The sequence below is a fragment of the Alosa sapidissima genome, chromosome 12, assembly GCF_018492685.1.
Source record: "Alosa sapidissima isolate fAloSap1 chromosome 12, fAloSap1.pri, whole genome shotgun sequence".
Classification (NCBI taxonomy): domain Eukaryota; kingdom Metazoa; phylum Chordata; class Actinopteri; order Clupeiformes; family Clupeidae; genus Alosa; species Alosa sapidissima.
Window position 1 is genome coordinate 9942497 of NC_055968.1, and position 131811 is coordinate 10074307.

General features: G+C 41.8%; 6 protein-coding genes and 5 long non-coding RNA genes across 13 annotated transcripts in view; 5 read left to right on the forward strand and 6 right to left on the reverse strand.

Annotated features, from left to right (window-relative positions):
* The first annotated feature begins 730 nt into the window (after positions 1 to 730).
* LOC121677679 lies at positions 731 to 7437 on the forward strand. Of its 3 annotated transcripts, none has more exons than XR_006021069.1 (3): positions 731 to 856; positions 6981 to 7124; positions 7356 to 7437. It is a non-coding gene; the product is annotated as an uncharacterized LOC121677679 (long non-coding RNA). The 3 variants fall into 3 exon arrangements; XR_006021067.1 differs by lacking the exon at positions 731 to 856 and adding an exon at positions 2019 to 2103; XR_006021068.1 differs by lacking the exon at positions 731 to 856 and adding an exon at positions 5911 to 5990.
* Positions 3573 to 5735, reverse strand: LOC121677676. Its single transcript, XR_006021065.1, has 4 exons — positions 4644 to 5735; positions 4401 to 4471; positions 4124 to 4177; positions 3573 to 3611 (listed from the first exon to the last, which is right to left on the reverse strand). It is a non-coding gene; the product is annotated as an uncharacterized LOC121677676 (long non-coding RNA).
* Positions 7438 to 7547: 110 nt separating the features above from the next.
* On the reverse strand, positions 7548 to 8903 carry LOC121677681. Its single transcript, XR_006021072.1, has 3 exons — positions 8538 to 8903; positions 7891 to 7986; positions 7548 to 7638 (listed from the first exon to the last, which is right to left on the reverse strand). It is a non-coding gene; the product is annotated as an uncharacterized LOC121677681 (long non-coding RNA).
* Positions 8904 to 9443: 540 nt separating this feature from the next.
* On the forward strand, positions 9444 to 34061 carry si:ch73-74h11.1 (desmoglein-2). The gene is made up of 15 exons (XM_042057028.1): positions 9444 to 9609; positions 19991 to 20107; positions 20762 to 20917; positions 21303 to 21441; positions 21811 to 21980; positions 24505 to 24636; positions 25047 to 25232; positions 25359 to 25536; positions 25579 to 25927; positions 26102 to 26244; positions 26645 to 26866; positions 28285 to 28536; positions 30990 to 31120; positions 32167 to 32442; positions 33105 to 34061. The coding sequence occupies exons 1-15, from the start codon at positions 9562 to 9564 to the stop codon at positions 34059 to 34061; spliced, it is 3456 nt and encodes a 1151-aa protein (XP_041912962.1). The 5' UTR covers positions 9444 to 9561.
* Positions 34062 to 39010: 4949 nt separating this feature from the next.
* LOC121677900 lies at positions 39011 to 67722 on the forward strand. The gene is made up of 15 exons (XM_042057029.1): positions 39011 to 39147; positions 52797 to 52922; positions 53256 to 53411; positions 53489 to 53627; positions 53755 to 53924; positions 54444 to 54578; positions 56706 to 56894; positions 57306 to 57441; positions 57628 to 57976; positions 58117 to 58259; positions 58491 to 58706; positions 58919 to 59164; positions 61856 to 61977; positions 62248 to 62568; positions 63293 to 67722. Exons 1-15 carry the CDS (start codon positions 39085 to 39087, stop codon positions 67196 to 67198), a joined length of 6417 nt encoding a protein of 2138 aa, XP_041912963.1. The 5' UTR covers positions 39011 to 39084; the 3' UTR covers positions 67199 to 67722.
* LOC121677673 lies at positions 41661 to 43437 on the forward strand. Its single transcript, XR_006021061.1, has 3 exons — positions 41661 to 41879; positions 42488 to 42602; positions 43252 to 43437. It is a non-coding gene; the product is annotated as an uncharacterized LOC121677673 (long non-coding RNA).
* On the reverse strand, positions 43569 to 44787 carry LOC121677682. The gene is made up of 2 exons (XR_006021073.1): positions 44685 to 44787; positions 43569 to 43863 (listed from the first exon to the last, which is right to left on the reverse strand). It is a non-coding gene; the product is annotated as an uncharacterized LOC121677682 (long non-coding RNA).
* Positions 67723 to 74023: 6301 nt separating the features above from the next.
* Positions 74024 to 78433, forward strand: ttr (transthyretin (prealbumin, amyloidosis type I)). The gene is made up of 4 exons (XM_042056568.1): positions 74024 to 74130; positions 76585 to 76724; positions 76993 to 77128; positions 78220 to 78433. Exons 1-4 carry the CDS (start codon positions 74065 to 74067, stop codon positions 78325 to 78327), a joined length of 450 nt encoding a protein of 149 aa, XP_041912502.1. The 5' UTR covers positions 74024 to 74064; the 3' UTR covers positions 78328 to 78433.
* Positions 78434 to 78615: 182 nt separating this feature from the next.
* b4galt6 (UDP-Gal:betaGlcNAc beta 1,4- galactosyltransferase, polypeptide 6) lies at positions 78616 to 100833 on the reverse strand. The gene is made up of 9 exons (XM_042056565.1): positions 99862 to 100833; positions 88171 to 88287; positions 87638 to 87751; positions 87423 to 87544; positions 86944 to 87060; positions 85921 to 86108; positions 84258 to 84380; positions 84033 to 84134; positions 78616 to 82400 (listed from the first exon to the last, which is right to left on the reverse strand). Exons 1-9 carry the CDS (start codon positions 99974 to 99976, stop codon positions 82253 to 82255), a joined length of 1146 nt encoding a protein of 381 aa, XP_041912499.1. The 5' UTR covers positions 99977 to 100833; the 3' UTR covers positions 78616 to 82252.
* A 16050-nt stretch (positions 100834 to 116883) lies between these two features.
* On the reverse strand, positions 116884 to 130108 carry opn7a (opsin 7, group member a). The gene is made up of 7 exons (XM_042111609.1): positions 130013 to 130108; positions 122272 to 122359; positions 121092 to 121254; positions 119530 to 119654; positions 118132 to 118493; positions 117576 to 117896; positions 116884 to 117201 (listed from the first exon to the last, which is right to left on the reverse strand). The coding sequence occupies exons 2-7, from the start codon at positions 122357 to 122359 to the stop codon at positions 116914 to 116916; spliced, it is 1347 nt and encodes a 448-aa protein (XP_041967543.1). The 5' UTR covers positions 130013 to 130108; the 3' UTR covers positions 116884 to 116913.
* Positions 130109 to 131178: 1070 nt separating this feature from the next.
* trappc8 (trafficking protein particle complex subunit 8) overlaps positions 131179 to 131811 on the reverse strand; it is a 42415-nt gene continuing 41782 nt past the window's right edge. The window contains exon 30 of the mRNA XM_042111612.1: positions 131179 to 131811. This exon is cut by the window's right edge and continues 1263 nt beyond it. The gene's annotated coding sequence lies outside the window, so the exon portion shown is untranslated.

Below are 131811 nucleotides of genomic sequence, written 5' to 3' on the forward strand. Positions count from 1 at the left end.
AACCCTCTCACTGCATGGAGAGACGCATCGGCACATACCACAGCGGCCTGGGTTCAGCCGCTTTTGCGGTCCGGTCCGGTAAGCCATGATGTGGACAGGCGCTTCCACGTTTCGCGCCTCTAACATGCAAGCAGGCACTTTTCTCATGAATCATGAACTCAAAATACAATTTTATTTCTCTTATTTTACACATTTTAGGGAAAACCATGGCCAAAATATAATTTATTTGGCAATCATATCAATATTTTAAAGTTCCCCCACAATTTCACATACCATGTTTCCAGGGGAGCTCAGCTGGCCACTGGAGAGCCATGGCTCCCCCTGCTCCCCCCTAACTCGCACCCTGATTTAAACTCCATAGAAAAACAGTGGGGTGAGTCAAAGAGGAGAATGCACAAGTGTGGACCTAGGAATCTGGACGATCTGGGGAGATTTTGTAAACCAACAGTCTTAAAGGGGTGATAGAATGATGATATAGGGTATTTTGTGCTGGTCCTTAAGGTCTCTGAATAGGGTGTGTAACATTGGTTGGGCTGAAAATGGCATATGTGCTGTTCTATGCGCCCTAATGCAAGCCTGGTTAAAAGCCCTAAAATGAAACGAGAGGTTTTCTTCCTTTTATGGTATGCTCATGAATATTTAGATGAACTGCGTGCTGATTGGTTGGTTTACAACGAGCGAAGCTCCGGAGCAAAGACGCAAACATGACCAACAGCACTCACTGAAACAGCCAAGGTGGAAATACTATGGAGACATAGGTGTTGATGAACAGCATATTTGACCCTGAATCAGAGGAAGAATCTGAAATAGAGGAGCAACCAATCGCCCATAGATTGGAAATGACTACTTCAGAGTGGTAAGTTTTGTCATTTACTTGAGTTTGCCACACGTAGCCTAGTTAGCTAGCTGTAATACTAGTGCAATACTCGCCAGTAGTGTTGTAGACTAAGCTAAACATTGTATTAGGTTCGTTTTTAGCATTGTAAGCAACAGAAGTTATTATTTTGCACACAAACAAATGTTTTACAACTTGTACCCTTGTGCAATGTTTGTCAAGATGTCCAGTTAGAAGGTAGCTGAAAAGTTCGTAGCCAGTCGTGGGCAGTTCAGGCTATTCTGTAGTGAAAGGAGTGCTGCTTGCAAGGAAAGTACTCGTTTTAGTCAGTAGGGCCAATCTCAATTCTCTATTTTACCCCTCCCCCCCTAGTTTTGCGCGTGCACGTGAGACGAAGGGCTATCTCAATTCTCATTTCGATCGAGTGGTAGGGATAAGGGCAAGGGGTAGATACCCCTTAAAACTAAGGGCCCGTCCCAATACCTCCCCTACCCCTAGATTTTTGCCCTAACCCTCGTTTTTGTGCGTGCACGTGTAGGGCTAGGGTGTCCCATTACTTTAGGGAGCAAGGGGAAGTGCTATTTCCCCCTTAAAATCAACCCTCAAAATATAGCCAGGACCGATGCAGGCTTAAAACGAAGTGGGAGATGAAATTACCCAGGATACCGTGCGAGCTCAGTGAGCCGGCCACATTTTTTATATATTTTCGCAAATAAGCATATTAAAATTTCGAAATATGTTGGAATATGTTAGTTTGATGCACATCTGATGGACTGTTGAGTTTTGAACACTAATGTTAGAAAATATCTCACGAAGCTATCTGACGATGTTCAAGATATCTGCTGAGTGCTTTGAGAGAGTCTGCCCATCAAATAACGTTATAGGCTATATCTGATCTGGGTAGATTCGTCAATATTTAAGGTGTGTGTTCTGGCATTCATATGAACACAAATATCTTTGTTGATTAACCAGACGTAGATAAACCAGCACAGCCCACACAACAATGACCGCTGGGCATGTTCCTGAATGAAAATAGTAGCAGGCTACTACCGGTAGACACGTCGGCGCTGCGCGTGACGTAGGTGAGCACGTTCGCTATGCTAATTTGCATATAGTGGTGTCCCAATTCATAGGGAAAGATCTTACCCTCCACTTCCCTTGTCGAGGGGGCTTTAATGTTGAGGGCAATCAAAACCAAGTGGAAGTTTTAAGGGGGGAGAAATAGGACGGGCCCCAAGTAAGATCGGGAGCTTACTTGAAACCGAGGGGTAAGAGAAATACCCAACATACACCGCTCACACCGGAAAAATAAGCACACCGAGAGATTCATTGACATGAAATGTTGGCATTAATAAGGATTATAAAATTAAAATGGTAATTGTTTTATGTTGCATTCAATCTTGTGACCATATATTGAAGGTCCTGTTCTTCACGAGGAAGTTTTCAAAATATCGCTGTTTTGTGAATGTTAACAGCACATCATTATTTGCGCGAATGTCTCGCCTTTTACATATTTCCATGTCTACCCCGCGAATTGGCAGCATACCATGTCAGAAATGTAAAGTCCAACAGCAGCTAAATTCGCTGAACTTTTTTACCGCTCATCTGATATGAATGCTGCATAGGCCTACTGCTGCCGACTCCTCGCATAGGCTATTACAGGTAGCGATTGCTTCTGATGTCAAGTAACGACCATTTGGATATTATTGTAAAATATCAAAGGAGTTGTGGGATGTTTACATAGCAAACTGCATGTTTATTTTGTCCCCCATCCCTGTTTCATTCACCCGGACCAACCCAGACAGCAAACGGACTACGAAACGCATCCGCCGCGGAGGTACGGTGAACTCCGGAACGGATCCAGAAATCGGATCCGAAACTGTGTCCACTTGCACACCGCAGCGTATCCGCCGCGATGCCGGCTCGCGGATCCGATCAGACACCGCAGCGGTCCCATTGCGTATCCGTACATAAATGGATACATCCGCCCCGGTTTCGCTTTGGATCCGCGAATGAGCCACAGATCCGCTCCGGGTCCGTTTTGGACCCGGTCATATGAGAGGCATCCGCCGCGGAATCATTTCGGACCCGTTAATCATCCGTCCTGGATACGTTTAGGATCCGTTCATTTCATGGCCAAAAACTAGCTACTAGGCCTACTACAGAAATATATAGCTTAACCTATCTGGCCAACACCTAGACTGCACTACAAAAAATAGGTTTTAATGTAAAGTATTGTACCAACCAATATGACAAATATAATACAAATGACTTAATGCATTCAGTTTAAGACATGAAGTCAAAATCTATCATGTGAAGCACATTGTGATTTTACAGCCAAATGCCTTCATTGTGAAACAGCAAGTATGAAAATAGGGGTTTTACTAGCAGTAGGCTACATCAATTCAGCTCTGCTACACTACAATAGCCTACAAGTTATCCATCAGTTACAAACTGTAAATCCTTTATGCAATTGCTAACTGTCCAATTGTGGAAACTTGTCTCAATGCTCCTCACCGCACCTCAATGCTCAATGAAAGAGGTCATCGTAGACACTAAATACATTGAACAGGTACTAGAGGTAAAATGAAATGCAACCATAAAGTGTCAAACTTTTTTTTATTATTTAATGAATATTAAGAACATGTTCCAAAACGCAGATAACCTTCATACCAGACCACTGTTTTTCTTAGTGGGCAATAACAGTAGCCTGATTTTTTACTTGCCTGCTTTTCCTGTTTGTTGGCTGGTTGAACCACTGACTCTCTCACAGCATCTGTAATCATAGAAGCATAACAAAATGAGTTGTTATACATAACTACCTACTTTTAAACGGAATGTCTGCTACATGAATATAAAGCCACCGCCGCCAGCAGGCTGCTATCGGCTCTGTCTAACTGTGACAAAATCTACCACCTGTAAGGCCTGGGCTACACCGAGTCCGCAAGTGAAGCACTCGGTTCGCAGAGCGTAAAAATAGTTTAAGAAGACTAATCCAATGTTTTTAAACATACTGTACGCCATCACGTCTGGTGTAACCAGTTCCATTGACTACAGTGGAAGCCAATTGTTGCAACAGATGCTCTGCAAACTGAATGCTTCAGTTACGTGCGCAGTGTAACAGTGTAACATTTTGGCAAAGACCTGTTCCCTTAAAATACAAAAAAGGCATCAGAAAAGCAGTTCCCAGACACAACTACTTGTTAGTTACACAGTCCAGCATTTGGGGGTATTAGAAATGAGGTATTTATCAAAGCTGACAAAAGCATTTTATATGTTGAGATTTACCTGCAATTCATCCTGAACTATCAGAAGTTGCAGAGGTCTGTAGTTATTTCTCTTCTAAAACAAAAATATGTGCATTTCATTAGAGAGCTTTTGAAGTAGGTGGATTTTATTACAGAAGACAAGCATATTTTTGTATGTTGAGATTTACTGTACATTCAATTCATCCTGAACTGATAAAGGCAGTTACAAAAGTATGTGGTCATTTTATTATTATTTTTTTTTTTTTTAAGTGTGGACCAAAAGTCAAATAAATCAAATGCAAAACTGTATAGCTTACTTTACTTGGCTGGCAGGCCAGGATGAGAAAGGGTAGACCCCCAAACCAGACTGGAGCCACTGGTGAATGACCTGTAACACAGATGTAGAACATAAACATACATTACTTTTATCATCAGAAAGAAACTGCCAAATATGTAACATTACCAATCTTACACTCCATTAAAAACTGAGCTTTATATCGGGATCCAGAGAATGGGATGCTTATCATTTTAGCTCATAGTTCCGTTGAAAATTGTCTGACCTGTGACAAGGCAATGATACTTGACCGGTAGAAAGACCTCCGCTCCACAATGAAGCATGTACAGATGTGAAAAAGCAGTTATAAGAGGCAAAAACACAGTCAAAGTCTGCCCTTTCTCGTTAAATCTTACTCCAAGAAACATTCCTCATCACTCAATGAACTCGTTGACGGCGGTATGTCCACATAAAACAAATAGCTTCGGGATTTGTGGCCTTATATTAGATAAAAGTTAGCAAAAGCCCGGTTTTGGAACCAGGAAACGTCTGCAAAAACTGACTTTTTATATCGGCTGATCGAAAATCCTTCCCTGCTTATTTTGTGCAGCCACATAGCAGAGCCCATAGTAGGCCAGTTAGCCGACTTCTCGCTAACTTTTACAAAATATAAGGGCACTAATCCCGAAGCAGTTTGTTTTAAGTATAAATATTGTCAACAAAGTTCAAAATGTCCATTTTTGGAACCAACAAACACATCTGAGCATGCACGACTCACATCGGGCTATGACAGGGAATATCATTATAACGTTAATTAGCTTATCAGCTGCTAACGTTCAAGTTATCCAAGACAGGTAACATTAACCAATGTGAAATCAGCCCCCTACCAGAACGAAATGATGTTTATCCAAAGTAGCCTAGGTTTTCTTAAGGACAGCGCCCGAGTCCATGATCAATAAGAAAAAACGAGTTTTCCTGTTAACATTATCGTTAGCCAACAAGCTAACGCTAGCTCACGCAAGCCAACTTTTGTTGTTTGCAGGCAAACACATGAAGTTAGCTTAGCTCATTTTAAACGCAATTTTGAGTTAAGTTATGAAACGTTAACAAAGCTCAAGTTAGACAGGATTTAGCCCTGTGAAAGGTGAGCTAAATTAACGTGCGCAACCTAGAAACTAGCTGGTGTGTAACTTGGCAGCTAATATGAGCTAGCACTAGAAGCTACAGCCATCAAGCTGGCCATTAACGTTACGTTATAACAAATTTCTAATTAGATTATATCAGCAAGCAAAGCTAGATAAGTAAGTAACTTGTGTTATGGAAGTACATTTTCACTGGATAGACTAGGTAACTTAAAAAATAAAGCATATAGGAGCATACTTACAGTGAGCCTTCAGACGCCGCCGTATTCCACTCCATTAGCGAGAAAACTGAGGAAAGAGCCGTTAGCAGACTTGAGAGGGCGCGTTTGATATGCGCATTCGCACGGGGTCCGCCACGGACCCACGGTTTGAGGGCGCCCTGGCGGAGTCTGATTGTGTTCTGTGCCCATAGCCAAATCGGAGGTTGACTGTCCGGCGGATCTGGCGGCTTGAGGGCGGGTCTGCCACAGACACCTTTGCTGTGTGGGAAGGTAGGCTCCGAACGAACATAGGCACGTTCAGCTGTTGTTGAAATAATTCCTGAACGGTTTTATTCCGAGCTGAAAATGCAATTATAGCCTATTTGACAGAAGACAGGTTGCTAGTGACAAAATATTAGCTTTCAGTGTGGTACGATCTCTGTAAATTACGTTAATTCAAGTGTTTCAATCATCCAGCTCTCCCTTAGGCCTATGGTTTGGCTAGTGGTATCTCATTTCCAAGGGGAATATTCTTCACCCCTATGTCTTGCCACTCGGTTTCGAGGGACAAGGGCTAGGGGTAAGATGAAGGGATAGGGGAAGGCGTAAAACAGAGAATTGAGATTGGCCCTAAGTATATTCTCCTGCTGAATAGGTCATCTGATTAGGAGGTACATACATTATTATAGTGGTAATATGCGATCTTACAACAGGACGTCCAGTTAGCTGGGCAGGAGCTCTGTGCAGTTCGTAGGCTATATGGCTGAAGTGAAACGAGTAGCCTACTGCTCGCGTCAATGAAAATATTACGTTTGTGTCAGTAGGTCTAATGTACTCGTGTAACTACTATCCTGCTGATTAAGTCATCTGATTATCGAGATTTTTACTTTCTTTCCATGTAGTAATGTATGATCTTACAACGGGACGTCCAGTTAGCTGGGCAGGAGCTCTGTGCAGTTTGTAGCCTATGGCTGAAGTGAAACGAGGTCAACGAAAATATTACTAGGCCTACTCTTGTTTGTGTCAATTCAAAAACACTTTTATTTATTTACATAGTACCATGGAGTACCAAAAATCCTATAAATATCACTGCTTAAAATACAGTAGGTACAGTCAGTAGGTCTAATGTAATCTTGTAGCTATCCTGCTGACATGGTTGAGATTATTACCTTCTTTCCATGTGATCTTACAACTCTGGAGACATTTACTTAAGCTACTTTGTGCTTCCTGCTCATTCAAAATTACGAAATAACAGCAGGGACATTATGTTTGTTTTTACAGGTTATGAAAAGAAGGTTCCTGAGGAGCTGACCTGAATGACCATCATGGCCTCGATCTGTTGTGCCTATATATTTATTCTTTGCAAAATGCAATGAATATTTACAGAGCTGACCATGGCCGTTTGAGAATCAGAGGGATGGAAAGGTGAGGACAAACTGATACAAGTGTTAGCAGTTACAGTATATAAATAAAATATTTTTAACCAATACACATTCATTATTGGTTCAGCATATTGCAAAAACACAGTTTGATCAACACCACAAAATGACAAACTTTTTTTTTTTTTTTTTCAACAATCGTCCAGTGATACTCTAATGTAAAAGATTAAAAAATAAATAGTAAAAAATGTGCTTTTCCACCCTGTTCTCGTTGCAGGCAATGAAGTGACTTGGCCTACAGGTCTTTTGTGAGCAGATGCTTGGGTTTCCTTAGAAGAAGCATCCGTGTCATGATCCCCTCGTGTGTGGTGCTACGCATATGGAGGGAGCATCCGGATACTTCAGGGCAGTATTCAGACCCCTTGTCGACTGAACCGTGACTCATGTTCAGCAACAGCATCCTCTATGGAAGGTCTGTCAAGCTGAGCACACAAGTCCTGGGGCACAGGAATCCACTGGACGGCATCCCAATCAGGTAGAGGGTCTTTGATGATCCCTGTCTTTGAGGACAAGAAAGAGGACTTTTGGATATTGGATACTGTAATACAGTGCATTGTAGGCTGTATACTGTACAATAAACAAATTGTATGGCCCTGAACATTGTGTTTTGTTTACAGTACTGATGTGACACAAGTAGCATCAGGTCTAAGTCAGCCTGTTGTGTGTGAATCGATAAGTTCTTTTTAGTGCCTATACTGTTACACATTTTGACTTGTTGTTTGTAATAAAAAAGTATATTTTATTAAACTTACAAATTGTTTGGCAAGTCTGTACATAGTTTCTCCTTGGCTGTCTTCTGTTGTGGGGACTCAGCATTCGCATTGAAGTGCATGGCTGCAAGATAAAACCTAAACCAAACAACAGAAATGTTGTAACACAAGTGAAAGTCACTTTTGCATGCACACACCAAGCTGTTAACTCACAGCAAAAGCATTTGCTAATATTCTAAGCCCAGCAAGATGCCACACTTGGAGCATCTGTTTGGCATGCTGCGTTTGTCATGTTGTCGTTCTTGTAATGGTCTAAAATAAGAACGTGCAAATAAACCCATTGTATTTAGACAACACGGTTTTCAACATATCGACTAGATATCATTTGAATTGATAACGTGAAGTTGTTTCCACTTCTGACGTCAAAAACGTATGTGGGTTATATTACAGCTTAGCAACCAAACTATCGTGTTACTCAGCTTCAGTTAGCTATCTTGCTGAGAACATAACCTGTCAGAGATCTCGACAAACATGCATAGTAAAATGTTGGTTAACATGACAACACAGGTTTTATCCGAATGACACACAGGAAAATTAAATAGCCTTGCCAATGAACTAAATCACACATTCTACTTGCTAGATACACGTTAGCATGGCTAATAACTGCTTAGCGACAAAATAATACTTACAGCATGCGGTTGTGATGACCTTACGGTCGGAACAGCCCCTCGTTTCAGTAACAGCAGCGTAGCAAATCCTGCTTTAAACTGTCCAAGGTTTTGAAAACTGCCTTCGGTGAAATGTTTTGCAAATTAATAACGGAGTGTCAAACTTTGCAGGGATCTTCTGGTAGAAAAACATTATCCATGTCCCTCGAACTTTTGAATCCTTGGGAAGACTATGGAAAGTCTCCGCTTTCTTTGTAGCCTAAGTTTCAGCATGCAGCACTGCATTTACGACCGTGGCTCATTTTCGATATCCTTGAAGAACTGTCTGCTTTATAATGTGGAAGTAAACGAGCAGGCAGTATAGTATACGCACACACTAATCCCGGCGCAGTGAGCTGCCTGCATCAACAGCGGCGCTCGGGGAGCAGTGAGGGGTTAGGTGCCTTGCTCAAGCCGTGCCTACTGGTCGGGGTTCGAACCAGCAACCCTCCGGTTACAAGTCCGAAGCACAGTAGGCCACGGCTGCCCCCATTATGTTGTCTTCTCTAATCTTCACATGTATAGAAACAGCCAGGAGCAAAGTGTGTGCTTGTGTGTGTGTGTGTGTGTTTGTGTGTGTCTGTCTGTAACCACATTATTTGATATTCTTACAGTTTTTGTAGTTCATACATATTTGAATTGAGTGAGTGATGTAGACAGGGAAATGTACATTGAAACAAAAATGTGTGGTGTGTGTGTGTGAGTGTGCATCTATGTCCATATAAGTAATTATATAAATATATATTATAGTAATTAGTATAAAGCTGTCTGCTGCCTAAATGCACATTTGAATGCTGAGTGAATGCGTTGGCACACGAATGCACCATAAAGGGAGAGGGGAGGGGTGTAGAAGCATGCTAAGGTGTAGAATAAGTAGTAGGAGGAGTGGAAGTAGGAGGAGCAGCAGAGGGAACTCAGGGCCACACTTGACAACGTGACAGAGAAGAAGAGACCTAGGTGGACAAGAGTGTGTTTGGGTGTGGGGGCAACGGGAGACCTAGCGAAGATGAGAATTTCCAAAGTTTGTGCCCTGCTTCTACTGGCCATATCTGTGGTAAGTACACACACACACACAAGACCAGACAAAGTTGCTTTGGACACAAGTGTAACATAAATGTAAAATCAGGGGGTTAAAGGTCAGTCGTGGATTGCACAGGAAGTTGTGTTTGTTTGTGTCTTTTCATAGTTATGCCAATGCCAATCCCTGAATCACTTAAATTCTTCACTTTAAGTTTCGCTTCACTTAGAGTTTTGTCTACAATCTTATCAGTGACCTGAAAATGGATGCATTGGTACACCTTATACTGTATGGCAGGGTTATTTTCCCAGTCACATACTGTATTATACAACCCCAAAACAGAAAAAGTTGGGATGTTGTGTAAAATGTGAATAAAAACAGAATGTAATAATCTGCAAATCTCTCAAACTACTATTTTGTTTTTTTTTTGCGTGTGTTTTTTGGAGAATATGGAGTGATATTGTACTTGGCATGAGTGTTTGGAATTCTAAAGGTGCAGAGGCTTCAGGGGATGGGCATGATTGCACTCAATCAAATTTTGAGCAATACGCCTTTGCTCCCATCGCATATCATGTGTATGCTGATGCATTGTACACCTGGGCCTTAGGATCAGATTGTCGATGTAAAATTACCTGTAGTCTGATGGTAAGTGAGTCTAGAAGCGAGTCTACCCTGGGGGAAAGAGTTGGTGTGTTGCACAAGGCCTGTGTGTGCTGGTAGGGTCATTAAAGAAGAGTATGTTAAAATGGATGCATTGGTACAACTTATATTGGTACACCTTTTTTCCAGTCACATATAGAGTGACCAGTAGCCTAGAAATCTAGACGCGCCCCTAGCGGCAGCAAATTACATTTGCTGCCAGGGCTAGTCTAGCAACTCCCCGTTGGCTTGTGAGCTCCAGAAATCGAAACTCAATCAGGCCAATGAAATCGTGTATAGAGTCGTTAGGTGGGCTTAACATAATGATTGATGGCAGAGTTGCAACGGTTTGGCTTGAATTCCCTGCTACTTGAAAACAAATAAGATGGATGTTGCTGTTGGCGAACAGTCAGAGGTGGAAAAAGTATGAAAATATTGTACTCAAGTAAAAGTACCAATACTTTGATTAAATATTACTCAAGTACAAGTTAAAATACCGATCTGAAACTGTACTCAAGTAAAAGTAAAAAGTAGTTCATTTAAAATGTACTTTAAGTAAAAGTTACTTAGTTACTTTTTTTTTGGGGGGGGGGGTACCAGAACAACCAGTTTTACCAGAGACTTTCTAATGAGGAGATATAGCACTCAAAAAATCCTCCATAGTAATGCATGGGGTTAGTTTGTAACGCCAATATGGCAGTTGTCTACACATATCACAACCCTTCCACGGCAAAACGTCGACATGTGAATACATTGAGCCAATCATGTGGTGTGTTGTAAAATACATTGAGCCAATCATGTGGTGTGCTGTGAAGACATCGTGCCAATCATCTGTTGTGATCTTGCCGCTGGAGCAAGATTGGTGTCGTGAAGCCTTACGCACACGCATTTCTGCTGAAATAGATGCACAATAAGTGCCCAAAAAGCGTTGCAATATGGCCTGCCGAGTGGAGGGACTTGCCTAAAAGGACTTTGGTCTTAGCTCGAGTTGCTGCAGCCAGCAGCTAAGGCAGCAATGTTCATGCTCCCAGTGTGTAGCGCTGTAGCTGGAGCAACTCGAGCTAGGTAAAACCGATTGTTTCAGTTTTGTTCATACCGACAGTACTCAGTGATGTTGAGAAATGAAGATCTTTGTGAAAAAATGTGAAAGAGTTCTCCTTTAAGTTTGAGCAGTAGTTGATTTTCAAAGTTAGTTGCACTCATCCTTGATCGCTTTGCAGTGAACAGTAATCCAGCACAACTGAAATGCCTCTCACAGGCAGCTGAGGCAGGCAGGCCAATGTTGAGTTGCAGAGAGTTTTTTTAGATTTGGAAACGAGCAGAAGGTTCAGCACATTAAAGGGCGACTTGGGGAAAGTGGGAAATATAGGGCCCCAATGGAGGAGAGGGCATTTGAAAAGTGGAATACGGGGGGCACAACATTTTCACCAGGCATTAGCAATAACTTAGGTAATCCACACATAAAAAATCCAAACAACTCCATAAGTAGAGTCGTGTAATGAAGTGGAATAACACAGGGAAAAAGTATTGAACACGCTAAGAAAAAGCACTAAGGCAAGGAAAGGGAAGGAACGAGCTGGAATCTGTAAGTAGTTAGAGAGTAGTTATCCTTTCTATCTGTGCAAATTAATATAAGCTTGGTTAGTAGCCTACATATTGATGGGCTATAAAAAGGTTTTTCATTACCAAGGTGTCACACAAGAAACATTTCATGATGGATAAAAGCAAAAAGCTCTCCCAAGACCTTTGCAACCTTATTGTTGCAAAACATATCAATGAAACTGGTTACAGATGCATTTCAAAACTTCAGAATCTTCTAGTAAGCAGCATGGGAGCCATTATCTGCAAGTGGAAGGAACATCACTGCATCATCAACCGGCCATGCACAGGATCTCCTCGCAATATTTCTGACCAGGGAGTCAGAAGGATAGTCAATTCCAAGGGCCAAGGACCACTCTGAGAAAGCTCCAGAAAGACTTCAAGGCAGCCAATTCAATTAAATTAAATTAGACAGTTCTGGAAGTAACTAAAGATCAGGATTCACAAGAGGGACCCCTGGAATCTGTTTAGAACAATGGGCCAAAATCACACCTGATACTGCGACTAATAAGTTTTGTCATACAGGAAATGTCTTGAAGCTGTCATTACAAACAAAGGCTTTTCCACCAAGTATTGAAGAAATTTCAATAGGCATGTTCAATACTTTTTTCCACTTTATTACACATAACTGTTATGTTTGGATTTTTTATATGTGTTAATATAATGTGTGGTGAAAAATTTGAATAGACTCACTAACCCTAACCCTATGAAGTTCAGGCTAATTACTGAAAAAAGATTAAGTGTTCAATACTTATTTCCACCATATTACCTGAATATTTTAACTTCCAAATGAAATGTCAAAATGACAGGATTGACTGGATTTTGTATACAAAACATAGTGAAAACTGTCTAAGGTCACTCTCACTCTCCCTTGCTAAAGAGCTAAATGGTTTAGTCCGCCTGCACCATAGTCTATCTTTTGTTTATTTAGTTGAGCATCGCTAGTAGTGGACCGCTAATTGCTGCTGGTGCAATGTATTTCTCCAAGAAAGCCAAGCCAGGTTACCAAAAACAAAGGCCGAAACAGGAAAAATAGACATCAAAATGAGGGGAAACAACTAATAAACTTCTTTCCAAAGAAAGGTGAGCACAAACGTCAAAACACGAAATCCCATAGTGTTTGCTTGAATAGGCTATCTCCGCAATCATTAGTGCTAAAACGAACTGAGACAACCCATTGAAATAGCGGAAAATACTGTACACTTTCATAGGTTAGGCCATCACTTTCCATCACAGTCACTCCATCACTTTCAGAAAGACTGCATGGCGCCAGCTTGATTCCTGTCCTGTTGTAGGGCGCGATTTTTTTTCTCTCCCTTTCTGTTTTCGTTAGTCTTAACTTTTTTTTTTACTCAAGTAACGGATGGGATTTTTGATGTAGCGAAGTACAATAGGCTACTTCACTCAAAATGTAATCAAGTAAAATGTAAAATACCAATTTTATAAACTACTTAAAAAATACAAAATACACAGAAAAACTACTCAATACAGTAACGTGAGTAAATGTATTTCGTTACTTTCCACCTCTGCGAACAGTGTGACACGAGTTAACCTTTTATTAAGTTTGTTTTATTAACGTTTGAACTAGCCAAATAGCTCTGCTGGTGGGAAACACATGGGACTCATAGCGCTGCCGCTGTCCTATTACGTCCAGAGGGAATTTGAAAGACAACTGATTATCCCGCCCCTCGGACTGAGCACTGCGAACACATTTTAATGTGGGTCTGGCTCGTCAGGCTAGGTGACCAGATGAGATTGGCTGAATTCGGGACACTTTTTTTTTCGGGGTTCACCCTTTATTACGACATCCCGTTATTACGACAACCCTCTATTACGACATACTGTTATTACGACATGCCTCTACTCTATTTTTTTTACTACCGCTATTCCGACATTACCAATCCTCATTTTCAATTTATCTCTGCAGTTCCTGTATCCGATCAAATTCCAACATCCTAGATGCATGGATGAGCTGTAGTCATGTCATCTGCACCTGCAGCTACATCAACAATCCACCCGCCATTTACTCCAAACAATGTTTTCCCCAATAATTGATATCGCCACACATTTCAGTCAAAACCTTAGGTGATTTTGAACTGGCCATGTGAATAAATGTTACACATTATGTAAAACACAGCTCTCCTCATTTTATTCTCTAAGCTCTCAGGGAAAACGGTCGGAAACTCCATGCATCAAACAAAATCTGTGCCTGCAGGCCACCTATATTAATTAATTAATGGCCGTCAATCAATGGCCAATTGCGCAAAGACGGGCAGAATTCTTACGCTCCAGTAGCCTAAACCACTTCAGTGAAGGTTCAAATAACCCCCAGAGTTCAGTGTCCATCAGGGTGTTCAAACTCGATGTGCGATATATTCAAGTTGCTTATATTGCATTTTATAGGACAATGATAAAGCCATGTGCAACACATTTTGGCTTGCCACCAGGTTGGATAAACTCAATTTACTACACAATAATGTAGGCTAGGCCCATGGGCGGATTATGAACTTTCGGGCCCCACACTAATTGTCGTATATGTGGGAGGGGGGGTTTGAGGGTCCTCCCCCAGAATTTTTTTAATTTGTTTGATGTGATTTCCTGTATTCTGGTGCATTTTGGGGATGGCCAATACTAAATTCAATCAGATTCATAGCCTACATCCTGATTTGTTGATATTGAGGCAATGATTCCATGCAAAGGCTTGGGCTTCAGGGCCCCCTGACCCCTTGGGCCCGGTAGGCCCGTGCAGTAATCCATCCCTGGCTAGGCCTATATCTTTTATATGTCATGCGTGCAGTTGTTGAATTGCACATAACATGTCTGCATATTTATTTAGTCTTCTTTCTCTCGACTTTAGGCTAGCGCATGCATTATCATGGCCCTATAATTGTGCAAAGACAGGCGGGATATCCGACGCTTCTTTTTTTTTACAGTAAACCACTTCACAACGAACGTTCAAATAATCCCCAGAGTTCAGTGTCCATCAGTCCCAACATTTAGAATAATAATCGAAAAGTCCAAGCGTGAATTAGGTGTGTTTTGATTTTGAGAGAGACTGGAGAAGGGCCGTATGTCTCACAGCAACTGCGATAACCTTGTTTCTTGAAGGCTATCCTTACCTCCAAATATCTACATCTAATGAGGGTCGGCGACTATCCAATAACCAATACTATTTGCAATACCCTCGATATACATATTGTTGGAAAGCTTAGTTTATGGCCGTTCGTGTGAGTAGGCCTACAATAACTTAATTTTGTAAATTTTACCAAAACGACTGGTTTCGCCTTGCAGGGTCACGTTGTCTTCATCTTTTTTATTCAAAACAATTCGTACAATAGGTATCCATACTCGTCTAATTACCACCAGACACAAATAATCATCACCTAGGTTAAATACTCTCTCTCTCTCCAAAATCTCTTCCTCTGAGATGCACGCGCTATAGGCTATAATTTAGGCTACCCGACATTTCAAATTCAATAATCAACTTGTTTTAGCTCTTAAACACAAATTAATACACTATTCAACGGAGCTGGTGTGTGTGAGGCGCACTCTTAAAGACGAGACTAACCTTTCATTTCATTTGGTTAAAGTTCTTGCGCGTGGCTATTATAGGCTAGAATCCAATCCTGTCAATGCCCCTGCTATTTATCAATGCAGCCTTTTATTGTTTTTTTTTTGCCATGAATCGTCTGAGCTGTGATGAAATTGTGTGTTGTTTAAAGTTGGGACGATTACTGTAGGCCTAGGCTATACTGCCCATATTGGACCTGTACTTCGCAAAAGTCCACTCCGTTGAAAAATCCTGGCTACGTGACCTCGTGTCGGAATGGCAGGACGTTTGAAAAAAAGGTCAAGTGTCGCTACTCCGACAATGGGGAAAAGAAAATGTCGCAGTAGTGGGACGCTTGAAAATTAATGTTAATGCCGCCACTTCGACAATTAGACGCCAATGTCTAAGTAGCGGCATGTCGGAATAGCAGCATGTAACCTGGTCACCCATATGGTCCCATATATATTTATAACTCGAACTATACTTTGCAGTAATAGCTACTAAACTGAATGCATTCCAACACACCTAAGGCAGAGGTTCTCAACCTGTTTTGTTTGACCTTTGAAGGCACATCAAAGGTCAAACCAAATTGCCAAGTCATAACGACTTATGGTTACTGATCATGATGAATGTCACACACATTATTATGGGCTACAACAGTCGGGTGTTCATTCTCATATGCCCATATTTTTTTATCATATTAAATATGAGCGTTAGTGAGCTGAGCACAAAAGAAAGGCAAGTTATGACATTATTCACAGATTGGGAAAGGTGGTTTTATTTAGTTGCTGACAAAGTTTAGAGAATCCTCACGTGATTGTTTTGATGCTCCAGCAGGCAGTTGAAACATTTGAAAAAATAGCAATTGGAATATATCCTTCACTGACTCACAGCACACCAATGTGCGTCTGCCCACAACGATACTGTTATCATCAAAGGAAATGGCCATACATCTGCTTATATGCTAGGGGCATAGGCCTCTTTACTACATTGACCTTGGAAACTAGACTAAAGGGGTTTAGAGATCAAAGGTTTTTTTTTTTATTGTTCAATTTTGATACTGAAATAAGGAAAGTGTTTCAGTGCTTATTGAGCCTATTTTAATGTGAGAAAAGGTTACAAAGGAGTCGCATATGAGTATGGTTGTTGGTTCAATTCCCAACTTCCACCTTAATACAAGTTGCTTTGGATAAAAAAACGTCTGCTAAATGAATAAATGTAAATGTATGGAAGTGCAGAGTAAGAGCAATATCTCTTAGTGGTCACCATAGAATGAGACTAAATGGCATCACATCAGCGGAGGTGACTCCTGTGTCTTCAGCATGATGGTTAAATCAGGGAGCAGTATAGAGCTGCACATACCGGCGCCGACATGAGTGTGCTGTGTCTTGCCACGCACATCAGTGCTGATGTTTTTAACTGGGAAACCCTGGACAATGAATTTTATCGAGCAACGCCAACAAAATAGCACAATGGTTGGCCTAAGTGCAAGATGGTACCAGCATAAAGCCTAGTAAAGGTAGGTAGACTGCTGAGTCTGTGAATCTGGCACACGGTTTTTCATATTTGAACCAAAAAAGCCAAATAAATCAATTTCCCCTGTTTGCTCTCCTGAAGCAATGTGTTCACTAACTGTAGTTGTTAGAGGCTGAAATTCCATGGTTGTTGATGGCAGAATTTTCTTAACATGTTACAAAAAGGGAAGATTATCAGAGAGGGAAAATGAGAAACAATAACGGTTCCCATGGGTCCTTAAAATCCTGGAAAGTCTGTGAATTTGAGAAATATAATATACCGTAAAACTTCAAATAATCGCTGAGTTCCTAAGAGACGCCTGTCTCTTTTAAACGCCTGGCGTGGCTACAGGTTTGGGTTAAAGGCCGGTCTCCAGTAGAGGCCTGGTCTGTTTTTTAGTTTCGGGTTATATTTAATCTTCTAAAACCCGTCAGATCGTCTGTTTAAAGATTCGCAATGACACGAAACCGTTACAGAAAGGAGGTTACAGCAGTGTGAATTAGATGTTGCACGTCGTTACAAGCCGTCGCAAAGCATTCACATGTCTGGTCACAGTTGCAAGGTTTTACAATGTTGCATCAAGTTGCTGCTCATCTCGTTGCGAATCTTGGGTGTGATTTAGGCTTAAGTATGGCGCAGACTGCGCACGTTATGATTAGATGGCATTAAAAGACTGCGGTGGGGAAAAGCTAGTTCCAAATTGTATAACTTTTTTTCCAATATGAACTATGCCTATATGGTCGACTTCATCATCGTTCAATTCATCCCTTGTGTTTAAAATTTGCGGAGATGCCGATGGTAAGCTTGTTTTTATGCTGGCAACAAAACCAGAACGGTTCGCGAACGTTATTCTTTATTCTAAATGCCTTTGCGATAAAGAGAAAGAAGTCAGAAAAGGAATTTACCTTAGACTAGGCTATATCAGAGCCCGTCTACGGACATTCTCTGGCTATATAACCTACTGAAATAGGTTAATGATGTAAAGGCAAGTGCGCTTCTATGGGACTGGTGTGTGCGCACACAGTTTTTATTGATGAGTCGGAATGGCAAGTGCTGCGCATAGTTGCAGTGGAATGTGGCTGCCTGCCCAGGGCATTATAAAACTTCTCACTCTTAGACCTACTCATACACGGCGGTGAAATGGCGTATTTAGCTGTCTAAATTCGAATCATATGCTGGGGGAGAAATCGTCGGACATCCATGATTATTTTGTTATTCAGCACCCCTGGTCAAAAATATGTTCCCGCGAGCCTGGAGTAGGCTATGAATGTAGACTGTTGTCAAATTTGGCAAATACAAAACGGGAGAAACAATATGGTTCATGCTCTCTCATGCTGTTTCATTCGTGCCGAAAAGGAGGGAGAATGAAACATTAAGCACGTTCCACTTTTGCATAAATAATTCCTGAACGGTTTTGGTCAGGGCTGATAATGCAACTGTATTTGACAAAGGACCGATATAGGCTATTTGCTAGTGACAAAATATGAGCTTTCAGTGTGATACGATCTCTTTGTAGATTACGTTTAATTAAAACGTGTTTCATCTGTTATGGCTATCCCCGCTATTTGGATCTTACTGTATCTCACTCAATGAACAACATCTCAACACTAAATGAATGATGATCCTTAATTGTCATCAGATAGCCTAGTCATATAGGTAGACATTCAGTGTGTTTGAAATAATTAATTCGATAATATTTTCCATCTTTGCAGAGGAAAAGTTGTGTAAAGGGAATTAAAGGCCTGTCTCATATAGACGCCTGTCTCTAATACTAGCCGGTGCAGTTTGGCGATTTGGGAAAATAAAAGCCCGGGCTATTATTTGGAGTTTTACGGTATTCCTGAAATAAACAGGAGTCATTGAAAAAGCAGGAGACCACATAGGATAGATAGATAGATCACATCTGATTTTTTTTCTTGTGTCTATACATTGTAACAATCAGATTTTTAGATTCTAACTATTACCATTTAAACACGAGTACAAATTGAATTGGCTCTAGATAAATAATAATGCTTTTCACTGACATCGGGAAAGACACCACAAATACAGTTAACAGGTAGATTTTATGTGAGCAGAAATACGCTTGAAAACCAACAAACACTTTTTTCCACAGTTTATATCGCAAGCAACGCAACCAAAGTGTCCACGCGGCCTACGCACTTCATGCGCTCTCACAGTCCATCCAAACGAAAACGAACAGAGACTCCACGAAATAAATCCACCGAAAAGAAGAAAACAGTCTGAATAATCCACGTCCAGTGCAACCCATATAATCCACAAAGAAAACGTTGAATCCGACGAGGCTTTTGGTGACAAACAAAAAATAGGATCCTTCTTACCGGATCCCAGCGACTCGACAACGGAGATCTCCGAGCTCAGTGCTGTCTCTCCGGTATGTCTGTGGTTCCGAGCTAAAACCACCTTTAGTTGGGAAATCCACACAAACAGTTTGTCCAGGTCTCACGTAGACTCCCTGGGTAGGCCTACTGTTCTAAAACCCCCCCGCTCCTGGCGCACTTCCGCGTTTTAAACTTTAATCATATCAGCTGACGCTTGACAGGTCCCTTGCGTCACCTGACACTTACAATCAGCTGATCAGAGCTAAGATGTAGACAACAGAATAATGGTGTTCACTATAGGGCTACAGACTTACATAATATGGAGAACTAAAATGTAGAACACTTTTATGTTGGTTATCATTTCATAACACAGTCTTAAGAAAGAATCCTAAAATTATGTGGCAGTGCTACAACATTTCAACTCCATTTGTGAAAATATAAATTCATGGAATAAGACTCATGCAGTAACTGGGTCACATCGCTGTTCAGATATGTTGTATTGTGTTCACACATTCAAGCAGCTCTCTCTCTTTGTCTTTGTTGTTTGATTGTGAGCTTTTTTAAAACATAATGAAAGCCTAAGCCTTCTCATTAGAAAAGATCATCTGTATTGTAACAGTAATACAGTAATTAACCTTGATATCTCACACTATGCTGTGTTGGCTCCTTGAGTTTGAGCATTGGGCCTAGAAAGTTCTTTGAAAAGTCCTTGAATTCCATGTTTAAGAAGGCCTGGGAGAGCTGAACTAACCTAACATGGATTGTCTTCTTAAAGGTCTGTATGATGTCAGCAGAAGCAAACAGCCACAGACGGCACAAGCGAGAATGGATCATAGCACCCACAAAACTGGAGGAGAATGTTGACTACACGAAACGAGAGTACATTGCCAAGGTTTGTTTTATGTGACAACCTAAGTCCTTGCACTTTAACAACAAACAATCTGAACATGTCTGGAAAGCAATGGTGATGATATGGTCTTTCAACAGGCCCCAGGGCAATACACTTATTTTGTTCTTGGGCTTATATGCAAATATGAAATACAGGTCCAACAGGTTTCTGTGGTGTCTGTGAACGTAAAAAGAATTCAGATGATACATTTGAAGAGATGAAACTTGTGGACCATCCCAACTAGCACTGAATGAAAAAAAAAACTGTCTCCTCACTAGTCCTGCTGCTCGTTAAACTGTAAGCTCTTTTTATGAGTGTGTTATCACTAAAATATGCAGTCCTCAAAACTGTTGAAAGGTACTGACATTTAAGCTCATCACCACTTACTGCACACAAGGGCAACAACTTGTTTACAGTTGGTTTTATGCCCATGCCACTTGTTTCCCATTTACAGAGCAAGGACCAACACTGTATAGTCCTGGTTATTTAACACCTTAAACACACACACACACAGACACACACAAACAAACAAACACTGGACTGACAACTGGAGAGATACAGTATGATGAGTTGTCCTTCATTTGACAAAAGTGTAATTGATTATGAATAAGGCCTGAATCTCTAAATTCATAATGTTGTTTTTGTTTGATTAATTAGATTCGCTCAGACCTTGATGAGGAGAAAAGAGTGAAATACAGCCTGAATGGACCAGGAGCCAGTGGGCCTCCTGTCAATCGCTTTATCATTGACCCTGACACTGGCTTTGTCAAAGTCACTGAAATTTTGGACAGAGAGGAAATCCATCAGTATAATGTGAGTCTCTCTCCAAGTCTTGAAAACAACACAGTGTAATAGTCTGAAGCGTTAGTCTAGGCTACAGAATCTGCATTTCACCTAAACGCTTACACATAAAATATGTCCTGGCAGCTGCACCTTGAAATGAGCTTGCTACTTCACATAGTAATACGCTGCATATGGTAGGTCCCCGCCCATTCTCATTCACATTTTAGTTCTTGACTGCCCCCTTGAGGCACAAATTGGAGTAATGTGAATGATATGGTTGACAGGTCAACCCTTCCAACTTAGAATAAAAAGGTTCTCTATATATTTTTTGTGTGTGAGTTTGTATATAAAGCAACATCAGGCACCAAGAATCATCAACAAAAATCATTTAAAAAAAAGCTGTTTCCTCAAACAGCTTACTGGAATTGCCACGTTCCTTGGCGGCACTGAGGCAGAGGAAGCTATTGAGCTTACTGTCATTGTCGTTGACCAAAATGACAACCCTCCAAAGTTCGAAATCCAGAGCGGCACTGTCAGAGAATGCAGCACAGTCGGTATGGAAACAGTCTGGTCTATTTGAAAACTAGAGACTCTTGAGTACCTCCTCTGTTCTCTAAGATGTAATATGTAGAATCTGTTTTTTGGAACGTTGCATTATTCCTGATAAAACAGGGCGTAGGTGCATATGACATCACATCAAAATGGTAATTTCTTAACATTCAGTTGCTATTTTGAGTCAATATTTGAATATTTTCAGGAAAAAATCTAATTTGTTAAACCATTTCATGTTTACAAATGTAACATGTTTGTTGTAAAATTAATTCTGTTCCACTTGACAGAATGGTCCTCTTCTAACAATCTGTGCGCTAGCAGTCTCTGTTCCGAAATGCTTTTTCTCTTTTGACTCGATTGTGTTTCACTAGGAACTGTTATAATGAACGTGACCGCCCACGACGAAGACCAGAAAGGGACAGTTAATTCAAAAATCGCCTACAGCATCATCAAGCAAGAGCCTCCAGGTTCTGGAATGCTGTTCTCCATCAACAGGGACACAGGACAACTGTTTGTGAAAGAGCCAACTCTGGACCGGGAGGTGAGGCTGGCTCAGCATTCTGCAAGGTTTTTCACTGGTTATCTCTGGATCAGAGATTGTTGCTCATTAAAGCGATGGTTTGGAGTAATTTCACCCTAGGGTCCATTGCACCATGACCCCGAGCCAAACACCCTCCCAGAACCTTTTTTCCCTTGGTCGAACCCTGGTCGAGTAGCGCTGTCAGAAACTAATGACGTTCTGCAGTCGTGATGGAACCAACTTTTATCTCATAAATTACCCCACTAATAATGCCCTGAATGGTACGAAACTTCTGCAGTAGTACAACTATGACTTTAAGTCCAATAACGAGGCATTAGAAAGACTTGCCTGATTATCTGCTACTATACTGCTGCGTCGACGTTTCTTCCGTGATTTGGGAAAAGCCCGTAAAAGTCCTGGCAGGAAGCATGCATAAGGATGTAGATCCAGGAATGCACTAATTTTTTGTTCGTAGTCCAGTTTGCAACAATTATTAGTTAACACTAAGTTGTAAACACTTATTTACTTACTTAACATATTTAAAACTGGATATACCAAAAAACGTTGATGTAATCGCTTCCTGCAAGGTTTTTTACAGGCTTTTCCCAAATTACGGAAGAAATGTCGACGCAGCGGTATAGTAGCAGATAATCAGGCAAGTCTTATTTAAATAAACTCCTGGTGCACTTACAAACTTTCTAATGCCTCGTTATTGGACTAAAGGTCATAGTTGTACTACTGCAGAAGTTTCGTACCATTCAGGGCATAGACCAGGGGTCCCCAACCTTTTATGTACCATGGACTGGTTTGATTCCAATTTTTTTTTCACGGACCGGCCCGGGGGGGCGGGGGGGGGGATGGGGGGACTTGAAGAAGTGAAAATTGAACAATATGAACTATGAATATTGAACAACTTGAAGCTACATCTATCAAGTGTGAACATGTTTAACAAAATATGGGAACAAAACAAATATAATCAGTGGGAGCCCTGGGGGTGATGGAAGATAGTGACACCCTCAGTGTGTTTGAAATGTCCAGTCGATTTGGTCTTAGTTGCAGTCATTGCCAAAAACCCGGCCTCGCATAGATAGGCCTACGTGGTGGGAAATGGTAGCAACGTTTTCAGCGCTTTTACGGCTATCTCGGGATATTCTGCTTTGGTTTTGATCCAAAAACCTCATACAGACTCTTAAGACCACTGTCATTTGCAATTTCGATCAATTGCTCTTCCTCCTGCGCTGACAAGTTAGGACTATTCGGGATATTGACAAATGGGTTGCGGACCCACTCATTGGTTTGCCGTGGATCTTTGGAGGATGGGAAGTAACGCTCAAACTCATTTGAAAGCGCAACAAGGTGATCGCGCACCAGCTGCGAGAGAAAGGGCCCTGCCTCAGTCTCTCCCAAAACCCCTACTACTGTTTGGAACATATCAAATACACCCCGGTCCACTCGTCGTCCCCACATATCAAGCTTGGCTTTAAAAGCGACTTTATCTGCCAGTTTAAAGACAGTCGTCATTCTCCCCTGGAGTGACAGGTTGAGGTCATTAAGCAAATATGTATATATAATAACCGAATATGTCACACAGGTAAGCGAGTTTTGACACCCAGTCCTCATCACTAAAATGTGCAGCTAACGGTGACTTTTTTTCTGTAAGAAATCTCTGCAGTGGCTCTCGCAACTCAAACACTCTGGCCAGTGACCTGCTAAAGATGCTTGTTTTTTGTTGCTTATTCTAGCAATTTAGCTAACTTTGTGTGACACTACCGTTCGCCAAGAACTGATCAAGTGAAGTGAGCTGACCTGAGGCTGCGCAGCGCCGAAGGCAATATGTAAAGTGTTGAAGGCAGGACAGACAGACGTAAGAAAATAGACCTTGCAAAATGCAAACATGCGTGCAATCAAACAACAATATAGGCCTATGTCATGTAAAAACGTGACATTATTGCGAATTAAATTGAGTTTAGTTTGCATGCATTTTTTTTTAAACTCATGTCGTAGGCTACGGCCCGGTTGTTGGGGACCGCTGGCATAGACCTCTCCAGAATAAGTCCTGCCTCCGTAACTTCCGTATCCATCCAACCTTCGGTCGTCAAATGTCTATGGGAAATAACATGGCGTTTTGAAAGATTGTACCTGTCAAACTCTGTAGGTGACAAAGTAGAAAAAGCTGGTGGGCATACTACTTAAACGGCACCAACAATCAAAAAATCCAGTGGAAACTAGATGGCAGAAGTGTGTAGGCCAATCTGCCCAGCAGCTTTTTCTACTTTGTCAGGGTAAAATTACTCCGAACCATCGCTTTAAGACTACTGCAAAGCTTCAACACTGTCCCTGTCCCCAACCACAACAAACCTATTCACTCACTTTGGAAATGATGATTGTTCAACCAACATAATTGTCAAAAAGTAGCTTTCTTTAACACAGAATCCCCACCTCTTGCAAACCAGAGTCTTCACAGTCAAGACAATTTTTGTGCAGTTTAGAGTGTAGTTCAAAAAACATGATAAAAACATTATGTTAACAACATTCTATCCACTAGACCCACGATTACTATGAACTGACTGTCCAAGGAGTGGATATGGATGGGGCTCTGAATGGAAACACTGCAACTGGTACAGTGAAGATTACTCTACAAGATATCAACGACAACGTCCCTACTCTCGAGAAGGAGGTGTGGTAAAATTAGACTGTTACCCTTTGGCCTGTAATAGAGATACTGTATATAGAAACTGAAAGGGGAACTTGCATATCTCTGACACTATTTAATTGGGTGCAGAGGTATTAAAATATATAATATGTACTGTATACAACCAACAGACTGTCACTGTTGCCAAAATCAGACTTAACAGTAGTTTATGACTACTATGATATTTCAAATTTCCTTTCAGTCAAATATTATACAGGTGGGAGATTTATGACATAATTTAGAGCTGATGTTTTCTTTTTTGTTTACGTTCATGGCGGTACCCCACAGGTGTTTCGAATTAAGCACAGATAGCTACAACATGTCCTGATCAACACTTCATATTATTACTCTGTGGACAAATGCTTAAAGACATGCAATATTGCCCCTCTCTCCAGTACACTGGCATTGTGGACGAAGGAGCTGTGGACGTGGTGGTGATGAGAATCAAAGCTTTCGATATGGATTTAAAGGACAGTGATAACTGGCTGGCTATTTTCAATATTGTTTCTGGGAATGAAGAAGATCTCTTCACAATCCACACAGATCCAAAGACCAATGAAGGTATCCTGAAGCTGGTTAAGGTAGGTTTACAGTGGTTCTCTCCACATCTGTTTTAGTAGGCTTCAGTACCTGTGTGTTTCTAATTATCAGATCCTTTTCACCTTATTCCCACCTTCTCAATATGTCACCTTTGATTTTGTGTTAAGCCTGTGGACTATGAGAAGATCAAAAAGCTGAACCTTGAGTTGGAGCTGAAGAATGTCGCTCCATTCGTCAATGGCACAGCCTTGGCTCTTGGATTGGGATTTGAGTGGCCAGATCAGGACTTAGAGGCAGAACCTGGCCCTGGTGCTGCAGTTCCTATTGCCATTGATGTTGGTGGAGGTGGAGGTGGTGGTGGTGGAGGAGGGGGAGGTGGTGGCGGAGGTGGTGGTGGTGGTGGCGGTGGCAATCCAAACGTTGATATCTCCCCTGATGGTAAACCTGTTAAGCCAGGTACCAAACCAGGAGGGCAGCCAGGTACCAAACCTGGAGGGAAACCAGGTACCAAACCTGGAGGGAAGCCAGGGCCCAAGCCATCCAAACCAGGGAAAAAGCCACCTAAAAGTTATCCTATTTCAATTGCGGTCAAAAACATGCCTGATGGACCTAGTTTTGAACCGGGGGTAAAAGACGTGCCACTGTCAGAAAACCCAGAAGAGATTGAACTTCACTCAGTCATAGCTGTTTACCCAGCTGTGGATGGGGATACTGGAGAACACCTAGATGATGTCAAGTAAGAATACTTCAGTATTAGAAAAGCATCATCATGCATAATGACATTCCCCATAATGATTAAATTATACACATTCCTAAAACAATTGAATACCGGTAATTAAACAACTCAATCATTAAACATTTTTTTAACTGTACAGTGTTCTTTTTCTGTGTCAATTGACTAAATGTGTAGGTATGCTGAAGGATTTGACCCTGACAACTGGTTGACCATTGATGAAGACACCGCAGAGATCAGACTGAACAAGATGCCAGATCGAGAATCTCCATTCCTAAAGAATGGCACATACTATGCTGAGGTCCTCTGTCTATCCCAAGGTGACTATGAGACCTCAGAAGCCTCACTTATGCTCTATCAGTTTACATTTATTGACATTTACATTTATTCATTTAGCAGATGCTTTTTATCCAAAGTGACTTACATCAATTATACTACAAGGGCCGTTCTCCCCAGAGCAATTCAGGGTTAAGTGCCTTGCTCAAGGGCACAACGGTGGAAACTGAGAATTAAACCCATAACTTTTTTGGCTACTGCATGCTAACCCAGCTCCTTAGCCACTATGCTACCACTACCCACACTCTACAGAGATTAGTCATCATGTTGTTGGATGCCTGAATTGATTTCTTTACTGTCTGAAAAACATATAAAGTATGGCAATTTCATTTTCAGTTGGGTTTGTCCATTGACTTCATGATTAACTCTTAATGTTTCACACAGATGGATCAGGAAGAACCGCCACTGGAACCATTGCCATTAATGTACAGGATTCAAATGACAACTGCCCGAAACTGACGAGCACATACCAGAATATCTGCACAGATTCTAAAGTTGTGTACATGTCTGCCATTGATGAAGATTTCAGCCCCAATGGAGAACCACTTCACTTCTCCATCATTTCAGAGCAGACCACAGGACCATGGGAGACGGAGAAGCTCAATGGTGAGGAGCATTTCAAATCCTTTACAAAAGTTCTTACAAGCATACTGTATCTTAAAGGAGAATTCCGGTGTGATATTGACCTAAAGTGTATTGAAACATGATACCGAGTGTGAACGTATGTCTCATAGCCCATCTCAGCTTGTCCCCTGCACTCCAAAATCTGGCGCTAGTTAGCCGATGCTACCAACAGCTTTTTCAATAGTGGTGCTTCGGCATCGGGCTAGCCATGCAAATAAATCACTGTTTTACACCCATTTACGAGGCTCAATGTATCTCCACACTTCATTGGTAGACTTCCGAGGGCCCTGACATTTAAAACGAGACATTGAGAACTTTGAAAAAGCACTGGTAGTTTACTTACAAGATGATTTATACAGACAGTATCTTCACAAAGTTTAGCGTTTGCAGCCATCTTGAATTTAGTCACGATAAGTCGAGCAACGAGTAAGAATGAACAGGTATGATAAGGGATCAGATTCCAAAAATAATTCAGTGGAAATGCATGGATTCCAGTTGCTGCTACTCAGTATCATGTTTCAATACACTTTAGGTCAATATCACACCGGAATTCTCCTTTAATTTAAGCATATCTGAGGTGACACTTTTAGTCATTAGAAATCATAGCCGGTCATGAAGACGTTTTAGAGGCTACCAGAGGTGGGACAAAGTCATTGTTGGCCAGGCAGTGAGTCTTAATTTCTAATGTTAAAGCACTGAGTCAAGTATCAAGACAAGAGATACGAGCCGTAAGCGATGTGACCAAGCCCACATCTGTTCGAGGTTTCTTGTGATGGCTGTTCTTCTGATGGTTCCCCCTTAAAGGTGCCATGTGTAAGAATTGAGGTAAAAATATCCAAAAAATGAGCTACACGCATCAAAAGAATGAGAAGAAATAAGGGCGATGATGTCATTAAAAAAATGACAAGGTATAGTGCTGCAGAGAAATCAACCTAAATTAGCATGCTAAATTACTAGCCACAGCCCGACAGGTGTCATAATACCAGTTTCGGCCATGGGAGGCGGTATGCGGGCAACATAACCGCCAGCCAAACTGCAATACACGTGTCTCGGTTGTTACTCTAGGGTAGACCAACTCACTTTCTGGAGGTATACTGCCCCATCTTTTATGGAATGTGGAGTATGAATTGATTTTTTGGCGGACATTACACATGGCACCTTTAAGGTACATTTCACAGGAAGTGAAAAGCGGATGCTTTTGTCCAAAACAGCGTAGATTATATTTGAACCAAGGACCAAATGAAAAGTGCTTGATCTAAGGTGATTTCAATTATTATTGGTGCTGCATTCATCAAATAAATACGTTTGAACAGACTTGCAAGCCTGCTTTTTTTTAGATGATTAAGCTGTGATCAAATGGCCAACCTGTAGACATGTCTGTGTTCCCTGGCATTTGACAGGCACAGCAGTGGCCCTGCATCCAGTGGAGCCCTTGTGGCCAGGAGTCTACACAATCACGGTGGAGGTAACCGATGCTCAGGGTCTGTCCTGCCCAGACAAGCAGACGCTGGAGCTGGAGGTCTGCACTTGCACAGATGGATATGGCTGCAGTCTCAGAGGATATAGGGGTGCAGATGGCTCCTCCCCCAGTTCTGTCAGTTTTGGAGCACCAGCTATTGGTGTTGTGTTGGCAGGACTGGCCGTCTTATTGGGTGAGTCAATACACACAGATACATGTTGAAGGAACACGACAACATTTTAGGGAATTAGCTTATTCGCTGTCTCTCCCATAGTTAGATAAGATGATACATACCCTTCTCATCTCGATCGAACTAGCCTATAGCTCCCAAAACATACAAAATAACTCCAACATTTTCCTATTAACATATTGTAACTACTATAATTACAATGTGTAGAAATACTGAGGCAATATTATTATTATTATATATTATAAATATTATATATTATAAATACAATCCTTAGCGAAAAGAAGTTTATGGAAATGTACTGTTGGTCTACTTATTTTGAACTAAGTATATGTATAGCTTACTTTCTGTGTACTGATCAGAGATACACTAAATTGAATAATACTTGGCTTATACTGGTAAGTATATGTAGCCCTCTAGCTCTCCATCCGCGCACGCCGCCGGCTTCCAGCACCTCCCACTGCTAGTTGTGTTATTATTGTGAACGTGAGGGTGCATCCGGTATGAAGGGAGACATGGACGGGATTGTGGCAGACCATAGTTTACTGGGCTTCATAAACAGCATCTATAAGGTTGATGGTATATACTCCATTTATAACCAGTATGAAAAAATCCTAATGCACTTCAGTTGTACATTCAAACGTTAATGAATCCCCATATTACATTGAACGCTAACGCATACCAAAACACTAACTAACTAGCACAGTTACACATAGCTTAGCACTGTATTAGTGGCCACATTACACTCGATCTTATAACGAAAATAAAAAGTGCTTTTTCTCAAAATGACTCATTTAAATCTTCAATAACTAGGTATAAATATACAAACTAGCTCAACAAAACGAACTTTCTAAGTAGTATTACCCAAGATAATTTCTATTTTATAAACTCATGAAAATAACGTCACTTACCTATAAGGTTGATGGCATATACTAAAGAAAAGATGGCGTTCTAGGCTAAACACGCATCAACCCTACGGTGTATCAAAAGGAACAGAGTTAAACTAACGAAAATATAAATAATACATGGTCCTGCAGTGACACCTAGTGGCGCTACACATACACTGCCTTACATATACATAATGGTTTAAGTATATATAGCCTATACTTGGTACTTATACTTAAATATACGTTATATACTTACCGGTATACTGATGGAAAAGTCTTTATATATATATATATATATATATATATATAGAGCAGTCAGTCTCTTTAATTCTCCTTTAATATCATTTAACCAAACGTGACAGTACAACAAATTCTTGCGATACTGGGTTGGAGGAGCTGGTAGGGGTGCAGTTGGTAAGTGTTGGTAACTTAACAGTCTCATGTAATAAACTCTGGGTTCGCTAACTACGTTGTTGGTGCTTCGTTTTACGTGTAGGTACCCTGAGCAATACTGGTTAAAAATGCTATTTGGGAAGCGTTTGCTCACCGCCCTTAGCTAATCCACTGTTTAGGATTTGGGGCTATAGCCTATACCGGGGTAAGCTCTGTAGTGGTTGATCGATGAAAAGTACTGTCTCCACAGCTTATTTGATATGTTTTAATGCAGAAAAACACCCTGGGGTCAATTTTCGCCGGAGTTACACTTAACCTTAAAAGTACTCCCGATGTGCTGGTTGGCGGCTTGCATGGGGTCCTATGCCATTGGTGTGTTTGCGTGTGCGTGCGTGTGTATGTGTGTGTAACATAAAGGCAGTATAAATAAGCAATATAAATGTTGTTTATTAGTAAACATTTGTAGTGCACCTAAAGGTTTACTACTTGTACACCTTAAAAATACTTAACAGAAGTAAAATGTGTACTAGAAGTATATAAATAGTAAAGTCAGAAAAGGAATTTACCTTAGACTAGGCTATATCAGAGCCCGCCTACGGACATTCTCTGAAATAGGTTAATGATGTAAAGTCAAGTGCGCTTCTATGGGACTGGTGTGTGCGCGCACAGTTTTTATTGATGAGTCGGAGTGGCAAGTGCTGCGCATAGTTGCAGAGGAATGTGGCTGCCCAGGGCATTATAAAACTTCTCACTCTTAGACCTACTCATACTCGGCGCTGAAATGGTGTATTTAGCTGACTAAATTCGAATCATATGCTGGGGAGAAATCGTCGGACATCCATGATTATTTTGTTTTTCAGCACCCCTGGTCAAAAATATGTTCCCGCGCACCTGGAAGTAGGCTATGATTTGAAACTCTGGGGGAGACTGAGAATAACTTAATTTCCAAATATGTTGGTGTGTTCCTTTAATCACAAACCCACACAGAGTTAAAGCTCTAGCTATGCACAGTGTGCCTTTTAAGGTTTGACAGTGAAGTCTCAGCCACCACTAAACTCAAAGTATCTCTGACACTCAAAACCTGATGGTTAGGCAAATCTTGGTGACTATTCAAATTCATTTTTAAATCTCTTTGTCCTCTCTGTTTCTGTGTGCTGTTGTGGTGTTGTGTGTGTTAAGTGGTCCCCCTACTGCTGCTGTTCTGCCAGTGTGGATCTGTAGCCGGCATGGCTGACCTTTTCATGGACTTGCCTTTTGATGTTAAAGAGTACCTGATGCCATATCACACTGAGGGCAAGGGTGAAGACAAGGTAATGCATCTATGTATCCCCAACAGTTAGGTCCAGTTGAACAATTTATTAATTTAGAATTGGACAAGCTGCATTCCCAGAGTGGGGATATCCTAGCCTGGGAATACACATACGAACCTTTGGCAAATTTGGAATTTGCTCTGCAGGTCTGTCTGGCCAAGAGGCTGTTGAAGCCCATTTCCAATATCTCTAAAACACTGGCACGCAAATACAATTGCTAAATAATACGGCATGGACGTATATTTCTTTGGAATTGAGTAAACACCTACATTTAAAACCTTTGTTTACAACATTGCTGCACTTCTGAAATTATTTGGTAAGAGTTTAATGCACCAATTTAAGTTTCATTTCACTGCTAGTTACGCCCTGCTGGAAGTCGTAAGTCAGTGATCCTTTGACAGACCCATTCTCAATCTTAATTGAGAAGGATCTGGTGTCAACGAAGCTAGGGATATCCTAGATTCTTTACCGCTAGTAATTACTCCACGCATTAATTATCTGACATTAACATTCCATTTATGGAGACAAGGAGAGAAGGTTAATTAAGTAGATTAACATATAACATGAAGACAGCCAAATGTACTAGCCTCTCACCCAACTTTGTTACAGTGACAATGTTCATTGCTTGGCACCACCAGACACCATAAATTCACACAAGAGTTACTGTATTTTGGGGGGGAGACCTATGGCCAAATCACTGCCGTGAGGATATCCTTTACCGACACTCTCACTAGTACCATATTGCTTACTGTATTTCCTAAATATTAACCAAGGTTTACACATTTTGATGTTTGATTTTGCAAACATTTCTTCAGCTATGAGGTAGCTACACTGGGGTGGGCTATACAGTACATGGGAATATGTTTATTTTCTTCATTCTTCTTTATGATTCTGATTCTGATATAAAATCTGATTCTGATTCACTGGGCTATTGGGCACTGTGGTCAATACATAGTTTAGTTTCTTTTTAATTTGCATAAAACACTTGACACGATCGTCAAGATTGCAATACAGTATATTTGTTTTGTTTGTCTCTTTGCTTTTAGGGGGTCCCTACCTACCTGCTGCCAGTTACTATAAAAGAGGCAGCACCTGTGGCCCTCAATTCTGCAGTGGAGCAGCAAACCACTCAAATGTCCAGCAGCACCTACAGCCAGATGATGCAGATGAGCCAGTTTGAGCCAAGTAACACGCTCAGTGCTCATCAGAGAAGCTCAACGTACCGCGCCGTCACCCGGCAGGAAAGCAGGCAGGCAGGCTTGGCAGACCTCTATGAAGATATTGCTCTACCTGATGATTTACTGATGAAGTACTTCGCCCAGGTGAGAGGCAGAGACTGGGAACGGCAGTGCCAGGTGGTTGCCGGTCTCACAGTCCATAATGAACGCATTATGTATGTAAAGCAGGTAGTACTTCTGTATGTACAGAAGGTAGTATGCAAGTAGTACTTATTGCTGCATGAATATGTCCTAGTTACACTGTGCCTTGATTGTCCCTTTTTGTAAGTCGCTTTGGATAAAAGCATCAGCTAAATGAAGAAATAAATGTAAATGTAAATGTGGGTGACAGAAAATTAGATGAGGGACAGGAAGAAGCCTATGAGATCCATAGTGTCTGTTCTTGGAGGTTTGTTGCCTCACAAACCACCATACAAATCGTCTATCTGTAATCTGTAACTCAGCTTCATCTTAATGTTGCTTCAACTCAACTCTTTACCACCTTTTGTGACAATTTCCTCCAGAATGCTACTTGACCTTTCTTCATCCTCACTATTTACACAAAACCTATTTGATCTTCCTTCATTTTCAATATTTACACTGGTAATGATAGGATAGTCAGTGTGCCACTCAGCAGTGTGAGAGATACAGCTGGATTGAATAAAAAAAGCCTTGGCCAGGAAATCCCTCTTTTTAAGAAGTTACAGTTTTAGTTTTGTCTTATGTAAATGGGACACATGACAAGGGTGTCTTTGTGTGTGTTACAGAAGTCAGCATGCATAGCTGTGCAGGTTCCTCAGAAGGACACGTTGCTGGATTATGGCTACGAAGGGCAGGGATCACCTGCTGGCTCTGTGGGCTGCTGCAGCCTCCTGGGGTCTGATGATGACCTTCAGTTCCTGGATGACCTGGGGTCAGAGTTCTCCACCCTGGCCCAGATCTGCAAGCCACTAAAACTGATTCTGGAACAAAGTGAGACGTCGCTGCAAGCAAAAACAGAGCGAGAAAGTTCTATGTCTGTCAGCACTGTGATGGTTTCCGAGGCTGTTCCTCCTCCTTCTCCTGTCCACACTGAAACCACAGAGATCTGCAGGACCATCAGCAACTCCTCTACTCTTCCCAGGATTCAATTGTGTGAAGCCGTTTCCGTGCCGACCCAGACTGTGCTGGTGCAGCAGCAGCAGCCCCTGTACTACATGGTGGAGCCGCAGCAGGTCCAGAGCACAGTGCTGCTGGCTGAGAGGCCCCAAGTGGGTCTGGGTCAGGGAATGATCCTGGTCAACGGGAGTCAGACAGTCACAGAAGGGACGCTGCTGCAGGGGGGAGGCCTGGTGCAGGGAGCCCAGGGGCTGGTGATGGCCCAGGGGGGTCAGGGATTGGTGTTACAGCAGGGTGGGCACGTTCAGGGGGGTCAGGGATTGGTGTTACAGCAGGGTGGGCACGTTCAGGGTGCTCAGGGTTTGGTGTTGCAGCAGGGTGGGCACGTTCAGATTGGTCAGGGTTTGGTGTTACAGCAGGATGGGCATGTTCAGGGTGGTCAGGGTTTGGTGTTACAGCAGGGTGGGCATGTTCAGGGTGGTCAAGGTTTGGTGTTACAGCAGGGTGGGCATGTTCAGGGTGGTCAGGGTTTGGTGTTGCAGCAGGAAGGCCACGTTCAGGGGGCACGGGGGGTGATCGTCCAGGGCTTCCAAAGAAATTCAGAAAATCCAGAAATTCAAAAGTAGTTTTTTTTTCAGGAAATTCAGTAGTGTCCTTGCCCATCCAAACTCTCTCACTCAGGCTGAGCCCTTCCCAATGAATAGCACCTCACAGTAACAACCAACAGCCAGGTGCAAAAGAGGAGCAACAGCTAAAGGGCTCAGCAAATAAGCGCCGTGAGTGAGTGCGCTGTCACTTTGCCACGCACATCAGAGCACATATGTTTAACTGGCAAGCATTGGATAAACAATGGATGCCAACAAAATAGAATGGAATCGTAATCTAAATGGTGGCAAAGTGCAACGCTGGTATTGCTCTCGCTGGTGTCTTAATGCTACGGAGTGAAGTCGCTGTTTATTAAAGATCATGACTAGTGTGTTGAGGAGACTTATTTATACTAAAGATTAGGGAGACGGGCAAGTGAGGACTTTTGATGAGTTGAGCTGTCAGAGAGGAGGTGGTCGGACATATACCTGTAGCTTAATCTAGCTTCCCCCATGGTCACACAGCAAAGCAGAATATTCAGTCTGATGATGCCTCATTGGAAACTCGGTAATACTGATGCAAAAAAAAAAAAAAAATGTTAATAGTAGACAATGAAATACAACCCCATTTCCAAAAAAAGGTTTAAGATAAATGTGTATATTTTTCATAAAATAGCACAATTTGTCAGTTTCAACATGTTGTCTATGTTTTTTTTTTAACATAGAATGGGCATTTTACAGTGTCCCAACTTTTTTGGAAATGGGGTTGAATCACAAGGTCTTGAGAAGACCTGAAGTAGTTACTGTTATGGACAAATAAGGTTTTAAAATAACCAAACAAGACATGTTTAGTAATACATATTGACACAGAGCACACTAACAAGCCTATTGTCTGAGATTACATGGCTGTGTAACAGCGTAATCCAAGATATTTCTAAAGAAGAGGATACATTTGTTATGCTGTACATTTGAAGGTGAAATGTTTGGTGTTTGGTGACAACAATATGAATTTTGCCTTTTTAAACTAATTATATATAAAAATAATGGATGCGTCTCTTCTATAAAATCATGTACTAATAATACGATTGTTTGATGTATTTTAGAAGTCACGTTTCATATAAATACGGGTAAATCAATGTAGTGTTGATTGTGTACTTGATTGATGTATTGATTGAGTGATCTGTTAAAATTCTTTACTCTCTGTACTGAGTAAATATTTAGAGCCAACTCCTGGCAGCGGCTGAATACAGGGCCTACAATGATAGAGTGAGGTGGGAGAATTCAATTTCAATTTCAATCTCAATTTAATATCACTTATAGAGCGCCAAAACATTACACATGTCTCATGGCGCTTTACAGAGTGTTAAAATAAAATCAGAGAGAGCCCATGAGTGACAGGGGCGAGAAAAAACTCCCTAGAATTGGAGATACATATAGGAAGAAACTTTTGAGCAGATCCACAACTCAAGGGCCTGACCCATCTGCCTAGGGTCAGTTACATGGCAGCAAGGTCTGTATACATGATAAGTGAGGTTAGTTAGGTGTAAAGAATAGAACATGGTGTTTAAAGCCACCTGAGGTGTATGTTACAAAGAGGTGGGAGGGTTACATATCCAGTATGATAATGCATGAATCCTATTTAGTGTCAGAGAGTTCAAATAGTCCAGTGTAGGGAATTAATTGTCCATAGGGATTAGGAGTTGTCGTAGGACAAGTAGTGGGTCACTAGGCTGCGCGGGCCAGGAGTCCGGGTAAGGGGACAGCAACAGGCGATGGTAGGTCAGTCACAGGGATGGGACTTCAGGTGAGATGAGGGCCAAACACAAGGATGGCTGATGACTGGTAATGGTTTGGAGGGAAGAAAGATATATAGAGTGAGTTAGTATTATTATAAGTCATGATGGTTATGGTTAAGTATATCACTATATAGTGTACTAAAGAGAGAAAAGGCAAGAGAGGAAGAGTTGAGAGAGAGAGGCGGAGAAGAGGGAGTTGAACGGCAAGACAGAGAGAAGAGGTAGGAAGGAGAGTTGAGAGAGAGATAGGGAGGGGGAGAGAAGAGGGTTGTACGGCGTGACACATGAAAAGTCCATGACAGCTCTATGCTATAGCAGCATAGCTAAGGCATGGTGGGGGGTAGTCAGCACCAGTGCAGGTATGGTAAGTTACCACCATTGGACGCATGACTGGGGTGCCAGTCACACGACGACACAGCAGAGTGGTCCATTCCAAAAAACCCTGAGGTGGTTGAAGTTCCACACTGCACCATACCTAACTATGGGAAGCACTAAAGAGGTATGCGCGGTAGCAGAAAGCTCTGCCTCCTACAGAATGGGTGGAATGAATAGGCATGTATGGGCGAGAATGTGTGAGTGAACTTTTGAATGCATGAGTGTCAGGTAGTGGATGAGTGGGGGTTGGAATGGCTGAACGTGTCTGAGAATGTGTCTTATGGGAGAGGTTTTTGAGTCTCAAAGACCCTTCTCAATCTCAGATGTAGATAATTAAGTAATATGGCACAAGTAAGAGTGGTGTTGGTAAAGGATATCGCCACAGCTGTGATTTACAGCCATTTACATCTACAGTACATGTATTAATTTAGCAGACACCTTTATCCATAGGTCTCTATAAAAACTGCAGGGGGATCTTCAATAAAAAGCTAGCTTTGAATAGATGTTTTTTTTTCCCAAGGAGAGCAGACAACGCCCAATAAACCCCACCATTCTAAAGTTGGCAGTTCTTTAGTGCTTGTTGGGGCAGTGTGCAAGCACCAGCAAAGGAATCTGTATCTGTTTTCAGTCTCTCAAGGGTATTTTTTCTGTTTGTCAGAAAAGTGCTCATCCCTGAAAGAATATCACAAAACATAACAGACATTGTGAGTGTTAAACAAACAACAACAGCAATGTTTTACTCTGAGAGTTGCCCAACCAGAAATGACCACAGATACAGAGAGTTCATCAGCAGCAGAATTCCTGACATTCCTGGAGATCTCTGGGAAACTCACACCATGTGACCTGACTGAGATATGGCTTGGTAAGGAGTGCCCCCTACTGGGACAACGGTGATAGCATATATATATATATATATATATATATATATATATATATATATATATATATATATACACACACACAGGTGATAGTGTTAATGCATCCACTACAAAGACGAAGGCAAGTTTTAAAAGCAAATATATTGCTGTGATCACAAACGTGACGTGTGTGTTCCCTTCAGACACACCTGTGTTCTCTTACAGACACACACATTTTTGATCAAGCACCCATGAAACCCATTTGTTTTAAGCAGTGTTGCTGGGCAGCCACATAACCAGCTCCATGAAACGTTCTGATTGGATGATCATGAAAAGTTGCCTACTGATGGTTGAAGTTCTTTAGAAAAAATATATTGATCAATGGAACTTGCCAGAACCACAATATTTAGGATACTTGCCCAGCAACATTGCTCAAAAAATGTGCCTTGTGTATCATCAGCATAAGTGTGTCTGTTTGGACACAAAGTACATTCATGCCCTTTCACTATTCCTCCCATTCACAATACACACAATATTCAAAGCTTTTTTAAGTCAAGTTCCTGCACAAATAGTCTAGCTGTACACCCCTGTGTTATCTACAAATGCCACCGCATCAAATATGAATGGCAAACATTCATGTTGTTGTTTGCATAGTAACACAGAGAAAGGATAAGATAACACAGAAGGGAAGACTAAAGGAAAGGAAGTGGTAGTGGTGGAGAACTAGAGCAAACACAGCCATGTGAGAGACCATAGGCTGACTATTAAAGGTTGGGTAGGCGGGGGCTGATTTATGGCCCATGGTATTTGGCTGGCTTTGCTGTGCCTCTGGAAAGGCTAGAAGAAAGGAGCGAAGGAGAGGAGAAAGGACAAGAGGTGGAAGGGGGGGGGGGTCTGGAGCAATTGCGAAGGGAGCAGAAGAGAAGATGGAGGGGAGGAGTGCACAACGTGCTGAGCCGGTCAAAGTCTAGTAGTATCAACACGTTCTGTGCCAGTCAGTCTCTCAGAGAGCACACACTGTTCTTGTGTCTTTTGTCTTTTCTCTGCTGCTGCCAGGTTCAGTGCCTAAGGCATGTGATTCAAACAAAACACACAAACACTTAGTCCCCCCCCCACCAACACACACACACGTATGTAACACATAAGACAACAAAAACTCACATACATACCCATATATGTTCTCTCTTTAACTGTCACACACACACCCCTAATCCCCCCACCAACATACACACACACACGTATAACATAAGACAACAAAAACTGACATGCATACCCATACAAGTTATCTCACTCTCTCACACATACACAAGTTATCTCACTCTCTCACACATACACAAATAAATATGAAGTAGGCCTACTTTTCAAAAATATTAGACACGTTTGAACCGTTGCTGTAAAATGAGCATGCTTTCAGAATGACATGAATATTTTTACTTATCAATCAACCACAAACAAAACACACCCAAAAGAATGTTTTGAAATTCATGGACAAACATGGGTACACTAATGCAAAAGGAAAAAATACATATACAGAATAACTGTGTTAAAACAAATTTCTACTCTGACGCCCTGCACACGCTCCTGTTGCTATATATATATATATAAACACAGACTCAAAAACCAGTCAGACAACTCAGTTATGATTATCAGTCAGCATCTGATGACAGTGGAGGTTTCAAAAGTCAACAACAGAGATAGAGAGATAGATGGAAAAGAGAAGGAGGGAAAGTGAAAGGAGAGAGAGGAGAGGAGGGAGGGAGAGAGAAAGGTAAAGAGAACGGAGGAGTGGGACGGGGCAGTGGGTGTGTGAGAGCGGCTGAAGAGGGTGTGTCACTGGGTGTCTGCAGAGAACACCCAACCCACACACATACAAATGTTTTTCACACTAGGGTGTGTTCATATGCAGCCCCTCCTGAACCCCCCCCCCCCCCCCCCCCAACATACAGACACACAGAAGAGCAAAGAAACAACCAGAAAGCAGGGAAAGAGGGAGAGAGAGAGAGTTAGACACCTTTTCCCAGAGCTCTGCCTTATGCCATGGCTCCATGTGGGCTTGCTGGGATTTGCAGTCTCCTGCTGTTGAGCCTGAGCCTGACTGTGGTGAGTCCCTTCCTTCCATAACAGTGTGTCGGTGTTTTGTGGCAGAGAGAATGCGTGCAAGCTATGTGTTTTGTGCATATTTGTGAGTTGGTGAATTATGGCCTCCTGTCTGAACTACACTGGCTTTTGCAGAGCAGACTTAGTAGACATCCTGGATTCACTTTCTTTACTTTGGGAAAGTTTCTGTGTCATCATGTGCATTCTAAGCAGTATGCTTTTCTGCACGTGGTCCACCATCTACAAACAGACATCTAGTCTGAATTTCTGGCTCTGGTTACATGTGGTTAACCCCAGGGACACAAATGCACTTGCTGTTAGCCACTCATCCGTATGAACATTAACAGATGGTAGAATCAAAAAGGCTTTTGGTTTGGATGCCCTTTTTATTATTTACAAAAACTGTAGGATAACAATGTGAGACGATATTGGCACAACCTCCCAAGCAGTTCTTGCTTTAGCAACAGTTTTGTACATTCATCCAAACATATGATTTATGTTTGTTAAATATATGCTGCCTCCACACCATAATAATATATATATATATATATATATATATATATATATATATGATTAATATCTATGGCTAGAATAATAGCATATATGTTTAATATCTATTACAGGCCTGTGAAATATAGTAGCCATGTGTATAATGTCACTGAGGTGTGTGTGTGTGTGTGTGTGTGTGTGTGTGTGTGTGTGTGTGTATAAGGTTGTAAGTGACAGAGTGTGTGAGGGTTAGGCGAGAGTGGGCAATCTGCCTCAACTCTAACCCTGGTCTGCCAGGGAGATCAATGATAGCAGGAATGGCCTGCAGGCAGAAGTCATATTCCAACATACAGTCATAGCTGGCCCAGACTCAGTCACCAGTGGGGGGGGGGGGACTCCTCAGAGAGCAGGGGTCTATTGCTCTAAGCAAATGTAAAGCTTTTAAAGCTTTAAAAACCGTTTTACACAAATAGCACACATCTATGAATGGGGGTCGGTTTCACGCAAGATCTTTTCTAGTCTCTATGAATATTTTTTCCCATCACCATCAGCTTAATCAGTAAGAGATGAGTTAAAGAGTGGTCTTCAATTATTTAATTAAAATGTGGGCAACCCAGTCACATGCGTTTCATTTCCTCAATGTCTGATAAAAAAAAAAAGAATTTTATTCTTTTTGTTGTTTCATTTGCTTGATATTGTTTTTTTCCCCGATGGATGTCCCTTTGGCATGTTGTTGAAGACTGTTGCGTATATAGGTAGACAACAGCTACAGCTAGCAGGCAGGTACAGTGCTACACTCTGGGGGCATGAACATGGGGGCTCATGAACATGTCCCCAGATTGTAGCTCTGTAGCTGCCTGGCTGCAGCAACCCAAGCTAGGTAGAACTGATTGTTTTCATTTTTTTAACAGTACTCTGTAACTTCGAGAAACAGAGATTTATGTGAAAAATTGCCGGAATACTCCTTTAAGTTGGTCGATGCCTGAGAAAACCACCCGCACATATGGACAAATTGTTCCCTCTGCCTGTCTGCACCCATTTGCTGGAAGATTCATGACATGCCAACACAAAGGCTCTTTTGTTGGCAAGCATGATGAACTAGTGGTACAGTCAACTCAATCTAAATTAATCAGTGCATGACTTCTGACGGAGAAAAGATTAATCACTAACCACCAACTCGCACACACACTTTACAGTAATTGGCTTGTTGTTTTGAAAATAACTGGCAAGTAGTATATTTGCTTCACTGAAAATGAGGACTACCCTCAATGAACCTCCAAGAATAAAAGTTGAATAAATGAATGAAAAAAAGTAGTGTGATGAGGCTGTTATCCCATAACTGAATGATGGAGCAGTAAGGCTGTCATCATGACTCCAGTCCTCTGTGACATTTTGAGTAGTGAGCATGTAGTCAAGGCAGGTGTAGCATGTGGCAAAGTCATACTTTTAATGAAACTATTTATACATAACAATGTAGTCCATTTAAAGGGATATTCCACCATTTGCATGATCCATAATTTTCTACTGTCTTAGATTTTAGTTTCACATTGCAAGTACTGTAACGCTTAACATGACCAATAGGGCTACAAATTGTGGTTAACTAGTGTCGATAGCATATTGCGAGTAGTTGTCAACCATAGGAACTTTAATCGTAGCCTATATAGCCAAATTGAAATAAATGCGAATTTATGATGATAAGCCTGTCAGTTCGACTGGCGACCCAAGCGGCAACATTCTAATCTGAAGTTCTGAACAATGAAGCCTACCCGGAAGTTCGAAAAACTGCAATACATCGCAAATCCGCTAGGGACTGGTCCCAAAAGCGAGCAAATGTCCATAGACTCCCATGTTAAAATGTCCGTTTTCACAGCGTAAATACATGTTTTTAAAGCCTGGTCCCATGGACTTTTATTGTACTTTTCGGTAGTTTCCCAGTGCCTGACAACTGTGAGGGGGGTGAATGTTTTTCTAACTCATTAGTTTAGATCACATTTAGATATAAAATATATGAATAATTAAAGGCGTGGTCGGCTTGATTGACGGCTGACGTCGAGGCATACAGCAGCAGACGTTGCCAGCTGAGTGGAAACCCTGAAACTTTGACGTCTCAGCCATGATTATACACAAAGTTACCACATCCTTTCTGAACATCTTTATTCAAAAAGCTGACATAAAATGGTTTGCTAAGCTATTAATTGAAGCCTACTAACCGACACTTTCAGAAGACTTCGTTCCAGTTTTTTCAGGTAAGTGACATTCATTCCACTACTATTTCACGTAGCACTAGATGTTAGCATTATTTAGCATCGAGTGGGCACTAACGTTAGGCTACGTTAGCGTCATATCGCCTCAAATAAGTTAATGTCGAAAATGATGACCGAATGGCAGAAGCACACACATACATTTAGTTAACTTGAATAAAGTTAACGTTAGTGAAAACCATTGTGCTCCCGTTATGAGTTAGCTTAACGTTGGTCATACTAGCCAGGTGTGAGTCAATGAACAGACAGCTCTAAAGTTAACGTTAGTTCACAAACATACTGGGGCAACAAAGCATGTTCTCGTCAAAAAACCTTTTGTAAATACGCTCTGTGGGAATGCTTAGTCCATTGACAATTTATACAGTCTTTGGGTTGTCACGTTTAAGATAAAAAAAAAAATTCAGCCGAAGCATTAAAAGGCTTGTTGTCGGCTAGCTGAGGCAAAATTGTGAACCGCTATGAACCATTGACCGTATACTTTGAACATGGAGCTGTGATAACAAGCGATAGTTATAACTGACGTTTGAAACTCTTATTGATGCCATTTATTTGTTAAACACAAATTTGAACGAACACTTCTTGTCTATGCAAAGTTTCCCTGTAGGTAATCCAGACAGGCTGGGTGCTGGAGAGGGCTCTGGACTCCTAACTTCAATTCTCGTCTGTGCAGTCGACACTCAGAAGCATCACTTCAGCACTGATTCCATGGTACTTTGACATTTTTCATACATTTAATTGGAGCAACCTACTGGTTGTATATTCCAGACATCGTTACCATATACTGAACAAACATGAATGCATTTCAGACATTTAGAGTGGCCTTTTATTTTGAGCAGTCCAGGGCACATCTGTGCAATAACTATCAAAATAATTTATCATTAGCATCTTTTGATAAGTCACACACAGAAAGTAGTTGCATTATGCCTTCAAATCAGCAGGTTTTGGTTGGACACAGATTGCATAATTAAACAATATGGCACCAGTGGCTGGCTATTGTTTGACTGGACCTTGGCCTAACTATTAATAACTACCTCAATAGGGTGTAGATATGAGCTTATACTGTTTCACTGAAAACACAAAAATACAAGAAATATTTATTCTACATTACTTTAAATACACCACGTTTGTTTTTGCTTATTGCCCGCATAAACAGGGCATGTGCAATAGTTGAATACGCGTGTCCTGTCCCCATTCAGCTAAGTGTTCTGTGAGTTTGTTGTTCATTATAAATATTGGGAGTGAGTCTGCAAATCTTACTTCGTTGTTGTCATATATTTTTAGCTTAATTTGTGAGCACTTGTTCATAGTTTACAGTAAGTTCAAGGATGTGACATATACCAATATTTCTGTTTTTCAGATCTGGAACATTTTGAAATCCTACCAGATGGGGCAGAAGTCATTGAGCAGTGGCATCTTCTGATTTCAAGGACTTTGTTCACCTTTATTTACAGCATTTGCATCTGTGTCTTTAAAGTGATCTAATATGTATTGACTATGTACTAGCTTAGTACATATTAGTTTTTGTTATTTTAGTTTCACAAATTCAGTGGTTAGCTGTAATGCTCAAGATATACAAGTAAAAAAATCACCTTTACTTCTGCATCTGGGTCTTCAATTCAACCTACTGACTGAAGCTGACGGATTTGTATAAATGTTTTTGAAAGCACAGGCAAATTGGTTTGGCATGAGTTTTAATGTAATTCACAGTTCAGAAAAGTTCCATAAACATTTCCAAGTGCAAGTTCAGTGCCATCAACAGTAAGTTTGCTTTCTGATATTTAAAGAACAGAAATGGGTTTGGCATAAGTAAAGGGTAGGTGTAACAGTCCATCAATAGACATAAAGTGAAATGTACTGTATAGTCTCAATGGGTTCAATATCACCACACCCCAGCCAAACCACTTCACCTGGACCTCTAGTCCCAGGTTAGAGCCCATGGACCTCCTTGCCGCCTCCTCCCCATGGCGAACTGCCAAAATAGAAAGGTAAACTTTTCATTAGTACCTATATATCTTACAAGATAATACAATAATGCAAACCAACACTACTTGTTGTAATCAACAAAAGTACAGTTATTGTACAATGCTGTAGTACTATTGTGCGATTTGAAATGGGTCTTCAGTGACAAACTACACTAATATTGGCATTGTTATGCCAAACACCGGACACTGTAACTGGATTTAACGTTTTGATAATAGCCTGACAAGAAGGGGAAATAAGGCAAGCTAACCGAACATGAACGCTGGATCGTGAAATGGCCACCGATGAGAAATTTCGATGTCATCTTAGACCAAGCTACCACTGACAACTTTAGAGCAATATAGCGATTTCAAAACGTGATATTAAGAGTTAATCAAAATGAATTCATGATGTACAAGTTAACTAATACCCTACTACGATTTGTTATCAATTCACACCACACGTTGACAGAATACAGCGAGCTGGCTGATGTTATCGTAAATTAATTAACGTTACAATGATGGCTGCCACTGAGGATATGAGATGCTAACGTTAATCACAAAACAATAAAGGCAAAGATACATTTTTGTCAGTATGAGTTGCTGAACCTGTAACGCTAAACTACTCTACGTTATTTTACCGTAACTTCAGCAAGGGAGGGATAGCTAACGTTAGTTTATTTTACCTAGAAGCTAGAATCTGCAAACTCAACTCTTCATTCTCAACTTTTCAACCGTTCACCCGAATACCTTTCAGCATACAAAATTAAAAAGTGTCTGAACATGGCATTAAGAAACATACATGAACTTCACGTTAGCAGATCAAACTTACCAGCAAATTATGTTACAGCAAAGTCTGTGCCAGTCCATCTTGTAGGCCTAACGTTACAGATAGCAAAGGTGTTTAAGTCGTGATTCACTCGGATCTTTCACCCGTGTCTTTAAATTAACCCATGAGTCGCGAGTCTCTAGTATCATTAACTCGGATCAGTTGAGTCCTACTACAATTCAATCTAAAACGATAAACAGCGCCACACACAAACCTCTTGCAACATTAGCTAGCCTCCTAGCCCTAGCCATCGTAGCTGCCAAAAATGTAACAATTTCGTAGGTAACCACAACTCCACAAATTAACTCAAGCGACTGAGTGAGCAGGCAGTCCGAGATAACTGGTTTATATGGCTCTGGGTTTCGCGATTTGATTTCAGCATACGCTCATTTTTAAAAGATGCATTTAATCCGAAGTCATGTCAGCTCTAGTCGAACTATAAATAAACTATTCGGTTTTTAGTGCTGTGTAGCGCATTTCCCGGTGTTGACAGGCGAGTTTCGAGATTTGAGTTTTGCATTGTTCAGGAGTAGGCCTAGGCTAGGTGATAATGATTGCACCTGGGAGAGGTAGGCTACATTCCCTTTATTATTATAATCACTATTGATAACGCATTATATACGGAACAGGCGAGAATGCATCTCGATCAGCAAGTGTTACTGGGTTTCGCCTGAGCGTTGTAGATAGATACCTTTATATGGCTCTGGGTTTCGCGATTTGATTTCAGCATACGCTCATTTTTAAAAGATGCATTTAATCCAAAGTACTCTCTATGCAGGGAGTAAGGCTGTCACTGTCTATGATTAGTTTTATTTTATTGTTTACCATCTCATTCAGTGCTATATGATCCAGGGCTCATGACCAAATCAAGCCAATATAATAGCCAGTAGCCACAATGAGCCCATGCAGCCACCCTGTTTCGACAATCAAAGGTAACGCACAGAACGGCCAGCAGACAGATAATTACGTCCCCAACTCATCTAAAATGTGGTGTCTTGAAATACTTTGGGTTCTACACCATAGATGGTAAAGTGACCGTTAAATATAATGTTAAAGAATGTATCTGTGGATTGTGGCTTTACATCAGTCGAAGTTGACTCCATGTCGTGGTGTCTCACGTAACTCAAAGCCAGGCAAGCTGAGGACAGGCGCTCTGTTCCATCGTCGTTATGGTAACCAAACAAGTCTTCTTCTGTCTAGGTTTGTTTCTACGTTTAAGTGTTGTTCTTCTATGTGGTCCACCTACTGGAGGGGAGTGTTTACAGCAGTTCCGTTTCACACATGCGCAGTCTACGCGTCAAAGTGACGCGCGGTCTCAACTTTCGGTCGACTCAAAGACGCGACGCATGCTGTAAAAATGACGCAATTCTCGTCACGCACTCACCAGTGCCGCGTGCGCGTGACGCAGACGCGGGACCATACTTTAGGCTTTAGAGCTGGCCCAGCACGCTATTCTATTCAGCGCATGAGCGCAGCCCAGGGCAACGCAGCCCATCAAGTTGCTACATACTGTACATCGGTAACACTTCAAATCCCAAAATGCGTTGCATCGTTAATGTCGCCTTTTCTGTTCATAAACAAAACACGTATCCATGCAACCAGACAAACTATCAACGAAAATGGCGAAGCGAAAGATTGATAATCGGAGCTTTCAAGATAGGTGGGAAAACGATTATACGTTCATATTTGTTATATTTTATGTTGTACTATTAAACTGTTAATAGTTGCACGTCCACAGAATTAAATCTCGGACACCGGTTTCCACTGCTTGTCGTTTTACTCCCAATTCCAAAAGCAAGTGTAACATTAAACAGGTTCCCCAATTACACTTTATAACATAAAGTTCCTCTTAAAGAGATAGCTCTCTATTCAGTACATGACATCCCCCCTTTACTTGGACATAAATTCTTACGAAATAAACATGTCTTCTTTCAGGGCAATGTTCTCTGTCATGAATACAAACACAACTAAAATGTCTTCTCAAAACTTACTGTTTGTTTCTCATTTTAAAGTTACCCACAGCATTTAAACTGGTTACTCATAAATCATCTGTAAGATTCAAACACTGGTTATCAGAACTCATATGTAACTCATCTGCTTTAGTACAGCAAACATTTACATTGACAAAGAACAGTCAATTCTTTCTTTTTTTTCCAATCAAAACATGTGACTTAAGTCATGACAAAGTCTTTTAGTCTCTCAGGTGGTTTTCTGTGGCGCTGAGGCCTAAGAGGTGCAGGAGGGCTGCTCTGTTCAGCTGGCACAACAGGATTACTGGAAGTGTCCATAGCTGGTTGTTGCTCTGGGTTTGACCCAGTCTCCCCGTTTCCCACCTCTTCTGTTCCTTGTAGGTCTGTAATGTATTTCTTCACACTGGTTGTGTTTCGGCTGTACTGAGTTCCGGCAGGTGATTCCACGGTTACTTTGTTCCCGTACTTGCTTACTACTGTATGTGGTGTTTTGTTGAATGTTGTAGTGAACTTATCCACTTTCTCTTGTCTCATCAGCACTTGATCTCCAACATCCACATCAGAGTATTCTGCTTTTCTCTGCTCGTCAGCGTACAGTTTATATTTCCCTTTTTGTTCTGCATCTTTATCGTTTACTTCCAGATCCATTTGAGCAGATGTGATTTCCGGCAGCTTGCCTCGCATCTTCCTATTGAACAAGAGTTCCGCTGGACTTTTCCCTGTTGTGTTGTGTGTGATTCCTCTGTAAACAGTGGCATATCGCCTAAGCTCTTTCTGCCAGTCAAGTCCATCTGACTGTGCAATTCGGATGCGTTTCATGATTGAAGCATTCTGGCGCTCCACTTCACCATTCGCTTGAGCCCACTTTGGCGTTGTTCTCACATGTGTAATTCCATTCTCAGCACAATAATTTCTGAATTCATCAGACTTGAATTGTGGTCCATTATCGGATTTCAGTGTTACAGGTAGTCCATGTCGACTGAATATCGACTCAAGACTGTCAATCACTTTTTCAGTCGTTGTGGAAGTGAGTATATCATACTCATAGTATCTGCTATAGTAATCTACCACAACTAGGATTGAGTGTTTTGATGGTAGTGGTCCAAGTAAGTCCACGGCTAAATCTTTCCACGGCCCATCTGGCAGTGGCGTTGGCCTTAGAGGTTCGGGTGCATCAGGTCTTGATGTTATCTGACACCCATGGCATGCTCTACAATGTCTTTCTGCAGCTTTGTCTATACCTGGCCACCACACTTTGCTTCTCAGATGTTGTTTGGTTCCAACAATCCCCAAATGTCCCTCATGCGCGAGCATGAGTGCTCTCGCCCGTAAGGCTTTTGGTAACACAATACGGGTACCGCGTAGCACAATGTAGCCAACAACACAGAGTTCATTGACTGTTGGTGCGTATGCCATGCATTTTTCAAAACATCCAGTCTCTATTGCTTTTCTCACCTCTATCAGCTCCATATCATTCCTTGAGGCTTCCTCCACCTCTCTTGTTGTCAGAGCTATAGGGGTGGCATTCACAGCAATGAACCGCACATATTCTTCAGATCCATGTGAATGTTGCTCTTTTATGGTGGTCTTCCCCAACATGCGTGACAATGGGTCAGCGATGTTCGCTTTTCCTGGCACATGGACAACTTTGAAGTCGTATGGCTGTAAACGTAAGACCCATCTTTCCACACGGGCACAGGGTTTCGATCGCGGGCTGTATATTGCCTCCAATGGTTTGTGATCAGTGACAAGCTCAAACTGTCTGCCATATACATAGGGATGAAGTCTTTCACAGGCCCACACCAAACCTAAGGCTTCCTTCTCTGTTTGAGAGTATCTTCTCTCGCAGTCACTCAAGCTTCTGCTCACATAGCAAATAGGAACCATCTCGCCCTGCTGGCGTTGCACAAGCACAGCGCCGAGTCCCGCTGGCACTCGTGTTAGTGCATCCTTATTATAGTACGCCAAGGTTCCAGCTTTCGCCAGTCCATCTTTGAGTGCATTAAATGCTTTTCTTTGCTCTGGACCAAACACAAATTGAGTGTCTTTTCTGATTAGACGTCTCAATGGCTCCGCCAGAGTCGCAAATTCTGGAATGAACCGGCTGCTGTAACAGGCAAGACCTAGAAAGCTTCTCACCTCTGAGGCATTTTCTGGCTCTCTGGCTTCCACTATTGCCCTAACTCTCTCTTCAGTAGGTCCAATTCCTTTGTTTGTCAGCAGGATTCCCATGAAAACTAAGCGATCCATATTAAACTCACATTTTGCAGGATTTAATGTAAGTCCACACTCCCGCAGGCGCTTCAGGACAGCATATAGACGCTGGTCATGGGTTTTCTGGTCTGCTGCATGAACTACAATGTCGTCTGAGATGTTTTCGACTCCCTCTATTCCAGCTAATGCAGATGCAATTTCATGCTGGTACTGCTCACTGGCTGAAGACACTCCGAAGATCAGTCGTTTGTATCTGTAGACTCCATTGTGGACAGCAAATGTTGTGATCTGGCGTGATGCAGGTGTCAACTCCAGTTGGTGATAACCCCACTTGAGATCCAGTTTGCTGAACACCATGGACCCATTCATGCCTTGCAGGATTTCATCCACCGTAGGTATAGGGTATCGTTCTCTGACGATGGCACGGTTTGCTTGACGCATATCCAGGCATAATCTGATTTCAGAGTTGGCTTTTGGTACAACTACTACTGGGTTGACCCATGGAGTAGGACCATTCACTTCTTCTATTATGTCCGTGTCTAACAGTTCTTTTATTTTTCTCTCTACAGGTCCTCTCAAGTTGAACGGTATTCGCCTTAAAGGCTGTGCCACTGGCTGGACATCAGGATTGATGTATAGACTGACTTGTTTGTCTTTTAGCTTTCCCACACCCCGAAACACATCAGGATACTGTGCCAGTACAGACTGTTTTAGATCTGCTATTACTGCTATATCCGTTCCAATTCTCAGTACTCCAAGCTTTGCTGCTGTGTCCTTTCCTAATAATGGTTCACCATGTCCTTTGATGACAATAAACTCAGCATATTCACTGGAATTTCCAATCTTAGTTTCACACTTGAAAGCTCCATTTACTGTCAGTGGCTGGTTGGACGAATAAGCATATAGCTTCCTGTCTGCTGAGAGATAGGAATGGCATTTTATGTGTTCATTTTTCAGTTCCCCCCATGTGTTCTCATCAACTATATTGCAGGTAGCACCAGAGTCTATGAGCATCTTCAAGTTTACTCCTCCCAGGCACACGTTCAGCCTATTTTGCATGGAGTTGTCTGTCACCAAAAATGCATAATCTGTCTGTTCTTCCACATTATTTACAGTTTGTTTCCTATTCTTTTTGGTCCTGCATACTTTGGAAAAGTGGTCATTTCCATTACATTTGTGGCACTTCTGACCTCTAGCTGGGCATTTTGGATCTTTGCCGAAGTGATCTGTATTTCCACATCTATAGCATTGGTGCAGTTCTGACTTACTTTTCTGTGTATTTTGAAGTCTCTTAAATTTAGCTTGATTGTGCTTTGGTCCTACCCTGTTCACACGTTCTGTATTTGCACTTGCAGCTTCTCCTCCCGTTGTTAGAGACAACTGCTCCTCAATCCTCTCGCAGAGTGATGCGACGTCCAACGCACGTGCCAGAGTGAGGTCGTGTCCCTCTTCCAAAAGTTTTCGGCGAACGTAGCTGGAGGAACATCGTGCCACGACTGCGTCACGAATCTGATTGTTCATATCGGCACCAAATGCACAATCCCTGGCCTCTTGCCTGAGCCTTGTTGTAAACTGTTGCACTGTCTCTCCTTGTTTTTGCGAAAGTGCATGGAATGACTGCCGCGCAAAAGCAGTATTTACACGAGGTACAAAGTAATCATTCAGGGCTTGCGTTGCAGCTCCGTAATCAGCCACACCACCCGTGTTAGGCAAGGTAGTAAAAATGTCCTGTACATCAGGCCCTGCATGGTGTAGAAGTAATGCTCTCCTGCGTTGTAAAGTTGCAGCAGGTGTATCTCTATTGACTAAAAGTCCTTTGCCGTCGGCAAAAAGTTCAAATGAATTTAGCCATCGAGTCCACCGTCGACCTAATGTAGCCGGGTCTTTGAAGCACTCAAACATCGGGATACTCACTTTATCCATATTAAAATTCACGTTTTCTCCCGTACTTGTGCTCGCCCACTTCTCGTCGCCAATGTTATATTTTATGTTGTAGGCCTACTATTAAACTGTTAATAGTTGCACGTCCACAGAATTAAATCTCGGACACCGGTTTCCACTGCTTGTCGTTTTACTCCCAATTCCAAAAGCAAGTGTAACATTAAACAGGTTCCCCAATTACACTTTATAACATAAAGTTCCTCTTAAAGAGATAGCTCTCTATTCAGTACATGACAATATTATTCAAGGACAAACACGTTTGCTTGGTATGTGGATTCACCGTAGCTGTCACTAAAGAGTACAACATAAAACAGCACTACGAAACTAAACATGAAGACAAATACAAAGATCTGGATGCGAAGCTTAAGCTACAGAAGGTGGGAGAATTGAAAGCAAGTCTGCTTTCAAGGCAGACTACCCAAGCCAAGTTACAAGTGATGATGCTGCAAAAGCGAGTTTTACTGTTGCACAGGATATCGCGCAAACAGCACGGCCATTCTCAGAGGGAGAGTTTGTTAACTGTTAATAGTTACAATTACAATTTTGATAATTGTTAAATGTTATTTACAATTTTTATAGTTCACCTGCAAAAAATAGGCCAATATATTTTTTCTATTCAGATATTCAATATATTTTTTCTATTAGGCTATATTCAGAAATGCCTGCATTCTATTTTTTTCTTGTGTGTATATAGTTTTAATTCAATAAAAACATCGGTTATTCAATAAATGTTGCGCTTGGCCCGCGACATACTCCCAGTTCTTAATTTTGGCCCCCTGTGAATTTGAGTTTGACACCCCTGCCCTAGACCATTTCAATCTGTTCCTGGAGGGTATCTGATTGAAACGTTCAAAACCAATGCAGATAGCCTACTTTGAAATAATGGACTTTAGCATAATATTCTGCAAAAAGTTGACTCTCTTGAAACTCTATTTTACATTTTTGTTTGTCCCCAAGTTACTATTAGCTCAATGTTGTTTTCTGTGCCATGCACCAGAAATGCCTTAGAAACACACCTGTCTGTTTATGCAGTTGAATCATAATCACAGAGCTCATGGATCAGTGACTTCTCCAAAGAAAACGGTGACAAGGCGGAAGTAAATAGGAACTGAATGTTTCGAGTTGGCAGAGGCTGGTGGGACTGCAACTTCAGCAGGTCCAGTCAACAGCACTGTGATGTTAGATGTGTGAAGCCCATGCAGTATGTGTGAACACACTGTGGTTATTGTATTGTCCAGATACACTGACTGAGCACCGCATTCAGACAGGCAGACGAGGGTATTTATATATAGGCTACTGATGATGAGTCTGCCTTACGAAAACATGATCTTCTCTCCAGCACAAGTGCCAGTAATATTTCTGACAGCCGGTGAATCATTCTCTCTCAGTAAAGAAAGATTTCATCTTGAACTGTGACACAGGTACATACCAGCATAATATCACATGTCTGTAGGTACAGTATATACAACACGTGCATTTGACCAACCACAGTAGAATCCAACATTACATAACTTTATTTTGAATTCATCCAATCTGATTTACACTACAATCTGGCTAACAGTACAGATTTTCTTTCTTTCACATGTGCAACATGGGTATAAAAACCTCATGATTGAGGCACTGTTGGGAAAGAAAAGGGACACACACACACAATCTCCACAAACACGTGAACACAGAAATACTAAATCAGCATTCCAGCCTGAACACACACACACACACCTGGAACAGGTGTGGCCATGCTGAATCGAATGAAAACAAACGTGTACCTGCACTTTGCAGACAAGATTATCCTTGTTTTAACAAATCACTCAAGTACTATATACATATGGATTATATGCTCCATTAAAATGCATTATTGCAAAAAGCTCCCAAAGTATATACTTTTAAAATAACTTATTCAAGACCCATCTTGGACCAAAATAGTCTAAGAATTACTGCCTACTGGTGACAGACATTATAAATGACAAGCACATCTGTTTCACCCCTGAAGTTTTTCCGAGTAGAAGCAATAGCTGGGAAGAATGCCACACTCCGGCGGCAGAAGAGAGAATGGATCATCCCTCCAACCAAACTGATGGAGAATATTGACCACACCCACAAAGAGCATATTGCGAAAGTAAGGACTCTTGAGCTATGAGAATTTGTATGGGGGCTTTCCTTTGTGAGGCAACCTGTCTGTGTTGTGACTTTGGTGCCTGTTACAATATATTTCAATTGCATACAATATTGAAAATGATACATTTTTTCCCTGTGAATGTATAAATTAATTAGTCTACTACCTAGTCATTAGTCAACCATATATGAATGTCTGTATACACATGGGTGTTGGTTGCCAACATTGTTTGTGATCAGTTGAGACAACAGGGCCAAAACAACAATATCTCTATTGAAAACATCAGAACCACTAAACATCAGAACATCAGAACCATTAAAACTAAATTTTCACCAGATTCGCTCAGACTTGGACTCGAAAAACCGTGTTAAGTACAGCTTGTCTGGAAGAGGGGCAGACCAACCACCAGTAAACCTCTTCATTGTAAACCAAGACACCGGCTATGTTACAGTCACAGGAATTCTGGACAGAGAAGAATATAAGCAGTTTGATGTAAGTTGTTTATGGTTTTAAGGTAACTTTTTTATACCAGAAAGGAGAAAGTAACATGTTTTTTTTCCCTCCCACAGCTGACAGCATATGCAAGGTTGCCTGATGGGTCCTTGGCAGAAAATAAGATTGATTTAAAGATCACGGTCCTAGATCAAAATGACAATCCACCTGTATTTCAGCCCCTATCAGCATCAGTAAGAGAATGCAGCCAAGTCGGTAAGAAGGATTCATTGCTCTTAAATCTTAAAATACATGTACAGTTTATCAAAATGCTTGATTTCTCACCCATCCCGGTGTGTCATTGATGGTGCACTTACCACATGACTCATACTGAACGCTCCAGGCACCTATGTTGCGACAATGACGGCCATGGACGCTGACGAGGAAGGAACCCTCAACTCACAGATTGCCTACAGCATCCTGAGTCAAGAACCTGCAGGGTCGGAGCATGTGTTCACTATTGATAAAATGACCGGAGCAATCACTGTGAAGAAACCCATCCTGGACCGAGAGGTAAGAACGAGCTAAACACACTAAGGACACAATTAAGTATAAGTAAGTATATATACTCTTTTGATCTCGTGAGGGAAATTTGGTCTCTGCATTTATCCCAATCTGTGAATTAGTGAAACACACACAGCACGTGTACATACAGTGAGGTGAAGCACACACTAATCCCAGCGCAGTGAGCTGCTTGCATCAACAGTGGCGCTCGGGGAGCAGTGAGGGATTAGGTGCCTTACTCAAGGGCACTTCAGCCGTGCCTACTGGTCGGGGTTCGAACCAGCAACCCTCCGGTTACAGGTCCGAAGTGCTAACCAGTAGGCCACGGCTGCCCCCGTTTGGCAGCAGCCATCAGGGGATGTTCTGCAGGAATGGGGTCAGTAAATCTGTTTACGACCATGCAGTTCTGCGGGAAAAATTCCAGTTCCCCAAAAGATATCTCATAAAGACCACCCATCAAATCAGTGACTGACAATATGAATGACAATATGACAGTATGAATATGAACTGACAATATGGCCTTTCCAGGTCATTGATTTGTACACAGTCGTTATCCAGGGAGTGGATGGTTTTGGAGCTCCAGGTGGAAACACAGGAACTGGGACGGTACGCATAGAGGTCCGAGACATCAACGACAATGTCCCTACGCTGGAGAAGGACTTGGTGAGAGGACAGATGCATGTGGAAAAGGAAAGAATAATGACGACATACAGTATAGATTAGATTCTTGTAGATTCAACTTTATTGTCATTGTGCAGAGTACAAGTACAAAGCCACGAAATGCAGTTTGCATCTAACCAGAAGTGCAAAAAATACACAAAGTATATATACATAGTATAGAAAAGTGGTAAATAGGCAGGTAAAGAAATGTAGTGCAGTATAGACAGTAGTATGCAGTTGGTTTACAGAAGGTGGTTTAGAGTAATATAAATTAGATATAAATATGTGCAGTGTATTTAGCAGTTACTTTATAAGAGCAGAATACATATGGCTGTGATATGAACAATGTATGAACAACATGTACAGATATGTGCAATGTAGTAGCAGTAACAATATAATAGTAGTAAGAATAATATAGATATATGCAGTCTATTAACAGAATATAATATATAATATAATATAATATAATATAATATAATATAATATAATATAAAACAGAATAAATATGGATATTCAGTATGAACCATATAGACAGATATGTACAGTATGTACAGCTATGTGCAGTTTAACAGTACCATTGTAGTGCAGATATAGTAAGATTATAAGAGTATTAAGAATAAGTGTATGTGCAGGATGGATAAGAGTAATTACAGTGTGTACATTTGTAAATAAATAACACTATGTGGGTGAGATGAGGGTAATGCAAACTGTCCGGGGGGCAGGTACGTTGCTGGGGATGTCCGCCTCCTTGTTGTCCCTGTCAAGGTTGCCAAGTTGTGGACACCTCAACAGGCACAGGCAAGGAGGCATCGGGGGGTGGTGGGGTGGTGTTGAGGGTCCAAGAGAGGTCCTCAGAGATGTGGACACCCAGGAACTTCAAGCTGGTGACACGCTCCACCTCCCGTTGATGAGAATGAAGGTGTGTGTGCCTTTAGACTTCCTGAAGTCCAAAATGAGCTCTTTGGTCTTTTTGGTGTTGAGAGCCAGGTTGTTGTCAGTGCACCATGATGTAAGGTGCTGGACCTCCTCCCTGTAGGCCGTTTCATCGTTGTTGCTGATGAGACCAATCACCATAGTGTCGTCTGCAAACTTGACAATGGTGTTAGAGCCATGTACAGGTGTACAGTCATAGGTGAAGAGGGAGTAAAGGAGAGGGCTGAGCACACATCCCTGTGGTACGCTGGTGTTCAGGGTGATGGTTGAGGAGGTGTGGTTATCTAACCTAACAGATTGAGGTCTGTTGGTTAGCAAGTCCAGAATCCAGTTACAGAGGGAGGTATTGATGCCCAGTTCACTGAGTTTGGTGATCAGTTTGGAGGGGATGATGGTGTTGAATGCTGAACTAAAGTCAATGAACAGCATTCTCACATAGGTGTTGTTATTGTGGGAAAAGGCTTGGAAGAGCGAGTCGATGTGGAGTTAGCTTTAGCCTCGCTCAAACTCCTCCACAAGGTATAGGAGATCTGTTTGATAGACACAACACATTTTGTTCCCAAGTGCACAAAAAGATTGTAGTATAAGTAAGTATAAGTATATATACTCTTTTGATCCCGTGAGGGAAATTTGGTCTTTGCATTTATCCCAATTTGTGAAATAGTGAAACACACTCAGCACACACTAATTCCGGCGGAGTGAGCTGCCTGCAACAACGGCGGCGCTCGGGGAGCAGTGAGGGGTTAGGTGCCTTGCTCAAGGGCACTTCAGCCCAGCCTACTGGTCGGGGTTCGAACCGGCAACCCTCCGGTTACAAGTCCAAAGCACTAACCAGTAGGCCACGGCTGCCCCATAATTGAGGCTAAAACGTGGTAAAAGAGTGATTCAGTTATCTCGTGAGGTTAGGATACTAGGAGAAAACTCACATGCTTTAATGTTTTTAAGAAAAAGCATTCCTCAACAAGTCTGTTCATATTTCCTCCCAAGTTACATATTATGGCAACGATCAAAGTGCACACTCAAATGAAAGTATACCTCTGTATTAATGATTGTCATGGGGAATGCTCAGGGGCCCTGTCAGTTAAATGTGACGCTGAGGATCTGAGAGACAGCGGATTCACTCTGAGTAATGCACTGCATACATAACCCTACTGCTTTATCACCTGATATGTGTCCTTTCTCCGTATTCATCCTCAGTACTCTGGAAATGTGGATGAAGGAACAGAAGACGTGGTGGTGGTGATGAGAATCAAAGCTCTCGATGTGGATTTAGAGAACAGCGATAACTGGCTGGCAGTGTTTCACCTTGTGTCCGGGAACGAGGAAGGCCTGTTCACCATCGAAACTGACCCACTGACTAACGAGGGCATCCTGAAGCTGGTTAAGGTATGCAATTTCAGACTTGCATGTTCTGAAATGTCATTGGGGAAGCATTTCACAACAGGATGAAATGCAAGCTTCAAAACAAGCGGTTTCCTTTTGTTTTTGATGAGCATCCTCTCCATCTAATATTGTCACATTTTTCCCACAAGAATCTAAGCTGAATCAGGTAGCACTAGGCTGGCATTCAGCTGTTCAAATGGTGAACTTTTAACAAATGTAATGGAAAAAAATGTTAAACAAGTCATTAAAGACATTCTGTATTTGATTACTTGTATTTTTTTACGTACCACATTACTTGTTAACTCGAGTGAGCTGCAAAGTTGAAGCTACTGTTAGTGTCTTATGTATCTTCTCCTTTCCCCTTTCCCCTATGTGTCATGAACAACTCCAAATAATCCCCAATGCCTCAAACAGCCAGTGGATTATGAGAAAATCAAGAAAATCGACCTGGATATGCTGGTTGAGAATGTTGCTCCTTTTGTCAATGGAACTGCTGTAGCTTTGGGCTTGGAGATAGATTTAGCTGGACCAGGAATAAGCCCTTCAGGAGGTGGAGGAGGAGGTGGTGGTGGGGGTGGAGGAGGAGGTGGTGGTGGTGGAGGAGGAGGAGGTGGTGGAGGAGGAGGTGGTGGCGGTGGAGGAGGAGGTGGTGGTGGTGGAGGGGGTGGAGGAGGAGGAGGTGGTGGTGGAGGAGGAGGTGGTGGTGGTGGAGGAGGAGGTGGTGGTGGTGGAGGAGGAGGGCGTCCTGGTGTAGTCCCTATTGGACCCGGGGGAGCTGGAGGGACTGGTATAGTCCCTATTGGACCTGATGGCCCAGCTAAGCCTGGCACAAAACCAGGCATCAGCCCTGGGGTAAAACCAGGAACCAAACCAGGCACCAAACCCGGTCCAGGGCCAGGTAAAAAACCTGGGAAAAGTTACCCAATAAAGATTGCAGTGAACAACAAGCCAGATGGCCCAGGCTTCCACCCAGAAGTGAAGGAGATATCAGTGCCAGAGGACCCAGAGGTGGTGAAAGTCCCCATGGTGATCGCCACCTACCCTGCCACAGATGGAGATACTGGAGAGGTGGCCGAAAATGTAAGGTCTGTACAACAAACAACACAAACAATAACTTTGCTTTTCACTATATCAGGAAAGATTTTCTATATAAACACTGTATAACATCTAAAATTATGCAGATAAAAATAATCGTTGAAGAACAATTATTATTTTTTGTAATCAGATATGCTAAAGGTCATGATCCTGATAATTGGTTCACCATTGACGAGACAACAGCGGAGATTAAACTAAACAAGGTGCCAGATCGAGAGTCTCCTTTCGTGGTCAACGGGACTTACAAAGCCTTGATCCTTTGCATGACAGATGGCAAGTTAAGCATAAGTTATATCAAGTCAAATGATTTCTGAATGGATAAGAGGTATATAATGTATGGGGATATTCCTTACCTTACCCTACTCATACTTCATGAGTCATATTGGTGGCCTACATGCAGAAACTGGTGTCGTTGGCATGAACAATGTGGAATGGCAGACAACACTTAATGTTTAGAATCATAAACATAATGTCTGAAAACATTGTGGCCGTTTTTGTTTTTAGATATGCCAAGTAAAACTGTCACTGGAACTATAGTCCTAACTGTGGAGGATTCAAATGACCACTGCCCCATGCTGACAAGCACTTACCAGAGTGCCTGCACCGATGCCAAAGTTGTGAATATTTCTGCTTTCGATGCAGACGACAATGCAAACCCTCTGTCCTTTAGGCTCATTGAAAAGGAAACCAAAGGAGCATGGGAAATGAAGTCGGTCGATGGTAAGAGTAACATTTCTCAGGGCTCACAAGATTTCTTTTGGGAACAATATCTTCCATATATCTTATCTAAAATCTAAATACCATGTAGTATTTTTTATTTTTGCCTAGACCAAAAAACCTCTAGCTAAAATGTAAGCATACTTTCAATAAGGATAGCCAAAACATGGTTCATCATTCTATTGTAAAGGAGCTCCGTTTCTTCTCCTTGGCAGACACCACAGCTGCTTTCTGGGCCAAGGAGCCCTTGTGGCCAGGGATGTACCGTATAACAGTGGAGGTGTCTGATGCCCAGGGTTCAACTTGCCCAGACAGACAGACCATGGAGGTGGTAGTGTGCACATGTGACGAGGGAGGAGGATGTGGCTTCAAGGCAGCAGCAAACAAGCAAACCAGCTCCTCAGTCAACGTGGGGATGACCACTATTGGTCTAATGATTCTTGGACTGGCGCTCATATTGTGTAAATAGACACATACACACACACACACATCTTACACGCTAGTACGCACACAAACACAAATATCCTTGCACACAGGACGTAGCACATAACTCGCATGTGGCATTTGATGTAGGACCACCGGTAAACACCTTTTTTTTTATTCCACAAGCCCCCAAGCAAAACTGAACACATACAATTATCCTGTGGCAATTGTTTGTCCTAGTTTTCCACTCCGGGCCTGCACTAGCACTAGGGCTTTCAGACATACGTGTAAGGCCGGAGGTTCTGCAGATGTTAAACGGTTGGGCCGTATATCTGAACAACATAAACGGTCATATGGAAGTCCGAACTTAGCCAGCTGTTCTACTTCTCCCCTCCTAGTATTTCCTCCGGACATTATGTAAATGAGCTATGTCTGAACGAAGCAAAGAACATGCGGTTAAGATTCACACCACGTGAGGGCGTGTCAATGTCCATGTTGCGGGAGCACTTAAATGCCAGGGTCATGATGGAGTGGCATAGTACTGTCTATGAGGGCAGACAGCGTCGTGAACACATGAAGGGAACGGCAAGAGACACATTGATGTAGGCCTACAACCGCATCGCAAGGAATTCAAAAGACTAAATCATCATAAGCAGAAGGCGCTAAAAAGGCAGTACAACGACGTCGTTGACGACAATAACAGGAGTATTTAATAAATTGTTAGCCAACACGGTCGGTTTTCTGTTCATTGATAGCCTTCTCATCTCACTGCTGAGCCCGATATTTGTTGAGAATGAATAATGCCTAGCTAGAGAAAATGAAAACGAAGAAAACCCAACTTAAATGCAATAAACACATACAGGGCTATATCTTGCACTTTAACGCAATTGACTTCGTGCAAATCGCTTTGTGGGCGGATCTTGGGCGCTGTTTCTATTTTACCGGCGGAAAATTGACTGTTGCGCCCGACGCAAATCTAAAATAGGGTGGTCTGTAGCAGCTACATTATTCATGGGTGTGGTTTGGGCGTAACGTGCAATAAACCAATCAGAGCGTCATCTCACATTCCCTTTAACAACAGGCACGCTTGTTCCATAGCGGATTGCTATTATGATGGCGGATTAGCCAGGCGCAACCAGGAACGGTTCACAGTGCTATAGTCAGTTGTGAACAGTTTGCTATTGATTTTTCCTCTTGACAAAATGTAATACAGAAATGTCACTTTCCGATGTTTTGGGATCACTCTCACTCAATCACGAGCTTATGAATGCATGGTGATATTTTTGCAATGTAATCTAACATTACCTCACTATAAACAATGCAGATCTGTCAGATAAGCTCTCCTCTCCCGTGCTGCTGCTGGGGCATTTGGGTTAAATGGAATCGGCATGCAATTCGTCTCATTAAGTCCTCTAATATTTCCTAATTTATGTCATCAACACATCCGTGATTCGTGGAAATGTGTTCGCAACACAGGCGCCCAAGCAAGCGCTCCTGCAGGTGTAAGCTACGGCTGTACCTTACCAACAGGCAACGAGAAACACTTCCCAAGTTGACCTAACTTTCCAACTCTGCACAGTATCCCATTAACTGCATGACAGTGGGCTATTTACAATATTTATTTTATGTAAAGTGGAGTTTGTAAACACGTTATCATCAACTTAATGCACGCACAACTTTTGTTTGAGCAGGAGAGAGAATAACAATGAATGGACGCAGCAACTACAGAAATTGTAGCGAAGGCTACTTGCTGCTTTCTTTTACTGTCTATGGTTGCTGGTTAACAGCACATAAGCTTATTTAAGCGAATTTACAAACTCAAGACTTCAAGGCGAGTTATTTCAGATGGGCTACAACAAGGTAGGCAAATTTGTGGTGCTTGTCAAAACCTTAGCGCAGCTGGAATAATGCTTATAGGCTGATGTTAAAGCGCACATGATGTTTAAAGCCATACACAACGGTAAATTGGAACAAAACTAAAGGTAAGTTTAGCCTTTATAGGGCTGTATAAAGTTGTCAGCTTCAAGTATGCGCACTTACGTGACTACTTCTACGCACAATAGATTTTTCTTCTTCAGACTAAATAATGCATAGATTTTGTAGGCATAAACAAAAACAGCAGCTGTGACAGCGGCCGCATATATTCTGCGTCATATCACGCCTCTTGCGAACTCTGCAAGCCCCCACCCCTCACTCGACAACCACACAGAAATTCTGTAATGTGCATGTATGTCGTTCGTTCACACATAGGTCAGTATAAGGTCAGTAGGTTAGCATCTTATCTGAATCACCAGAAGGATCGGACCTCTGTTTGACAAACCTCCGCATATACTCCAGAGGTTATGTCTGAAAGCCCTAATAATGAATATGTGTTGCACAATGCTTGCCCACAGTCACAGTTCTATCTACCGTTTTGTTTCCGCTGTTGTCATTAGGTAAAATTAAATCCAAAATGTTCCCACACACCAGACTTATGCGCATCCTCCAACTCCGGGCTACCTTCATTATCTCTTCCCACTCCACACGTGACCCGCAGCACTCCACACCTCTGCTTTCAGGCAAAAGGGAAAAAAATGTCTGAGGTCACATATGGGCATGAGGCTACATTGCACATGCACACGATGCACACATGCCCCGAACCGAGACAAGCGAACCGAACATATAAGATTTTTTTAAAGAACCACCCCTAAGTTAACAGAATTTTCTTTTCTGTGTGTGCTTCTGTGTAGTGGTCCCTCTTCTGCTACTGTTCTGCCAGTGTGGAGCAGCGGCTGCACATTTCACTGAAATCCCCTTCAATGCTAAAGAGTACCTCATTCCATATCACATTGAATCAAATGGAGAGGACAAGGTAACATAATGGAGTGCACTAGATTCATACAGAACATCAATTCTCTTGTCTTTGTTAGATGTAACATTCTAAAACAAGTGGTTATGTATTCAAATCAACTAATTGTTTTGACATTACAACAGTACGTAGGACCCATATAATCCTTTGATTAGACACTAACAAAGTTCTTCGTTCTAGTTGAGGATTCTACATTTTTGAAATCTGTAATTTTCTCCTTTAGTCTTGAGTTATGTTCTTCATAACTATTGGTTAATGTCTTTTTACGTGTAGGAGGTCCCTCTCTTCAGCAGCCCAGTCACCCTTGCCAATGCAGGCCAACCTGTAAGTGCTGTGAATGTCGCTAATGTTGCCACCAAGTCCTCAACGGGTCTGCTCGGTAAAAGCTCAGGAAGCTTCTATGGAGAAGCCGGAGGGACATTTCATCAGGAGATGATGGGCGGGATGCAGGAGACAGACTACCATGGATTCCATCAGAATTCGTTTGGCTCAGGGAGGAGGCAGAAACTTTATACTTCTCATACCCACATGGAGAGAGACATCTTTGAAGGGATTACACTACCTGATGATTTACTTCATGGATATTATTCTCAGGTGAGAAAGAATTCACAGCCTTAGTATGAATTCACAGTCTTAGTATGTGTAGGATCGGATCAATGAGACTGTGAAGATGCTACTGGAAGTTAAACCTTAGGGCCTGTGTCCACTAATCTCGTTTTTGTGGTGACAGCAACCTCAACCTAATTTTCAGAGCGCTTCGGTCAAGTGTTTATTGTTGCTATGTTACCAAAACTGTCTGCCTAGCTAACTAGCTAACTGAAATGGCAGCAATCGTTCAGGACTCAGCTCACTAAATATGACTTTGACAGACAAAAGAAGTTCATTTGGCATTACAATAGAATAGGTCATCCCTCTAGGCTTTGTAATTTGCGTTTGGTTTGCAGCAGTGGTTTAATATTTAGTCACATAGGACTTGGCTGATTGAGTTTTCCTCTGCCACTACAAACATTGTTGACAGTGTAGGTCCCGCCCCTTCCTAGATTTCAATTGGCTAGCATGAGAGAAGTGACATTGACGAGCCCAGCGCTGTTCTAAAAGTTGAACAGATTTATACTTTCAGCGCTCTGCAGAAAAAAAACGGTCAGCGCCGAGGGCTTTTTTCCGCCGAGGGCGCTGAGCGCTGTGAATGCTGAACTTCATAGGATTTGTATAGAAAATAGCCGCCATCGGCACAAAAAATATGATTGGTGGACACAGGCCCTTAACCGTGAATATGTCGGCAAATAAAATATCTGAATGATGTGTATTGCTTCCACAGAAGGCGATGCATGAAACTCAAAACTGCAAATTAAATGACTGTCTGCTGGTGTACAACTACGAGGGGCAGGGATCTCCTGCTGGCTCCGTGGGCTGCTGTAGCCTCCTTGGGTCTGATGATGACCTCGCCTTCCTTGACAATCTGGGGCCAAAGTTCACCACCCTTGCCCAGATCTGCAAACCCCCAAAACCTATTGCTGTAAGCAAGGTTGCATCTCTGCAAACCGATGTCAAGAGAGAAAGCTCCATCTCTACCACCACGACAAAGGTTGCCCAGAGTCCTCCCCCACTGCCTCCTATCCAACCAACAGTCACTGATACCACCAGGACCATCAGCAGCTCTGCTACACTTCCCAGAATGCACCTGAGTCAAACTGTGCCTACCCAGACTGTGTTAGTGCAGCAGCAGCCCCTGTACTACTTAGTGGAGCCACAGGTTCAGCACAGAGTAGTACTGGCTAAGAGACCTCCCGTGGGACTAGGTCAGGGTGTACTTCTGGTCAACAGTGGGCCTGTGATACAGGGAGTTATTCCTTCCCAAACAACCACCCCAACTAGCCCCACACTACTGCTTCAGGGTGGTCAGACCCTTGTTCAACACAGCACTCTCCCAAGGGTGACTACTGCTGGGTCACATCGTGTGGTGCTGGTGCAAAGGCAGCCAGGGGACGTGGCAGTGGCGCAGGGCCAAACATTCACCCATGCTCCCCAGCAGATATATACCCCCGCACAAGAGAGGGTGGTCCTACTGGACAGGCAGGTAGGAAAGAAGCCAGATGCCCCCGAAAGCATCAGGACACTGTGGCCAACAGGTCAGTTCAAAAGTCCAGCAATACCAACCTATGAAAGTGGTCAGCTGAGCAGCGAGAGAGTTAACATGGTGCAGAGCAACATCACCCATGTTTCAAGGCCACAATCCCAGCAATCACTTTTCAGCACAAGGTTCACTGAGGGCGTCAGCAGCCCTGGTCTGGCCCCTGCAGGATTACCCATGAGCTCTTTCCCAAGCATGGGAGTAGAGGAGACCTTTTCTGTTTCTACCATTCCCCAAGTTCCTCCTATAGCAACTGGAACTGTGAAGGAGTTATTTGAGGGACCCAGTGTGCCTGCTGTGGATGATCTGGTCACAGACACAACCCAACAAGAGGAGGTCTCAGAGGAGATACAAGGGATTGATTTGGCAGAGGAGCATGTGGCAGTGGTGGTTGAATCTGACAAAGCTGAATTTCAACTGGAGATAGACAGCACTGAGAAAGTCACAGTTATGTCTGAAGATGTGTCTAATGAACTTGGTGGTCCAGAGGTGGAAGCCATTGTGGACCATAAGGAAAGCCTACCTGTCTCCTCGCAGGCCTTAGATGTGACCGCATCACCAGAAATGTCAGAGACTGAGAAGGACACTACCCACCACATAGTCCCTGAAGTGACAGCGGGGAATTTAATAGAAACTATACTTGAAGAAACAGATGCTGGGTGGACAGTGGATGAGTATGCATCTGACACAGTTCTTCTCTCTAAAATATCACCAGGGGACACTGACATCATTGATCTGGTAGCAGACCAGATCAGTGCTTCACACTTACTGCAAAGTGAGTCAGGAATGGTCGAGGATACAATCAATTCGTCAAGGAGTGCAAAGGAGGTATCTGCAACCCAGGGCACACATTCTGAGGAGATTGAAGATGAGGTATCCAGCATGACACTGGAAGACAATATTGAAGCAGAAGAATCAGGCCCTGGGGATGGAAAAGCAAGCTATGTCGATGGACACTCAGAATTTACTCCTTCAACAAACATTACCATTTCACATCAAGAGACAACTGCTGTTTCAGAGACTGAAATAGAGCTGGATACAGCCAAGAGCCCTGGCCCAGTGGCATCACTGGATATGTTTCAGGGCACTGAACCAGCAGAGATAGAGGCTTTGGAGATTACTCACCTACAAATGCAGCAGGTTACAAGAAGCCAAGTGCTGGTGAAGACCGCACTGGAGGAAGCCAAAGATGTGGCCACAGAGGGTGATGGTGTAATTTTGACTCAAGTAGTATCATCTGAGATGGAGGGGGTCACTGCAGAAAAATCTCTGGAGTCCAATGCTGCCTCTCTGGAGGAAGAGAGGGAAGTGGAAGAGATAATTGAATACATTGGACTAATGCCAGAGAGTGAAACATCAAGACATGATGAGGAGGAGCATCAAGACCTACTGATTGAGGAAGGCTCTAAAGTGGAAGACGTAGAAGCAGAGAAGTCAATGCAAGAAGAGAAGGATCTCTCTAGTCATGAACAGCTGTTGAGAGAAGAGGAACTTGGTTCCACACTGGATGTAGAGATATCTAATATACCTTTGAGTGAAGGTGAGCAAGACTTAAAGGGGGAATCTTTGGATGCATCTGAAGACCGAACAGAAAAGAATGAAGATACACAGGAGCCCATTGATGAAGAATCTCTGGAGCCCAATGTTGTGGAGATGCAGACAGTAGATCCAGCCTCTGTGGAAGAAGAACGTGAGGTGGAAGAGGTAAAGAAATACACCGGACAAATGCCAGAGGCTGAAACATCTAGTCAAGATGTGGAGGAGCATCAAGACCTACAGATTGAGGAAGACTCTAATGTGGATTTCCCAGAAGCAGAGAAGCCAATGCAAGAGAAGGATCCCTCTAGTCATGAACAGCTGTTGAGGGAAGAGGTGGTTGGTTCCACACTGGATGTAGAGATGCCCAATGTAACTTTAAGGGTAGCTGAGCAGGACTTACAGGGTGGGTCTTTGGATGCATCTGAAGACCAATCAGAAAGAAATGAAGAAGAACAAGAGCCCATAGATGATGGGGACATGTCTGACTCAGGGAGTATGTCGGTACAGTGCTCCACAGCCTATTCAGAACAAACAGATGATTTGAGTGAGTCAGAGTGCGTAGAGGAAGATGAATATGATGAAGCAGTATTAGATGCAAATGTCACACCAGTTAAGTCAGAGGGGGTGCAACCATGTGACGATGAGGACATGATGCTGGTGTCCGTGGATGCACAGCCTGCTGCTCCTATTGAATCTGAGATGTCCATGCCAACTGTGAAAATACAGGCAGAATCAGTGGTTGAAGAATCACCTGAGCATCCTGTGCCAGATGTAGCAGGAGTAGAGGAGGCTGGAGCTTCCTTAGTGGCTGAAGGAGAATTAGTAGAGGCTACATTTGGACTTGACAAAGTCACAGAAGCAGGGATTGATTTAGAGGTGGCAACAGCAGAACAGCCAGACCATCAGACAGGCACAGAGGGAGAAGAGGTTCAGACTGAGTCTGAAGGTGTGGCGGCAGAGACATATGAGTCTGAGGTGAGCACAGAATCAGATAATGGTGATGCCGATGTAGAAAGAGAACAAGCAGAGAGAATAGTGACCACAGCAGTATCTGATGAAGCAGAGGAGCCAGTTGGCTTGGAAATAGCAGCGGAAAAGCCTGAGACAGAAGCTGCACTAGAGACAGAGCAGGCCAACCCAGAGTCAGTAAGTGTAGAAGCAGAGCAACAGCGAGCTGAACCACAACCAAGGAGAATAGAGATGGAGATTGAGGAATCAGAGAAGACTCTGGAGATTCTACAGACACTGGAAGTGACAGAAGACCTAGATTTACAAACAGAAACAGGGGAAGTTAGCAGTGCCTATCTGTCTGCTGAGGTAGGTGAGGTTTTGCACAGTGTAGCATCTTCAGAAGAGATGGAAGCTGATTCCCCCATAGCTGAGAAACCAGAGGAGGAAGAGGGGCAGGGGACACTACCCCAGGGGCAGGAACTGGGGGCTACAGCTGAAGTCAGTTCCAGCAGTGTGGGTAAAAAGCAGAAAAAAGCCAGCAAGAAGGCATTAAAGGGACCCAAAAGCCCAAAGAGTCCTATGGGGAAGTGCAAACAACAGTAAGCAATACAGCAGAGAGCCTAGCTTTGATCCATTTGATGGCTCGTATGCCAGGATAGTTAGATGGTTTTTATGTTTTTTGCTAGCCATTTTGATCACCTGAGCCTCAACATTACATCGATTCAATGGTAAATACTGCCTACTCGTCTACTTTTGGGTACATTTTTAAAAATGGGTTTTTTGCTAATGCTAATGTTAGGTTGAGTCATTTTCTATATCTAACCCCTAGAATTTCAGAGGTTTAAATGTTTCTGAATGCTTGTATAAGCTTTGAGAATTCTTCAGATATAATGTGGTGTATGGACACTCTTTCCATGACAATGTGATATTTAAAGTTAGGCAAGCACTCACTTGTAATTGGGGTAAGGTTATGTAAAATGGGTTTTAGACATGAGCTTCAGATTTATTATCAGTTGAACGCCTATTTTTTATGAGCGTTCTGCTTTTTGTCTGGGAAATACATTTCCTTTTGTATGCTTGAATCTGAATAAAAAATATATTGCACTCAATAAAAAAACATAAAACCAGTGGTCACTGCATTTTATATTTACGTGTTAATGGGGTAAAATAATAAAACCTTGAATGTAAGTTTAGTTAAATAATTGAAGAACTTTCTCATGATAAAATATCCAGGTAAGCCACAAGAGGTCATCATAGCACAGTGTACAGCTCTGTCACCTGCCATCCAACTGCTCTGCTCCACATTCATGATCATCCACATTCCATAAAGAGACCAAGCAGAAAAAAACAACTGCCGCATAATCCATCAAGTAATATAAAGATGTGGGTCTTATTGGGGAGCAACACAATGAAATATAAGTAAACATATCAGATATCATGGTTTTGGCTGTAGGGCCTACTGTGTGCACAAAACATATTCATATTTACAACTTCACAACCAACCACCTCACACGCTACATTAATTTTGTATTACACAGTATACCATTTCAATCAAGGCAGTTAGTGCCTTTTGTATGTCTGCATGTAATGATTAATGTAGAACAGCAGTGTTTTAACCCTTAGATGCATGACCTACCAACACCTACACTCTTCCACGAGTGGGGTTAAAAATCACCCTAATTAGAATGAATGCGTTTTATGCTGTAAACTTAAAGATGATTTGATGATGATATGACAAGAACAATAATAATAATAAAAACATTTGTATTTTTAAGATATGTTGCCTCATGGCAACATTGTACCATGCATACTCATGCACACACACATTACAACATCCACTTTCCCCCTGAGACCTGCACCTGACTTTCTGAAAGTTTAGTAAGCAATTTGTCTCAAAAGAGAAACACAGGGGGTAGGCCTATTAGAGGGAGAGCAGCTTCACAGAAGAGAACTTCTGACGGCAAATTTGAGGAAAAGTTGGTAAATCACCCTTCTTACCTAATTTGAGGGTGCTGATTCTGAATATTTTGTTTACCAAGCTCAATTCTGAGTTCTAAGCCGCATAATCAGCATTTTAACATAAAATAGCGATTATTTTTGCTTATTTTTCCCTAAATTGGGTTGATTTCAAAAATAATCACTAAAACCAAATAAAAGTGTTCTCTAAATACATGTTTGAGCATTAAAGAAGCCATACTATAGTTTATTAACGTATTTAATGGGAACATGATTACAGTTAATATGTAATAAACTCGGAAATTCTAATCAAAACACAACCATATTTTTATTGCTAACATAGTGAGTCACTCGTAGTGTGTATAATGCATTTCATCACAATAACAAATTGCACAGATAACCTTCAACTCAGAATATATCCTACAGTACATATGAACTTAGATAGCGGGAATAAGCCTAAAGCAGAACTGCATCTACCGTCAGCAACAACCGTCAAGTAAAAAACATTTTACTTCTAGTAACACTGGATTTGGTATGTGTGCTTGCCTCTATACTAGCTTGATAATGTGCTCTTCTAATATGCCATTGAGCAGCATCACTTGTTGGTGGTAGAGCCTCCGATCCTCAACAGAGAAACAGAGAACAGAGTGGCTCTGGCATAGTGTTGTCATGATACCAAAATTATGACTTCGATACAATATCTGCCATAAATATCTTGATACTCGATACTGAAGCGATATCGAAATCCTAAAATATCTGGAAAAGAAAGGACACAGGCCTCCTCCAAGTGTATTGAGTCATTTGTGTTGAATTTAGTGCACTTTTGGTCAATTCTGGGTTTCAAACTTCTAAACTTCGTACATAATTATTATTTTTGTAGTCAGATAAAATAGTAGTTTGTGTGAGATTAAGTCCTTTATTGTTTGTTATAGCTCATTTATATTGTGTGATGTTTTGGCAATAAATTACCTTTAAATACCCAAAGTAGGCTAGATCGAGGTCAGTGTTCAAATTACTGCATGCAAATCACTTAATGCTATGCAGAAGAGCCTAATCTTTAGGCCATCTGATGTAGGCTACCCTAGGCCTTCCTGTTTTTATGGGATTTCTTTGACAGTTGCAAAGGGAAAAAAGTCTGTTTAAGATGGTCTTCTTTGCTCCAGTGTAATTATATAAGTACGTTTCAACCACTCTTTGGGTCTTAATCAGATATGCCTACACCATTATTACATTACATTTGGCTGACGCATTTTTAACCAAAGCAACTAACAACATGGTAACAGTTACGTTTTAAAGCAATTCTCTCAACAATTTTAGGACAATTTAAAAAACGGTAGAGTACAGTAAGAACTAGAATGTAATGCCAGGAATTAGGAATAGAGGAATTACAATAGTAGATGGAAATCTGCTGGCTTAATGTTGGTGGGGAAATTCCTTGGAAAAAAAAAACATTAAATCACTTAATCTTTGAGTTCATACAAACCCTCGTACCAAAAGACCTAGTGTGTCAAGGCGTTCTTGAGATATAACACTCAAGGTGTTTTTGACCTTGACATTTGACCTTTGACCTCCAACATCAATTAACTTCATCTTTGAATCCATACAAATACTCATACCAAATTTCAGGCATGTATGTCAAGGCATTCTTGAGATATCGCACTCAGAGTGTTCATTGACTTGACCTTTGACCTCCAACATCAACTCTCTTTGAGTCCATACAAACACTTTTGAAGCACATGCGTCAAACCGTTTTGGAGATATAATGCGCAAAGCATGAGATATGGCTGTGACTTTTATTTTGACACACGGGAAACACTTAAACAGGATGTGTAGTTTTACCAGATTGTATGCATTAGAAGCTGAGACAGTTGATTTCACAGGTGACACCTGTGTCAGTGTTCTAATTAGCCCAGGAACTACTCTGGGAGCTTAACGAGCGCAGCTGGCTTTAGGCCATTATGACATCACAGCCTTTGAAGTCTAAGGGGGAAAAATGAGCTTTTTAACATTTTTAATCCCCTATTTCTCAAAAAGTATAAACTTTTTAAAAAATCTGAAAAAATAACTCTCTTGCCCCACTCCAAATCTTCGCAACGGTTATTTCAACATGTCTGTACGTTAAGCGGTTAGAGTCGCATTAATTCTTGAAAAGGTAAAAAGAAAAAAAGGTTATAATATAAACTAGAAAAGCATTTCCTGAAGGAAATACAGTGCATGAAAATGCAAAAATATGATGTAAAATATCATACAGAGTAAAAACAAACTATATTGGTTGCTAAGTAGATGAGGTTTAATATAGTTGGAATGACTGAACAGTTAAATAGGTGGATATTTTAAATGGTTAAATTATTTAGGTAGATAGTTGACGATAACTGACAGTTGGAATGGCTCTAATGTTTGCAAATATGTTTACAAAGATAATAATGCTAACCAAGTTACTATGCTAACTAGCATGTTAACAATGTTAAAATGTTAACTATGCTAACCATGTGACTTAGCTAACCTAGCTAATCATTTTTAGTAGTTATGCTAACTATGCTAACTAGCATGTTAACTATGCTAACCATGTGACTTAGCTATCTTAGCTAATCATTTTTAGCAGTTATGCTAACTATACTAACTGGCATGCTAACATGCTAGCGTGCTAACCATGTTACTTAGCTAACCTAGCTAATCATTTTTAGCAGTTATGCTAACTATTCTAACTATGCATTAACTATGCTAATGCACTGGATAATGTTTCTTTTTGTTGCACTATAAAGGATAAAAAAAAATATTTTTATTTGCAAATAATGCAATCTCCACAGCACTCTTCAGCAACCCTCAAACATGCACACTCTTCCATTTTTTGCATGGCTGGGATTTGAATGATAGGAAAGAGCACCAGTGAGATGTTTTAACTAGGCAAGCACAGTCGCCTTTACAGTAAAAAAAAAATACAGTGTAAATCCTCTGTAAAGACTGACAACTGTCCATAATAGTTAGTGACACGTACTTTCTACAGAAAAAAGTTAGTGACAAGTACTTTCTACAGAAAAATGAGCAGTCACCTACTATTCTATCAATTTATTATCAAGGAATCTATTTTGCTTCGAAACGTCATACTGAATTTTAGCTATTATTTCAATTTATATTTTAATTTTAGCTTATTTTAATTTGCTACTTGAGGATCATTGGGGTAATTCCTGTCCTGTCCCACTACATATCTGATACATAAAGAGTATTATTATAGAATATTAATGTCTTATATTTTGCAATTCCTATGATATCTGATGGCAATACCAAACAAGTATGTGAATTATGCTAATTATCAAGCTTAAAACTCAAAATTGAGCTTGGTAAACAAAATATTTGAATTCAGCACCCTCAAATTGTGTGAAATAGCCCCTTTACCGACTTTTCCTCAAATTTGCCAACAGGACTTTTTCTGAACATTTGTTAGCTATCTGCTCTCCTTCATATAGCAAATAGAGGGATCAGTCAGGCCTCAAACTTGGGGCTACAGGGTTGCAAACATGCAGCTTCACCGCAACACCATGCAGCTTCACTCTGGCTTATTTGTGAGAAACAGATTACATTACTGATGATGCTATCGCCAGTTGTGCTCTCAGTCCTGTGATTGCAAGGAGCGATAAGTGGATTTTAAAGGTCACTTTACCACAAACTCTTTCAGCAAACCACAAGAATCAGTCCAGAATAAGACCTTCACCCTATGTATCACATTATTGCTATCACTATAAAATCTAGAGTTCAAAGCTGTTTTCTATTTGGCAGTAGTTCCTTCTCCCTACAGAAACACTCTAAACCATACCGTTTGCACACAAATGTTAAATAAGTATGTACTTCTAAAACAAATTATTTAATAATCAATAATAGAGAAATGTCAGTTGGTAGGCACATTTCTGGAATAAAAATGACTAGATAGGCCATTCTACCCCTTAGCTTTGCTCCTCATATCAAATCACTCACTAAGATTGTTTTTTTTCACCTTCGTAACATTGCACGCCTCCGACCCTTCCTCTCTGCTAGTGATGCACAGACTTTGGTTCACTCTTTCATTATGTCCCGTTTAGATTACTGCAACTCACTTTTCCTTGGTCTCCCCACTAAAACCCTTCAAAGACTACAATATATTCAAAACTCTGCAGCTAGGCTCCTCACCAATACCAGACGATCAGCACACATCACCCCCATTCTCCATCAACTCCATTGGCTACCAGTTCCGTCCCGGATCAAATACAAAGTACTACTACTCACCTTCAAAGCCCTCCACAACCTTGCTCCCCCCTACATCTGCGACCTCCTGACCCCTTACACTCCTTCCCGCTCACTCAGATCCTCTGACCAAAACCTTTTGGCTATCCCCCGCTCCAGACTCTCCACCCTGGGTGGCAGGTCCTTCAGTGCCTTGGCCCCCAAACTCTGGAACTCCCTCCCCCAACCCCTTCGTGCCTGTCCTTCTCTTCCTTTCTTCAAAGCACATCTCAAGACCTTTCTGTTTAATGATCACTTCTCCTCCACACCCAACACATAGTTCCTACAGATAACTTGTCTTTGTTGTATTGTTTTGTTTGTTTGTTATTGTATTTCCCTGCCTTTGTCTCTGTTGTATTGTTTGTTTGTTTGTTATTGTGTTTCCCTGCCTTCCTACTATGTAAAGCGACCTTGGGTTTGAGAAAGGCGCTATATCAAATAAACTTATTATTATTATTATTATTATAAGTTTCTGTTGTTGTTGGTATGAGTTCTTCACACTGTAAAATAGAGGTGCAAACCCCAGTCTGGCATCGTCTGAAACAGTTACTGGTGTGAATGCTTTAAATTATAATCATTTCTTCATCGTTTCTGGCCCAAATTCCATATCCAAATTTCTTGGAACAGTGGGAAGTTACATACTAACACATTTCGCCACAGAGGCTTTCCGTCGAATGGCTTCGCCAGGGTCAGAGGTGATCAAATCCGACAAAGGGGCCGTACCTGAGAGGTAAGGTGAGTTCCAGAGACCACTACTCGACGTGCTTGCGGCAGAGGAGGATGGAGGCTTACGATTTGCTGGGTTGGCCATATTTTTTACCCCCTTCTAGGTTAATGGGGTGTTTAAATTTCAGAGAGGGGGCAGTGCCAGAGAGGTAACACCATGCGAACAGTATCCCACTCAGCCTAGGCCAAAGAGCGCTCCTCCACGTACGTGTTTGTGGAGGATGATGAGAGATTATGGTTTGTAGGCTTGGATGTACCCCACCCACCCCAATGTTTCGCCTGGTTGGGGGAAAGGGAAAACGATATGGGACTGAGATTAGCCTGCAGACGGCTGCCGGTGAATTAAGCCTCTTTCTAATAAGAGCTGCCTGCCACAAAGCCGACTCTGTACAGAGTTACTGATCAGCCTGGTATTTACCTAGTCAACAGAGGGGCAGTGAGTGTGTTTCAGGTCAGCTGATGCCTGATGCCGCCCGCATATAAGAGGGCACGCGCACACATGTTCAGACAGCACAAAGAAATCAGCCCTTGCAATGCAAAAGAGTGCGGTCTGTGTGTTCTTGGCTTCTGCATTGCTCATATGCAGCGCTGCCCCTGTGGTAAGTACCTGAACTGCACCTGTGTTGAATGGTGAGGGAAATTTCTGAATTTTTGGGGAACTATGAAGTAGCACTGATGGTCTCCCGATTGCAATTATATGCAACCACAAGGTTGGGATGGTTTTTGAGGTAGATTTGGCTTAACATGTTTTTTTTCTGCTGTGTGAGATCTCATGCAACACAGAAATGAAGGGACTCCAGCAAATAAAATCATTTGGGTCATCAAGCAACAAAAATGTACACATACACACATACAGTATGTTGGTTGTATGATGCAGACCAAATCTGTTTTATAATTTAGGTAGCTTGTTCAGTATTAATTAGTTGATTAGAGCTCTTCTCAGGTCAACATTTTTGTGTATTATAAATTCTTTTCCATGAGCTGTAAACCATAATCATACAGATTAAAACAAAAAAAAGGCTTGACATTTGTCACTTTATGTGTAATAAATCCAGATTATATGAAATAAACTTTAAAATAAATTACGGAAGCACCTGTAATGTATGATTTGGCATGATGCATGTTCAGTTGAATCGAGTCAAATCCAGTAATGTTGATGTAAAAATCTACGTAAACAGCTGCATTTCACATCAGTAATCAATACTGTGAATGAAGACTGATGTATGGCAAGTGTGGGCGTACTCAAGAGGGCACGCTGATGACCACTCCATGGATCCAAAAGGGCACTGGCCTGACGCACTTATTTGAACAGATAAACACACATTACTCTTACAAACACATATTATACGTTTTTATCTCTGATTTACAGGAATTAGTCACAGTCAGCTGATTTAGGAAGTAGCCTACTCCCAACAACAGTGTTTCTCAAACTTTTTCAGACCAAGGACCACTTAACCAATTAAACAAAAACTCATGGACCACTTTGTTAAAAAAAAAAAAAGAGTAGACCTACTTCAACAGTACTGTATATTACACAATAGGCCTACTCACTGAACCACATTGCTTATTGCCTTTGCACCTTGCTTATTGTGTCAGAGGATTCATATGATTTAAACTGGCATAGCTTACTTTAACTGTTTGGATTAACATACAAGTTGGTTCAACGTTGCAAACTCATCTATATTATATTTTACCATGTCTGTTCGCGGACCACCAGTGGTTTCCGGACCACAATTTGAGAAACACTGCTCTACAACATTGACTATTTACAACAAACATAGCCTATTCTAGCACTGTTCACATGCCAGGACTTTACCTGTTCATTCTGTAGTTTCTTCAAAAGCCATCATAGATGTCTGTATCATAGATGACCCGCAATGAACAAATCTGTGTTGACATTTAAAGACCAGTACTGCCAATATAAATTAAGATGCACCCTAACCAAAACAATAATAATAATAATAATAATAATAATAATAATAATAATAATAATAATAATAATAATAATAATAATAATAACAACAACAACAACAACAACAATAACAACAATACTACTACTACTAATAATAATAATAATAATAATAAATAAGCTGCAAGCAGCAATGAGGGGGCCAAGTAGTCAAGTGAGAGTTGCCATGGCAACTCAATGCTGTTACATCAGACATATGGCTGTAAGCAGTCACAGCAAGTTTCATGTCTAGCAACAAAAGTTTGGCTGAGATATAAGGTCACTATCTGTTTGGTGGCTTCACTGCTAATTTCGATTGGCTTTCACAGCCAAATTTATTCTGTGTCCTCAAAATGGGATCCTGAGTCCAAGTACTGAGTTTGGTTTTGATACGTGAAAACATTGCTGAGATATAAGTTCACTTCCTGTTTGGCTGTTACGGTCGAACAGTTTTAGATATGGCCAAAAAAGGGCAAGTTTCATGAAGATCAGACAAAATTTTGGGCCTGTGAAATGTTTTACATGTTTTTGATGAAATTCAATATGGCAGCCACGTTGACGTTATCGATCACAAGTTGGCATGTGTCGGCCTTAGGACCTCCCACAGTATCAACAGACACCACTTTTAATTACTGTATTAAGAGACACCACTTTGAATTACTTTAATTACTTTTACTTTTTACTTTTTAATTCACAAAACACATCAACAGTTACAGCCCAAAATGAATTGCAGCAACCCCTTGAGGTCAAAGGTCACCACATTTGCTTGAATCTTTTCCTAATTGGGTCTTTAGTCCATGTACCAAGTGTGATAAATGTAAGGGTTGCTGAGATATAAGCTCACTTCCTGTTTGGGCGGCTTTGTCGCCAATTTCGATTGGCTGTTATGGGTGAAAGGTTTTAGATATGGCAACAAAAGGCACAATTTTTGTCTCTAGTCTTGGTCTGCAGATCATATGGCGGAAAATCCTTCCGGAAAATTACAGCTTCGCTGCTTGGCGCCCAATAATAATAATTAAGGATCCAGTGGGCTGTCAGGAAATTGGCTAGAAAGACTTCCTGTTCTGCTCACGATAAGACTCCAGTATCTGACCTCTGCCCCCAGGACCCCCATGGTGGCTCTGACGCCAAATGTCCGCTGATGGTGAAGATCCTGGACGCAGTGAAGGGGGCACCTGCTGGAAGCGTGGCACTGAGTGTGGCCAGGCGAGGTGCTAATGGCGAGTGGGCACAACTGGCGAGCGGGTAGGCTGCAAATGGGACACGCTTGGGATGTGTAGAGCTTGATGCCGAAAAACTTTAATTAAAAAGGTTGCAATACGAATGGCCGAAGATCTGATTGTGCTAGACTGGAACAAAAAGTGGATTTATTTTATTTTCTCTGGTGTGTGTGTGTGTGTGTGTGATTTATCTGACCTAAGATATTTTTAATAGATTAACGTGAGTGATGGGTCTATGCTCCATATTTGTTTTATTAGGTCCAATCTGCTCAGTGTTTTCCACTCTCTCACAGAGTAACAGACCCGACTGGTGAGGTCCATGAACTGATCACAGAACAGGACTTCACAGCAGGAGTATATCGCGTAGAATTTGACACCAAAGCATACTGGAAAGCAGAGGGTCGAACGCCATTCCACGAGGTGGCTGAGGTGAGTGTGTCAGAAATGCTTCGACAGCAAGCTTACTTGGGCTTACTTGAAATGTACTACCTTAGTTCAGCATCAATCAGTGAGCTACACAGTTCCTTACATAACCTTTGATCCACATGTACTTGCACACGCACATTGGGGTAGCTTTGACTAGCTCTCAGTAGGGAGCGCAGCTAGATGGTATGTCTGTGTCGGTTTTATATTTCTCTCACTAATGTTTCATTTGTGTGCGGGAGCGGACAGTAGGCTATAACATTTTTATTTCCATCTGGAGGAAATCCTGAGCTAAAACGCACAAAACTAAACAGCTGTGAATTGTTGGCTATTAATACTTCTACTGTTTTTATTATTACCTGCGGTAAGTTTTGTAAGTTTATCTATCTATAAGAAGGATGATGCAAAGCTATACTGGCCCAATACCCATGCAACTTGGTGAGCTTGAGTGGGCTGAGGAAGAACCCATTAAACTTAATGCAGATTTGAATTATTTAGTTTCACTTTCACCAACCTTGATGAGGCAATTGGCCTTAGCAGAGTGCATTGTTTCTTTTATTTATTTTGCTGTACATTTTTGTTGAAAAGTAACATCAAAAGTTCTCTCACACAAGTGGCCTCTCCCTCCTGCACTAGCAATGAATACAGCCAGGGCACAGGAGAGATCATGTTAGAAGCTTGCAGGAATAGACTGCAGTAGCAAATGAATGCTTGAAGGCTGAACTTAATTTATTTGCAGTCGTACCCTCACCATCATAGGCTAGTCAAATTCCAAATGTTCTCACTGTGGATATGAAAGACTCCAGTGCTGTCTCACTAGTCCATACCTTTCCATTGTAAGTCAAGTTGGAGCAGTCAACAGTGTTTGCTCATACTCTAAATACACACTTTGGAAACAATAGAAAATAAACCATGTTCCTGCAGTTCACCTCTGCATATCGCACCGTAGGGGGAGTAACGTTTGGTTAAAAAATGTGATGTGCACCGAGGCTTCCGTAGTATGCGCACGTACGGTTAGCAGCTGACATTTCCAGATGAGTAAAATCCCTTTCTAACAGAGTGCATCTCCTGTTGCTATGTGTGTGTGCGCTCAACAGGTGGTGTTTGAAGCACATGCAGAGGGACACCGCCACTACACCCTTGCCCTGCTGCTCAGCCCCTTCTCCTACACAACCACTGCAGTGGTGGTCAAGACTCACGACTGATGCTGAAACACACAACCACACATACCCTCAGCTTATGTGGGGGAATAACACTGATGATGTTCCAACATGCTAACAAAACAAATAAAACAGATCACATACAAATGTAGAAAGTAGTCTTATTGTTTCCTCAATCTCCTGCATCTTCAGCAAACACAAAGCTAGGTGTACAGTACTTCTGAATTTGATTACTGTGATGTCAATGTTGCTGAGAGTGTAATAGCATTACTAGCCTACCACAAAAAGGTTGATTAAATACAATAGAACTCATGAAAAAGACATCAGACAAGGTTTCACCGATATACTCTTTTTAATGATCAGTAGAGCGTACCGCAGTGAACAGACCGGCATAACTGAAAAGATTTCTGGAAAAACAATAGTCGTACCTGTCAATCAAGTCAGCCAGTCACAGAGTTGTGAATTTGAAATTAGTGTTACAGTAAAACGGGCCCATAGGGAAACGGGTGCTTACAGTGAAAGAGTGCCCCCCACCACACCCCACCCCATCCAGACCCAAGAAGCAACAGATATACAGATAGACACCCATCCATGACCATAACCCTCAACCTCGGCCCGAACTCAACTATTTAACACCACTCTCATTGTTTTTTATGTTTTGTTTTTTTAAAGGGCCACGGACTGACACCTTGACAGATAAATGAGTTATTGTACTGTTGTATTGTCTTTATTTTCGCTCCTTTGAAAAATAAATGTGCACTCTATTGGCATGTGAAAGCCCCAGCCACACTAGCACACTGCATCTCAGCAACCATGCAGAAGTGAAAAACAAAACACCTATCATTTCAAAATAAAAAAAAAAAGTGAAAAAATAAAATAAACTCAAGGCACAAATATGAATACTGCAAAAAATGTAACACTCTACATTACAGCTTTGTAAGTGAATACGTCCTTATAATCTTCTCTTTTAGCCCCCCTTTTTTGTTGTTTATTTGTATTTTTTGGGCTACGTCATTGAACACAGGACATGTGTGGAAGAAAGGTGGGGTTCCATTTGCGGTTCAGACAACATACTACTCTTGGCAGTGAGTCCCACATACACCCATCACAGGAATTTTACAAATGTGTGCGTGTTGGCCCTCTATCGTGATGAAAGGCTTAGGAACACACAGCCTCTACTGGCCGATGCCCAGTCCACCACAAGGTCCTTCTCAAACGGTCTCCCCACAACCCCTTCCAAGCTCCTTATGTGGAACTGGGATATGTGGAGAGGTTTGGCAGAATCTCAGGGCTCTGACGGGACGACAGTGCCCATAGAGATTAGGGACTGGGGGAATAACGTTAACACACTGGTAGGATTCTCAACTGTGCCTTTTGAGACCCAAAACAAGGCCCCCAACGAGGTCATATGTATACTAGGACAGATGAATACTATTTCTGTCTGCAATATGTTTGGGCTTCCTGTGTATGCAAACAGTACACACACACACACACACACACACACACAGTCATCTAAAAAGATCAAATATCCCATTATTAGATTAGCTTTCAGTGCAGGAGGAGGAGAAAGAGGAGGAGGAAGAGAAGAGGGAAAGGAAAAAAGGAAACGGACTTTGGCACCGGACACACCAACACAAACAACATATGTGCACTTCACTGTTTTAAAAAAGTATTTTTGGAATAATTCGTCGTCCGTCATCATTGGTAAGATGTGTACGCTGACGATTGTGAAACCCGTAGCGACAGGGCCAAATCAAATACAGACTTTACCTCTCCTGCCTTGGCAACCGTTACTATGTAAACAGCAGGAGATGGCTACCCAATACTACCCTTAGCCTATTTTAAAAAAAAAAGAAAAAAAAAAAAAAAAAAAGAAAGAAGCACCAAGTCCTTCCTCGTACCTCAAAGTACTTCCTGGAGCTAATGCGCCTGGAAGAAGCAAAACACATCTGACTGCAAAGCACCCTGGGATGCTTGCATTAGCAGTTATCGCTCACCAATAGAACACCAATATGATAAATAACACAAACATCAACCGAAGAATTAAAGGGAAAAAAAGGACAATCAACGGCTGAACCTCTCTCTCTCTCACTCGCGCACGCACACACGCACACACACACACACACACACAAAGATAACTTTAAAAACCTTAAAATAGAGAAAATGGAAAAAACTATATACAGACAGACAGACAGACAGAGAAAGAGAGAGCTCTATCTGCTGAGCGCTGGCACACTGGTCACAAAAAGCTCCAAGCTTCACAGGGCCCAGGGGCCACTCAAGAGCGCGAGCAAGCGCTCCCTCATCCTGGCCCAGCTGTCCAACAGACCGCAATGCAAAGCAATCACACACACACACAAGTACAACTGAACACAGAGTACACAATGCACTCCACAGACACACATACTCACACACGCTACACCCAATAAGGGGTGTTTAGCAGCTATGACCCCTGTTACCCCCCACCCCTCCAGAGCAAGGAGGGACCATCTACACTCCCCCCCTCTGCTTCTCATGTTCCATAGTGCACTTTAAAAGGAGAGAAGACACTACAGCTGAAAGAAAGCTCAACGCTTCTCCAATGATACGATGTCAAAAAGAAAAAGAAAGCAGAGAAGAGTAAGGCATGCACAACAGTGTTGTTGTTGTTGTTGTTGTTGTCGTTTTAAACGGCCCCCCTCCTGCTTTTTCTCTTTGCCCACTACACCTGCTCGCTTTGATGGTCTCATTCTCCTCTTAAAGAGGGGACGCGAACAGAAAAAACAAAATGAATCTACATAGCTGCCAAAAGAAGAGTGGAGAGTGAAACACAAGAATGTCAAAGGCAGAGGTGTGTGTGAAAGTGTGTGTGCGCGCGAGTCTGCCCATAAACATCTACACACTCACACACACACATACAGAGAGACGCATATACACACACCAATCCCCTGTTCACGGAATGCAACACGACACAGGAGTGCTTCAAATACTTAAATAAAACATGAAAAAATAAATACAAAAGAAAAAAATTCAAAAAAAAAAAAAAAATCATCAATTTGCAACACATAAATCAAACCATTTAACTTCCTGGCAACTGAAAGGTCTTTTTTTTTTCTTTAAGATATTCACTGCAACAAAAGAAAATAAACAAACAAAAAAGAAAAAAAGTCTGTTGGCTTCTGAGAGGCAGCCGAGAGGTGGCACGTTCTGCTGAGTGGGTGAAAGCAAGTGATTGACAGGAAACAGCGGTGAAAGAGCCTATGAGTGTTAGGTTAAGGCTTTGCAGTAAACATCCGATTGGTTGATTCTGGCACTCCTCGCCTCTTGGCTTGTAGTGTAATGTGGACATAAGTCGCATAAAGCCAGCAATGACATGCAGTGAGAATCAGAAAAGCACAAGTACTCCCTCACACACAGGCACAGGCGTACACGCACACACACACACAAATTCATACATGAGGTATTCCCACACGTCAACCAAGTCTGCAGACACGCAATCAGACAGATATGTTTTTTGCTTTTTTCCCCCCTCTCTTGTTCAGCTAGCCCATCCAACACCACCCCACATTATTTACACACTAACATTTGGACGAGACCAAGTGCCCTGTACGCAATACACAAACGCCATGAAATCCTACAAGACACGCACAGCACACACACACACACACACACACACACCTTTACTTTCACCTCTCAATATGACTCCATACACATACAGAAACTGATAAGACACACCTTGGACCAAAAAAAACCAAAAAAAAACCAAATACACATTCAAAACTGACTTGAAACTGAAATGCGTCCAAACCACGAACACTCGGATCAGTTTAATTTGCCTACCCTTTTCCTAATTATCCTTCACCCTCTTCCTCTCTTCCTTTCTCTCTCACTAACACACACACCCCCCCAGGAGGAGCATATCAGACATGAGTGTGTGAGTGTATGTATGCATGTATGTATGTATGTATGTATGTGTGTGTGTGTCATGCGTTCAGTAGTCTGCAATCGGAGCCAGCTCAGGGTGCAGGTTGACACTGATGTTCTTGTAGAGGCTGGAAGTGGACACCTCTGGCGTGTAGTTCAGATTGTTCAGGCCATCCAGGTGCTGGCGCTCCTTTGAGTAGCGCAACAATTTATATCTGAGAGAGAGAGAGAGATGGAGAGGGAGAGGGAGAGGGAGAAAGGAGAAAGAGAAAGCGAGAGATAGATAGGTATAGAGAGAGAGAGAGAGAGGAGGGATAAAGACAGAGAGGGACGTAGAGAGTAAAAGTGACAGGAAGGAGTGGAAGAGAGGAAGAAAGCCAATTAAAAAAAAGACAGACCAGTTTGAGTCCTACCCACCACGCACCTCTGAAGTTGGTCACTCCTCCGCTAATGCTACTAACCGGAAGTTGCAAAAGGAACACCCCTAAATGAGTATACCGGTACTCTGTTTCTAAAACTGATAGTTCCGGTCCTTGATTGGTTGAATCACATTCGATGCCATTGTATAAAGGCTGTCACACACAACCGGCGATCGCTCTACTACATACACTAGTGGTGACGCGATCACCCATTGCTTCAGTGGCAATACACTGACCAGACAGCTATTATGACCTATCAAAATCGCCCTGAAAACTAGAAAGAGCCTGATTAGAGCGATGCGGCGGCGATGGTTGCCCGTCGTTCCACTTGCCGTGCGTGTTGCCGTCGCGTCATCGGCCGTGTGTGTAGGCCTTAAGGAGCAGAAACGCTCACCTTGACCGCATTTAGTTCTATATTGCTGTGCTGCCACAACTTGATACAAAAGTTACAGTTGCTGTGTCTCGACATTGCTTGGCAACCACTCTGATAGAGGAAATATATGTATTGGCGTAAGAATGATGATCTATGAATAAGGTTAAGTTATTGATTGAACTTTGCCAGGTATTTATAGCAACCATTTAAAAAATAAGCCACAAGTCCGTAGGTTCCACTGACTATACAACAGCTAAGGGGGTTTTAGGAATGCAGCATAAGGTCACTTCAAAGGAATGAGGCATGCATCAAATGGAGTCTCTCCAACAATGACATGGGAGACAATGACTTTGCCGTCCTCAATGTCACAAATGAAAACTGTACAATAATTGCGAAGAATTGTGAAACATGACTTATCTCTAACAGTGATTCCCAACATAGCAAAAACAGTGAACATGATTGTGATGCAAACATTAATTTTGCAAGGTGACAGTGCTCATGATCAATTATGGAAGTTTGATGGTCTGTCGACAATGAACCAGGTGATTTAATGAAGTGCTGAGTCCCTTTGTATAAGGCACTTTGCCATTGCAAAATGTCAGGAAAATCAGCTTACAAAGTGTCAATTTAATTTCCTATTATTTCAAAACCAAAACAGACAATCTTTTGCCATTTCAAACAATGACTAAAGTTCTCTCACTCTCTCTCTCACACATACCATTTTCTTCTCAAAGGGATGGCCACTATCATATACAGAATGGCAAACAAAGGTCACGGAGACACACACTTAACAGACACACATATGGACTGCAAACGGCATGTGCCAAATCAGCAAACAGAGAAATGATTAGTGTCCTCAGGGGTACAGGGGAACAGAACTTCTTATCACAAAACCATACCCCCCCCCCCTGGGAAACACACAAACACATGTGTGCTTGCCTGGGATGAACTGAACCGCAGGTGAGTGAGACATATAACCGGTCATGTCAGTGAGTGTGTGAGTACATGACATGTTGGGTGTGTGTGTGTGTGTGTGTGTGTGTGTGTGTACCTACCTGCCCAAGAACTGCACCTCCCCCCGATGATGGTGTGGAATGGATTTGTATTTGCCAATCTCTCCCTCAGGTCGTGTTACATTGTAGCCAGCATAGGACACCCTAGGACAGTGGGGAGAGAGAGGATACATTACATCACACACTATTCTCTCTCTCCATCTCTCACACACAGACACACTCATGTACAGTACACATGCATGTCCAAACGCACGCACATGCACATACCTGTTCCACAGGTCGTCGTCCTCTCCTCCCCAGCCCCAGAATGCATTGGGAAAACCGTTGATCTTGCGGAACTGCTCCACCGTCAGCCCACTGACGCCCCCGAAGAACCCATTATAGGGCAGGCTGAGGACAAAGACAAGGCATTAGCGAAACACACTCCTCGTGTTCCCTCACAGAGACACAAAGAGACAAACATTCACACACACACACATACTGCGGAGCTCCTTTGAAATCCCACAGCACCTTAGCCCTTACAGCTGTTGGCTCAGAATGAACAGAACAAAATAAAATAAAAGGGAAAAGAAAGAAAATAAATTCTTACCCTCAGCTGTCACCTGCCAACAAGGGGTGACAAAAGACAGGGCTAAATATTACTGAGTTGCATACCTGCACACACACACACACACACGCGTGTGTTACACGAGCATGTGAGCGCACACGCGCACACACACTCCCTCACACACACACCTACACCCATCCTTCATGTTTAAGGAGAACACAAAGGGGATTGCGAGTTTCACACATATACAGTAGGCCCTTCTCCAGTCAGGCAACTGTATGTATGGCTCACATTCTACATACAAGTAGCCCAAACAACCTACCACGGACGAACGGACAGACGCACACACACACACACACACACACAGCCAGTTGGGTCCCTCTGGCCTTGAGGGGAAGAACAAGGGGACAGGTCCACTGCATGAGAGCTCACCAAGACACAAAGTACTCAAAACACACACACCAGCTCAGCATGAAAAACAGTAGAAGATTGAAGGGAGAAAAATAGAAACGCTTCTTTGGATACAATACAATACAGTACAATACAATCCCTCGGCGAGATAACAAGGTGTGCCCAATGACCATGTCTGCATTGGCGAGTACTACAATGTGCAGATCAGCGCTTCACTTTCCTTAACCTTCACATTAATATCAGCCTACTTTTGTTAAAAGCTCATTAAGTAAACTATTCAAAACATGATGTATTAACAATCTAAGCATAAGTATCTGAATTCCAATTAGGCTATAGTATACCATATTAGTCAGAGTCTGGACTAGCCTACTACGCTTAGCTTAGCTATGCTGCACACATTTACACTTGCGTGCATGGCGGGGTTTAAAACATTATAGGCAAAGTAGTCTGTTTAACATCCAAAGACATTGTACTTCTCAAGAGTCAATAAACAATACAGTGAGCCATTTGAGATGGGAGACCAAGAATAAATAGGCGGTCAATAGTAAAACGACACGTCGCCTAAAAAAATTGCCGTCGACTAATTTTCATGGTCAATTACGACGACTAATCGCGGCAGCACTACTCTAGATACATGAGAATACAACAGCAACTGTTGGAAAAGCCTCTATCCAGGCATGATGACCTCAGAGAGAATTTGTTCTGATGAAATCTAGTTGAGGCATCATGACAATGTAAAAACAGGTAAATAATATGACATTAGGCATACACTGGTGGGAGAAGGACCTCATCTCTAAAGACTGCCTGGAGTGAATATTTAACAACCAAGCAGACACATTGCCACTGTATCTGCAAGGAGGGAGCTTGTGGCATTGTAGGACTGTGTGTGTGTGTGCGTGTGTGTGTGTGTGTGTGAGAGTGAGTGACTGCAAAAGAAAGTGAATGAGACTGTGTGATTGCTTGGAGACTTACATGTACATGTACTTGTCCAGCTTGGCAGCGAAGTGCCGAGGCATGTTGGTGCAGCCGTAGTAGTTGCGGTCGTTCTCGGGGATGTGGTCCACGTCGTGGAAGACCAGACAGTCCCAGTCCAGGTCTTTCATGGCCTCACGGAATCCCACATTAAACAGCATCGCACGGTTAAAGGGCTGGGTACCCGTCTACACGCACACACGCGCACACACACACACACACACACACACACACACGCCAAACACACACGCAGACAGGTTCGGTTACTGTCTGAAACATTTATCAAGGCAAAACTTAACTAACCACCTTGTTCCCAGTCTATGGTATTTACATGTCGTCTTAGTGACCAGTGAATCGAAAATGACAGTGTTGTATATGAGAACACAAAATACAAAATTAAGGAACAGAAGCAACTGCTTACATGAAAATGGGCTTGCAAAAGTCTTCACATTCAAGTCAAATGTGAGTTGTTTACATTATTTCTACGGACTGTGACAGATCTGTTCAAGATGAGGACAGTTTCCTCATCCTAACAGAATCATCTCTCCTCCCCAGAGTCTATTAATAATGCACATGATGTGACTCAATGTGGCAAAGACTCAATGGAAGAACACAATCGAATCATTAAGTGATTGATGGTAAAGGGTTAACGCTAATTTGATTCTCAATCGACTGCAGTGGCAACCCCACATTCATTACAATAACAAAGCAATTACACTGAAATTCAACTGTCGCCTTCAGTTTGTTGTGATTCTGATGTGAACAGCAGCCCCTTCAGAGTCCAGCAGGGGGCAGCACTGACAGGGTGTCCAGGCAAGTGCATGTTCAAGTAGATGCGTACCATCATAAGGAAGGAGGCAATGAAACAGAGTGATACTGTGTGTGAGTGTGTGTACAGTATACACATGCTCAATGACACAGAAGACAAAGTTTCAGGCACTGCAGCAGTGGTGGGAGTTTTGGGCTCTCTCAGACTGTGCATGTTGAGAGTTTATGATTGCGTGTGTGTGTGTGTGTGTCTACCTGCTCGATAACGTAGAAGGCAAACTGAAGTCTCTGGCGCTGCAACATGGGTGTGAGGTGCAGCAGCAGGATGGGCAGGTGTTCATGACGATTCCTGAAGGGGATGAGAACAGCCACCTGAGAGAAAGAGAGAGAGAGATACAGATAGACACAGAGAGAGAGAGACCGACAGAGAGAGAGAGATAGAGAGAAAAAGAAAGATTAACCGAGAGAGGAAGAGACAGACAGAGAGAGAAAGAAAGAGATTAACAAACACTGACAACTATTATTCTCAGATGGATTTATTTCTGTCTGTGCAGGGTTTAGAGCAAGAAAAAGCGGTATACCTGACGTTATCGGAAATGTTAAAACCCACTATGTGTAATTGCCTATTTTCAAATCTTGACCAAGTCTGCCCATGTATGAATTCCAGCACAGTGCCTGAGAACTTTGCGCCCTGCATACTGAACATACTATGCGTATATAGAAGTGTTACGGACCTTCCAGCGGGGTTGGCAGTCCGTGGGTCTCCAGTGGCCTCCGTACTGAATGCCCAGCTGCTTGAACTTGATCTCCAGCTCCTCTACAGGAAACTCTGTCATATTTACCTCAATGGGGCCCTCTGCAAATACACACACGATACATCAAACATAAATACATGCAGACAAACACCATGACAAATCAACATACTCACGGGCCTTTGGCAGATACTCACTCATAGAGGGCAGGCGTTCTGGGCAGGGCAGGTTCAATGAGTAGGTGAAGTTCTCAGGGAGGTACGTGGTAGGCTGGACCACATACTCACTGGAGTTGTTCCCATCTGGGTAATCTGACACACACACACACACACACACACCTTATTCATACAGGCCGCAGTGTTCAGAAGCATTGGAGGAATCCGAGCACTAAACTTGAATGAAATAGAGCTGAAATAAGCTCATCCTTTCATGCCTTTAGCACAGCACTCGGGATTCCGACAGAGATGTATCTGCCCGATAAACAAACTGCTGAATGCCACTTGATACAGCTTGCCTGCAGACTTATCTCAAAGTACCACCCTTCTTCAATGTCAGACTAAAAGGGCTGAAATGGCTGACTGTGGAGGACCAGCAGATCAAAGTGAGCGACAAAGGGAGGAGAGAAAAGCTGGCGATGGTCCACTTTTAGTCTGTCAGAGGTCCAGACGATGGCATCAAATGACATGGTCAGGTTCTGTGATAAGCTGAGGAGTACTGGGCGACAACTCACCTGTCCCATTGAGCGTGCTGTTCTTATTGGTGTAGAGCCGGATCATCTGACCAAATGTCCGCACGTTATTCCTCAATATTATCCCCTGAGCCTGTACCATGAAGTAGTATGTATTGGCTGTGGGAGAGGAAGAGAAAGATACAAGACAGTGTCAGTGAGGGAGAGAGAGAGAGACTTTCTCACCTGACCCCATCACCCCATGTAGAGAGACACACACACACGCAGGCACGGAACCACTTTGCAGGTGCACATGTTCTCTCTCTCTTGCAGCAGGACTTGTCACCGCTTAAGTCAAATTATGCTAGGTGCTTCTAAATCAACTGCTAACTGACAGGAAAGGAAAACAAAAGTTTAGCGATCAGGAAGTGTCAGGAATTTTGCAAACACAGAAGGATTACATAGAGTGGCCATGAGACGCGAAGGGACATGAATGTGTTCTGCATTTGAGAAACGTAATCGATTGCGGACGTGCACAGACAGTTACAGACAAAGAGCGCATCGTTGGCCTTGGTTAGGCTACTTTCACTTTCTAGAGTGTGCATTCATTACATGAAAGATGCTTCATACCAAAACAGCGATCAAATATTATCAAATGTATCATGACGTGTTGTCACAAACACTTGTTCCTATTAGAAAATCAAAACCAAAATCATGTAAGTAAATACTATGTTAAGTGTGTTCTTTTATTGACGCCTGTAATAATGCGATTTCAGTTTGTAAAATGTATGCCCCCCCCCCCAAAAAAAACTGTATTAATCCCCCCTATGTGAAGCACTGAAGTGGGGCAATTCCCCCCACCCCCCCCCCTTAATTCTGAAGACTGGTCACTGATATCTATGGCAATCACAAAGGAGGGCTTTGCTTGCATTAACTATACAAGGCTAGTGTCACAAGACCACATGTTTGAAAACTCCAGCTTTGATTTTAATGTGGCATTTGAATCCGCAAACATCGGATAACGATGACATAGAAACCCATGTCGTTCCCCACCACCATGTTTTTAAAATGAAAATGGAATAATATGTATGTTCCCTAAGGCTATTGCCAGTTTTATCTGTGAATTAGTACTGATGAATTTCTATTCATCATTACAGCTACATATTGCAGTGGAATGGGTTTGAATGAGTTGTTTAATGTCATTATGCTGGCATATAAATTTCATCACTTCAAAAAATATTATTTTCTTTCCCTGTGTTGATGCAGAATCACTCACTTTCGCATCTCAACTAGTCTTCGGTAGTCTGTACCTCATACGCAGTGCATCTTATACCAGATGCAGGGGCAGTGGAAAGTGGAAGTAAGGGGCTACGATCACACCGCCCAGGCTACTGGAGGCAGGACGCAACAAACAACTTTTACAAATAACAAATCCACTCGGCTGCTGTCTGGGGCTTTTGCCAAATGCACGAAATACAACCCTTACAGTCTTCTGAAACTCTAAAAGACATGGTTTCTTTTAACATGGTGGAGAAGAGTGCATTTGGCGCTTCAGTACTGTAGCCTCAGAAAAATATTAGAACTGTATGTGACAATCAGTAAGAATTTCCTCTAGTTTTACAATAATAACAATTCATTAGGACTATTTTCTGCTAAAACATTAGCCGTATTTCAAGTTCAATGTACAGTGTGAGACATGACATCACAATCAGGAATTATTTGAATGAGACGGTAGTTTCACATAGATAAGTCTTTCATTTTTGCACTCTCTGGCTGACAGTCTTTGAAGTACCTTGCATATGCATCCGTTCTAGGCTCAATTTTAGCCTATGTTAAAATAGGGTCTACATAATTAGTGCATGTCTGGTTTGTGGGGGCGTGGCATTACGATAGTTGCTTCCCATCGTGATGTCAGTCAACCACCACGATGGACAATGACATCATCCATAGGCCCAACCCTACTCTCAATGCACCTTAAAATGTATTTCCCAAGTTTCCACAGAGACGGGAATGAAGCCAAGTGCTGCTTAGGTACACCACACCTCAACATTCATTATCTGCTACATCCCACAGAGGAGGATGGGATACAGACAGTCTGCTCAACATGGTTTAATCCCCAACGCACGCTTTCAGATTTCAGTACGATTTCAGATTTTTCCACCCTGGGACCAGGTTTCAAAAAAGTGCGGTTTCGAGCAATGCGTTTACAGGATTCGTTTGGACGATAGGCCAAGACGAAGCAAAACTGGGGCGTTTAACCCAAAAAGCGTCTCCGTGTGGACGGGGCCTAATGTTCAATGTTAAAATGATAATGATGTCAGTGATCACTGTATGGTTGCCTGTGTTAGAAATTGCAAGCTGATTAAAACCAAGCCACGGTTTATTTTTAAACGAAATTACAAACGTTTTAATGAACAAGCTTTTCTTCATGAAATCTATCGGAGTGATTTACACTTAGTTAGTGTTATGGATGATGTTCAGCTGGCCTGGTCTTATTTTAAAAAGACCTTTTTAGGCATAGTTGACAAACATGCCCCTATTAGAAGATATAGAGTGAGGGGCAGAGATAATCCTTGGTTTAATGACTCTATTGCAACTGCTATTAGAGACCGGAATGAAGAATGGATCAAGGCAAAAAGAAATAATAATGATAAATGTTGGTTAGATTATAGGGTATTAAGAAACAAATGCACACGATTAATAAAAAGTACAAAAAGTGCATATTATCTGAATTTAATAAATGAAAACCTTAATGACCCCAAAAAGTTTTGGAAAGCAATTAAATCTTCTTCAGGGGAAGTGCCACCCTCCACTATCCCCGAAGTTATAAAAACAAGCCAGGGTGAAGTAAGGGGTAAACAAAATATAGTGGATACTTTTAACAAGCATTTTATTAATGCAGGAATAGCCACTCAGTCAACACTCCCAGCCAATCCCACAAATTGTGTAACCCCCATTACAGACTCGTCTAATGTAAGTTTGAATAATTTCAAATTCATTTCTATATCTGTCTCTGAAGTACGAAAGGCACTGCTGGGCCTGGTACATTGGCAAGGAGGACTTGCACTCTGAGAGACCAGTAATCACACAAGGTTGGTTATTAGACCACTGTAGGGCCTGGACCATAAAAAGTCTGCTGGCCCAGACCAGATTGAACCGTATTTCCTCAAAACTGCTGCAAACTTGATTGCTGGTCCTATCTCCTCCATTTTCAATCTAAGCCTGCACAGTGGTTCTATTCCAAAGTCATGGAAATCTGCATTTGTACTCCCACTTTAAAAAAAAAAAAAGTGGAGACCCATCGGTCTTAGACAATTACCGTCCAATCTCCAGACTATCCGTCTTGGCTAAACTATTTGAATCTCTTATAAATGAGCAATTAAAACAGTTTTTTAGCTGACAACTGTATTTTAAGTCCTACTCAGTCTAGTTTCCGACAAGGACACAGTACAATTACGGCTGTAACCTCTGTTGCAAATGATATTGTTAATGCTTTGGATAACAAAAATGTGTGTGCTGCCCTATTCATTGACTTATCTAAAGCATGACACCGTTGACCATAATCTTCTTCTGCAAAGACTGCAAAGCATAGGTTTAAGTAGCACTGTGCTAAATTGGTTTTCTAATTACCTGAGTGATAGATCCCAGTGTGTGGCATTAGATAACTGCACCTCATCCTTGCTAGAAGTAAAAATGGGTGTCCCTCAAGGATCAGCTTTGGGTCCTATATTATTTTCTATTTAATTTAGGTATGACTTTGAACCAAACTAAGGCTCATCTTTATGCAGATGACACTATCTTGTACACCTCTGCTAAATCATTGAAAGAAACAATTCATAATTTACAGTCTGCCTTTAGTCAGATACAAACATCTCTGGTAGGATTAAAATTGGTATTAAATGCTAAAAAACAAAATCAATGGTTTTTACACGTTCTCATTCTCCTATAGATTTGTCTATTTTAACACGAGATGGTACCCCAATAGAGTAACTTCCTACAAATACCTAGGTATTTGGTTGGATGAAAAACTGTCTTTTGGGGTACATATTGAGAGCCTTTTAAAAAAACTCAGACCCAAGTTAGGTTTTTATTTTAGATTAAAGAAGTGTTTTCCTTATTCAGCAAGGAAAAGGTTGGTGCAGAGCACATTCTTATCATTCTTATTCTTATCACATTCCTATTATACGGTGACCTCATTTATATGCACTCCTCTTCATCTTTATTAAAAAAAATTAGATGTAGTATACCACTCAGCCTTGCGTTTCATTACAGGTGCAGCAGCCAGGACTCACCACTGCATTCTGTATGAAACTGTACAATGGTCCTCCCTCTTCCTCAGAAGGAAGTTCCATTTATTGATTTTCATTGCTAAAGCTCTAATGGGTAAATTATCCCTCCACATTTCAAATTTGCTTTCTTACCATAATAGTGTTTACAGGACAAGGTTGTCAGAAAAAATATTATTAGTTCAGTGTTTCCCACAAAATTGGATTCAATTTGTGGCGGTAGCTGACTTGGACAGGGGGGGGGGGGGTGTATTAAGATCGTCTTGGTAGTGTATAGGTCTAATTGAGTGCCTGTCACTTTAAGACGTTTGAGGGAACCCTTGCAATTGTAACACAGTTGAAAGGCTGCTGATGTGTGGATGCAATTCATAACGTTTTCTACATTTGGGACAAGCACTTTTGAACTTTGGAAAACACTTTTCCATTTACATTGGGATTTTGCAAACATTCAGTGTCAGAGTCAATAAAATGAGCCCTTCAACGAAATTGACAAGCAGCTGTAAGTAGGCTAAGCATGCCAAATTCGACATCCAAACAGTATTCTAACGTTAGCTTTGAGATACTGCTTGATTTCATAACTTAACTTAGTTTAGTCTCTTCAATGTAGCCTACTATGTTGTGATAAGACCTTAGCAGAGTTCACTTCAATGCAGCAGTTTTGAACAAATTTGCACAGCATGGTCATGGATGCTAAGCGGATTTAATAGCAATTTAGCCAGACGTCTTCTATGCAATGCTTCTATGTGGCAACAACAATCCTTCAACAATCGTGAATATTTTGTTAATGCACATTGGCAGTGGGCTACAAGAGAGAGCGGGGCGGGGCAAGGAAAGGCTGCGTGCGTAAAAAGCGCAGCTCAATGGCAATGCAAGGATCTGACCTTATATTTAATTTAAATTAAATTAAATTAAACATAGAATATTAATCTGTGGCGGCCAATTTTTATTTCGTGGCGCCCCGCCACAGATTAGTCAATGTATGGGAAACACTGTAGTTATTCCATCAACAAGAACAGAACTTGGTAAAACAGCTCTCTCATCATATGCACGTAAAGTTTGGAATGAACTTCAAAACAGCCTAAATCTAGAATCACTTCCATCTTTCAATACTTTTAAAAATCTTTTAAAGTCAACTCTGACAGAACAGTGTAATTGTTTTTAACTGGTGCCCTTTAATGTTGTATGTCTGTATTAGCTTAAGTTAAGTGTAATGTCTTGATTGTGTTTGTATAGTGTATGTACAGAGATTTGTGGTGTGGTATGTAACTTTGTCCTGTCTTTTATGTATATATATTTTTTTGTAACTTTTTGCCGCCAGTCTTGGCCAGGACTCCCTGGGAGAAGAGTTACTGTAACTCAATGGGACTTTTCCTGGTTAAATAAAGGTTAAATAAAATAAAAAGATTGAGCTTGGTCTGGTGAAAGCCAGACTAAGACACTCTGGCAATGAGTAATAATGCACGTTACTTTTACCCCTTGCATCGCGAGGAACCAATCACATCGGTGTATCTGATGGGCGGGCCATGAGGCGAGCTAAACAGATGACGACAGTACTGCGCTAATGCAGCGCAAATCAGTCAGTAAACATTTGTCGTAGTGTTATCCAATTGCGTCAAAGTCCGGAATCAGTCAGTAAACATTGGTTGTAGTGTGATCCAATTGCATGCAATGAGATTTTCAAATGCATGCTTGGTGCCACCCCTTGAGTTGGGCCATTTTCATTATTCGTGGCCAGATACAAGGATACAAGGAAGTTTATTGTCACATGCATATAGTTACTGGAAGTAAGAAATGCAGTGAAATTATGTCTGGTGTCAGCCTATTTGTGCATTAATGGGGGGGGGGGGGGTGCATTAAAACAAAGAGGGGTTAGATCCTTAATCTTTCTAGATTACCAGGGTCTGGATTTTCCAGGCTATAAATACAGCACAAAACAAGAAATTTGGCAAGAAACAAATAGTTTGTGTGCTACCAAAGTTGTCCAATAGATATTAATAATAATAATAATAATAATAATAATAACTCGATATTTTTTGTGATTTTGACGATAACGATAATTAGTCGATATCCTTTAAAAAATTGTTTTTGTTAAAGTCTGAGTTACTTTACAGCTCATTATTTATGAATAGTATCATTACAATAATAACCAATAACCTAACCTGTGACTTTTTAACTTAATCAACCAATGCATTGTCACTCTATGACACATTTCCAATTCTGCCCCACTTGTGTGTGCGGCAATGACATGGTCTAGCCAGCTACATTAGAGAAGATGAATAGGCCTAACAGTTTCCCAAGAGAAAGTCTGAAGCTGAAGTTCCTTTCAAACCTTTACATAGGATTCACTGTAAAACTACGAGCAGACCAACAGAGTAGCTTACATCTCAGTTATTTCCTTCTATGTTTTGTTTTAGAGAAATCACGTAGGCTAGCATTCCAAGTTACAGAATAGAAACTAATGCGTTAGCTTATGGCTAATGTATATGAGAAATCCCATAGAGATGCTAAAGGTTAGCATAATCGGTAAACGTAGATATTTAGAGCGAACTTCAGTCCATTTACAAAAGAGTTACATGAGAATAGTTATTTGTTTACAACTGACTATTAAAATACTCAAAGGCTAATGTTTTCTCTCCATATAATACCGTGTAGGAAAAAACGTGACTCTCATCAATGCTACTTGAACAGAAGTAGCCGCATTAAAATCCCAAGTAGGCTACTCTCGCTGCACAAAATAAACATTAGGCTGCGTGGGACAACGTTGTGACCCACTAGTGATCACGTGACACTTGCTCTGCTGCACTTCTCCCGCATAGCCTACCTCCTGGGAATGTATGAGTCTTCCGTGCGTGATTTCGAGTGTAATTTAAATACTCGATAATGTCAATTTGCACATCGTTAAAACAACAATCACGATATTATCGCAGACAATATATATTGCCCACCCCTAGTTTGTACCTGGGTGCATTAAACTATTGTAACATTTCTACTCCCAGAGGCCTTCCCTACCAGAGGATAGGTGTGAAATGGACCCTGTCTAAGCAGTGAAGTGAACTCAACCGCTGGTCAAGGACTAGTGCCGTCAAAGATGCTCCATCTAAGTGGCTTTTATCAAAACACACACTTTATGTTCCGTGCTTTGGCAGCATACCAAAGCCAACTTTTTACATTACTCCTTCATGGTTAGTCAGGTGACATTATGGGTTGCATGAACTACAGATGGTCTTGTTTTCTGAAGTCTGTTGCTGTGAGGCCAAAACAGACAGCTTATGTCATTGCAAACTATCAAACATTTAACATTTATGTTGTGCTCTACTCTCAATGAAGTATATAGGCCAATGCTTATTATGTCAAGGAAATGTCTGGTGCTCTTTCCAAAGACAGAATTGAGACTGCAATCTGAAGACTTAAATGCCATTTGGAGTTGTATTTATCGGAGTCAAGTGAAATACTGTACATTCATCATCTTCAATATCAATATTATGTTGTATTTCCCGATACAACACAGGCTGGTAGACATGCCAAGCACTAAGACAGTAATACAATGGTGGCCAGCAGACTGTGTTGTTGTTGTTGTTAGGCCTATCATTGCCTTTTAAATTTTCACCAACTCAAATTCTTAGTTGCTGTACTTTATTCTTAGTTCCTTATAATTTGCATTGCTAACTTAACTTTCACAACTATGATGCAATACCACTAAAGAACAGCCATAAAGAAAGCAACACAAAATTGAGCGAAAAACTGGGCAAGTTCATCTTCCGGCTCTCTCTATAGCCTTCCTACCACAACTATGACTAACCAACAGCAGCTTGTGACTCCATTGGTTTGCGTCAGCTCATCAAACTACTAAAGTCAGCGGCCACAGTTCTGTAAGTAGGCCGTCACACACATAACATGTCACCATTCAGACACAAGAGCAAGAAAGCCACGACAGGGTGGCGGTGACAAAACGTGCAACACTTTTTGCTCTCCTCAGTTCATGTGTCTGAGAAGGCTAGATCCGCAAATAATAATTTACCAATGTCAGTGTTTCCCATACATTGACTAATCTGTGGCGGGCCGCCACAGATTAATATTCTATGTTTAATTTAATTTAATTGAAATTAAATATAAGGTCAAATCCTTGCATTGCCATTGAGCTGCGCTTTTTACGCACGCAGCTTTTCCTTGTCCCGCCCCGCTCTCTCTCGTAGCCCGCTGCCCCTCCTCTGCATGTGCATTTAACAAAATATTCACGATTGTTGAAGGATTGTTGTTGCCACATAGAAGCGTTGCATAGAAGATGTCTGGCTAAATTGCTATTAAATCCGCTTAGCATCGTGACCATGCTGCGCAAATTTGTTCAAAACTGCTGCATTGAAGTGAACTCTGCTAAGGTCTTATCACAACATAGTAGGCTACACTGAAGAGACAAAACTAAGTTAAGTTATGAAATCAAGCAGTATCTCAAAGCTAACATTAGAATACTGTTTGGATGTCGAATTTGGCATGCTTAGCCTACTTACAGCTGCTTGTCAATTTCGTTGAAGGGCTCATTTTATTGACTCTGACACTGAATGTTTGCAAAATCCCGATGTAAATGGAAAAGTGTGTTTCAAAATTCAAAAGTGTGTGAACCTTTATTTTAACTATGTAGAAAACGTTATGAATTGCATCCACACATCAGCAGCCTTTCAACTGTGTTACAATTGCAAGGGTTCCCTCAAACGTCTTAAAGTGACAGGCACTCAATTAGACCTATACACTACCAAGACGATCTTAATACACCCCCCACCCCCCCACCCCCGTTGTACAAGTCAGTTACCGCCACAAATTGAATCCAATTCTGTGGGAAACACTGAATGTGCCAACTTCATGCAAATTTGCTGATGTCTGGCAGGTTTAAAGTAAAAAACATAACATCCATCCACTTCTGTCCAGGTTCTATAGAATTTTAGAATACTACTCACATTTCCAGTGATATAGAATGCGAATTTGGATTTTGTCCCAGGAAACAGATTGTCAACCGAGAACAAGTTCTGACAAACAGCATATGGCAACAGGTAGGCCTAGCCCTTCAATTCTTCAGTGTTTGTTCCACTTGTATGCAACACAGACATACAGTATAATCCCCTGGCCATTTCTGAATTCTTCTAAACATCCGCTCAGCAAAAGGACCAATGCTAAAACACACTAGCAGATCTCAGGAGAGACTTTCGCTACTTTAACATCTGTCTGCCTAAAGCACATCTTCCCTGGCTCTGGCTCTCTGCTTGCCAAGGGACAGCTTAATACAGCTGATTGCAAACTGAGCAGTCCTAACAAGTCCACTGCTATATCAAAACACCAGCAGCATGTACACATTGGCAACCCAACATCTACTCAACAACATGAGGCCAACTTTAAAGCTTGCAAAGAGTGATGGGCTAAAAACTGTCCAGTCAAGTGGTCTGTCTCCCACAGGAAGCCATGTTGATGCAGGCCGCCTAAAATCAGCCATAGCTAGGCTACTTCACACATATGCATTGTGATGAGGGTTTGGCGCACTATAACTAGTGCACTAAAACAACACACTCCTCTCATTATAGGCCACACCTTATGAGTTAGGGTGCAATTAGCTAAATCACTGGGTGCTCTGGATGGTTGGCACCCAGAATGCAAGCAATCATGAGAACAGACACAAATGCTGAAATGTTTGGGTCACATATATGCCGAGTCAAGCATTGTTTTGAGATGGTGAAATTGCCTGCAGGTTTTTCCTCATGGCTAGGCAGCAGGAGCACACATACACAGACACAAACACACAGACACACACACTACCTGACCTCTCCCCGGCCCAGTCACTTAACCATATGATGCCCTTCTTTGCTCCACCGTATCAATGCACCACATGTCAATGCTCAGAGGGAAATGACCTGTCAGTGGCAATGACTTGACCCCCGACATAACTTTTGCTTTAGTCAATACATCTTACTTGACTAGGAACAACCAGAAGGTCTAAAATCAAACTGAGGTAATTGCCAAACATTATGGGTGTGCGATCCTTTTCTGCCATTCAACTAGTATGCTACAAATAACTACAAAAACAATACCCTGCTGAAAAAAACAGCTAGAAACCAGCTTATGCTGGTAGCTGATTTTAGCTGGTCTTTGCTGGTTTTCTTCCAGCTCTTGATGGTCTTTGCTGGTGTAGCTGGTTGGGCCACCAGCTGGATATGCTGTCGTGACCATCTGAGGAAGCTGATCATGGTCGTGTAGGATACAGCCGGTGCAAGATGGTCATGCTGGTGACCAGCCTGTCAAGCTTAACATTGTTCGTGTAAGATGGTCATGCTGGTATGCTAGAATGACCAACATAAGCTGGCATAGCCAGTTAAACCAGCAGTGTAGACCAGCAACACCAGCTAAAATTACCAGCTTGAAGTGGTATGACAAGCAAAACCAGCTGAATTACCATCGTAAGCTGGGTAAACTAGCTGAAGGTATGTTTTCGCAAGAGTTTTGCTGGTCTAGCAGGTCAACCATCATAGGGTGGTCAAACAAGCTGGTTAACATGCTGGTCAACCAGCAAACCACCGTAAGCTGGTCATGCTGTTTTTTTTCAACAGGGTATGGACAAATTTACCTTAAGAGCCATAATACAAGCAGCAACAAATAATATAAGCCATCATCAGCCCAAGAGAACTCACAAACTAAGAAAAGGGAACCACTCTCATTTTGCATGGTCATGCTTTTTCAAGATAAGACTGTGGGACAGCCTTACCTGTGTATGACAGCTATCTATAACATCTACCTAACGTTATCTATAATACTGTTAAAATATACTGTAGGCGTACCCTAGAGTTAAACATTTTGACGACCTGGATAACGGTAACGTTTCCTGTTACTATCAGACTAATTTACACCACAGAAAGGTTAGGGTTACACCAATGAGGCGTATAATTAAACAGTTAATTAGATAATCAAGATTACACTCAGCACTTCACACCAACAGGCGGATACTAGATGCTGTCCACAATCCGCAAATAAATCATTAACTTTACAACCACCTAGCGAGCCTACTGGATAGCTAGCGCCATAGTTTATTACTTCTGTGATTTGCCATCTCAGAACACCGATAACAGCTGTGGCTACATGCAAATGACCACGACTCGACTGATATCTGCCGTTACCCAAATACTACATCAACGATAAAAATGAATGAGCTTGGATTATGTTTGCAAACAGCTGACTAGGTGGAACGCTAGCTGACAAGCTAGGATACCCATCTACATGCTATTGCTAGCGCTAGATCTACCTTCAGAATGAATGAAGTCCAGCCAATTGGCTTAGGGGTAATTTAACTAGCGGGAGCTTAGCAATGGTATGTGTTTGATTGTATTAGCTAGCTAGCTAGCTAACATTGCAAAGTGGTTTCAAACAAGCAATGAATGAAGAGCTCATATGATAACATTAATCAACAATAAAGTCAGTAAAAAATGAAACTCACCTATACCAGGAGCCACATAAATGAAGTACAAGCAGGTCGTAGACATTGAAAAGAAAAAAATGAAGGCCAAAAAGGAGCGGTTTGATAACCGCAACAGCCGTCTCAAATTCAACATTTTGCTGCGAGCCTACACTAGCTAATGGACAGGTCCATAAAATACTGCTCACTAATTACAAATGACTTTGCTTGATATGACAAAAAGCGGATATCAAAGACACCAAACTGGTCCTGCGAAACTCAATGCATCCATAAAGTCCGCATCGTTCTGCTAACGGTTATAGCCAGGGATGCAGCGAAAATGCTAGCTAAATCTATGCTAGCGATCTAGGCTAGCTTGCCAGGGAAAAAAACGAATAGCTACTCCACTCAAGAAATTTCCAGATCGAAAAAGCAGGCCCTGATCAGTCACTGTTGGGGCTTTCATAGCATCGTCGATCGGGCATTCTGAAATTGGTGATGATATGGTTCGATATTTAAAAATATTATTTTATGGATACCCATGATAACGTTTCATGTTTCGATGTCATGCTTCGCCGGCAACGAATGACCACGGGGGATTCGGGTGTGTGCGCCGCCTCCTCCCACTCGCAAGCCTAGCGATGTTTCCAAAACACTACCTAAGCTGACCACTTAGGTAACTAGCGTGCTGAAATCTAACACCGGTAATTGCTTTAATCTTAAAGCAGAAGGTGAATCCCGCTATAGCATTACGACATTAACATTAAACATCAAAGTAGGCGCAAGTTCCGGTATAGACTAAGCTCAGTTTTCGTTCCATCTCATTTCTGCTGGCGATGCAGCCATGGTGGGTGTTGCCAGCCGTGCCTTCCTCCTTCTCCTTCACTTGTCAGCTTTCTCCATGGCAACCACTATACTGCAGTGAATTGTGGGTTCATAAGGTTGCGTTGCTGTGATGACCGGTGACCGCCTGACCCGCCGGTCACATCGTCTTAACACGGGATGTAGTTCTAGGCTATCAGCAGAGAGGGTTGAAGCGGATCTTTGGTATCAAAGTGCCACCGGCGTGAATCGTCTGTTGCAACAAAACAGTTGGGTTGATTATGTGTCATAAGCTAAGTTGTGGAATGGGACAACACGTGGGTTAAATTATGGCGACACTTCCCTTGTGAAAAAGAGCAGTATTTTGGGACAAAATATAGTAGGCTAATCTTATGCATACGCCCCATTTTGAGTTTTTTTGCCCGACATTGGATCTACTTAGGAGATAATTGCTCCTACATACTTTGGCCTATAATCAAATAGATAGCAAGGTGACATTGATATGATGTTGATTTTCCATCCAAATCATAATTTTGGTTGAGATTGAAATCTCAATGGTAAATAGACATTGAATCAGCATTACAATCCTGACATCCCATACAGAAAAATAATATATTCACATATATGCAGCTTGAACATATTCCAGTATAAGAACATCTATGTTAAATAAATATATTTACATCTATGTTAAATAGATATATTTCCATGTATGTATCAATATATTTCAAAATATAAGTAAATATTCAATATTGGCCACTTTCTTATATTTTATGCATACAATTAAATATATTGAAATATATGACACTAAGAAGCATGATCACATGACCCTTGATGAAGATTCTGATCACATGATCTATATATTTCAGACATATATTTCTCTAATATAGTTCATATTCTACTATGGTTTGATATTTTCCACATTGATCAATAAATATTTCACTATTGTGTTTACTTAAAATCAGTATAAAGAGGAAGCAGGGTTTCTACACATTTTCCATTTCAAAATTCCATACTTTTTCCATACTCAAATTTCAAAACTTCTCGGTAGATTTTTCTGACCATATTCTCGACATTGTGGCCACTTCTGGTTTGGGATAACTCGGTGAAAACAAAGGTATGGATAACTGAAGTGAATTAAAAAATTACACTTAATATTTGTCCATTTAGCTGGGTCATTTTTAGTTGTATCATAGTTGTATGTTGATGATGGGGACTGACAGTTACACTACACAACAGTAGGAATGGTTCATTATGACCTGAGTGAAGTGATTAGTACTGCAAATGCAATAGTCTGGAAACAATTTCTCCATACCCTTGTTTCTTTTTTCCATACTTATCCAGACCTGGAAATTACTAAAATCAAATTCCATACTTTTCCAGGTTTTCCATACTGCGTAGGAACCCTGAGGAAGAAACACACAACACTTCTGTTATCTTTTATTCTATTTTATTGAAAATCTTTGTTTTTGTTATGGAACCTCAGTTCTGTCACTTTGGCATTTATTGCATGGCCCAGCAATCTGGAGTGAGTGTCTGGCCAGGGAACTGCTTTAGGGTGGCCTCTGAATAAGACAGAACATATACAAATAGAACATGCAAAATATTAGTGACACAAGTGCAAAAACACTGTTGAGTTATCACGATAATTGGAGATAAATACAAAGTGAGTTGGAGAGAAAGACATACAAATAAAATAAACTCACCAATTATCGTCTTAGTCCTCTCAGGGTTCAGGTATAGAAGTGCCTCCTAAAAAATAGCACAATCAATGAGGACCTCAAATAGTTACAGTTTACTAGCACAGAAAAGATCTATGATGGTGAGGCAAAAATGTGGAGCACACATTATGTTACATTGCTGGGTCCCACATATACTTACATTCTTGTACTATATGTATTAAATATATTGTAGCCATCTATTTAAATATAAGCTGGATGTAGCTGCATGTGAATATATTTTTCCCTAGATTTTTCTGTATGGGAAAAACCTGACAAAACTTCCTGATTAAGTGCCTGGAGTACCTGCTGCTACAAAACATCCTGCCACATGTAAGCCCACATCTGGATCCTTTTCAATTCGCCTACAGGACCAAGAGAGGCACTGAGGATGCTGTGGCATGCCTGCTGCACCTCCTCCTACAATACCTGGATTGCCCAGGCACAACTGCCAGGATCCTGTTTGCAGATTTCAGCTCTGCATTCAACACCATTTAAAGACACAATTACTGATCCAGAAACTGCGCCACCGCAACGTCCCCTCCCGCCTGATCCATCTCCTCCACAACTTCCTCACCAACAGACAACTAGTCAGGGGGCCTATATGGTTTCTGTGGGTTTGAAATGTTAATTTTTGGAGAGTGGTTGGACTGTCTTTAGAGTTCATTGAACATGGAGAAAAATGATGTCTCCATTTTTTTACCTGTTTCAACCCTATTTCTTTGAAATTGTATATTTCACTGTAATTAACACCATAAATTTCGCCTAAATCACTGGCTATGTTGAATAAAGTTAAGAAACAGTTATTTTCAACAGTATGATTGTATGTCAGTATGATTGTATGTCAAACAATTGAGAGAAGAGAGAAGATCAATAACCAATTAGTTTCACCAAATACACATACTCCATTGCTGAAAGATAGTGAAAACATAACAGAATCACAGATGAGACCTCAAACAACATTTAATTAATTTACATATACACAACATATTAGATCTCACCTCCACAATTTCCTCATCAAAATCTACAACTAGTCTACTAGACCTCACCTTCTTAAGACTGCTCTCCCCTTCCTGGATAATGTTTTGCTCTAGATTATAAACAATTCAATGCTATCAGGGCATGTACCACAGTCGTATTAATCCCTCCCTTAAAAAACCTAGCCTTGTATCAATACTGGTCCTTCTGGACCTCAGCGCTGCCTTTGACACCATAGACCATGACATACTACTTAGGCTTGAAAATTTGATTCATCAGACTCAGCACTCGCTTGGTTTAGGTCATACCTTCCTAACTGTCAACAATTTGTACAGGTCCATGATAAACCATCTATCCAGATTATGGTAAAATATGGAGTGCCTCAGTACTGGGGCCCCTGTTGTCTATCAGACGATACACAACTATACCTCTCCATAAAACCTGATGAATTAACCCTGTTAGCCAAACTTGACTAGCCTCGTGAGACCATCCTGATCTCGCAAGCTTCAGGTTTTCACTCGCAGATCAGTCTGGCAACTTTCCGATAGAGAAAATTTGGAGCAGTTCACCAAATGAACGGCCAATCAGTGTTGGTTTTGAGGCGGGTTTAGATGTGACGCAACGAACAACATGACTGCATCCACAGATGATATGAGCATAGCTATCACGCAAGTTTTATTAAAATTAGAAAGTATTCCTGGGTAAGCTTTGAAGCTATGAGTCTCAGCCATGCAGCTGGGAGGAATGAACGACACAGACATCCTCCACAGCCGATTCCAGTTCATAATAGAGGAATATACTTTCTTCAGAAGTGTAGGGCCTACCGTAAAAACTTGATGGGAATTGTCGTTGATTAGGTTCATGTCACTTACAAATTGTAAGTTAAAACATCTTAACTTTAGTATAAGTATATATACTTTTTTGATCCCGTGAGGGAAATTTGGTCTCTGCATTTAACCCAATCGGTGAATTAGTGAAACACAAACAGCACACAGTGTACACACAGTGAGGTGAAGCACACACTAATCCCAGCGCAGTGAGCTGCCTGCTGCAATGGCGGCGCTCGGGGAGCAGTGAGGGGTTAGGTGCCTTGCTCAAGGGCACTTCAGCTGCGGCCCACTGGTCGGGGCTCGAACCGGCAACCCTCCGGTTACAAGTCCAGAGTGCTAACCAGTGGGCCACGGCTGCCCCAAAGTGGGCATAGTTACGTTACCTAACTTAATTGTATGTTAAACGAAGGCATTAGAAGAACACTTTGTTCATCTAATTGGTTGATTTGGCCCGTCGAAACCAACAAATGTGGTGATAGACAGATGGTTTATCCAATCAGCTAACCAGTATTTCCGCCCCTTCCCAAAAGTTCTCCAACGGAAAGTTCCCAGATGGATATGTGGAGCAAATCCATCTGGCGGAGTCAGGTTAAAACTTGACACATGTATAAGAGATATAAAGACATGGATGACAAATAATTTCCTGCATTTGAACTCAGATAAAACAGAAGTCAAGGTTTTAGGTTCTAAAAAGATGAGGGATATCCTATCCACATCACAGGCTACATATAGTGATCTTCCACTGACCTCATCCACAAGTGTTAAAAACCTAGAAGTTATAATTGACCAGGACCTAGCACTAAATAATCACATATAAAACAGATCACCAAAACTTCATTTTACCATTTAAGGAACATTTCAAAGATAGGGATGTCCTTATCCTTACCAGATGCCAAGAAATGAATCCATGCTTTTGTCACCTCAGGGATAGACTATTGCAATGCTATTACGCTGGCTGTAATAATACCTGTCTAAAGAGCTTACAGCTTATACAAAATCCAGCTGCTCACACACACACAAAATATTAACATATTTCCCCCATCCTAGCATCTCTACACTGGCTGTTAAAAGTCATTGACTTCAAAATATTACTTATATCTCTTGGTTGGTTGCCTGCATTGAAAGAGGACACCTCATGAAGACGCTCTTTTGTCTGCTTCTGACAGAAGAAGCACTTATCTATGCTGGCAGCAGCTGCTGTTGAACAAGTGTACAAAGTCCCTCTAGATGGACTTGATGCAGTTGGAGGTGTTGCTGCAGGTTCAGAAGATGGTCTACCACGTCTTTTCTGAAGACACTGAGTCCTGCCTGCTTCACATGATTTCTAGTGAATCTTAGCATGCTGCAGATGCTCACTGTTCCAGGTGGATTTGTAGCAGTTCCTGTGCCAAACTGCTTTGTTCTGTTGTAAAATAACTGCACTGTAACATTGTAATCGTTGGCTGATCTGTGATCACCAATCTCCATACTCTCTCATGGACAAAAACAAGAAATTTGGCATATGTCTCTAGTGATGCAGTCATTCACCAGTCCACACATATCTGCCACTGGATACATAGCCCAAAATCTGTTTCTTTTAGAATATGTGTGCCATCACCTGACTAACAGAAAGACACACCTCAGAATATAACCTAACTAGACTGTGCCACCATGAACTATGAAAATATGCTTGCTCAAATGTAGAAGGCTAGAAGGTCACTAATATCACCAACCATGAAGAACAGAGCACTATGTGCTTCAGGTTATTCGATATTCTAAACTCTATAACTGCCAGCTGAACAGCCAACTGTCACTGCTAGTGTCTCTCTTTCTCTTTCTCTCTCTTACACACACACACACACACTATCTGTTCTTTCCTTATCCTTTTACCCTTTCTTTTCTTTACACTTACATAGCTACTGAAGGCCTTACAAACTTCAGCTGATACTAGCTATGTAAAAGTCTATTAAACTTGATTTAACAGAGATCTCTGCACTTTGTGCTCTGAATGGGTGTAGACAAGAACTGGCAGAGCAGGCTAGGCCTACACTCAAGCACACTAATAGGCATGAATTGATATTGAAGTATTATTTTTTTAAGCGCACGATTTCTTGTTAAAGAGATCAATTAAAAATGTTTTATAATGTTGTATTGTTTATGTGGTCCACTTTTGCACACTACCTTGTAGAATATCTTTGCTTGTTGGCACCAAACCCTATGCTATAATACCAGCAATGTGAGGTTTATGGACAAAACACAAAATTTGACCTTTTCTGTATTTGACCTTTGATTTGGGTCCTTCAAAACCTTAAAAAAAATGGAGACATGTTTTTTTCTACTCTTAAGAACCCCTAGAACAAAGATATAATACTCTCCAAAAAGTAACATGCGAATCCCACAAGCCTCCAAATTAGACACATACTGTAGGCCCCCCCTACTAACAGTCCATCCGGGTAAGCACAACAACCACACCTGCTCTGACCTCCAACACAGAAGCCCCGCAGGGTTGTGTTCTAAGCCCCTTCCTCTACACCCTCTACACAAACGACTGTACCAGCCCCTCATCCAACACCATATTCCTCAAGTACGCCGATGACACCGCGATCCTTGGCCTCCTCACAGACACTCATTCAACCCAAGAATATCTCAACACAGTCTCTCACTTCACTCAGTGGTGTGGAAATAACTATCTCAAACTCAACATCAGCAAAATAAAAGAAATGGCTTTTGGATCCACACAAACCCTCCACCCCATCATCATTTCCAATGAAACAGTGGAGACAGTAGTAGACCATCAAATACCTTGGACTCACAATTGACAATAACCTCACCTTTGAACATCACACAACAGACATACAGAAAAAAGGAAACCAAAGACTGTCGGCAGTGTGCAAACTAAAAGGACTTCATGTTGCCCCTCATCTACTCCTACTACTGTATACCAACCAGCATTGTCCAATCCATCCTTTTATACTGTTCCACCTGCTTCTTCAACATCCTTACTGTAAAAAAATGTAACAAACTCACCCAACTAACCAATACTGCCACCAAAATAATAGGTCTGCATACCCCAAACCTACAAGAACTAAACACTAAGGCCATCGCACGTATTGCTCATTCAATATCCCTGGACATTACCCACCCATTCAATCGCTACTCACCCCTACCCTCTGGCAGGAGGTTTAAGGTGCAATAAAGCCCGCTTCAGCAGAAGCCTAATCCCCTTAGGAATCCAAACACTCAACAACACAAAGCCCCACAGATAAATATGCAGTGCAATAATGGATGTTTTTCCCATGAAACCCCCAATAATTTATGTAAAAGTCTGTGTCAATTGCCTGTGAGGTGTATGTCTGTATGTCATTCCTATGTCTGTGTTCATGTATGTGCCTTTCTGTGCCTGTGACCATGCAGGATGAAAAACTGTATGGAAAATGTGAAAAAGAATTTCCCTAAGGGGACAACTAATAAACTAACTAACTAACTAACAGTGCATGAATATCGATAAGAGAGATATCGAAACAACATCGGTTTATAGTTTATGTCGCCATAATCGATAGAGCATCGATACATAGTTCACTAAAAGATATTGAAGTCATGGATTTATGGTTGCCTGGGAAATCTTAACATGGTGATTGAAAAGTAGTGGATTTATAGTTGACCGTATGTATTAAACATACACTAAGGCTATGTGTAAAGTAGGCTATCGCATGATTTCATGCATGTCAGTGAAAACAAATGCATTATGGGCTCAACTCTCTAGAGATAGAACATGAATGCAAAACATAGTTTCCAACCGTTTTCTCACTCTAATGGCGATCGATTTGTCTTAGAAGAAGCAACCCAGCCGCCCTAAGACAATTTTAAGTGTTAATTAATATTACTAGACCTAGTGATTACTAGCCTACTGGTCTTCTTTGAGATTTGAGTCGTTCTGTGTCACTGCTCATGTCATCAATATTTTATTTATCAGGTGACAGAGGCCAGGTTGTTGCTCAGATAGGGAAGATTCAGGGCTGAAGGTAAATTTGACATGGTGTTTTGACTAAATGTTTTACTGTTTGACTGCTTACAGTAAGTAATGCATCATACATTATTTCATTTCCTTTTTTTGTGGAGTGTGTGTGTGTGTGTGTGGGGGGGGGGGGGGCTGTGGCTGGGTAGTGTCTCCACCAAAGCTAAGACCAAACCTACGCCCTTGACTATGTGTGATACAAAAATATCCCAAGCAGAAATGGATTCTACATGAAAAAGTATTATAAGATCAACTGAGAAAAGTTTGGTAGTGACCTTAATCAGATCGTTGTAAGTTTTGCCTAAACTAAGAGATGGGTGCCTCCATCAGAGGTTCTTGCCAGATGTCCCTAAACTGTCATCCATTCTGAGAAGACTTTTGCTGAAGCAGAGAATGACAGAGGACATACAGTAGGTTACTTCTTGGCTCTGTAGCCTATACCTAACTTTTTATTTGTAAATCACAGTTTTTGATTGATTGATTTTCAGTGCCCCTAAAAGACATTTGCCACATGTGTGGGCAGATGTCCAAGAAAAGCAAAAGTGGTAGTGACTTATGTCTTTTTTTACTAGGCCTATAAAACACTGAAAAGAGCAAACTTACCGAATGTTTCTTTTATGGTCAATACAAAAAATTACCATGTTCTTTTCACAGATTTGAAAAGAAAAGAAGTTCACACACACAGTACTGCTATGAAATATCTTTCTGTTTGAAAGGCCTGAAATGAATCAAATTTCAGGCAATGGCTGTGTCCATTTTGCAGGGACAATAATTCATATTCGTTCCATATATTCATGTCCTCATCACACACACACACACACATCCTGTGACTTGACATTGAAATGACCTTTTGGCAACATATTTTAGAATGGTCGTTGTGGAACGAACAAACTGAGTGCTTTTTCATGCTCTTAATGCATTTCCGCCCATGTATACTCAGATTTTTTATTTATTTTTTGCCAATTTCTTTAAAGTAGAAATGATCAGTCTCTGTCCTAAAAGTCTGTATTTCTGTTATAGTTGTTTGTGTGACCTTAGAAACCCTTTGCCCATTTTCAATCAACTGTTTGTTTCTGTTAGTATTTGGGTCCTCATCTGCATCGCTGGTGTCATGCTTTGACATGTATGACAACTTTCACAGTTGTATTCAATTCATCAATACTAGGGTGATATTGTTGCCTGAGTGAACACAGATGAACATGTTAACAAATTTAAATTTGCTCTGCATGCCCATCTGGAGAAACCTCCCATTGAAGCTGATTTCCAAATCACCAAAAACCCAGGAACCAATCCAAACCGCTTATCCGGCATGGGGCGGACTTTATATGATGACGGACAGAGGAGTGCAGTTTAGCACATAACACAACCAGTGGCTGCACTGATGGCGTCAACCCAGGCTAGTGGAATGATGCATCATATAAATTATGGAACGATGTGACTCTAAAACAATCTCTCGTAGCCTATGTGACATCATGCTCTGACTGCCACTCGTTGTCGTTGTCACGTCCTTAAATTCGGGACCATTATTGCTCGTTTCAATTTTGGACCTTGCAGTCGGAATTATCTTTTGCTTATACAAAGTCTAAAGACAGTCCAAAGTAGCCATGGGCTATTCGAAGTGTCAGTTTATTGCACATCATTTTTACGTAGTTCTGAATAGCTAATGCATGTCTTTTGGTGTGTTGTTGCAAAATCTGATTAATCATTTTATGCAAACTGCATACAGGGAGTCTTTATTGTTGAGGTTGATAGCATATTTATTACCCATTTCTCTGGAGACGATGGAACATCAGGAACAGGCTTTTATTCTTTTCAATGAGAGGCCAGTCCCTCTCAAGGGAGTGATATGTTTGTGTCACCCCATGCATGGGTTTCACCAGTATTCTCTGACAAAACAAGTCTTAACCGGGGGTGGTGTGTGGGAATGTGGCCTCTTGTGGTGGGGTCACCAGGTCTGGTCAGCATTATTATTCTTTAATTAAGCTTCAAAGCGTGGCCACATACTGTTTTAGCAGCCCAACTTGCTCATGGCAAAATGGTGACAATAGGAGGTCTGCTCCCTCCATCCTTGGAACAAAGGATGCTCTGAATACAGTCCAAGGACACACACAAGAGACCCACCTGGGTAAAATGACCATATAAAGCTGATTTACAATACTTTCAGGTCAGACAAGATCCACACATCTTGCACTCGCTTACATTTTTACCCGTGTACACTGATTCAGTTCTGCCAAAGCCCTGCTCCTATCCTCTGTGGTAGCCTACAGTGCTGTATGAGAGGGGGAGGGGCTACAGTAGAGCAGTAAAAGCCAATGGGTGCTTCTTTTTTACCGATATATTTACTGTAACAATATATTTTGCATTTCTTATCCAAACAACGTCAAACTTGGCACTGCACTTACTCGTGCCCATAGCAAGACACCTGCCACGCTTGACAGTTCGACAGATATGCAACACACACACACAAACACACATACAGACAGACGTTCCTGTAAATTATAGATTAGATAGATAGATAGATAGATAGATAGATTAGATAGATAGATAGATAGATAGATAGACGGTGATGTTAACGTATTAGGTGAAAAGCAGTCTAAATCAATTAATCAAGAGGATAGGCCTGACCTCAGAGGTTAACCTTAATAGTCTCCCTAAAAATCTTCCGATTTCACAAATTTCTAACAACTTTCAGAACTGTAAGTTTATGTGTTTATTTCAGCAGGGTGGTATGGATATAAACTGAAAGCAGATGTCTAAGTCAAATTGTTTGTTCACACTTTTCACACATTTGTGATATTACCATGTAAGAAGAAATGTAAAAAAAAAAATCTGAACATCCTTCAACTATTCAAGTCAGTAGAACTGGGCCTTGTTTGCATTTGTGCTTTTTTATAGGATGCATTTATTTGTGAAATATAATATTTTTGGTACTGTATGTTTTCAAATACACATACAGTACTGTACATACATACATAAATACATTATACTGTCGTGCAATGGGCAACAGTTATACCTGTAGACTGTTGAAGAGCTGTCAACAATACTTAAGTTACACTGGTTACAGTGTATATGTTTTGTTTTCAGTTAGTAAAACGTGTTTGACAACACTGCACCTTCATATGAAAATGAGCAAGTCAGTCAGTGTAACATGCTTTATTTTGGTATTGAAACACAATAGTAAAGAAGCTTCGATAGCCCCTGCATTGTGATGCAGTGAGGCAGAGAAACAGGGCCACGAAAGAACCTCAGGGAGAAAAGTGTGTGTTAGCTGAGATGATACGGTGTGTGTATGTGTGTGTGTGTGTGTGTGTGTGTCTGGGGTGTGGAGCAGATTTGTGGTCCAGTGGAGAGTTTCAGCAGGACACAGTGGGGTGGTAATAGTGACATCTTGCTGTGATATGAGCCATGCGCCTGAGATTCCCAAATGAGTCAGAATGTTGGAACCAGTCACAAATATAAGATTGTGAGTGAGTGACCCTCTTCTGTTCTGCACAGTCTGAAAGGGTTTGTGGAATTCAAATACGGCTTTGAAAGCAGATGGAGACTGGGAAGTAGATTATACATGGTGCGCAAAAATTATAACATAATAATTGAATAGTATGAAGGCCAATGTTATGTGGCAAATCAGTTGTAATTAGTCAAACAAGTCAAACAAGCCAGGGGGACCTGAAGCTACTCTATTCTCTAGCACACACACACACACACACACACACACACACACACACACTGACAGGGTTGAATTTTACTGTGGAGTGATCTGTCCAGTAACTGATCCATTTCTTCACACCGCAGCAAGGTGTGGAACATTAAATGATTATAGAGGAACACACATACACGCAGATCCCACAGGCCCTGTAGTGGCAATAACACAGCATACACACACACCGTATAAGAGTCCCAATAGCTGGTGAGTGTGTGTGTGTGCGTCTATCTGTGTGTATTTGTGTATGTGTTTGTGTGGGTATGTTTATATGTCTATATGTGTATTAATTAAATGAAAATGTACATACCATCTGACTGAATTCTTACACATCATAGATAATACGGTGCCAATATTTAACAGTAAACAATAGATTGTTTTTGTGTAAAATAGATGACAATTACAATTGGCTATCATTTTCCTTCTAAAACTCAGACGTGTATCATAAACAAAAATGAGATAAGGGCTAACCTTGTCTTTACCTTATAATTTCAGAATATGGCAGAAACATTGGAAAACTAAAACAGTTAAAACAACTTCAACCTGTGTTGCAGATGGTAATATCAATTAGCTGACTCTAGATGGCAATATCACATAACTGAATATTTCTCGATTGCACCTACTTTATACTTTTCTACAGCTATTCATCTACTGTATGTCCTCTCCTAGCACTGCCAAAAGTAAGGCATTTTATTAATCTGTGAACTTCTTGATTTAATCAACTTTGAGGACCTTAAATAGGCTATAGACACAGCTTGATAACCCCAGTAAAATGCTCTTGAGGGCTGTGCTGTTAGTGATGTGTTGCTTTGTTGGTGATTTTGGGGTTTTCTCATCTGTCTTTTTGTCTATCCTTCTTTCCTTCCTTCCTCCCTCCCTCCAGTCTTAGCTCCTCCTTTTAATTAATTTTGTGAAGGAACGATAGGATGGTCTCTTCCATTTCTCCATCCTCCTATCGTTCCTTCACAAAATTAATTAGGAGGGGCAAAGACTGGAGGGAGGGAGGAAGGAAAAAGACAGATGAGAAAACCCCCATGTTTTTGGTGGTAAATTGCTTGGTTTCTGATTAGCCCCTTTGGGAAATCCCTATAGCACTAGGAAATTAGCACCTCCCTACAGAACCTATGTCCACATTCTCTACAAACTTAATTTATATAGCTGTAAATGCACTTTCTTTCTTTATGAATATAGACAATTTCCATGTATGTCATTATGAGCATATAGTGGCCATATTGTCTATAGGGCTGAGCACAAGCAGTTTGGTTTATGGACCCTTTCAACAAGGTAAACAAAAACAATGCTTGAACGTTCTATTTGGGCCCAACAAATTAACATATGGAATGTTAAAACGGAAGTCTTGTGGGGCCAACTATGATGCTGATAATGGAACTCTCTTGAAAGGGTCCATAATAAGACAATCAGCCAATTCTTTGTTAAAGAGTGTTCAATGATTTACCATCCACATATCTAAAGAGACAGTATGCAACAATTGTTGCATTGTTTTTTATTTAATTTAATTTTTATTTATTTATCACCTTCATGTAGATTTTCATGGTCAACAAACCTTGACAAACACCTGTTCCAATCAGACAACAGTGGTGTCCAGGTCAGACCACATGTAAAAAACAGGTACGCTTTTGCACTACAAAACACTACCAACAACCCAAGTTCATTGGACGAGAAAGTTACTTAATATCAAGGCCAATCAACCTTCCCACTAAGCATTCCCACCCATGTCACACGCTGATCGATGACCAACAAAAGTAATGAGGTGGCCAATGAAACGGCCCCAGGGGGGCAGTATAACAGATCTCTCTTGCGTCCATTAGCGGATTGAGTTGTTTGTTTAACTGCAGACAGAGATTGAGTTGCTGCTCTGTGAGACTCGGTTGAATGAAGGTCAAAGTCATAGGACTCTAATGTCACCTGGGAAGATATCGAGCCAGTAGGGAGGAACTGATACGGAATTAAAGCCAGTTAGAGAGGCAGTTAAATACCTTTGTGTTTATAGAGACATAAACCAGCCCATTAGTGGAAATGAAATCTATATAATTAGCCAAAGAAAGATCTGTAGGGTACTGTGCTACTCCTAATTCTCTCTCTCTCATTTACTCACACACACACACACAATTCAGCGACTCCTGTCTCCAGTTCCTTAGACCCTAGCTTACCTTCAGGAGAGATACTGATAATGAATGAATTTAGTCATCATACCAGCAGCAACGACTCCCCCCCCCCCCAGACACACACACACACACACACACACACTTCCTCCGCCACATGTGACTCACTGGTCTTCTCCGTTGAAACGGAAATTGTGAGAAAGGACGTCACAAGCACGTGTTGCCAAAGTTGAATTTTAGATGCTCTCCGCAAACTCCTGTCTCTCTCTCTTTCTCTCTCCCACACACAGACACACGCACACATGAGAAAAGCCCCCATTTAAAGTGCACAGCTTTTACATGCGTCAGCGAATGGTCGCAGCTCTACAGATGCGAATGTGAGGAATATCGAGGGGTAGGCTATGTGAACACACGCTGTGTTCTTTTTGCCAATGTGATGGCTATGATGGTGTATGTGTGTGTGTGCTCATACGATTAAGAACACAGTATGTGAAAGATATGGGTGAACCTCTGCCTTGAGGATAAAGAGTGTGTGTATGCACTGACAAGTTTTTGAGAGATAATCTTTATCTGTATTCTGCATGTGTTGTGTGTGTATTTGCTGTCTGCTTCAGGAGAGCTAAATATAGTCTCACATGAGGTTGGGGAGAATAGGAGCCTTTCTATAAATAAACGGCACTCCTCCTTCCCCCTCCCACACAACCGCCCCCCCCACGCTCTGTCTCATCACTGCTTTGAATTTCCTTGGTCTCTTTTTTCTGCGTAGCCTACATCAATTCCTTCTTTTGCGCTTTTCTATTCATTTCCTGATCTCAAATTCATTCATCACTTTTAATCTCACCAGCAGACACAGACTCACCGACACAGTCCTCATTGAAAAAAGGGGTCTTCTTGAGGATTTATAATTATCTACTCTTGATGGGGCTGTTAAATGGATGTGTAGGCTATGTGTGTGTGTGTGTGTGAGGGACAGAGGGGACATTCTTTTATTCATATCAGCTCATCCTGGATTGATAACTAAATCCTCTCAAATTGTATAGTCATAGGCACAATGGTGCATATATGCACATACATCAGATGTGCTTGTTGGTTTATGTGTATGTGAGCACCTGTTGTTAAAAGGACAATATTACTTAGGTATGTGTGTGTGTGTGTTTGTCTCTATATCTCTCTCTCCTTTCCATTATTACGTGTGTGTGTTTGTGTCATACTGGATGTTTGTTTGACTGTGTCCCTATGCCACCCACACAGCACGTGTCTCCAAGCAGGATTTTGTCTTTTTTTTAACTCCAGTCAATGAATCCCACTCATTCGTTCTGTCCTCCACATCTTTCTCCAGTCCCGCTCTTTATTCTCATTGTATTTCTCTTCTCAAAGGAGTGCATTTTCACATTTGTCTTCCTTGGGGTATCCCTCTCTTTCCCTGGTTTATTTCGGTTGTAACTCCACTCTCTCTATTTCTCTCTCAGTCCCTCCATCCTTCTCTCACTGTCAGTGTCTTTCTAGCTCTCCCGCTCCTGCCTCAAACTGGATCCCCTCACAGTTGAACCCCACAAACAGCCCAGTTACCATGGTGACTGCACTTTAAATGCTGAGACACACACTTCTGAGACTTCCTGTCCATTGACACATTGGCACAAACATAAACCCACCCACTACTGTTCTAAAAACAGCGCAATTGTTTTATTTTGTATTTCTTTACTGGGATTTGATTGGGCTGTTTTTCTGGTCTGTGTTATTATTTATTCATATTTGATGAAGATTATTTGAGTTTCTGTAATTGATGGGTATATGTGTACTGTGTAAGACCTGTAAGGGCAATGGCTACTGGGTGAGTATGGGTTGAGCAGTAATATTTATTCATTCTCAGATTGTTGTCCACTCTTTTATTCCTCCTGTGATAAAATCATAATAATAATTATGGATAAAGAACAGTGTCACTGACACCCATGTATGTACAAGAGGTTTAACAACAGCACCAAATACATCTCTGCAGAGAGTGTGTAGGACAGACGTGCAGTCACACACTCACACATACACCCAGAAACAGTTTGATTGCACCTGCAAAGTCATCAGTGCAGCAGCATGATAACACAGTTTATAAAAAGACAACCGTTCTCCCAGCACACACCAGAGCCCCAGGTGGACATAGACTATCTCTCTCCCCCCAAATCTGTCAACACCTGTCTGTCCTATTACCTAGTTTCTTTCCCCCTTCTCAAACGCCTCTCAGGTCTTTCCTCGTGCTTCACCTCTCATTTAAATTTGCATACTCCCCAGAGTGAGTGAGTGAGTGAGAGTGAGAGTGAGAGAGGAGGGAGAGAGAGGGAGAGAGATTGGAGGTGAGAGTGAATGACAGAATTAATGTTATTCATAAGTTTGATTTTGCTTTTAAACTCATCTGTGAGGAATGCAGAGGATATAGGGTTCTTTCTTTCATTGTCATTTCTTCTTTCTCTCTAGGTCACGAACGAAGGAGAAGAAAACATTGCAATATAAAAGGTAAGAAAGTAGGGAAACACCTGACTTTACAAAATCAAACTAGTTTTGTCTTTTGGTCACACCACAATGTGTAGTTTTGTCTTTTGCTCACACCACAATGTGTAGTTTTTGTCCATTATTTTTTCTTTCATGCTAGGATAGAATAATAAAACATCCTGAAAATATTAATACAATGTAGACAAATACAAAACATTGACAATATGAATAAAAAATAGCTGCCTTCTTAAATGCAGGTAGTACAAATTCTCCCATACTCTACACACACTTCACTGATACACATGTAGAGGAGGTCTTATCTTTGTGTTGGCATGCTTTCTCCAGCATCATCTACACATACACATGCAAACACTCACACACACGCAATCAAAAACACATGCTTGCACCAACACACACTAGAAAAACACACACACCGACACACATTTACACACACTTAGGAGGACGACTGCACCCTCTCCAGTGTGATCTCCAGACTGTCGATATCTGAGCTCTTCTTCCCTCGCACGACCACACGCACTGGGTGCTGGGGATCTGTGCCTGAGCGTGTGTGTGAGTGTGTGTGCGCGCGCCCGCGTGAGTGCGAGGCATATGAGGGTGATGTGTGCACGGGCTCTAAGGAGAGTTGGACGGTGTTGACGCTGAGCTGGCAGCCGCGGGGGTAGCGCCTGAAGTGCTCGAACGGGTCGCGGCAGTGCTCACACACACACTGCTCCTCGCCACTCTGCCCAGAGGAAGGAGAGGAAGAGGGAGATGGAGAAAGAGAGGAGAGAAGGAGGTGGACATAAGGGCACGGAGGAAGAGGAAGGAAGGGGAAGAGTGAAGAGGAAACACAGGGCAAGAAAAGAGTGGAGGAGCAGAAAGAGAGGAGTGAAGGGGGTTGGTAAAGAGAGGAGAGGAGGGGAGGAATAGAGGAAAGAGAGGATTAGAGAAGAGAAGAAAAAGAAAGGATATGCACCTTGAGGAGAAAAGTATTTCAAATAGTTACAAAAAGCAATGGACCCAAGTGATCCTAGCAAGTGAGCCTTTAGCAATCAATAGACAGTGACACAGTGTCGACCTGTAAGGGAAAAACATCTCTCTCTCTCTCTCTCTCACCATTGGTTGGCCCAATCCAGCAGCAGATTCAGCCCTTTGGTGCATAGTGTGCAAGACATGCATGCAGGTGGAGCATGGGTGGGGGCACAGCAGCTTGGGGCAAGCGCAGGCCTCCAGTAGGGAGGGGAGGTCTCGGCGGAAGTTGGGCTTGAGCAGCAGGTAGACCAGAGGGTTGTAGAGGGGAGACGACTTGGCGAAGATGGCCGGGATGGCGAACGCCATTGGGGGGATGTCATCGAAGTGGCCAAACGCCGCCCACATGGACACCACGGCATACGGACTCCACGCAGCCAGAAAGCCAATACACACAGCCACACTCAGCTATGGGAAGGAACAGATTAACAAGCTAGCTGTGTCTGTGTGTGTGGTGTGTGTGTGTGTGTGTGTGTGTGTGTGTGTGTGTGTGTGTGTGTGTGTGTGTGTGTGTCAATGTTATCAATGCTTTCAGCGTTTGGAATTGCTCCGTGACTAAATGGATGATATGACTCATTTCATCTGCATGTGGATGTGTTGTCACTCTCATTAGATGACTAGAAAGGCGATAGTGTTGCCTTACCTTGACTATGACGATCTGAATGTTGCCCATGCGCGTCTGCGTGTGCAGATGGACGCGGGCGTGCGAGTGGCGTCGCAGGGCGCGGCGCGAGTGCCGCATGGTGAGCAGGATGAGCGTGTAGGACGAGCTGATGAGGCCGCAGGGCAGCACGTAGCAGCAGAGGAACAGCGCCAGCGTGAAGGAGCGCGCCACGGGCTCGCGGCTGGACCGGCCCCAGTCGACGCAGCAGGCAGTGCCGTACGGCTCCGGCCCGAAGCTTCCCCACTGGGCCAGCGGCGAGCAGGCGAAGATGAGCGCATAGCCCCAGGCGCACGCCGCCAGCACGCTGCCGTGCCGGTGGCTGAAGCGGTTCCCTGAAGAGAGCCAATGTGTGTGTGTGTGTGTGTGTGTGTGTAAGGGGAAATTAGGGGTTGCTCACACAGGAGGCAAGCTCCCAATCACACTCAATCATGTTGCATGTGCATGTGTATGTGTATGTGTACAGTATGTGCATGTGCATGTGTACAGTATGTGTATGTGTATGTGTATGTGTAAAGTATGTGCATGTGCATGTGCATGTGTATGTGTATTAGGGGTGTAACGGTTCATGTATTCGTATTGAACCGAAACGGTACGGGCGTCACGGTTCGGTGCATGAATTTACACGGAGAATACACGGTATAAAAAAACATAAAACTCGTGTGCGTATTAATTAATGTCATGCGCAATTACTGTTAAGTAGCGAGAGTTACGTGAGTTCTTTAGCGACACCGACACCTAACGCTAATCTGTAGCCTCGCCTTATCTGTGAAGCTCTGATTGGCGCCTATGTTTTTTTTGTCAGGTCGTTGGTCGAGTCAGTCAGTCAGAGATAGTAGCACTAAGGTGGCGACACACATTAGAGGATCCGCTGGTCTCTTCGCAAGTTTGAGAACTTCAGTTACAGTAGTACAGGCGAGAGAGTGGTGGATAAGAAACTGTGTGTCGGCGTTGTTCAGCAGTTGTTGGGTATGTGAGTGGAAATATATGCTACACATGTTCGAAGCAATCACCCAGATGATGTAGGCTACCAATCACCGAAATGAGAAAAAAAAAAAACTTCCCCTGCGCTTCACCAGCCTTTGGATACACATACAAATAGAGCCAAAACCTATGGCTTAAATTAAATGATTTCGTAATGACAGCTTTTCCCTCCATTGTACCGAACTCGTACCGAACCGTGATGTCCGAACCGAGGTATGAACCGAACCGTGACTTCTGTGTACCGTTACACCCCTAATGTGTATGTGTATGTGTATGTGTATGTGTATGTGTGGGCATGTGAAATTGTGCTTTGCTGAGTGTGAATGCATGTCTGGGGCATGTGCGTACAGTATGTGAGAGGAGATAATGAGGATGTCTAGCTAGCAGTCTCACCGTAAACAGGGTAGCAGACCTTCAGACAGCAGACTGTGCTGAGAATAGTTAGAGTTGTGAGGCTGCAGATTCCAAAGAGAATCCCACAGAATGCGTACAATACACAAACAGTCCGTCCGAACAGCCACCTACACGGACACACCAAGTGGGAAAAAGGAGAGAATCCAGACACAGTCAGAGGCATGGAAATATAAGAACTACTGTAACTACTGTTACAAACTCCAAACTTTGCTCATAAACAAAATGTAAAATTCAATCAATCAAATTCAAGTTACTAAGGCTTGAAAACAAAGTGATGGCTGGGTCTGCTACCACCCATATAAATGCTCTCATAAGGCTTATGTTGCCCCTCAGCTGCTGTGCTCCTCCCAGGAACGCTGTCCGGTACTGTCGCCCTTACAGACATGGCAATCCAGACTATTTTCATTTGTAGGCTAGTTGAACGATGGTCAAACGACTTGAGCTCTTGAAGACCCAACTCTTCCAAGAATGTCACCTCTCCTAACACTTTCAGCAATCTAATACACCTAGCATGCACTTCTCTCTTCTCTCCTCTACCTCTTTCTTCTTCTGGGCTCAAGATCCCAAGAGCCCAGACAAACTTATATGGGAACTCCCATAACAAAGAATACGGTTCAATCACCTCCCATTTCCATGGGACGTCACTTGGGACACCAATTAAAATGCTTTTGGACACAATTGGTTGAAGGAAATGACATATGCAGAGCAACATAAAAAAACAAACAGCCGGTTTTCAAAAACTGCTTCGATGTCATCATGTTAAGCCTGCCTCAAACGTTTATGATTGGTGCTGCCTGGGTTTTAAGAACATTGGAAATGGGAGTGAATGGCCTCTTTGCCAGAGGGACCTGCAGAGCGTTTGTCTGGGTTCTCCCAGGGTAAGGAAATTCACACTAACAAGTGTGGTCCAAACAAGTAGTCAACTGGCATTTGCGGCTCAAGTATGGTGAATTTTTTACCATCAGCTTTTCTTCAGGGCCTTATAAAATATGAGGCCAGCAGGTATGCCAGAAGCAGGTTGGAATGAAGAGGAGGAGAAGGATGATTATGATGATTATAATGATGATAATGGTGATGATGAAGATGGGTGAGGTGTGTTTGTGAAAGTGTACTGTTCAAACTGTACTGTGCAAACCTGTTTCAGGAAACACCACAGTCCACAGTAAATGTAAAAAATGCCAACTTCTATGCTCAGCTCAGTGATAAGAAATGTCAAAAATGTGCCTCACTCATCCGTGGGATCTAAAGAAGATTTTATCTGTCATCTGCTATAGCCTGGGAGAAGTTTACATAACACGCACACTAGGAGTAATGTGTGTGTAGTGTTTAGCTACGTACATGGGCAGATACTGAATGGTGTTCACCACTCTAATGTTCACCAATGTAAGCTAATGAGCGTGTGTGTGTGTGTGTGTGTGTGTGTGTGTGTGTGTGTGTGTGTGTGTGTGTGTGTGCATGTATGTGTGCGTATCTGTATGTGTGTGTGCATCTGTATGTGTGTGTATGTGTCTGTGTGTGTGAAAGAGTATGTGTGTGTACCTTACCTGTGATAAAAGCTGGAGGTGACTGCCATAGGGTAGAGGGAGAGGGTCATACCCAGATCACTAAGGGCCAGGTTAACGATGAAGAGCTCAGCAGGCTTCAACAGGTGCCTCTTTCGATAGGACACGTACAGCAACACACTGTTTCCACACAGGGAACATACTCCTGAAACACACACACACACATACACATACAGAGAGAGAAAGAGAAAGAGAAAGAATTGATCTAATGTTACCATAGCCAAATTCCAGCATATCCCAACAACAAAAAAACCCTTAATGGCCCAATTAGAAACATTTTCAGTTTCATGACATTGTCATTGACAAGAGGCAAATGATTTAGTGCATATAGAAATAAATGGAATTTGAGGTTCAAATACTGATCTTGACACATACTAATTGAGGTGCACACACAGACATTAGCAATCAATTACATGACAACTTTTGGGCCATTGTGATGAAAAAGGACTCATGAAATCAGTGAACAAGCTGCTTCACAGTTTTCACAAGGATCTTCAAGTGACACTCACATTTGAAAGAGGAAATCGGTTGTCCTCTGTAGGCTACTCTAGCACTCTCAAGAACACTCTACCAACTGGGTTTAAGTACACTGGCATTACAGCTATCTGCTGCCAGAAAAAATATGCTTCCGAATGCAAAATATGCTACGACAAGTGTAATTATTACGAGTATGCATGTGTGTGTGTTTGTGTGTGTGAGCTTGTCCTTGCGTGTTCATTTGTGTTGTACGTAATTTCAATTAGTAAAACTCTAATTACATGTTGCTGTGGGGTCACCGCCATTGTGCTGTGTAATTACCACTTTAATACAATCCCAGTACCACACAAGCGGAGTTTCCAGATCCACGAGGTGGCCACTGAGTGGCATCCCTTCAGCTCCTCAAAGAGTGTTGTTATTCTTACACAGCAAGACACTTCTGGAACCCTCCAACAGACAAATGGCATGAACATGAGATAACACACAGTAATGGTGTTCAGGACAGTAATGGTTTATGAATGATATTGTATGTCTTACGTGAGGTCACAGGTATGGGTGCATTTAGAGTAGGCTGTAGCTAGATGAGTGTAGTTATGTGTATGAGTATACCAGGTAGATTATGGCCATGACTATGTGGTTGATTATGGAAAGTGATTAGGCCTTCAAAGGGCTGAAGTGGCATTACCAAATATGGAGTAGATGACCCCCACAGAGAGGTCTGCAGCCGGCGGGATACTGGAGTCGAAGGAGACATTTTCAGCCAACAGTCCCATCTTCAAAAGAACAACACACACACACTCAATGGAGAGAGAGATATAGAGAGAAAGACTGAAGAGAATAAAATGCAGCTTGTTCACCTGTTTAAGCTCCTACCTACAAAAAAGGCATTTCTTGATTTTCATTGAAAGCCTGTGCAATCCCAAGCCAATCTGACTTGCACAGATCCATAAATCCCGTGAAGCACAGTTTTACTTTATTTTTTAATATTAAATCAGTATAGGCCAATATAGCCTACTACCCATCAATGTAGGCAGATGATGTTGTACAGCAATTTGTATTCAGTTTTAAGTATAAGTATATATACTCTTTTGATCCCGTGAGGGAAATTTGGTCTCTGCATTTAACCCAATCCGTGAATTAGTAAAACACAGCACACAGTGAGGTGAAGCACACACTAATTCCGGCGCAGTGAGGAGCCTGAGCCTGCAACAACAGCGGCGCTCAGGGAGCAGTGAGGGGTTAGGTGCCTTGCTCAAGGGCACTTCAGCCATGGCCCACTAGTTGGGGCTCGAACCGGCAACCCTCCGGTTACAAGTCCAGAGTGCTAACCAGTGGGCCAATGCTTTCATTATGTGCATAATATTTTTTGTATTATTTTTATATATTTTGTATTAAATTAACTAAATGTTCGTCTTTGTAATAAACTATAAACATAACTATGATACAATATAGAGGGAATGCACCGACAGCAATCTGTAGAAAGAGAGCTCCAAATTTCTGTAAGTAGCAGTAGACTTTTGGGGGCCTTTCTGCAGCTGTGCCCAGTTAGCCCAGTGGCTCATAATCTGTCCAACCCTTTGCCAGAATTCCCGACTTCCACTTTAATCACACAATTTTACAAATGTTGAGAATAGGAGGACGAGATGGCACCAGTTTGTACCACTGAACCACCATTTAACAATTGCTCCTCCTCAGCTGCATGTTGCCCTGCTCAGCTGACAAAGTTGACCAAACTTGAACGGGACGTACAGTAGGCTACTGTATACCTCTGGGGAATAAAACTGACCTTGCACTATTTACAGTGGTCGTGCCAGGCACAGCAGAATCAGTTAGTAAATCACAGAACTTTTCCTATTAACCTCTGCACAGAGCAAACCCACAGCAATTTCTCCCCAGTTCCCATAGCAAAGCCTCATGTACGCTGCTTCAGCATCCATATCATTTCAGATAAGCTAAACACTAATGATGACACTGTGAATTTTCTGCAAACCTGCCAAACCAGAGCTGTTGTCATTGCTGGGCTTCAAATGAAAGTGCCCCCTTTGCTATCACCTGACACTCCTCAATACTCACAGATGATTGGCATGGAGCAAAGTCGACTGGGTTTAAGCACCCCTTAAAAGATTTCCCAGACTGTTTTCGTGCACTGGACATGTATCTGGTGAGCCACACACAAAGTGGGGTGGAGGCTCAGACTGACCATAACAGCAGCTTATAAACTAAAGTTAAATTTATGTTTCACAATAGACAAATGTATATACAGTAGGCACAGGCAACAGATAAACATTATGTATTATACAGTACATCATAATTGAATCGATGGCAACATGCAAAGTAGCCTATGCTTTGTATGACCTAAAGCTAATTTAATATAGGCAGAATAATTTTGCTACTTAATCCAGGCTGGGTCTGCCCATGACAGTGTGTGTCCACACATAGAACAGAGCATCGTTTCCCAACCTTGGGGTCACCTGATATTCAAATGGGGGCGGCTGAGATACTGGGCATCTAACAATTAACCAGCACATTACATAAAAATATACATAAATAAAATAAAATATATATATAAAAAAAACATGATATCCAAGTTAAGTAATGGATCCTTTATTACATTCTAGCTAAGTAAAAATACACTTAGAGAGCCCGCATGAGATGTTTAATTGACAGAATAATGCTTGATCAATGTTCAAAACAAAGTAGCACAACAACCAGAAGTGCAAGGACCGTTCTCGTCTGGATGTTCGTCTGAATTGCGCTCTCTCTCGCTACATGTGAATTTGGGGTCATTGACATCTTGTGACATCAAAATAGGATCACCTGCCAAAAAAGGTTGGGAACCCCTGGCTGGGGAACCCCAGCTTTAAGCTGCACCTCCTTAAACTTGTAAATGTGGGGCAGACTCTCCAACCTGTTGGAGAGTCTGTTTAATAGTCTTTTTAGGAAGGCCTGTGAACAGTCCATTGCAGTAATCAACCCTGCTGGAGATAAATGCATGAATGAGTTTTTCTAAGTCATGTTTTGACATCAGCCCTCTGAGTTTGACAATATTTTTGAGGTGGTAAAAAGCTGATTTAGTTATCGCTTTCATGTGGCTGTTGAAATTTAGATCACTGTCAATTAATACACCAAGGTTTTTAACAGTATCCTTTGCCTTCAACCCTTTTGTGTCAAGGAGAGTGGCAACCCTAAGTCTTTCCTCATTTTTACCAAATATAATTACTTCAGTTTTTTCTTTGTTCAGCTGAAGAAAATTTTGAGACATCCAGGTGTTGATTTGTTCTATACACTGACACATAGATTCAAGAGGACCATAGTTGTTTGGTGATAGAGCTAAGTAAATTTGTGTGTCATCTGCATAGCTATGATATGAAATCAAATTATTTTGAATGATTTGTCCAAGTGGGAGCATATAGAGGTTGAATAATAGTGGCCCCAAGATCGACCCCTGGGGAACACCACAGGTCAAGGACGTTGGTGTTGAGGTACAGTTTCTGATGGCAACAAAGAAGCTCCTTTCTTGTAGATATGATTTTAGCCAGCTGATAACTATGCCTGTAAATCCAACCCAGTGTTCTAGTCTGTGTAGTAAAATATTGTGATCAACAGTGTCAAATGCTGCACTAAGGTCCAGTAGCACTAGGACTGATGTTTTACCTGAATCTGTGTTGAGGCGTATGTCATTGGAAACTTTAATGAGAGCTGTTTCAGTGCTGTGATTTGCCCGAAAACCAGACTGAAAGTAATCAAAATACCCATTTGATGTTAGGAAGGTGGTTAATTGATTAAAGACTACTTTTTCAATAATTTTGCCAATAAAAGGTAGATTGGATATGGGCCTGTATTTGTTTAGCATGGAGGCATCCAGGTTATTCTTCTTGAGAAGTGGCTTTACAACAGCTGTTTTCAGTGACTTAGGAAAAGTGCCAGACAGCAATGATACATTTACAATTTGAAGGACATCCGCCGCTATGAGGTGAAAAACAGTTTTGAAGAAATTGGAGTGTCTAAGACACATGTGGAAGGGCTGAGATTCTGTACCGTTTTTTCAAGTGTTTCGTAGTCTATCAAGCTGAACTCTGACATCAAGTTTAGTTTCCCTCTGTTTGTTGCTGGAAGTTCAGGTTGTTGAATTTGTAATTGAGCAGATATGTTGAGTCTGATTTTGTCAATTTTACCTTTAAAAAAAGATGAAAACTCATTGCATTTATTAGTTGAGAGAAGTTCAGGCGCTAATTGTGAGGGGGGATTTGTTAACTTATCAACAGTTGAAAATAGAATACGAGTGTTATTTGAACTTCTATTGATAATGTTAGAAAAGAAAGACTGTCTTGCTTTGCATATTTCAGAGTTATATGTGCGGAGCATCTCTTTATGGATTTCATAGTGGATCTGAAGTTTGTATTTACGCCATTTTCTTTCAGTCTTCCTACACTCTCTTTTTAGAAGTTTAACTGCTGGATTTTGCCTCCATGGTGCTTTCTGTTTGTCCTTAACTTTCTTGAATTGTAATGGAGCAATGTCATCCATAATGTTTGCCATTTTTGCATTAAAGTGATTAAATAAGTCTTCAGAGTCTGACAGTTCACTTGACTTTAGTGAAAGTGCTTGCTCAAAGAGAGCACTTGTCTGATCATTTATGATTCTCCTTTTTACCATCATAGCTGTGTTTTGAGTGTGTGGGGACATAGACACATCAAAGAACACGCAAAAATGATCAGATAAGGCCAGGTCTTTAACAGCTGTAGAGACATCGAGACCCTTTGTGATAACAAGGTCGAGGGTATGGCCGAGAGAGTGTGTTGGCCCCTGTACATGCTGTGTTAGGGAGAAAGTATCGATTAGTGCAATGAATTCCTTGGCATAATTGTTTTCAGGATTATCCACATGCAAGTTTAGATCCCCTGATATAATAAGACAGTCATACTCTATGCAAACAACTGATAGCAGTTCACCTAGCTCTTCAAGAAAAACTTTAGCTGAATGTTTTGGAGGCCTGTAAATTGTCAGTAATAAAATCTGAGGAGAAGACTTAATGCATGCACACAGATATTCAAATGAAGTAAAGTCACCGAATGACGACTGATTGCACTGAAAAGACGTCTTGAAAATTGTGGCTATCCCCCCACCTCTTTTATTTGCTCTGGTAGCACTCAAAAAACTGAAGTTTGGGGGAGCTGATTCGATGAGAGTAGCAGCACTGTTTGCTTGATCTAACCATGTCTCAGTTAAAAGTAAAAAATCAAGGTTGTGTGTGCAAATTAGATCATGAATTAAGAATGATTTGTTTGAAAGAGATCTGATATTTAGGAGTTCTAGTTTTGTTAGTTTAAGTGTTGGGGAAATATGATCCATGGGGGAAATCTGAGGTTGATGTGGTACGGGTAGGATTTTGGACTGGTTTACCCTATAAGCTCGATGCATTTGTGTTCTATTTCTTGTCAATACAGGAATAGAGAATGTCATGGGCTTACTGGGTCCCGGCATGTTCTCAAAACTACTGTCAGTACCATTTATATTGCAGGGACCCTGAGAATATCATGCAATACAGTCATCATATAATTGTCCCCTGCTGCTGCCATCTGTATTTTCCACTGCACATTCCATGCTATATGCCGGCTGAGAAAATGAACTAAGAGGTTGCTGCTGCTTAAGAGATCCTTCTAAACGGGGAGGGGGAGGGCGAGGGGGTGGAGGTGCCCTTCGCTTCTTTGGTGCTAATGATCTTGGGCTAGTAAAACTCTGCATGGCTACTGGTAGCAGTCTCTCCATTCTTGCAGGGAACATCATGTGCTTGGGTGGGGATGGTGATGGGTATTCAGGGGATCCTGTGGAGTTTGAGTGGGTGGTGGGATGAAGGGGTGGGGATGGGGATGGGAGATTAGGGGGGTTTGTGTGGCCTGGGGAGTTTGATTGGGTGGGGACGTGATTGGGTGTGGGTGGTGATGGGAAATCAAGGAGGTTGGGGTTGAAAATTGATCCAGAGTCTCCATCTGCCTGCTGAGGTTCTGGGAAGTTTGTTGCAGATGCTCCGCTTTCAGCATGTATTCCAGTAGTGTATTCCATGTTGTTGTGTCTTTGTGGTGACAAGGAGACGACGGAGGTGGGGAGGGGTATTGGTACTGGTGTTACAACATGTAACACCTAACCCCTCACTGCTCCCCGAGCGCCGCCGTTGTAGCAGGCAGCTCACTGCGCCGGGATTAGTGCACCTCAGTTACACCTCACTGTGTGTTCACTGTGTGCTGTTTGTGTTTCACTAATTCACCGATTGGGTTAAATGCAGAGACCAAATTTCCCTCACGGGATCAAAAAAGTATATATACTTATACTTATATACCCTGCAAGAACACTGAAGTGCTAAAAGTGATTCTACAAAATAAATTGTAATGGGTAACAAATGTACTCAGGTAAACTATGTCACATCAAAACAAACCAAAATGTAGGCCAAGAAGAGAGCTAAGCACAGCTCACAGAATTTTGTGACAAAAGTCATGATCCACAAAGAAAAAATATCAATTATTATATTATTCTGAAGTTATAGATCAACAGTGTTTTGTTGTCAGCAAGCTATCACTCCAGTGGATTTTTTAAAAAAGAAAAAAAGACTTGAGGATGCAAAGATCTGTGTACCCAAAGCGTATACGTTTTGGGAAGACATACAATTTCTGGCATGGTGCTTAAAATAACAACACTATTTAAGAACAATATGCACAAACAAACACATTCACACACACCCGCACACACAAACATGAATCAGTAAGACTCTCTACACTGCTTGGAGACTGCTGTCTGAATGGATTAACCATGTAATCATTTTCATGCTCATAATATATTCCTGGTCAATAATGGCAACACACACACTACTCATGTGCATTGTGTACATGCATGTACACACACACACACGCACATGCACACACCAGTTTAGGTGGTCACTTGCACTCTTATCTCCCTTCAACCCTCGCAAATGCACACACACACACACACACCATCAGCTGCTCTGAAAGTTTACATTTGACAACCTTCATGGTTACATTCTGCTCAGAGATGACGCTCAGCCAATTCCTTTCTCCATTGCTTTCAGTATCTCAAACAAGCACAGAAATGTATTTACTAACCTCTCACTCCAATTACTCCAATGTAAACACACTCACTCACTCACACACTCACACACACACACACACACACACACACACACACTACTCTAATTTGCATGACCAATAAATCACTCACAGAGACATGACCAGGAGGGGAGGGAGAGGGAGTTGATGGGTGATCAGAAGTGCAGAAGAACGGTAAACGAGAAGGAACACAGACAGGAAGACAGGGATGAGAAGATAGGGGAAGACCGGGAAGAGGAAATTTAAGGGGGGTGGAAAGAAGCTCTTTTCTCCTCCCTCTGTCTGCCTCACTTATTATACCTTTAAACAAATTGGTATATGTATGTGACCTAAAGACAGGTGTATGTTTTTTACAGTATGTCAGGTATGTAGGAGAGATAACATCCATTTGTGCTCGGGAATGGGTGCTTTTTCATCCAAATTACATTATGGATGTATCCTGTCTTTCCCTTTCCAACTCCCCACCTGTGTGTGTGTGTGTGTGTGTGTGTGCATTCGCATGTAATTATTTGAGAGAACAGGAGATAAACAGCTGTCCTATTATTATTATTATTATTATTATTATTATTATCTAAATAATAAAAGCCATTTCCAGGTACCAATGATATATATGATAACAGTGCAAAAAATATACCCACACAGCCATCTGTCAAATATATATACATATGTCCTTTACTGACTGACAGCATCTGCTTACATAGCAATAAACCAAAATCCATGAACTGACTACACAAACAGGTACACAATGTATATATGTATCCATTATCCTCTACACACACACACAACCTGACATTGTGCCAAGACTGTCATATATTTCCCTGTAGTATAAAGGGTGTCCAGCAACACCAAAAAAACAGGCTTTTTAGACCCGCTACAAAACGCAAGGGACTTCGTTCTACTCGAGCCCAATCCTGCTCAGCTGTTCATCGAAACTAATGCGTGAGCTTTAATGAAGGGCAACCCCATACCCACCCACCCACCCAATAAATAAACGACCTTAACATTGTGACATTGCATTGAATGGCAACAGAACGGATGCGTTTCGCCACACCAATGTGCTCAATGTAGAGGACACCTTGTCCTGTGTTTGTGTGTCACTCTGACTCCTTCTGAGGACTAGTGCGCATCAGACTCCAGCCGTGCGCCAAGGTGTTCCTTCACATAAAAGTCTAAATGCTGGAGAGAGAGAGTGTGTGTGTGCGCGCGCGTATGTACAAGCAGACACACACGCACTTCTAGTTGGAAACTATACTTCCCCAGACATTCCACTGTTACGAATAATCCACACCCAGGGCGCAGTCAACTTACCTTGCGAACCACCGTTGAACTCTTGCTGAAAGTCGCCCAACTCCTCCGTTAGTACCGTGCTGCTCCCACATCAGCAAGTGCCTCATCTGTGGGTAAGAAAGAACCTCAATCCAGACCCACCTGCGAGCGCGCTCCTTGCGCCTTCCACATCTCTGCCAGCGGTCAGTTTGCCACAAGGAGTATAATGTGAGACTGCGCGTGTAAGCAAGGATACCTGATTCTGCCAATTTACGCGCGCAATTTGTGTGACAATTGACGAGTTAAAACACGCCGGAAAACCTCGTCCGCTCCGCTCCGTATTTGGACTTGATGGAGACGTCCGGGGACTGTGCGCCCTCACGCCCTATTTTTTTCGAAAGAGATGAGGGAGCGGAATGATTAGGCTAGTATTGAACCACTAATCGATTTCAGCCTTATTGTCCCTTTTAACCGTGCTATGCCAACAAATAAGAACATGGCAATACATAAGAGAAGATAACACCACCAATTTCATTTTTATAATGAATGCGCGTCTTCTAATAAATCAATTTGTACTGGAACATTGTATGAAATAAAGTGTAGGTATAAGGACAGTATTATGTATTGCTATTCCTTCTCCAACAAGCCGACATTGTGTATTTTTTTCGTACGGTTAGGTTCATTTTGTATCAAGAGATCATTACAAACATGCATATGAAACCATCCACATGGAACTTAAATCCAACCTACAACTCAGTCAGCTGCATCTAAGCGTTAAAATTAAATCCATTTGCAACGCAAACTCAACACATCGAAAAGTTACCCTAAGCCTAACTAAGTTAAATCGTCCGTGTTTTTGAAGACAGCAAAGGGATGTAAAGTGCGAAATAATGCTGACAGGTGGCACGGACACAGCGCGCGAACAGGTCACGTTCGTATAGACTTTCTGCTCTTTCCCGCCCTCTGCTGCACCAGTACAGCAATGCTCAGCATTTGTTTACATGAAAAGCTCATGTGACCAAAAACGTCCCATGCTGACAGACCTGTACTATCTGGAATATTTTGTATGTTACTGTAGAAAGGATAAAAGGTGTGAGCAGCAAACAGGCAGGGCACAGCTGGTAAGGGGCCCATCATCTTAAAGCCGATGCTAAGCTTTGGGTCTCTTGGGGGTATCTCATGCTCAATAAACACAAACACCATGCATATTATCCTCGTTGGTTATTGGTTATGTTTTTATTATATTTACAGTCAATTTGTTATAAATATAATACATCATTTTGGAAGAGCTGTCATGTCTTCACACTTATACAGCCCAATAGTATGTGGGAGAGGGAAGAGATAGATAAACCAATGATTAATTTGTAGAAAATTAAAACAATTCATGTGGAAATAGCACAGCTTAAACACACAAACACACACACCCACAAACGCACAAACACACACACACACACAAACAGCAGCCAGCAGTCCGGGGTCACTGGGCAACAGTTGTACTGTGATTGTACAGTGTCCTTGACAACCGTGTCTATTAGCATCATATGTTGTCATGGAGTCCTTTTCCTGTGAGAGGACAGAGGCTCTTCTTATCAGCAGATGGAGGGCAGTTTGAGCTTCCGCGGGCACCGTCAGCCACTTACTCACACAAAAAAACACCCTACCATCATCTGATGAGTGGAAGAAGAAAAAAAGATCTTTGTTCTAGAAAACCTGCCAATCATTGAAAGTACACCCCATAGACAAGTTGACATACATTCATGTGCACGCCCCACACACACACACACACACACAGCTGTCAGCATGATCACGCAAGGGTGAAATGACATACATACATGCTTAAA

What these genes read in the sequence shown, in the direction of transcription:
- si:ch73-74h11.1 (XM_042057028.1), top strand. Translation starts at nt 9,562, where the DNA reads ATGAGAATTTCCAAAGTTTGTGCCCTGCTTCTACTGGCCATATCTGTG. An exon ending in CAGAGAATGCAGCACAGTCG is followed by an intron (nt 21,442 to 21,810) that starts GTATGGAAACAG and finishes GTGTTTCACTAG; the next exon opens with GAACTGTTATAATGAACGTG. An exon ending in GGAGACGGAGAAGCTCAATG is followed by an intron (nt 26,867 to 28,284) that starts GTGAGGAGCATT and finishes GGCATTTGACAG; the next exon opens with GCACAGCAGTGGCCCTGCAT.
- opn7a (XM_042111609.1), bottom strand. Translation starts at nt 122,359, where the DNA reads ATGGGACTGTTGGCTGAAAATGTCTCCTTCGACTCCAGTATCCCGCCG. An exon ending in ACCTCCAGCTTTTATCACAG is followed by an intron (nt 119,655 to 121,091) that starts GTAAGGTACACA and finishes GTGTCCGTGTAG; the next exon opens with GTGGCTGTTCGGACGGACTG. An exon ending in TTCAGATCGTCATAGTCAAG is followed by an intron (nt 117,897 to 118,131) that starts GTAAGGCAACAC and finishes TCCTTCCCATAG; the next exon opens with CTGAGTGTGGCTGTGTGTAT.
- b4galt6 (XM_042056565.1), bottom strand. Translation starts at nt 99,976, where the DNA reads ATGTTGAATTTGAGACGGCTGTTGCGGTTATCAAACCGCTCCTTTTTG. An exon ending in AGAACGCCTGCCCTCTATGA is followed by an intron (nt 87,545 to 87,637) that starts GTGAGTATCTGC and finishes GTGTATTTGCAG; the next exon opens with AGGGCCCCATTGAGGTAAAT. An exon ending in GACGACGACCTGTGGAACAG is followed by an intron (nt 84,135 to 84,257) that starts GTATGTGCATGT and finishes CCACTGTCCTAG; the next exon opens with GGTGTCCTATGCTGGCTACA.
- LOC121677900 (XM_042057029.1), top strand. Translation starts at nt 39,085, where the DNA reads ATGGCTCCATGTGGGCTTGCTGGGATTTGCAGTCTCCTGCTGTTGAGC. An exon ending in AAGAGAATGCAGCCAAGTCG is followed by an intron (nt 53,628 to 53,754) that starts GTAAGAAGGATT and finishes TGAACGCTCCAG; the next exon opens with GCACCTATGTTGCGACAATG. An exon ending in GATCCTTTGCATGACAGATG is followed by an intron (nt 58,260 to 58,490) that starts GCAAGTTAAGCA and finishes TTTTGTTTTTAG; the next exon opens with ATATGCCAAGTAAAACTGTC.
- ttr (XM_042056568.1), top strand. Translation starts at nt 74,065, where the DNA reads ATGCAAAAGAGTGCGGTCTGTGTGTTCTTGGCTTCTGCATTGCTCATA. An exon ending in TATGCAGCGCTGCCCCTGTG is followed by an intron (nt 74,131 to 76,584) that starts GTAAGTACCTGA and finishes CTCTGCCCCCAG; the next exon opens with GACCCCCATGGTGGCTCTGA. An exon ending in TGGGCACAACTGGCGAGCGG is followed by an intron (nt 76,725 to 76,992) that starts GTAGGCTGCAAA and finishes ACTCTCTCACAG; the next exon opens with AGTAACAGACCCGACTGGTG.